We start from the raw sequence: 110,895 nt of genomic DNA, 5'->3' as shown, positions 1-110,895 counted from the left end.
CATGGAGGGGTGTTATATGTGAAAAACGCACCGGGCTAAAAAGAATTGGTGTGAGAAAGTGAATGTAAAATACTTATTGACACTTTTTCATAATTGGGTGAATTTTATAGTATGCTAATTAATACCTTGATAACATGGTACAATAATATTGATTAGTCTTAAAAATAGTATTCGAAATATATTTTGTCAAAACATATTATTAAAATTAATTTCATCTGTTTCTTTTTAGTTTTTAAATGTGGATACTAGAAAAATTTTAATTTCACAATTTCTATTGTCCAGTGCTGTTCTCAAGCAGAAGCTCCGTGACAGCCAAGATATTCTTGGTTTGCTTCACCACTAACTCCCCACCATCTAGGGCAGTTTATATAAAATATAATGTTTGTAATAATAATTACATTTAAATATTTTAAATATGGATCTTGGTAGCATTGTAGTTAAGGGAGTTTTTAAAATGTGCTTTTTAAATAATTTAGCTATTTGTTCCCTCTGCACATATATATCAAACACATTAGTCTTAACTGGGACTCATAGTTTACATCAGTGTTCACTCCTTATGTTGTACAGTTCATTGGTTTTGACAAAAGGTGAACAATTGATCCACCATTACAGTATCACACAGAATAGTTTCACTGACCTAAAAATGCCCTGAGCTCCATTTATTAATGCTTCTCCCCCATCCCTGTGCACCCCCAGCAACCAATCTTTGTACTGTCTCTGTAGTTTTGCCTTTTCCAGGATATCAGATAGTTGGAATCATACAGAATGTAGCCTTTTAAAAGGCTGGCTTCTTTCACCTAATAATGTGCATTTAAGCTTCCCCCATGTCTTTTTGTGGCTTGATAGCTCATTTTTTCTTGGTGTGAAATTAACATTGCATTGTCTGGATGTACTGCAGTTTATTCATCCATTTAACCTTCTGAAGGACATCTTTGTTGCTTCGAAGTTTTGGCAGTCATGAATAAAAATGTTTCAAATCCATATACAAGGTTTTTTTCTTGCTACCTCTTGACTTACAAATTTTATTTATTTTTTTATTGAGGTATAATTGACATCTAACATTATATTAGTTCCATGTGAACAACATAATGAACTGATATTTGTATACACTTAGAAATGAGCACTATAATAAGCCTAATTTCTCCATCACCATACAAAGTTACATAGTATGCAATACAGTATTATTGACTATAGTCACCATGCTGTACATTATATCCCCATGACTTGTTTATTTTATGATTGTAAGTTTGTACTTCTTGACCATCTTCCATTTGCTCACCCTCTAGCCCACCTCCCCTCTGGCAACCATAGTCTGTTTTCTACATCTATGAGTTTTGCTCGTTTTTTTATAATCCACAGATAAGTAAAATCATGCAGTATTTGTCTTTTTCTGCCTAGCTTATTTCACTTAGCATAATACCCTCAAGATCCATCCATGTTGTCACAAATGGCAAGATTTCATAATTTCTATGGTTGAATAATATTCCGTGTGTGTGTGTGTATCTCACATTTCTTTATCCATTCACCCACTGATGGTCACTTAAGTTGTTTCTATATTTTCGCTATTGTGAATAAAGCCACAGTGTACATGGGGGTGCAGTTATCTTTTCCAGTTAGTGTTTTCATTAAAAATAAATAAATACCCCAAAGTGGAATTGCTGGATAATATTGTAGTTCTATTTTTAGTTTCTTGAGGAAAATCCATACTGTTTTCCGTATTGGCTGCACCAATTTACATTCCCACCAACAGTGCACAAGGGTTCTCTTTTCTCCACATTCCCACCAATACTTGTTATTTCTTATCTTTCTGATAATAGCCATTCTGACAGAAGTGAAGTGGTGTCTTACTATGGTTTTGATTTGCATTTCCCTGATGATCAGTGATGCTGAGCATCTTTTCATGTGTCTGTTGGCCATCTGTATGTCTTTCGAAAAATGTCTTTTCAGATCCTCTGCCCATTTAAAAACTGGGTTATTTGGGTATTTGTTGTTGTTACTGAGTTATATGAGTTCTTTATTTTGGATATTAACCCCTTTTCATGACTTGCAAATATTTTCTCCTATTCCATATGTTTCTTTTTCATTTTGTTGGTGCTGTACCTTGCGGTGCTGTAACTTGCTGTACCAGGCTGTTTGGCTGGCTGTGGTCCCCACATGTTTATTTTCACTTTTGTTGCTTTTTCTTTTGGTTTCTAATCCAAAAAAAATCACTGCCAAGACCAATGCCAAGAATCTTAATCCCTAAGTTTTCTTCTAGGAGTTTTATGGTTTCCAGTTTTCAGGTTTGTTGTAAATCTTTAATCCATTTGGAGTTGTTTTTGGGTATGGTGTAAGAATAGGAATCCAGTTTCATTCTTTTGCATGTGGTGTCCAGTTTTCACACCACCATTGATTGAAACTTGTCCTTTCTCCATGGTATATTCTTGGCTTCTTTGTCATAATAGACCACATATGCATGGGTTTATTTCTAGGCACAGTTCTATTCTACTGATCAATGTGTCTGCTTTTATGCCAATACTATACTGTTTTGATTGTTGTAGGTTTTATATAATGTGGTTTGCAACCAGGAAGTGTGATCCCTCCATAATTTGTTCTTTTTCAAGATGGCTTTGGTTATTTGGGGTTTTCTGTGGTTCTATACAAATTTTAGGATATTTTTGTTCTGGTTCTGTGGAAAATGCCATTGATATTTTGATAGGGATTTCAGGAATCTGTAGATTGCCTTAGGTAGTATGGACATTTTAACAATATTAATTCTTCCAATTCTTGGACACAGAATATCTTTCTATATATTTGTGTATTCTTCAATTTCTTTCATCACTGAGTTTTCAGTGAGAACTAACACCTTAATGATATTGAGTCTTCCTATCCATGAACATGGAAAATCCCTCCATTTATTTAGACATTTTATTTCTTCCATCAGAGTGTCATAGTTTTCCTCATATGTATGTTGTACATATTTTGTTGGACTTATACCTGAGTTTTACAACCTCTTGGGGATGCTAATGTAAATGGAGTTTTTAATTTCAAATTCTAATTGTTCATTGCTGGTATATAGGAAAGCAATTGAATTTGTATATTAATCTTGTACCCTGCAACCTTGCCATAATCTTGGCTTGTCTTTCTATATAGTTAGATGAACAGAAGTGCTTAATTAAAAGTAGGTGAATTTACAGTGTGTACTTTTTGGCTCATTTAATAAATCACTGCCAACTCTGAAGTCATACAGATACAGAAATATCTTCTAAGTTTTATAATCATGTCTTCCATCAGTTCTGAAAAATTCTTGAGGCATTTTGTCTTTCCTATATTCTTTCCTTCCTGAAACTCTAATTAGATGTGTGTCAAACCTCACTCAATCCTAATATCTCTAATCTCTGAGTACATTTTTCATTTGTCTCTCTGTGCTGCTTACTGGATGATATCTTCACACCTGTCTCTTCCAGTTCACTGATTCTCTCTTTGGTTATGTATAATCTTTTATTTAGCCCATTTATTGAGGTTTAAGTTTCAATTTTTATTTTTCAAATTTCTAATTTCATTTTTAAATCTGGTCATTTGTGTGGTATCTTACACTTATATTTTCAATCTCTTTTATTTCTTTAAGTATATCATGCATCATTATTTTGTAATTTTTACCTGATAATTCAATATTTGGATTTTTTGAGGAGTAAGGAATCTGATTCTTGTGTCTCTACTTTCTGCTGGTTTTTACTCACAGTACCTTGTTTTCTTGTATATTTTGTAACTTTTTGGTTTTTGATTCCTTACTGTGAAGTTATGAGTCTTGTTTTGCAGAAAAAGAAACTGAACTTGAAAGATGGCAAATGGTTTGCCAAAGGGCACACAATTGGCAAGTAGAAGAGCAAGAATTCTAGTCAAAGTCTGTCTGACTCCAAAGTCCATGTACTGTTTCTACCCTGTGAAGTCTTAAAGCCTTTGACTGATGAGCCCTTTCACAGTTTATCCCACAGGTGTTTATTGAGAGCCAGCTTTGGGTCACGCATTGCTTTTGGTGTTGGGATACAAAAATAAATATACATCTCCTTGCCTCATATGCATAGTCTAGTAAGGGATATAAACATGTAAATAAACAAGTGACAATAAGGCAGGGTAAGCGCACTCTGTGACGTAGAAATAAAGTTCTCTGGGAGCCTAGAGAAAGTTTTCTTAAGCCATTGGTGAATGCCCAGGCATTACATCATGCTTCACTGACATGCCAGTCAGTTACAGTCCCATGAAGTGGCGTAGTCAGGGCTCATTAGTCACAATTTTTTCAAAGTGAATGAAACACCCTGGAATTATGCAAGGAAGCTGGGATGGAGGACATTTGATGCAGAAGGATAACATATGCAAAAGCATACAATAAATCTAAACTAATGGGAATAGAGCCTTCAAAATCATACTCTAACCCTCCTACATGAAGCACAAATCCACTTTATGTTATAGGGAATTTTGTGCCTAATATATAGAATAAATGCTTGTCTCTGATGTTTTTATCTGTTGTCAGCTATAACTGGGCTCCATCAGAATGAAAGCATGATCTTTTTTTTATTTAGAGACCTTTTGGAGGGGAAACACTTTATAATCCCTTCCTACCCAGTTTCAAGGCAGAATGCAACAGAGGCCAGAGGAGATCATCTGATGGCAGCACGATACAGTAGAAAGGCCCTGGGGGACATAGATTCCAGACCCGGATTTGCTGCTGTTTTTTGTTATCTTGGACAAGTCACTTGGGTAATCTTCTTAGCCTCCCTTTCTCCATCTGTAAACATTTGACTAGAGTCCCTAGGGTGGCTCCCAGCACCACCGTTTTCCAAGCTCCATGCAACAGGTCTCCCCATGGCCACGCACTGAATGCACTAGAAAATGGCTCCAAGCATCTGGGATTTCAGGCTTGTGCTCTTGCCCTTCTCTCAAACCCCATGTTTGACAAGGGTTTCCTTCCTCCACCTTCACCAGGGGCAGACTGGTGGGCAGGGCCCCAGGGAGGACACTACATCAGTGAGATGAGAACCTGGTACTCCCAAATGGCTGGCCGCGTTCACACTGCTAATGGGTCTCTTGAGCCTAGCCTCGGCTGTGGGTGTAATCTGGAGGCTGCTCCCCTCTGTGTAGGCATCCTGGCCTTTCTCACACGCACCAGAGGGGCTTTCGGGGCAGAATCTCAGCTAGAAGTGGCAACGGGAGAGATGCTGCAGTGTGCCTTCAGTCTGTGTGGTGAGAGAAGCTTAGTGCCTCAGCAGGGGGTGCGGGGAGCCCGGGCTGCTCCCTGCTGTCTGCGGGTGTTCTGCTGTACTCATCTTCAAACTTGTGTTTTGTAGGGAATCCCTCAAGAGTTCTCTTCTCCTTGTCACACCCTCTGCCTGCATCAGTGTATTTGTTTTGAGCTCTTGGGTGTTCTGGCCTCTGTGAAGGGATTATAGAGTCTGCAAGGAGGAGAGCTGTGATTTGATATCACAGAACTTGAGCCTCATCTCCCCATTCAACCTTGACCTGGCACTTAAGGAATTTTTTTTTTTAATAGGGAGGAGGAAGGACCAGGAGGAGCCAGCTAAGAAGTAGAAAAATAGCCTGTGAGGTATGAGCAAGGAGGTGTGCCTTTCTGAAAAGGCTGGGTGGCCTAGCAGCAGGGGCCAGGGGTGGCCCTGAGGCCTGCTGAGAGCCCAATTGCTGTCTCTCCTGAACTTCACGGATGAGGATGTCCAAGATCCTGTGCAAGGTAATAAGATGAGCCAGTGTGTCTCACGGTTCTGCCCCAGTAGCTCTACAGAGGGACCCGGCTTTATCATCCTTCAGCTGTCAGAGTGAGGGGGCAGGAAATACACCCCCCTGCGGCCAGTGGGTAAACTGCATGTTGTCGGTGGGAACTTGGCAGGATAAGAATGCAGAAAGGGAAGCGGGAGGCAGAGCGCCCTGGGGAGAGGGCCACGGACCGAGGACAAGGGCTTGGGGCTTTCACCCTTCCGGGTCCCTCTCTCCTCCATTCTGCCAGAGTTACACAGCAGTGTGATTCCTGGTGGGATGCACTCCTGCCTGACAGGGCTTATGAAGCTTTTCTTTCCTAAAATGAGCTATCCCTTCCATCTAGTGCCCTAGGGCAGAAAAGTCTTCTTTGAGAAGAGGTTCATCTCTTTAGGCCAATGCACTGGTTTTTCTAGGCGCTCTCTTAATTGCCTTTGAGGAGGGATTATGCACAGGGGATTCTCTTGTATGCGTTAGCTGATGAGGATGGCTTTCCCTCCAAAAAGAAGTGCCAGGGAGCAGGACAGCACCAATTCCTAGTGGGAGTTAAGCCACTAGGAGCGGGCATGTAGTGACACTGGGAAGGGTGGGCTACCAACCAGGAGGGGATGCAGAAGTCCAAGCCCAGCTGTCTCCAGGACAGCTTGGAGTCAGTTCATATCTTTGACGACAAATAGCAGGGCTTCCTGCTCCCTCCTTTCCTTCCTTCTTTCAGCGAATATTTAAGTGCCTACTGTGTGAGATAATGCTAGGCTTCGGGATTTTGAGATAAGATGCAGATCTTTTATTCAAGAGCCTTGGGCCAGGCAGAAGAAGACAGTTGTAAGACCACATTGAGCTGCAGACCTTTACAGGAGCTGTGTGAAAGCAAGTGCAGAGCAGGGGGAGCAGCAGGGTCATAAACACAAGGGGGATGGTTGCGTTCCAGAGGCCTCATGGAGAAAGTGGCGCCTTGGCCGGGGCTTGGATGTGGGTGCATTCACCAGGTGAATGACAGGGCCTCGGAGCGGAGGAAATGGTGGTGGCTTGGATGATGGGAGAACATGCCAAGCAGAAACGGGACAGGAGCAGAAGTGCTGAGATGTGAGACAGCAAAGTGTTTGAACACTCCAAGTCATTCACAGTTGCTGGAGCTAAAAGGGCAGGGCCAGGGCCAGGATAAGGGGTGAGGCTGGGGGGTTTTGTGTGCCAGGTCTTCTCCACCCTGGGGAGTCACCAAGGACACTGAAACCCCATGGCAACAAGATCAGGTGTTGATGTTTAATTTCTGAGGTCACTTAGGCAGTAGCGGATGGGTCAGGAGAGGGGCAGGGAAACTGGCTGGGAGACTATTGCAGTAGGTCTGTTACTACTGTAGTGCTTAAACATGGGATTTGGGGGGCAAAGAGTCTTGAAGGAAAATATTCGTTTTCACACAATTATGCTACACATGGTAGGAAATCAGAAATGACACTTTGCAAGTTTATAGAGACATTCTCAGTCCTGCAAGTGAGGGGACTGCGCTTACAACAGTTGGCTTGTGTTCATTAGTCTGCATTTGCAGTGAAGGCACTTCCCTGGGACATCATACAAATTTGAAACCACTGTGGTCTATGCTTAGGACACTACCTGGCATGTAGTTGTGTTCAGTAAACATGTTAAGAATGAATGCATCTCCATGGTTCAGCCCAACTCTGTGAGTCCATGTATCCTCCTGGCTTGGGGAAGCAAGAAGGAGGTGTCCCGGGATGAACCCTTGAGACTGAGTCACAGGAACCAGTAACTAGAATAGTGTGTCACCTTTGGGGCTATTTTGCACAAAAGCCCGACATGGGGGTAGGTGTGGAGCAGCTGGGTTTCAGCTTTCCCGCTTTCCTCCGAATCAGCTTAAGTGGAACTCAGCTCCTAGTTGAGAAAGGTGAGCTGGCTTTTGCAAAGAAGTGAGGAGGAACTTGCCTTTTATTTTCTGAGAAAACAAAAGAGGTAGGAGAACCCAAGAGTGTCTAGCTCAGAAGACAGAGGCACAAGATTTGGAGGAGGGGCCCAGGGTCAGGACACGAGGCTCGAGGCCACTAATCAATCAGGCTTGTCATCGTGCAGTGAGGGCAGTCCCCAGAGCCTCTGGGTCTATTACTCAGTGACAGCCAGGACCCGGGGAAGCCCAAGATTCGAGTTTGGGCCTTGATGTGGGAGACTGTTAGCCCCTGAGGCCTACTTGTGAGCGCAAGGGTCCTTTCCCTTTAGATCCGCACGGTGTGCCGTCCCTGCTCTGAGGCTCTGAGCCCAGCCCCTTGACAGCCACTTCCCATTTAATTCCCTGCGCTCCAGTCTCAGGGAAAGAGTGCCCCATGCTGTCCTTACTATCTTTCCCCCATCTCATTGCCCTGAACCATTTTTTTGTTCTTAAATAATGGTATTTTTCAATCAAAAAGTGGTACATGTTCCTATAAAAGTTTGGAAAGGAAAGGGGCTTTGCAGCTGAGTTCAGGCTGTTGGGAAGACCTCCGAGAGCCATGGTGAGCAGACAGACGGGCCTGAAAAGCCCCCGTGGCCACCTCTGATGTCCTGTCTTTTCATCTCCCGGCCCCTCAGCCAGTGCCCAGGCCTTGGACAGAATGGGATTCGCCACCTATGTGTGTCTCTGTGAAAAAGATTTTTATGCTGAGAATTCTGAGTTTGGATACAGAGCTCAGGGCTGTTAAAGAGATTCCTGCTACATTAGCTCAGAGGTCAGTGAGGGACCACAGAACAATGCCACGATCTTAAAGGAAAGATCCTGTTTTGCCACTGTGAATACGGGAGCTCACACCATCTTCTTCCTGCCTCCTGGGGATGCTGCAGTAGAATGAAGTGTTGTCATGGGGCGTCCTGCGCCTCTTGAGGAAGCTGCTGGAGACAAACATCCAGCATAGATTTGTGCAGCACACTGTACAGGTGTGCAGAGGTGTAGAGGCCGCAGCCCCTGGGCTGGTCAGGCTGGTGCAGCTGGAACTGGCCTGGTAGCATGTGTCTGTGAGCTGCCTCCTCTCTTTACCCCAGCTTGCTGTACAAATACAAATTTTTATGTGTGACATGATGGGACAAAGGTTGGGAAACCCTGTTCTATACCATAGTTCTCAGTCCTGGTTCTTCCAGAGGATGAAGGTTACATTTGAGACACACTCCCAGGGTCACTTGATTGAATCTTACAGACAGATGGGACTTTAGAGGTTATGTCCTGCCCCCACCCACCATCCCCATCAAGTGCATGCACATTTCTCACAGATGCTCATTAGGTGGACTTCAGCACTGCAGTGGTGGAGAGCTCACTACCTCTTAAGGACTCCCATTCCATTCTGGGACAGCCCTCAACTATAGAAAATCCTTCTTTTTATTGGACCAGAAACTACCTCCCTATGAATTCCACACTTTGACCCTTGGGTCATGAAGAACAAGTTTATACTGTGTCCTAGGCAGCAGCCCTTCTGATATTGGCCTCCAGGAGTTTTGTTTGTTTCATTAACAGATATTTTTTAATGAACAGTTTTAGATTTATGAAAAAATTGAGCAGATAGTACAGAATCCTCAGACTTTCCCTTTTTATTAATATCCTACATGCAGATAGTACATTAGTTACAGTAATGAACCAATATTGATACAGTGTTAGCTGAACTCTATACTTTAGGCAGATATCCTTAAGTTTTACCTAATATTCTTTGTCTATTCCAGGATCCCACCCAGGACACCACATTACATTTAGTTGTCATGTCTCTTTAAGCTTCTCTTGGCTGTGCCGGTTTCTCACACTTCCCTTGTTTCGGATGACCTTGACAGTTTTGAGCAGCTATGTTGTAGGATGCTTTCTTACTGGCATTTGTCTGTTTTTCTCAAGATAAGAGATTGGGGTTAGAGGTTTGGGGAGGAAGACCACTAAGGTAAAGTGCCATTTCATCACACCATATCGGTAGTATGGTATAAACATGATTTTAAACTATCAACTATCTATCATAAACTATCAATGTGAGTTATGACTGCTGGTGATGACCAAGACCACCTGGCTGAGGTAGGGTTTGTCTGGCTTCTCCACTGAAAAGCTACTCTTTTCCCCCTTTCCATGATGTACTTTTTGGAAACCAGTCACTGGGCACAGCCCACACTTGGGGAGTGGGGAGTTGTGTTCTCCATCCTCTAGGGTAGATATGTCTTCCTCCCTACTTATTTATTAATTAAGTTATTTATTTACATCAGTATGGACTCATGGATATTTATTTTATGCTTTGAGTTATAATCCATTACTACATTGTTTTGTTGTTAAGCTTGTTCCCGCTCTGGCCATTGAGAGCTCCTTCAACTGGCGCTTGCTTCCCTTTAGCAGACTCTTATCCATGTGGGGTTTTGTTTTGTTTTTGAGCATTTCCATACTTTCTGTCACTAGAAGATGCTCCAGGCTCATCTTGTACATTTCCTGCCCCAGTCCTAGAGTCATTTCTCCAAAGAGCCTTTGTTCCTCCTCCTGGAGAATGGTATTAGAAACTAAGATCTGATTGGTAGGTGTGCTTGTTTCTGTTGGGGTGTTATTTCTTTCAGGACTTTTCAGCTGACAAAGCAAAGAAATGCATGTGTGTGTTTATGTCTGTGTGTGTGTGTGAGATGTATGTGTACATGCACTAATCCTTGCAAATACCATATTTTTAAATATTTCTATATGTATCCATCTGTTTCCATGTTAAGTTAAAGATGTGTTTTTACTGATGTCTCCAACTCTACCATTATCACAACGTTGTATTGTTGATGTTGGCCTTGATTATCTAGCCACTCCAACAGTAAAAAACCTGGTTCCTACCATCCACTATCCATTTATTTGTTTGATTCCAGGGTAATTGTATGGCAGTATCAGAGTTGTTAAGCTCTCAGAAGTTTTGTTTTACTTTACCTTCGCTCAACTTAGACATCCACTAGTTTGATCTGAGGTCAGGGCCTATAGAACCACCTCTCCCCCAGACCATGTCCCTATTCTCAGAGGTCAAGATGGACTATTCTAAGTAGTGCTCATGATGTAGAGGGCTTAGCTGCACTGGTGATATGAAGTTGAAGTATTTACATACCCATTTCTTATTTCAATGTGTCCAGTATACCAAGTTTTATGGCAGAGGGATTGGCACCAGCTGTGTCTCAGCTTTGGCTAAATGTCATTCAGTTCCTTAAGTGAGGGCTGGAAAAAGCAGAACACATGAGTCCTGCTTCAAAGAGCAGAACCCAGCTTGAAGCTATGGCCGGTCTTTTGCTAAACTTTGGTCATTTCAGTGCCACTTTCATGATTTTTGCTCTATTTACATAGACTCATACTTTTTAACTTAAATTTTAGACTCATTCTGGCTAAAACCTGCCACAAACTACAGGTTTAATGTGCTAGTTATAGTTTTGCAAATGGGTATTAAAATTAAGGCCTAACTGTTAGATAACTGTTATCTGTGTGCTATGCCCAATGATGTCACATACCTCATTGCGTGCTGACCACCCTTTGGGGGACACAGCTCTGCTGTTTGGGTCTTTCCCTCCCCCCTGTTTTCAGATGGGAAGTCTCTTCTGATCAGGTCCCTGGTGTTCAGGCTGGGCTCCTACATCCTAGATCATCAGGACCACTGTGATGGTGAGAAGAGTTCCTGGACGAGATGATGGGTGCTTTCTTCTCTTTAGAAAGAGCAGCTCAGCTTTGATCTCTTCCCCTAATTAAGGTTTATTTAAAGGGCACCTACTTAAGGTTGATTTGAAGAACAGGTTCTATGGATTTTTTTTTTAAGTGTGAAAACCGTTGGACAAGTCAGTCCAGGATAGACACGGCTAGAAAGATCATTTGTTTGGTTATTCATTCAGCACTTCCTTAAGCCTCTCTTAACTTTTCCAAGCTTTAGGGCCAGGAAAGCGGTCTTCATGTGTATCTTGTTTATTATAATGAAGCAAAATAAACGTCAGAGCAGCATGAAGTGAAACCATGCCAAGCACTATTCCAATTCTCTTCCACTTGACCCAGGTTGAGAGCAAGCCTTTGGTTCAAACTCAGAAGCCACCTTCCAAGATCAAGAACCTCAGAATGACTCGATTCTTACATAAGGTAGGAAATAATGTTTTTCTCTAGGAGAGGATGAGGGTAGGTGGGTGGCTGGGATAGCTTTTAACAGCCACTTTTAGTCACCTCTGCTTAACATGATGAAGACTCTCTATCCACATCACCATGCCCCATCACCACACAATTTAAAATGTTCCTATTCATTGACAGTCAGACTTCTGCTCTTCTAATTAGTCAGTCAGTCAATCAATCAATCAATGCAGTGGGTGGGGATCCAAGTGAGTATATTTCAAATTGATAATGTAGGGGAAAAAATGGGAGCTTCTACTGCACAAAGGAAGATTTGCATTATACAGCAGGAAGAATTTCCCCGTCTTGGGGCAGAAAGATATTGGGATGATGATAATAATGGCTCACACTTAGGGAGTACTCTGCACAGACTGCCTCATTTACCTCACAAAAGCCTTATGAGGTAGGCCTTATTTTTGTCCCCATAGTAGTCATGAGATAATTGAAGCTGATAGAGTCAGTGTGACCTGTTCACGGTCCACAGCTAGTAATCGCTGGTGCAGGGATTCTAGCCCAGGGCCCATCTATTTAACCATTCTGCTTTTGTTTCCAAGAATTTTAGGCCTGAATTTGGTTCTCTGTGGGGAGGGAGCTGGGAGAAATGACTCCTGGGAGACACTTTCTTGCCTGAGGCTTCTGAGGTCTCTGCTTTCTCCTACAGAGCGCCAACAACAGCATCACTTCACTGCCTTTTGTGGGCACCAAGGGGAGGAAGACCATGGTCAGGTTCCCACGCATCAGCAGCAAAATCCTGCTCGGGCCGCCCCTGCTGTACCAGGTGAGTACAGGCAGTGCCCATGGCCCGGAACAGATTTCACCTTCTCAAATCTGGACCTGATTTCACTCCAGAACCAAGGTTAGGAAGGCCCAGGGTGGTGTGAAGCACAATATTTACTGAAGATTTGATTCTGGTTCTGTTCTCTTCATAAGGAATGTGAACTTAAGCAAATAGGTCATTGACTTTCTCTTAAGGAAAAAAAAGACCCTCTGTAGGGTTGGTGTGAGGATTCATTGGGGAAAGGATACATGAAGCGTCTGGTGTATGAATGGTAGAAGCACACAAAATGCTTGTTTTCCTCCAGCGTTCCCTACTTTTTTGTATGCAAGGACCACCTGAGATAATGGGAGAAGTGCCAAGTTCAGGGGGTGTTATGCATATATGAGTTCCTCTGCTTGTGCCCTTGGCCAAGTCACTTCCTCTGGTTAGAAACTGGCCTTCTCAACAGCAGCAGTAAAAGATTGTTCCCATCTCTTTCCCCTGATGTCACGGGTCATCAACTGCATACCTTAATGTACACGGGTCTCACGGAGGCTAATCTGAGTCAGACAGATACTTCCCTTGACAGAAAGATTGAGAAAACCTACTGTCTCATAATTTTTATTTCTTCCTGGAGAGGAAGGAGGAGAGTCTGGCTGGATGCAGGTTCTTGGATGTGTAAGTGGTTTCTGACACTCAGGAGTCGCCTACACAGTCCTTAATGCAGGTGTCTTTCCCTGGACAGGAGACTCAAGCTCACAATCACAAGCCAGCCTCTGGGGTCAAGACTTCAGAACTGCCTTCCCTTTCGAACATTAAAACCCAAGCTCCCAAGCCAGAGGAGAAGCCACTAAGGAAGCACAAGGTGCCTCTGACGGCGTCAGGTATGACTTCAGGGCAGTAGCAGGGCAGGGGAGTGGGCAGGTGGTTGTAGATGGTCAGGGTGTCAAGGGCTGAGCTGAGCTGGAGAGGGCTAAGCGGCCACGTGTGCATGGTCAGTTAAGGCAGCAAGCTGAGGTGAAGGCGACGGTCAGGGCAAGCCTCCTGTTGCTTACTGTGAGAGAATAAGCAAGAGACTGAATGGGAGAAAGAACCGACGCCCCATGGCTCCATTGTCCCCTGTGGACACAGGCAGGGCCAGACGTCTCAGCGCATTCAGAGGGAACTGTCCCACTGAACAAGCCTCCTGTCATTTTATGGAGGAGGGGGGAGGGTGGTAGGGGAGGCAGAAGAGGCAGGAGTGGATAGTACTGAGTACTGCGTCAGGGTCCAGTGTCTTGAAGTTTCCCCTCCTCTTGATAAGGAGATCTGGGCAGAAGCACCTGAGGAAGGCCTCTGAATGGAGGCCCCTGGGTTAGGAAATGCTGTAAGAGCATGGCCAGCCAGGGGAACCTTGTCCTTGACCCCAGCTCTTGGGAGATTTCACTGCCCTGCCTACGCACCAAGGCTGGCATTGGGGTCGGGGGCAGCTTCCCCCTGCGGCCTGCCAGGTAAGCCTTGTAATTACCTATGGTCCAGCCTGAAAGATCACACATGGGCTTGTGGCCAGGAGCCCGACTCCTCACAAGGTTTGGGGATTCATACCCTAGCAGGGTTCAAAGGAAGACCCCCAAGTGCTAGGGGTACCTGCTGTGTGCCAGCATCACCTGATGCTTGGGGCTCTTCTCCCACTGCTTTGAAATCGCTTGTCCTTCCTCTTCTGAAACAGGCTTGGGAACTACCCAAGAGCAGGTCATGTCAGTTCCGAGCTGGTTCTGCCTTTACAGAGCTGACCCTGCTCTCTTCACCATGCCTCTGCCTGCAGGGCGAGGAATGTGCCTTATTTGGCTTGCACACAGAGGGCCCTCACGCAGAGACACAAGTCTTGCCCTCCATAAGTTTTTTTCCTCTTGGCAGTTCCTTCTCCAGCTCTTCTTGCCAGACAGCATGGTGCCCAGGTCGGGTTTCCCCCCTCTCAGCACTTTCTGGTTTATCTCCATCTCTCTTAAGGATTCCCACCCCCCACCCACAGACCACACGCCAGACCCCTAATGTGATTTGGCCAGTGCAGAGCAGCGAAGAGTGAGCACGCGTCCCTCCCTCTGGTCTGAGGCCCTCACTGGCTCAGCGGCAGATCTGAGTGGGAATATCTCCTGGGCCTTTAAAGTCACGAGCTGCCTGGTCCCTGATGACATTACGGTTTGCAGACCCCCTTGGGCGAGTCTGTTTGTGCAGCCCAATCCCATGTTAGCTTGGGCAGCTGCTACCTTACCTACATCTTGCTGTTATACTAATTTACTCCTGGAGTTTTTACCCACGCTGCTGTGACTCCATAGCCCTTTGGGAACTAAGTTCTCCCTTTTCCCACTGTTATGTTTCTCTCCTGATTTGTTGAAATAAGTATAAGACCTTGACATCTGTCCTTGCTACATTTCCATCCTGAGATTCAACAAGCATGGTCTCTAGTGAGCCACCCAGAGGCACAGGGCTCTGAGCTGGAGGAGAGGCCACCATCTGCGTCTTGGGCAAATTCCGTGTCACCTCAGCTTAACTGACAATCACAGTGTCTTTCACACAGAGGCTCTAAAGTTTTTTAAGAATCGGCTGTCTTCTTACGAGCAAAGTGAAATCCTGGGCTACACAGAGCTGTGGTTCCTGGGGCTCGACGCTGAGAAGCTCCCCGCGACTCCTGGGAAACTCAACAAAACAAGTTTTGATGATGAACACGGCTCGTACATGAAGGTGATGGGGGAGTGGGCCATGGGGGCTCCAGGGGCCTGGGCCTGGGGCAAAGGGAGAGTCTGGGACAGGGCATTTTCTAGCCTATGGGACTGGTATGTCTGGGAGTAGGCATCCTGAAGGATTCTAGTAGGTGCTAAGCCAAAGAAATGCCTTGTTAAAAATGGGAAAATGTACCGTTAGCACATAGCATACTCCACTAACAGAACACTGGCTTTTCTCCAGGAGTATTTGGGGGAACAGGTTTACATTCTGGGTGACCCCCACGGGCTCTTCCCCTGCATAGCCCTGGGTCCACCAGAAAGGCCAGACGTTGGAATAAGATACAGTCTCCCCAGTATTTACATTTTTGTCTCTTCCATACAAGCCCCCATGACCCTTTCCTATTTTATTACAGACATCATTTCCCCACAAAGGTTTTGTCCCAACAGCCCTGGCAGCTGGTGCTTCACAGCCCTCAGTTTCCCACAGGTGGACCTGAGCAACTCCACCTGCTCCTCTTCTGGGGTACCTCGGGGGTTCCCCAGGCCAGTGCCTCTTACCAGCCTGAAGGTGAAAACTGGGCAGTGGAAAGGATCCGTTTTGCTTCAGGAAGCAAATCTACTTCTGAAGCTGTCCAGATATATGATTCTTAGTCTGCGTGGTTTGTGGGCTGTTGGAATTTTCCTCCTGCGGCCATTTCCTCCTAACTTGGTCAGGTTTAGGAGGCAAGATTGGTCTCTGATGGCTTCATAGCAGGGACAGATTTTCTTAATAGTACTTAGGGTTGTGTTCCTCAAACTTTACTGTGCACAAAATCACCTGGGGATCTTGTTAAAATGCAGATTCCTATCCAGCAGGTCTGGGTTGGGGCCTGAGATTCTGCCTTTCAAAAAGCTTCCAGGTGAGACCTATGTTGCTGGTCCCTGAACCACACTTTGAGAAGTGAGGATGTAGAGTTTCTGGCACATAGCCTCTATCTAGAGCCCTAGTTCATAGTATTTTTAGGTCAAGGATCCTTTTGACAATCTGATAAAAGCTGTAAGTCCTCATCCCAGTAAAGGCACCCTGAAAAGACACAAAATTTTAAAGGGAGAAGGGAAGGTTGTTAATGGATTCTTGGTTAAGACTCTTCAATATAAACTGTAACTCCAATTCAACCAGACATCCTCAACTCCTCCCACCCTTACCCCCAACCTGGAAATAGAGTCTCTGGGAAATTCCCTAGTGATGTTAGCACTACCTTTAAGTTAATTCACTGGAGCTCAGTTCCTCAGTCTCAGGTCTTCAAGAGCTCTGTGTTTGGTGGGAGGAGAGGGATAATGTGTACTTTCTGTATGCTCAGAATTTCCTCCCTTATTGCATTCCAGTGCATGCACAGAAATGCAATGCTAACAGCCAAATTTCCAAATAAGCAACACAACCACATTGTCATATTCTGTGTCAGCAAGTGTTAATTAAATACCTATTTATTGAGAACCTATCATAGGCTTGGGCATCTGCTAGACTCTGGAAACATAAAGGAAATACCAAATATCAACAGTAAGTATGATCTGGTCCTTGGCCTCAAATAACCCCAATGTCAGAGTTGATACAGAAGCAAATAATAATGATACAGGCAAATTGGTGGTATACAGAAGATACGCACAAACTCTAAGGAAACGATATATACCTTTGCACCAGCATCTACAGAATCTCTCTCTTTCCCTTTCCCCACACATTCTCATGACAGACCTTTCCAAACAGTCACCCACTTCCACATACCAGTAAAGTTGTACATGTTCATATTCATGCTCTCGATTCCTCCTATTGAACAGACTCCCGCCGTATGACCGCAGACCATGTAATCCTTTATCTCTCTCAAATTCATGAGTGTAACACCAGGAATCAGAGATTCTTAAAGCTGCAAGGCCTTAGGTATCATATCTTATCCAGAACCTTCCATTACAGCTGAGGGCACTGCAGCTCAGCGTGGTAAAGTGGCTTTTCTGAAGCCACCCAGATGGTCTTTTTAATAGAAAATTTCCTGTGGCTTTGACTGAACACCTGCTCCTTAGTTTCTAGTACACAGATGAATATGCGTGGTTTTGGCTCTTGGGACATATGTCTCTTCTTAGTTGAGAAACGTCCACATTCTGTACTCCTAACTCCAAGACAGAATTAAATCTGGATAAGTCAAGAGGAGAGCCAGATCTGACCAGGAAGAAGCAGAGCACACGCAAAGTTCTGATTGATGTAAGACACATTAAGTTTCAGAAATGGGACTTCCCCCAAACTGAAGCTGCTATTGATGTGCATCCAAGAATCATGTGATGTCCAAACTAGCAGGGACCTTCGGGGCCACTTTGTTTAACCCTCTTCCTTTACAGGGTTGCATACATGCTGAAAACTAGAGGTGGTAGCAGGACCGGGACTAGAAACCAAGTTTCCCAAAGACTGTCCAATATTCTTTATACTCTCTGACAATGATGGTGTGGGACTTTCCCTGGCACCACGTGGGTGGTCTGGAATCCAGGCAACAACCAAACCATTGTCGTCGCAGTGAGGTGAGGGTAGGAGTCACACAAAAGTACCCAGTGCAGGTCAGAAAACTGCCTCCAGGAGTCAGCCATGAGCTGGGGGGGTGGGTATCCAGGGACCCCAGTGTCAGGGAAGTCCCAGAGCTTGTAGCTCTGCTCTTCATCCCTGGCCTGGCTTCTGCAGGTCCTGCATGACCACATTGCCTACCGCTATGAGGTTCTGGAGATGATTGGACAAGGGTCCTTCGGGCAGGTGGCCAAGTGCTTGGATCACAAAAACAATGAGCTGGTGGCCTTGAAAATCATCAGGAACCAGAAGAGGTGTGGCTCAGCGGATGGCACAGGCCATAGACTCTGGTCCCTTCGTAAAGCCAATGCTCCTGGCTCTGCCCCTTGGCCTGGCCTTCCCCGACCTTTCCCTCTTTCTCTCTCTCCCTGAGGCCGCAGGATGGGGCTGTTAGTGCTCTCTGCCTCCTGGATGACCCTGTTGGGGTGATGGGGGAGGGGGTCCTGAGGAAACAGGCCACCTGCCCCGGCACGACATGACACCTGGGGGTCTTCTGTCCCCATTTCCCGCCCTCCCGGCCCCTCCCCTCAGATTTCACCACCAGGCCCTGGTGGAGCTGAAAATCCTGGAAGCTCTCCGAAGGAAGGACAAAGACAACTCCTGTCACGTGGTGCACATGAAGGACTTTTTCTACTTCTGCAACCACCTCTGTATCACCTTCGAACTTCTGGGGTCAGCTGCCTTTTCTTTCTGATCCATTTTCTTTTGGCAACTTGGTTAAGTGACAAGAGAAGCTTGAGGTCAGCACACTAGATTTCCCTGGACGTGAATGTTTATAATGACTAAAATGAGGGAACGGCCACTCAAGTTACCGAGAAAGCCCGGAGCAAGGAGGCTAGACCGAGAGCTGCCCACTCACTCAACCCCTCAGTCCTGCCTGTCACCTGCCAGCGTTCACAGCGTGTGCTGCCCAGGCGCCGGTTGCTGAACTTGGTGGCACCACCAAAACAAGGCCTCTGCCCTCACAGGCTAGACTGAAATATGCTGGAAAGGACTCTCCTTTGCTACCATGTCCCCACACACTGGCTTTACAACCCTATACATGGAGATTGAAACCCAGGGGCGCAGACAGCTGGCTGTTCAGAGTGGGGGAGGGTCTTTGCTTTTGTGCAGATAAGGACAGGAGCAGATATTTTGGGCAAGAGATCAGAACCTGACTTAAATAGATTGGCATGAGCTGGTTGAGTGTTAGAGCTGAAAGGGTGTGTTGAATGGAAGGGCATGCTGATTTGATTAGTTTTCTCTCTGAAAAGACCATCTGATGCATTTAAATAAAACCAGAAACCTAGAATACATTTATCATTTGGGGAGGGCTCTCAAAGGCCCAGTGTAATGAGATTCCCTGAGCTGAGCTTGGGGCTCCCACAACGCCCTTGTTGATTAGTGAAATTCTAGAAACTGGCTAAATTTGAATCAGAAGGAAAGTTGATACTTCCTCACAGTCCCTGATAATTACAAACTGTGGTCCACTTTCCAATATGCAGAGATGAATTATTTCTTGTGGCAAAATGGACATCCTAGGCTGCCTTCCTAGGCCAGTAATTGCAGTGCACAGTTAGGATGTCTTTTTAGTTACAAGAGGTCTATGAGGTCCAGAGGACAGATGTGTGGATGGAGAATTCAAAGGCCAGAGAGGGTGGGGAATTGCCCAGGGTCACACAGCTAGTCAAGATGAGGCCAGAGCCAAGCCTCACATCTCCCCTGTATGCCTCAAGAAGGAATGGCTTCCCAAATACTGCCAGAGTTAGAGAAACTTAGAAACAGAAGATGAGGAGAAAGCAGGGGGAGGTTGATGCAGGGCTGTTTCCCGGTCATGCCCTTTCCCTCTGCATCCAGGGTTTGCACAGAGATCACAACCTGGCAGCCCACGGATAAGTTTTTCTTTTACAAATGCTTTGTATTCATTTCCAACATTTACAGCTCAGCAGGTTTCATACAATATAGCAGGCTTTTATATAATATTTCAGGCTCTGCCTGTGTAGAAAATTTAGGATGATCTAGCAAGAGAGAGCCTTCATTCCTGCAAGGCGACAGGCGGAGCCAAGCAGCCAAGCTCACTTTAGGCAGGATAGGCCTTCTCCATTTTGCCTCGCCCCCATCTGCCGCTCTCTTGTCTTGTCTTTCGGCAGCCTTATGAGGCCTGGGCAGGAGTGTCCACTTGGCAGACTTACCAGAGGACTTTCTGGATCCCTCCCAAGGGCCTGAAGAACTATGTATATTTCAGAAGCTTGGTCCAACCTTTTAATACCCGCAGGTGTAAAAAACTGATTAAGTGCCCTGCCATATAAGAAATGAGGGGGCATCTGAGAGGCCAAGACAGTTGAGCTTCACCCTAAACCACCTTGAATGAATGGGTGAGTTGGGCTTACAGGACAAGAGAGCTCTGCCTCCTGCTCTGAGGCCTGCCTACTCCCAGAGGGAACCAGGCCATGTGGGGTTGTCGGCAGGTTCAGACTCAGCATCATACTTTTTGCACTGACACACATCACACTCTCTCTTTCCCAGAATCAACTTGTATGAATTGATGAAGAATAATAGCTTTCAAGGCTTCAGTCTGTCAATAGTTCGGCGCTTCACCCTCTCTGTTTTGAAGTGTTTGCAAATGCTTTATGTAGAGAAAATCATTCACTGTGATCTCAAGCCTGTGAGTACAATCTCTGTCCTGCCAGAGGGGCTGGTTTCCGCTCTCAGATTCGTTTGCCCCTTTCCATTCCCCAGGGGTACCTGGGCTGCCACCATGGCCAGGGCTCTGTTGGGAACCTGAGCAGTCATGTTTGTAGGTTGTGTAAACCAAGTGAAGACTACTGGGGCAACAAAGAGACATGTGTCATTGAGGGTGACACGAACAGGAAGGTCTTCCCATGGAAGGCTTAGGGGTGAGCAGAGGCACATGCCACACAGGGAGAAGGGTCACCACTGTACTAAATCCATTATTTCCACTCTATTGAGATGGTCTTAGTGTACAGAAAGTCTCTGACCATTGCCTCTTCCCCAATGGACGCGTGCTTCCCGCACACCCTGCTAGCATTGTATACGTAGCTCTGTTATTGTACTGATTGTTTTGTGTAGGAATTGCTTCTTTATCTGTACCCCTCATTGGACTGCCAGCTTCCCTAAGGCCAGGAGCTATGTCTTCTCACCAGTTTATTCCCAGGAGTAGCACGGTACCTGACAATAGTAGGGTAGGCAATAAGTAAATATTTGCTAGAAGGGTTAGTGTTTGCAAATGTGGCAGCTAGGGGAAAGGTATAAAGGTGTGAAAATATGGGGTCAGGAGCTGGTTCCAAAAACCTGACCCCCACAGAAATGTGAACATATTTTAGACTTTTCCTCATTCTCTTTTCCTCATCCCCAAAAGTAGCTTAAAAAATTTTTTTTAACCTAATTCATTGGGTAAAATTGGGATATTTATGTAATTAAAGATTGTCGAGGCAGACATGTTCTCTCAGGGATTATTGATGGAGCCTCACCAGGATGGTAGTACATTTGTTTCTTCTCAACATCCAAGCTCCTAATCCTCAGCTTTGCAGCTCCAGAGGGTCACAGCACCCTTGATCTTTGGGCTTAGGGGACTTATTCTCACCAAGGACATTCACAAGACATGGTAGCCGAAATAGGAGGTAACAGATTTCCTTGAGAAACAGATCAAGTTGACTAGAATATATGTGCCCAGTAGGGAAATATACACACAGCCAGGAGAGTATTTGATGAGTACGGATTCAAGAGTCAGAGTTGTTCTTCTGGACTTCGGGCTTCCTATCAATGAGCTGTGATGGCCTGGTGCATCCATCCCCTCTGAAGAGCTACTTCTGCCCATAAGATGGGAAGGCCAGGCTCTTCCACTGGTGTAAAAAAGTGAATAAGTGCCCTGACATATAAGAAATGAGGGGGCATCTGAGAGGCCAAGACAGTTGAGCTTCACCCTAAACCACCTTGAATGAATGGGCGAGTTGAGCTTACAGGACTTTCTAGAGATACACTAGAAATTCCTGCTTTAAAAAATCTTTTGCTGATCATACTCTTTCAATTAACTATTCTTTAGAAAGGGTGCTATGCTCTAGATTGGTACTTTCTTGTTTATGGTGCCAGAGTCTTCAGACCAGGCCTGCCGTGCCACATCCAGAATGTTAGGGGCTCAGTATGCAATCAGTTCATCTGTTATTTATAGTAATCAATTCATCTGATGTTGACATCCTTAAAAACATGATCAGGATTTAATCTTCCAGCCCAAGAGGTACAGACCACAGTCAAGTGGGAAGTCAGAGGAGGGGAGAACAATGGGATTTGGAGATGGTGTAGGGGTGTCTGCTCAGAGGTGGTCAAATTTTGAACGGGGTCCTGGAGGATGGCAGGCATTTGGGTAAATCAAGTGCTTGGGGCAACATTACTAAACTTGACCATGTCTTTCTTCTTCTCTCTAGGAGAATATAGTGTTGTACCAAAAGGGCCAGGTCTCTGTTAAAGTCATTGACTTTGGATCAAGCTGTTACGAACACCAGAAAGGTAGGCTCATTCCGCCCCTTGGCCTGAGTTTTCCTACTGAGATTTCCTTCCCTTTACGGAAAAATATTCACACATGAGGTCACCTGGGTTCTAGTCTGGTCTCAGCCAAAAAACAACTGCTGGTGTGATTTTGAACAAGGTGCTTCACTTTTCGGAGCCTAAGTTTTCTCATTTATAAAACGAGAAGGTTGGACTCAAATACCCTAAGTGTTCTTTGCAGCTCTCATGGATTTGGAATTACCCAAAAGCATTGCATCCTGGTACTAACTAGGTGTATATCTGAATCACATGAGGCCTCTGGAAAATTACAGCTTCCAGGGCCTTGACCCGTTGTACCCAATCTACATTTCTGGGGGTGTACCCAGAAGCCTGCCCTTTAGCAAACACAGACCTTCTGAAGGTCGGGCCTCACTGGCCTGGGTTTTCTGGGCTTTGTACTTTTTCAAGCTGGAATCCAGAAAGCAGCCCTGCAGGACATGTGCGCAACCTTCACGGAACTTGATATGAGTCTCTTCTTTTGGCTGTTATCAAGTTTGTTGTCAAAAACATGCACCATTTAACCAACATTTATTATCTGCTCTGTGTCAGTCAGTGTCCTGGGTACCAGAAACAAAAAAGTGAACATTTCTTGTCCTCCGATGGTTTACAGTCCACTGCAAGAGCCAGAAAGATGAGAAGATACCAGGACAGGTTCAATGACTAGAGACATGTCCAGGCTCTGTTAAGGGCACACCAAAGAGGGGCTTTGGGACCGGCCTTCTTGATGGCAGTGGGTCTCAGAGGAAGCCTCTGGGGGCTGTAGAAAAGAACACCAGATGGATATTTGTGAACATTCTGAATATCCACTTTTGAAGATATGTGCACTTTATCTTTTCTAGGCCCACAGGAATTCCAGCTAGAAGACAGTGTGCCTCCCACAAAAACTCATGTGCTTACTTTCCTCACATGAAAGCTGTGTAACTTATTTGTTAACATTGATCTTGGCTGACAGGATGCTCAGAACTGAATTTGTAATGATTTTATATTGTTTCTGATAGTCATTTGCTCCTTTATTTTCTAACTTCCCTTTATCTCTGTTTTAACCATGAGGCAGCATAGAGTATGGGTACTAGATTCAAATGGACTGAGTCTGAATCCCAGTTCTGCCACTTTTAGCTGAATGACCTTGACAGTTTCTTTAATCTCTGTATACCTCAGTTTCCTCATTTTAAAATGGCCATAATAGTACCTGCTTCGTAGGGTTGTTGTAAGGTTTGGAAGAGTTCTTCTGTATAAAGCATTTGGGATGGTGCCTGGTACATGTTATTAAGCATCATGTAAGTATCTTTTAAATCCATTTTTTAAAACTACCCTGTGTAATGGACTTTGACTGCATAGTGCCTCCAGTCCACTTTGATACCAGGCAGGGTATAAAAGTCATTTTTATTATGTCTTTGTTTTAAATCACATTTTAAATGTCTTTTGTTTAAATCACACAAAGGATGTGAATATTACATCCTTATGATAACCAATTAAACCAACAGAGAAGTGACTATAAGCAACTAAACCAACAGAATCCATGCCTCACCCCCACCTAGGGAGCCAATAACAGCCATGGAAATAACGATCATGTCCCACTTCTCTGCCCTCGGTCTCCTCACCTGTAAAGTCTAGGCTCCTACACTGCTATCTTCTATACGTCCTCTCTGCACAGATTTCACTGAGCTTTTATTTCTATACATTATACAACAGAATGCACATAATATTTTGAATTTACATTTTCAAATTATGCATCTTGCATGGTTCTTTTTAATTTTGAGGTGCCTCTTCCCTTGCCAAATCGAAATACTTTCAGAAGATGTCTGCGCCGAACTAATTTGACAGTTTGAAAACTGAGTTTTATATTAGTCTTATGTTTCCTTTTTCTTAGAGCTTGGCTGACTTAAATTTACTTCCCTAGAACGATGCCTACTTTAGAGTTGTTTATCAATAAAGTGAGGATAATAACACCTCCAGGATAATCAAATCCTGCTGTGAGGATTGATGAGATCAGATGTGTGATATGACTCCTAAGTGCTGGTCGGTTGTACTACCACCTCCCTGCAGAGCCTGGAGAGTGAAAAGAAGTGGGGTTGCCTTAACTATAGTCCACCCCCACCTGAGAAGGTATCCTGAGGAAGTGGGCTCTGGAGACGAGACTGTTTACATGAGGTTCATCTTTGTTTCCTCCTCAGTATACACCTACATCCAAAGCCGTTTCTACAGGTCCCCAGAGGTGATCCTGGGCCATCCCTACAGCATGGCCATTGATATGTGGAGCCTGGGCTGCATCATGGCGGAGCTGCACACGGGCTACCCCCTGTTCCCCGGGGAGAATGAGGTGGAGCAGCTGGCCTGCATCATGGAGGTGAGGGAAGGGCTGAGGGGCCACAGGAGAGCCGGCGTCCACTCTCAAGCCTTGGGCTGCATCACACTCACTATAGGACAGTGGCCTGCATACTTTTTCTTGGTCAATGTATTTTTGAAATTATGTACCACTTTGTACACTTTTGAGTTGACATCTAACATTTTTATCATAAATTAAATGGTTTCAGAGGATATAGTTTCCAGCGCATTGTGAACAGTGACTTTTAAAAATAAACCATAATATCAGTCTTTCAAATAAATTCAAAAGAATCCTTTAAAATCCAGAGTAACATGACACTGTCCAAAACTGTGTATTGTTTAGTTATTAGTCAGTCATTATCTTAACATTCTGGAAAGAATAGCTCCCAATGAAAAAGACTATACCAAAACTCATTATATGATTATTTATTAGACCTATTCTCCTCTTACTTAAAGGCATCTTGTTATGAAGCTAAATTAGATGAAACAGGAGAAAATAAGCCTGAAATACTGGAAGTTTCACATTTTAGGATTTCCCAGTGAACAAAGATATTTTGGCTCTGAACAATGATCTAATTTCTCCCTCGATCATCCCTATCTATCCTACCTATCAGTCCCTCCCAAATTTCTATTTTCTAGATTATCTCAAAGTTACAGATGGTCAGAGAAATTATTCAATTATAGATAGTTTCATTCCATGGTTGAAACTAATAATAAGTATTAAAATATTTTGGGTGACAATAGCCGTTAAGTGGTAGTTATGGTGGAATGGACACTGGCCTGGGAATTGGCAAGCCTGGAGTCCAGTCCTGGGCTGTGGCGTCACTTCCGCCTTCTGGACCTCTGCCAGATGAGGGGATCAGAGCACATGGCTTCTGAGGCTGATGAAGGACGATTTAATGAACCATCCCCGAACCAATCCTGCTCTAATACCAAGGGAGCATGGGATCTGGGTTGAGGTTCCTGCCACCCCAGAACTGACTCAGTCTCTTCCTGACCTCAGGGTCAGTGAGGCTGAGGAGCAGGAGGGCAGGGTTGTGCATGGATATGGCAGGGGACCCAGTGGCGAGGAGGTGACACCTGTAATTTCTCTATCAGCAGTGGGGAAAAAAGTGAACAAGTAGGTGCTATGCTTTTCTTTTCGAGGAGATATTTTGTCGTGTGGTCTGATGTCCAGCCCACCTGGTGGCCCCCATCCCCTCTGCCTTTCCTCCCTTCCCAGGGCTTCGTGTTGGGACGTGTCATTTCTTAGTTCAGGAGCAGGCAGCGTGTACACTGGTTCACTCACTCTGGCGAGGAGACCTGGCTGTCGTCCAGAGCGGCCTACCTCTGACTGGTGCTGCTGCCCACTTAGAATAACACTGCTGATGCTGATGCTCAGGGCACAGAAGCAGCCCTGGATTAGGAGTCAGAAGACCATGCTTTTGGTCTGCTCTGCCCCTGGCTTAATGTCAGCACTTAATGTCTCTGGGTCATTATCTGTAGGAGGCCAGGCTTGGCCAAAGTCCCACCCGGCTCTAATATGTGTTTTTGAATGTGTAACTCCACAAGAGCAAACCCAAGATCTTGTACTTGTTGAAGGTGCTGGGCCTGCCCCCAACCCGCTTCATCCAGATGGCCTCCAGGAGACAGACCTTCTTTGGTAAGTCCCCAGGTCATGCCTAACTCTCCCATTGTGGCTGATGAGGTTTCACAGGTCTTGAAGAAATTCTCCTGCAGCCCCCATTTGGTGGTCCTCCCCTGGCCCTAACCCAAAGGGCAAGCTCTGCCTAGGGGTTCCTTCAGCAAAGTAAAAAGATGCTGAGACATGGTACCAGGTGGCAGGATGGAGATGGGCTGGCAGTGTCACGTCGGGAATCCCACTCAGAGGAGCCATCAGTAGATCTTGGAACCTCAAAAGATTATAACTGTACCTCTCCTGAGAACTCCCCCTTCCCCAGGCAGCATGGCTCCTCACAGTGTGCACTGTGCAGGGACACCAAGGAGCAGTAGCTTCTTTTCAAGATTGGACATGCTATCATTAATGGAGTATTATTCCTTCCTGCTGAAACACTCTCAGTCCCCTGTATCCTTATTATCCCAGGATCACTGCACCTTTGACATAAAGCAGGGTCAGGATGGCCACGCTGTGGCTTGCCAATTATGTAGGGGACTCTTGCCTAATTGCTGGGATTAAGCCTAATCCACAGCCCTGTGCTGCACCCTCATCACAGTTCCCAGGCTCTGGGTGATGTGACCCTCTGCCTTTCTATTCAGAGGTGCTGTACCAGATGGCCATGTAGACCAACAAGGCCCAACTGGGGCATGGCTTCCAGGGCGTGGTGTGCCGGAAAGATGAAGTCAGTCCCCTATCTCAAATCCCTTTGAAGAACCACAAGAAGCTAAAGGATTTCCATGTAGAAAAAGCCATAGTGGCCCAAAGATCATCCAGACAGGGGTGAGGGGTCCTCCATAGACAGGGTCTCCATGCCATATGGGACGACATTTGTGACCAGCCACTGTCATCAGGATAGTACACAGACTCATACTGGCTGTGGAGTCCCAGTCGTTCCTAGCCCTCCCACCTCTTATTTTCACCCAGGTGGCCTCAAAATGGTAGACAAATCACAAAGTTTCTCTCCACTACTTGTCCCATTAGTAGGAGAGTCAAAAACACTGCCCTGGACAAAAGAGTTGCAGTCACGTTGGTGGGCAGTCAGCATGCCCTGGTTCAACCATGCAGGGGTTAAAGGGCAGTCTACTTCTACAGCATTTGGTAAAAACCTACAGCTCCGAGCCCTTGTCCCAGCCGTGGGAAACTTGGCCTCTCTCCTTGGACTCCATAGACTTCCCCGTGATCCAGAAACTAAGAGTGGAAGGCCTGGCAGGCAGAGGTCCTCCACAATCCTACCTAGTGCCATCCATTCTGACTGGTCAGCCCCACACCATTCCAGTGGTTAAGCCTTTTAAAGGCCTCCTTGTAGTCATAGCCAGAGCTTTGAAAACCTTGCCTCTGAGCAGGGTCAGTGTCCAGGTTGCCTTAGAACAGCACTCTCACACTAACCCTTTCTCCAGAGCACTCTGACGGCAAGCAGAGTATGCATGGAGCAGTAGAACTAGTCTTTTGACCCCAAATATACTTTTCTACCATTTTTGATTCAGCCTTGTGGATTTCAAAGGATTTAAAGAAAGAAAAGTATGTTTCTGCTAGACAAACACATTGTGGGGAGAGTCACATCTTAAGCTTTAACACTGAGGTCGAGAGATTGTATGTAGAATATAGAGTATCTTGTTAAGAGTGGACCAAAGACATACACATGTTCATTTCATAGAGCACCCTGGTTTTACCATCAGCACCAGACTTTAGACTAGTATGGAATTTTGGTAGCAATATCCCCATGTCTTCACTTCTGGCATAAGAAAGGACTCTTTTGGGAGCTGCATCCTCTTCAAACTTTATCTGATTATAGGAATCATTTGGGTGCTTGATCAGTCATTTGGCTAATGCCCATGATCCTGCTATATAACCTATGATATAACAGATTTGAGGTGGAGTCTGTTTTTAACAACAGCTCCTTGTGATTCTTATGATACTGTAAATCTAGGAAACACTGTCCACTTCAGTTGTTGGCTCTCCCCCAGATTTGGGCTGCCAACAGGTCCCGCACACCCAGCCACCCTTAGTTAATACTCCTAACAGGCAGCAAAGCGACGGTTCCTCAAAGGCAGTAAGATAGGTGTTCTAGGCAGCAAGAAGGAGATGGGGAGGCTAGTTAAATATTGGGAGAGTCAGAGAGGTGAGAAAAACTTGTACAAGAAAAACAATTACACAGTGGTGACTTTAGGAGCTATGTTTCTTATAAGCCTGAGAGGCTGATTCTTCTTTGGTCATTTGTAAAAAGAGCAACATTGGATAAGGTGACACTGGTACCAGTGTCAAAAAGGAAGTGGGGATTTGTGTGAGTTCATGGCACCTTGTACCCTTTGCAATATTACCCCAACCCATTTTCATCTATACAAATCTGCAGATACTCAGGTGTGTCTATAGACACAGATTCACGGTCCCTCCCAGGAATTCAATACGAGCACATATCATTTAGGGGGCCCTGCAAACTGCACGATTACAAAGTAATAGAAGCCCTTCATTATGTACCTTCCAGAAAGCCTACTTTATGACCCACATTTTTTGTGAGGGTTCAGTTTAATATGTAAATTGTATATGTGTGTATACACATCCCCCATTTACATGCAAATGTACAGGGCATGAGCCTAAGCGGTCATCTTTTTTGGCCAGGCACAGCAGAATCTAGATGTCCACGTGAGCAGTGTCACCTTTAAAGCATTACACAAAGTTTTGGGACATCTCTGGCGCTATCTTCAGGGCTCCTTTTCAGGCATGCCAAGTCATACATTTGGTGAGGGCCTTAATCAGTGGAAATGGCTGAAGAAAGTAATTTCCAAGCTGTGTCTTAAACAACCAAGTTTGATCATTCCAATTGTGTACACAGTTTTAACGTGACTATAAAGAATTAGAACATCTGGCTTGTGTGGCTTGTAAATGAGCTCTGAAAACAAACCATTCTCCTGGTAGCAGTTTCTTGCTATGCCTGTGGCTGTTCCATATTCTCACTTTATTGGCTCAGTGGGGAGGGAGCAAGGGCATAGATAATCCAAGAATGGGTGGTGTCCTTCCTGTCTAGGGCTGAATGTTTTTTTCACTTCATTCTTATTATTTTATTTGGTTAATGTTAAACCATTTAAGGCATTGATTGATTTGGGAAAGAGGTGGTAGAAAGGAAGCTCAGCACATGCTGAGTAGTAGGGGAAGTTATCTGTAAAAGTTAATTTCGTTCACTGGAGAATCACACACGGTTATTTCCAGCTGACTGGGACTGCAGGTCTGTTTGTGCTTACGGGAGTGGGAGGTGCAGGACAGAGAGCCAGGGGTATAGAAAGCAGTCCAAGAACTCCAGTGGCTGAGTGAACAGCTGTGATGTGACCAATGAATTTTTACACCTGGAACTAAACACAGAATGTTGTATCTCTAAAGATTCCAAAGGTTTCCCTAAAAATATAACCAACAACAAGGGGAGAAAAAGATACCCGGATTCCAAGGATCTCACCGTGGTGCTGAAAACCTATGACACCAACTTCCTGGATTTCCTCAGAAGGTGTTTGGTGTGAGTTTGTCGGGGTGTCTTTGCCTCTGAGTTTCCTCTTAAACACTGTACTTTCCCACGTGTTTGCTGGTGAAAGTCTGGGGCTGGGAGACGGTTATAAAAGGAACAACAAATGCTGATTGGAGAGCTTTAGAGTCCATGAAATGATTTCCTATCCGACTGGTCTCTCCCCTTCCTGTGTGATAGGGCGGGCAGATAATTTACTCCGTTTTGAGATATGGGGGGCGGGGGCAGGGGCTGAGGCTTGAAGGGATGAAGTGACTTGCCCTGGATTGCAGTGTGTGGGGAGTTTGCCTTCTTGGCCACAGTGAGTTTGCCTGGCAGTGAGGCGTAGGAAAGTCCTAAATGTCTTCTGCTTGGTGAACTGAACGCAATCTCTTCCATGTCCTTGAAACTGTTTGCATACACACCGGTGTATGGTTTCAGGGTTACTCCCCGTTCCCCAGTTATTTAGAGCCTAAATCCTCTTGAAGTAGGGAATTTGGGAAAGGGTGATTTATTATGTGTAGCTTTTTAGAATCTGTGTCATATTTTGACTCTTAGAAATTAGGTTCTGTACTTCAGTCAAGTTACAGCAGAACAGGACCAGTACACAAAGCCGCCCCAGAATGGTGCCTAGTTGAAGTGTTAACAGATGTTAGCTTTTGTCAGTAATTTCACAGAGGTTTTGCAAGTCTGTCTCCACTGAGTGGCAGATAGATTAGCCACGTGACATTTAGCAAGTCGTTGTCTCTCTCTGAGCTTCAGTTTCCTTTTCTATAAAATGGTCCTTTCAGGTATATTCGTCCTATAATTATTTTGTATTTTTAGAAGATCTTATCTTTATGCTCTTTCATTCTTCCAGTGGGATGAAGTTTTAGCAAAATATTCTCCTGGCATTTGTGCACTCTGGAATTTAGGTACTAGCTCAAAGACTGAGCCATAAAGTACTGCTGAAAAATTTTCCTGAAAAATGGAGGTAGAGAAGGATCCTGCACGCCATCATCACCCCGCATCAAGCTTCTTGCTGAGGCTATAGAATGAATGTGCAGTTACAAATGATGGAAACTCACTACTAAGACAGAGGGGAGTTATCCAGAAACCCCAATCGTCCAGTATACAATGTAGAACTGAGAAATTCTTTTTTAAAAACTGAAGTATAGTTGACATACAATATTATATTATATTCAGGCGTACAACATGGTGGTTCAGTATTTATATATATTATGAAATGCTCAGCATGGTAAGTGAAGTTACCATCTGTCACCATAAAAAGTTATTACAATATTATTGACATTATTCCTGGGGCTGTGTTTCATCCTTGTGACTTACTTATTTTATAACTGAAAGTTTATAACTTTTACTACCCTTCAATTATTTCACCCATACCTCCCACTCCTCTTTCCTCCCCTCTGGTAACTACCAGTTTCTTCTCTTTATCTATGAGTTTGTTTTCGTTTGTTTGTTTGTTCATTCGTATTTTAGTTTCCACATATAAATGAAATCATATGGTATTTGTTTTTCTCCCTCTAGGTTCATCCATGTTGTCATAAATGGCAAGATTTCATTCATTATGGCTGAGTAATATTCTATTGTATATGTATATATATACCACAAGTTCTTTATCTATTCATCTATTGATGAACACTTAGATTACTTGCATATCTTGACTATTATAAATAATGCTGCAATGAACATAGGGATGCATATATCTTTTCAAGTTAAAGATTTTATTTTCTTTGGGTTTAATGCCCAGAAGTGGAATTGTTAGATTATATGTATTTAAAAAAATTTTTTTGAGGAATCTCCACATTGTTTTCCATAGTGGCTGCACTGATTTACATTCCCACCAGCAGTGTAGGAGGGCTCCCTTATCTTCACATCCTTGCCAACACTTGTTATTTCATGTCTTGTTGATACTAGCCATTTAACAAGTGTGAGGTGATATCTCATTATATTTCTGATTTGCATTTGTTTCTCTGTTAATTAGTGATGTTGAACATCTTTTCAGGTGCTTATTGGCCATCTGTTTGACTTCTTTGGAAAAATGTCTATTCAGGCCCTCAGTCTATTTTTTAATCAAGTTATTTGTTTTTTGTTGTTGAGTTGCATGAGTTCCTTATGTATTTTGGATATTAATCCTTTATTGGGTATTTCATTCGCAAATTTCTTCCTCCATTCAGTACATTGTTTTTATTTTGTTGGTGGTTTCCTTTGCTGTGAAAAAGATTTTTAATTTGATGTAGTCCCAATTGTTTATTTTTGCTTTTGTTTTCTTCGCCTATGGAGACAGATTCAAAAATATATTGTTACGCCTGAGAGTTTACTGCCTATTTTTTCTTTTAGAAGTTTTATAGTTTCAGTCTTACATTTAGGTCTTTAACCCATTTCAAGTTGCTTTTGTGTATGATGTAAGATAGTGATCTAATTTCATTCTTTAGCATGTGGCTGTCCAGTTTTCCCAGCACCATTTATTGAAGAGACTCTGTTTTCCCCATTGTATATTCTTGCCTCCTTTGTTGTAGATTAATTGACTATATAAGCATGGGTTTATTTCTGGGCTCTCTCTGTTTCATTGATCTATGTGTACGTTTTATGCAATACCATACTGTTTTGATTACTGTAGCTTTGTAGTACAGTTTGAAATCGTGGAGTATGGTACCTCTAGCTTTGTTCTTTCTCAGGATTACTTTGGCTATTTGTGATCTTTTGTGGTTGTACATGAATTTTAGGATTATTCTAGTTCTATGAAAAATGTCATTGGTATTTTGACAGGGATTGCATTGAATCTGTAGGTTGCTTTGGGTTGTATGGATATTTTAACAATACTCATTCTGCCAATCCATGAGAACAGAATATCTTTACATTTATTTGTGTTTTCTTCAATTTTGTTTGTTAGTGTCTTATAGTTTTCAGTGTACAGGTCTACCTCCTTGGTTAAATATAGTCCTAGGTATATTATTCTTTTTGATGTAATTGTAAATGGGATTGTTTTCTTATTTTCTCTTTCTGCTGGGTCCTTATTAGTGTATAGAAATGCAACAGATTTATGTATATTGATTTTGTGTGCTGCAACTCTACTGATTTCATTTATTAGTTCTAATAAATTTTTTGGTGGAGTCTTTAGGGTTTCTATATATATGTCATCTGCAAATAGTGACAATCTTACTTCTCCTTACCAATTTGGGTGCCTTTCCTTTTCTTGCCTAATTGCTGTGGTGAGGACTTCCAGTTCTGTGTTGAATAAAAGTGAAAAGAGTGGGCATCCTAGTCTTGTTCCTGATCTCAGAGGAAAAGCTTTTAGCTTTTCACCATCAAGTATGATGTTAACTGTGGGTTTGTCATATATGACCTTTATTATGTTGAGGTATGTTCCCTCTATACCCAGATTGTTGTGTTATCATGAATGGATGCTGAATTTTTTCAAACACCTTTTCTACATCTATTGAGATAATATTTTTTCTTCATTTTATTAATATGGTATATTATCTTGATTGATTTGTGTTTATCAAGCCAGCCTTGCATCCCTCAAATAAATTCCATTTGATTGGAATCCTTTTAATGTATTATTGAATTCAGTTTGGTAATATTTTGTTGAGAATTTTTACATCTATGTTCACTAGAGATACTGGCCTGTACTTTTCTTTTTTTTATAGTGCTTTTGTCTGGTTTTGATATCAGGGTGATGCTGATCTCATAGAATGAATTTAGAAGCATCCCTTCTACTTCAATTTTTTGGAATAGTTTGAGAAAGACAGCTGTTAACTCTTTTTTAAATGTTTGGTAGAATTTTTCTGTAAAGCCATCTGGTCCTTGAATTTTGTTTGCTGGGAATTTTTTGATTACTGATTCATTATTTTATTTTTTAGTGCAAAGGGCTGGTTGCTCACAGCGTGCAAGAGGCAATCAAGATAATGGGGCCTTTTATGCTGTCACTTCATATTTTGCTAATTAGCAAATCTTTGGAATGAGAGACTAAATTTTTTAGTCAAATTTTTTAGGGGTATATGTGAAGTCCTGTGTCTACATTTTACAAGCTAATGCTAGAAGTTCAGGGGAGGAGACATGTAGTTTAACAGCAGTTCATTTGACAAAGAACCAGGAACTTGATTTTATGACCTTGATGAGTCTATGATATTAATACCATATACCTGCAGTTAGATGTTATTCCCAGCATTATGGACACCAGTTAGACAGCAGCTGAAATTTCCTATCTCCTGAAGGTGGCAACGATATTATATGATCAATAATTAGTAGTAATGTAAGTGTTTTCAGATAGTTGAAGGGTTGTGACATAAAAGATAGATTAGTTGACCCATTCTGTATATAGTAGTCTCCCACTTACCTGCAGTTTCACTTACCATGGTTTCAGTTACCCATGGCCAACTGTGGTTCAGAAACAGAAAATCCTCCTTCTGATGTATTGTCAAAAGGTCACAGTAGCCTAATGTTATGTCACAAAGCCTACATCATTCACCTCACTTCAACTCTTCATGAAGGCATTTTATCACCTAACATCATCACAGTGAGAGTATGGTATAGTAGGATATTTTCAGAGAGGGAGAGAGACCACATTCACATAACATTTATTACAGTATATTGTTACATGTCTTCTATTTTATTATTAGCTATTGTTATTAATCTTTCTGTGCCTAATTTATAAACTCAACTTCATCATAGTATGTATGCATAGGAAAAGGCATAGTATATCTAGGGTTGGGTACTATTGATGGTTTCAGGTACCCACTGGGGGTTTTTGGAATGTATCCCCTGTGGATAAGGAGGGACTACTGTAATGCTAATGGGTAGAATTAGGACCTGGGTCTAAGTCACTAGGGTAAAAGTTCTTGGGAAGTGAATTTTGGCTCAATAAAAATAAATTTTTAAAGAATTGGAGTTTTAAAAAATTGTAATGACTAGTTCTGAGAGTGAGAGCCTTGTTACTAAAATTACTGAAAAATGGCAGGATGATTCCACGTTGGTAGTTTTGTCAAATGTATTTTGTTACTGCATTAGGAATTTGGCTGCATTATATACAAGTCCTCTTAGTCTTAATATTCTAGCATTCTATAATATTCTTTGTGATATATTTGGAGGCCCAAATTCTGTAGTTAGGAAATTGAAACTGAGCATCTCTTTGATCTTCTTAGTTTACTGAACCCTAAATCCCATTGGTTAAGATTTTCTATAATATTTCACATACCAGAAACTCTGAAAGACTTGGGCTCTAAGATATTCCCTGGCTTGTCATACAAATTTTCTGAAAAGACTGTTTTTAACAGTTGTTTCAAGGTGCTTTTAACTTATATGTCATAACCTCTGTTCTGTGATGATTTATTTGTTATAGCTTCCATGAGCTCTTTAAAAATGAACTGTTTTTGTATCTTATTTAGGTTCTTTTTTTGGGTCTTTTAAAATGTTTCAGTATTAAAAAGGGAAGCAAAACAATAACCCATGCTGGGCTTTGTTGGTGTGTAGATGGGAACCTTCTCTTCGCATGACCCCTGACGAGGCTCTCAAGCATGCTTGGATTCATGAGCCACGGAACTTCAGTCCATGGCCCAGGCTCCAGACCCCGAGGAAACCCAGTCTCTGTTTCCCTTCAGAGACCAGAAAGAGCAAGGTTCAAGGGCATCTTCAGTTGGGCAAAAAAGGTACGGCTCTTCAAATATTCAGTCCTTTTCCCATCATTCAGGGGGTCAGGTATCTGAAGGCTTGCATGTCTGAACTCTAAATAGATAATTATTCTGTATATATCACCTCTAGCCTACCATTTCTTACTTTGGATTTATGTCTTTTAGGAAAATTGGTTCTATATGGGTTCACTGCTTTTTCGCCCCCGTTTAATTAGGATTTTTTCGTCTTTCTCCTATCTTCAATTCCTTTTCTCTTTCCCTCCTTTTTCACTGTGTGCTTTTCTGCAAGACCTGTAATTACCTTTTGAATTTTTATCAGATTATGGCTTATGCAAATATCTTTTACTAGCAAAATAGCCTATGGTTATGAACATGGTCACTGGAGTCAGGTTGTTTGGGATAATTCTGGCTCTACCATTTACGAGGTGTAGGCCCTTGGGCAATGAACTTCTCTGTGTCTAAGTCTCTTCATTTATGAGGCTAAGAATAATGCCTAGTCTATGGTTGTGGAAATGATCAAAGGAATTAGTAAATGTAAAGTGCCTAGAAGAATGCCTGGCACAAAGAATAATGCTTTACAGATGAATTGATTTGTATCATTACCACCAGGATCTGTAAACTGCCAAAGTGATTTACAGCCTAATGGACAGTTAGAATGTAATTCACATTTGAACACTTTTTCTTTCTATCTTCTCTCTCCTTCAGCAGGTGTGATCATCAAAGAAGAGACTATAGAAGAAATGAAAGACAGCTCCACTAAGCAAGTTCAGAGTTCAGGTCATCAGCAGGGCTCTCTCCAGCACACAGCTGAAGTTCAGCTGCCTCATCTAGTTGAAGCTTCCAGAAAGCCAGAGGCAGTTGTTGGGCCAGAGGAGTCCAAGAGCTCCATAGGACAAGAAAACAAGAGCTCCTGCCCTGAAGACACAAACATTTTACCATCTATTATATGACCTTTGCTGAGGGTGTGTCCTGTTCCTTTCCGCCAATGATTTGTATTAGAGACAGCACTTATACTGTACAATACGTCAGATTGTTTTTTCATGCATAAATGTTTGTTTTAAAAAAACCCTCTGTTTACATGGACAATTGGCGTGATTCCGATTATGAGGGGTGGGAGAGGGTGCCCTTGCACCTATGCTCCTTCATCATGCTTTCAACCAGATGAAACAGGGTGTCTGTGCATGTGTGTGGGTGTGTCAGGGCAGGGGGGTGTTAAGTACTCAATGTTACATCACTAACAGAACTTTTAAGAGGAAAAAATTTTTCATGTCCAAGACAATTCACCTCTTTTAGGATTCTTGTTTGAAAATGACAGAAGCCAAATTCAAGCTACTTGAAGCAATGATTGTATAATCGGAGAATCAGGAAAGGTGTTGTTTCAGGCATAGCAGGATCTCAGAATTCAAACAAAGTCATAGGGTTCAGACTTCCTCTCTACCTATTAGTCTTGCTTGTTTTTATGGTTTTCATTCTGAAGACAAGCTCTGCACAGAAGTTTAGATGACCACTATCATCCAGTGAAAAGATGCAGTCTTCTTAGCAGCAAAGTGTCAGAAATGATTTGACTTGAAACAGTCACTGTATTTGAGATATTGGGATCCTCCAATTGGTCAGTCTGCATATAAGCCCACACTGTGATGGTGGTGGTGATAGCACCATGAATGGAGTAGGGAACAGGGAGTTTCCAGAAGGAAAGGTAATCGAGTAACAAGATGTGTTCACTCATCTACCCTAATCAAGTCCATTTACTATGTGTCTTTCTAGTCCTTATCTACATGAATATATACTATCTATAGATGGTTGCACTTGTAGTACAGATAAAATTTTACAAGAAACTTAAGATTATAACATCATAACAACATGGACATAGTTTTCATTTTAATCACTGTGTAGTATCCCAGAAAGGGAGATTCCAGGTAATTGAAGGTTTGTATGAGATCACCTAGGGAAGATGCTACAGAGTAAGAATAGCAGAGGGGTAAGAGAAAATCCTAGGAAAGATAAATATGTAAGGGGTTGATAGAATTGAAAAGAGCCCCCAAGAAATATAGGAAAACCAAAGGAAGAGAAAGTTTCTAGAAGAAAGGATCAAGCATGAAAAATTCCATAGAAATAGAAAGATCAGGACAAAAACAAAAAATGCTTCTTAGGTGGTGTGATAGGAACACTGAGTAAGAGCAGTGTCATAACTGGTGACTTGTCCCAGGTCCTACAGCCAGAAAGGTACAGAACTGGCAAGAGAACTCAGGTCCTCTGGACCTTTTTGACACGAACTATCTTCATCCATTGGATAATACTGAGGCGAATGTTGTTCTGCAGCTCTACAGAGACAGGACAAGAAGCCACATCCTCCATATCTTAATTAGAATGACTTAGGTTGGATATTAAAAAATACTTCCTGTTTTGCATAGTTATAAAAGGCTGCAATAAATTGTGGCTTCTCATTTTTGGGGAACACTTAAAAGCAGGGGAACTGCGGAGACAGGGGCATACACAGGGAGCAGGCTGAGTGATCACTGGCAGGTCCTCTCAGCTCAGCACTATTTTTAATCTGCTTTCCATCTGATTATTTTTCATACCTGAGATTTCATCTTATTGTCCTACTGGATCCCAAGGAAACCAAACACCTGAAGTCCTGCATTGTAATTTTTTAATTTTATGATCTTGCTCGCATGGGCAGGAAAATCTGCAAAATCCAGTGACTAGCGTAAGATGACATGTCTTTTATGTGAGTGGTATGAAGATGATGTTAGGGTTCGTTGAGGTTTTGGAGGAGGAAGCTGTGGAAGTGAGAGAGAAGGGAGGGGATGTGGGTTGGGCTGGGCCCACTGCTGGAAGAGGGGAAAGCATTGGTCGGGGCGGGGGGGCGCTGATCACAGGTTCACCAGCAGCCAGTCCAGCAGCTGCAGCTGCGTGTCATTCCCCACCGCCTCATCCAGCTGTCTTTGCTTCTCATAGAGCAGCACCGCTTGCAGAACCTCCCCTATGCTGCATCCTTTTTCCACGGCGGCAGCTGAAAGCTGAAGTAGCTGGGAAAGGAAGGAAGGCGGTAGTGGAGGGTCAGAGCGTCCCAGAGCAGGCTGGCAGGGGCCTGCCAAGGCAAGAGCAAAGGTGAGGCAGACTTTGGGAAACTGCAGGAGCGACTACTAAATTAGATGTTGAGATTTCTTCCATAATTGTAAAGTTTTCTGGTCTGTTTGACAGAAGAAAGGTAGTTATATCACCCTTAATTTAAAGAAGAGATATTAATATCCACCTATCCATGATACAGAGAATATGATTTCCCACTAAGAATAAAGTCTTCCTGCTTCCAGTGGGAGTTTGGTCAATGGTGTTCTTGCTCTGTAAGAATTCTAAAGTTCTTAGGGTCGCTGTAATACCATAAGTGTCCGTGATTGTCCCAAGACCACCAAGAACAAAAAAGAAACAGCCAAAGGGCAAATGTGGATGCTGCTTTCATGCCCTATAGACCTACTGTTCAAGCAGGAAGGCTGCTTAAAAATCCATTCAACCCCCACGAAAATGTTGCCCAGTGAAGGGAAGAGACTTGTCATTCATACAGTGCTAGAAATTAGCAGAGACAAAATTTATACCCAGGTCTCTTAACCCTATGTTTAGTTCTTTTTCCAAATGTAAAACAAGAAAAATTAGCCAAAGAAACCATTCTAATATGAATACAGTACATTGACATTCGTCTGGAATCCTAGTGGCAACAGACTGAAGTAACCAGATTTTTATTTTGTGCGTTCTGCACCTGACTCTGTGAGAGAGTCCAGAGGAAAATAGGCCAAACATCAGAAGCTTTTCCAAAATGGGGGAATTTCCACAAGAGGTACTGAACCACATATGGATACTCTTGAAGCAAATGGTAAGACAGAAGATCTTACTAAAGAGAAGACATAAAGGGGCACCAAATGGAAATTTTAGAACTAAAAATCAAAATCCAAAATGAAAACATTGGATAGAGTAAATAGAATGGAGGCAAGAGTACAGTTGATGAACCTGAAGACAGATCAATAGAAATTAACCATGTTGAATAACACAAGAGACTGATTAACCCTTCTTCAGAAAAGACTTAAAAGATAACCAGAGCTCAGGGAACTGTGGGACAATACCAAAAGGTTTTATATTTATGTCATCAGAATCCCAGGAGAGGAGATAAAGGGTGGTGCAGAAAAAATATTTGAAGAAATGGTGATGAAAGCTTCCCCATTTTGCCCAAAGATAAATTCAAGAATCTTAGTGAACCTAAAATAAGGCAAAACTGGAGAAATTTACTTCAAGACCTATTATAATCTTCTGAAAAGTAAAGAAAAAGAAAAAAAAATCTAAAAGCAGCCATAGAGAAATAGGTGCATTATTTATAAGGGAACAACACATCTAAGGACAGCAGATTTCTGGTCAGAGACCATAGAGGCCAGAAGGAAGTGGCACAGCACTTCTTAAGCACTAAAAGAAAAAGTGGAATTCTATAGCCAGCAAAAAAAAAAACAAAAAACATTTCGAGACTGAAGGTTAATTAAATTTTCAGATCAGAAAAATAGTAAGAGAATTCATTATCAGAAAATGTTTTCTAGTTCTTCAGACACACAGAAAATGATATTGGAAGGAAGCTGGCAACATCAGAAATGAATGAAGAACAACAGAAGCAGTAGAAATCTCCATCTAAGTAACAAAATATTTTCTTCAGTTCTTAAAAATGTGTTTTATGGTCGAAAGTAAATAACACTGTCAAAGGTTTTTTCAAGGTATGTAGATTAAATACATAAAGTAACTACAAACAAGGGGAAAAAGTAAAGGTATCTCTATGGTAGTAAGAACTGTACATTCTGGTTTAAGTGGCAACTATTGATTCTACACAGCCTCTGAAAAGTTATGTATATTTTAATCCCTAGAGAAACCACTAAGGAAAACTTCATAAAGGGGGATAGTTGAAAACAAATTAAAATGAGATACTGAAAAAATGTTTAAGTCAAAGAAGGCAACAAAGCGGAAAACAGAAAGGAAAAATAGAATAAACAGAACTAATATTTAAATAGTAGACCTAAATCCAAACATCAATAATTAGGCTAAATGTAAGTGGTTTAAAAACAGCAATTGTCAGAATGGAGAAAAAAACATGACCCAACAATACGGTGCCTACAAAAAAAAACTCACTAAAAAGATACAGGTAGGTTAAAGTAAAATTATGCTAAAAGATGAAAACCCCAATCTAAAGAAAGTTTGGATATCAACAGTTATGGTCACTGATATTCTATAAAGGCTAGAGACAGTTCCAAAAGGCCAGATGTTCATTTGTTTTTTTCAACAAATGTTGCTGAGACAACTGTATATTCACATGCAAAGGAATGAATTTAGATGCCTACCTCATATCATACACAAAAATGAACTCAAAATGGACCATGGACCTAAGTATTTAAGAGCTGATATTATCAAGCATTTAGGAGAAAACGAAAGAGAAAATCTTCACAACTTTGGGTTAGGTCAGGATTTCTAAATCTGGCACTATTATTTATTTTGATATACTATCTAAAGCACAAGCAATAAAAGCAAAAATATGATGTCAGATTTCATGTCTAAAATATTTTGCTCTTCAAAAGACTCCATTAAGTAAAAAGAAAAGCTACAAACTGAGAGAAAATATTTGCAAATCATATATCTGATAAAGGTGGGCAAAAAATTTCCCTAAACAACTCACCAAAGAATATATATATATATGAATGACTAAGGAGCATATAAGAAATTGTTCAATATCCTTAGTCATTTCAATGCATATCTGTCAAATTAAATCCATAATGAGATACTACTATAATACTATAATAAAAAAATAATATTGACATGAGGATGTGGAGAAACTAAAACCCATTTAAATTGCCGGTAGGAATATGAAATGGTATAACCATTTTGGAAAACAATTTGGTAGATTTTTATTAAATTATACTTACTATAAGATGCATCAGTTTCACTCCTTGCTACCCAAGAGAAATGAAAACATATGCCCAAATAAAGATTTGTGTGTGAATGTCCATAGCAGCATTATTCATAATAGGAAAAAAGTGGAAACAATTTAATTTCCATTATGTGATGAATGGGTAAGCAAAATATGACATATCCATATAATGAAATACTACTGAGCAATAAGAAATGAATTACTAATACATATTAAAAAATGGGTGAACCCAAAAGTGTTAGTCTCAGTGTGAAGAACCAGATGTTAAAAACTACACATTTTTTTGCTTCAGTATATAAAATGTTGGAAAGACAAATCTATAATGATAGAAATTAGGTTAAAGGTTGCCTAGGGCAGAAGGTAGAAACTGAGAAATGTAGCTTAGAAGGTTCTGGGATACAGAAATAAGGAGTTTTTAGTCTCATCAGGTATTAAAACATATCAGAGAATTACAGTCATTAAGACAGTATGCTATTAAAATAGTAAGAATCGATGAACAATTCAAAGGAACATTAACAAAGTTCAGAAAAAGAATCAAAAACAGGTATCCATCTTGGAAAAAAAGAGATTGCATCTCCACCTCATAGCTTATATAAAAATGAATTCAAAATGGAAAAGTCTTAAATGCTTTTTAAAAAATCATAAAAGTACAAGAAGAAAACATGGGAAAGTTTCACTAATATCTTGCAATGGAGAATGTTTTCCAAAATATGATAGAAAGTCCAGGAAAAATAAAAGAAAAATGCCTTAGATTTGACTACATAAACATTTAAAAAATTCTGTATGGCAAAAACAAAATAAAACAAAACAATAAACATCAACAAAAAGACAAATGTGATATAAAATGATACAAAAAATCGTATTTTAGTATCACAAAGGTTAATTTCCTATATATATGTGTGTAACTCTTACAGGTCAATAAGGAAAAGACCAACAACAAAAAAATGGGAGAGATTATGAACAAACAATTCATCCATGAAAAGGAAATTCAAATGGATCTTAAACATGGAAATATATTCACACTCCTTCCTAATAAGACAAGTGTAAAGTAAGACAATACTTGGCAAAGATTAGAAGTTGGCACTCATTGTTGGTAAAAGTGTGGGAAATTGGCACCCTCATATTCTTTTAACAGGTGTGCAAATTAGTGAAAGTTCTATGGAAGGCAACTTGGGAATACATATCAAATATACAATACATATTCATGGTGATATTGAAATTCTTTCCTATGTATTTAGCATGTGCAGATATATTTGAATCTGTATACATAATTGCTTACAATAGCAAAATATTGGCAACTGAAATGTCCATACTTCGGAGAGTGGTTAAATACAGCAGCTTCATACAATAAAGTAAAATACAGCCATTAAAAAGAATGTGGCAGTTCTTTGTGTTGCAGAACAGAATATATATATTGTACTACCATTTGTGACTTAAAAATGGTGTGTGCACATGTACTTCTGGAAGGATAAACAAGAAATTGATCACACACGTTTTCTCCAGGGAGGGCAATGGGATAGGAGATAAGGATAGAAAAAATCCTTAATTTTCACTGTGTATCCTTTTGCATGTTTGGATTTTGTACTATGCACACATTACCTATTCAAAAATGGATACAAACTTGTTTAAAGGAATTGGGCTCATGGGCATCCCAGTGCTACTGGGTTCAATCACCTGCATTGGCATGAGAATATTTATGTAGATTAACTACATTTGTTTCCAAAAATATCTCAAATCATTTGTAGGTTTTTTTAATGTATTCTTCAACCAACCATTCTTAAAAATATACTGATGTTAAATGAAAATGTAAGCAGAAGTTTAGATGTGATGTTGCCTTTCCACTCTTTTCCTTTAATAATGTAGATGATCATCTTTATCTTTACAGGGGGCAAAGATGTGTGTCTGTGTGTGTGTGTGAGTGAGTGTTTGTAGAAGGAGGACTACAAGTCATTCGTCCCCATTTTAGGTATATATGTTACAGATATTCAAATTCAAAATAACCTAAAACCAGAATGTATTATGTATGTTATGTGTGGTGGGTTTGACTTAAAAAATGGTTACAGGACAGAAACATTTCACATATTGTACACATGAAAGCTATGCTTCTTTTTAAAATTTTTTCATCAGTCAAAAGCTTTTGTGAATACAGCCCCCTCTAATTGCTGTGTGCCCAAATCATTATCTATTTTACAGATTGGGAAAACTGTAAAGAGTTGGAACTTGCCAAGGACTTTTAGGAATATATATAGGTTTGGAATTCCATGTCTGTTCTCTAGACCAAATTTGAATGTGTATAAAAATCATCTGGAGATCTTGCTCAATTTCTGATTCAGCAGGTCAGGAGTGGAGCTAGACCAGTCCCCAGGTTATACCAAGTGTTGGCCTGCAGACCACACTTTGAATAGCAGGTCAACAGTTTCTTGTTTATGTAGCCTTATCTGGATGCTATACAACCTTGTGCTTTCCCAGTTATCAGATAAACCAAGTAACCCAGTTACAAGGGTTACTAAATGCCACTTATAAAAAGAGGAATCCTTTCTCTCCACATCCTTGGGTATCTATGTCAGTGAGTTATTTTTCATTTACTTATTTTTTTGAAATTTTAGATATATTACAAAATTTTTTTATTAAGGTATTATTGATATACACTCTTATGGAGGTTTCACATGATAAAACAATGTGGTTACTACATTTACCCATATTATCAAGTCCCCACCCATACCCCATTGCTGTCACTGTCTGTCAGTGTAGAAAGATGCCATAGATTCACTATATGCCCTCTCTGTGCCACACAGTCTTCCCCGTGACCCCTCATACCATTTGTACTAAACATAATACCTCCCAATTCCCATCTCCCTCCCTCCCGAACCGCCCTCCCACAGCCCTCCCCTTTGGTGACCACTAGCCCCTTCTTGGAGTCTGTAAGTTTGCTGCTGTTTTGTTCCTTCAGTTTTGCTTCGTTGTTATACTCCACAAATGAGAGAAATCATTTGGCACGTGTCTTTCTCTGCCTGGCTTATTTCACTGAGCATATTATCCTCCAGCTCCAACCACGTTATTGTAAATGATAGCATTTGTTTCTTTCTTATGGCTGAATAGTATTCCATTGTGTATATGTACCTCCTCTTTTTTACCCATTCATCTACTGATAGACACTTAGGTTGCTTCCATATCTTAGCTATGGTAAATAGTACTGCAATAAACATAGCTGTGCATATTTCTTTTTGAATCTGAGAACTTGAATTCTTTGGGTAAATTCCAAGGAGTGAGATTCCCAGGTCAATTGGTATTTCTATTTTTAGTTTTTTGAGGAACCTCCATATTGATTTCCACAATGGTTGAACTAGCTTACATTCCCACCAGCAGTGTAGGAGGGTTCCCCTTTCACCACATCCTCACCAGCCTTTGTTGTTCTTAGTCTTTTCAATGCTGGCCATCCTTACTGAAGTGAATGGTATCTCATTGCGGTTTTAATTTGCATTTCCCTCATGATTAGTGATGTGGAGCATCTTTTCATGTGCCTGCTGGCCATCTGAATTTCTTCTTTGGAGAATTGTCTCTTCATATCCTCTGCTCATTTTTTAATTGGGTTATTTGCTTTTTGGGGTGTTGAGGCATATGAGTTCTTTATATATTTTGGGTGTTAACCCCTTGTCAGATATGCCATTTACAAATATATTCTCCCATACTATAGGATGCCTTTTTGTTCTGCTGATGGCGTCCTTTGCTGTAAAGAAGCTTTTCAGTTTGATATAGTCCCATGCGTTCATTTTTGCTTTTGTTACCCTTGCTTGGGAGACATGTTCAGGAAGAAGTTGCTCATGTTTATACTCAGAAGACTTTTGCCTATGTTGTCTTCCAAGAGTTTTATGGTTTCATGACTGACATTCAGGTCTTTGATCCATTTTGAATTTACTTTTGTGTATGGGGTTAAACAATAATCCAGTTTCATTCTCTTGCATGTAGCTGTCCAGTTTTGCCAACACCACTTTTGAAGAGGCTGTCATTTCCCCATTGTAGGTCCATGGCTCTTTTATCATATATTAATTGACCATATATGGTTGGGTTTATATCTAGGTTCTCTAGTCTGTTCCATTGGTCTGTGGGTCTGTTATTGTGTCAGTACCAAATTGTCTTGATTACTGTGGCTTTGTAGTAGAGCTTAAAGTTGGGGAGCATAATCCCCCCAGCTTTATTTTTCCTTCTCAGGACTGCTTTGGCTATTTGGGGTCTTTTGTGGTTCCATATGGATTTTGGAATGATTTGCTCTAGTTTATTGAAGAATACTGTTGGTATTTTGATAGGAATTGCACTGAATCTGTAGATTGCTTTAGGCAGGATGGCCATTTTGACAATATTAATTCTTCTTATCCATGAGCATGGGATGTGTTTCCATTTATGGGTGTCTTCTTTAATTTCTCTCATGAGTGTCTTGTAGTTTTCAGAGTATAGGTCTTTCACTTCCTTGGTTAGGTTTATTCCTGGGTATTTTATTCTTTTTGATGAAATTGTGAATGGAACTGTTTTCCTGATTTCTCTTCCTGCTAGTTCATCGTTAGTGTATAGGAAACCAACAGATTTCTGTGTATTGATTTTGTATCCCACAACTTTGCTGAATTCACATATTAGATCTAGTGGTTCTGGAGTGGATTCTTTAGGGCATTTTATGTACAATATCATGTCATCTGCAAACAGGGACAGTTTAACTTCTTCCTTGCCAATCTGGATGCCTTTTATTTCTTTGTGTTGTCTGATTACCGTGGCTAGGACCTCCAGAACTATGTTGAATGGAAATGGGGAGAGTGAGCATCCTTGTCTTGTTCCCTACCTTAAAGAAAAAGCTTTCAGCTTCTCACTGTTAAGTATAATCTTGGCTGTGGGTTTGTCATTTACGGCCTTTATTATGTTGAGGCATTTGCCCTCTATACCCATTTTGTTGAGAGTTATTATCATGAATGGATGTTGAATTTTGTCAGCTTTTTCAGCATCTATGGAGAAGATCATGTGGTTTTTGTCCTTTTTGTTGATGTGCTGGATAATGATGATGTATTTTTGAATGTTGCTCCATCCTTGCATCTCTGGAATAAATCCTACTTGACCATGATGGATGATCTTTTTTATGTATTTTTTAATTCAGTTTGCTAATATTTTGTTAAGTATTTGTGCATCTATATTCATCAGGGATATTGGTCTGTAATTTTCTTTTTTGTGTGGTGTCTTTGCCTGGTTTTAGTATTAGGGTGAAGCTGGCCTCACAGAATGAGTTTGGAAATATTCCCACCTCTTCTATTTTTTTGTAAAACTTTAAGGAGGATGGTATTAGGTCTTCACTAAATGTTTGATAAAATTCAGCATTGAAGCCATCTGGTCCAGGAATTTTGCTCTTAGGTAGTTTTTTTTTTATTACCAGTTCAATTTTTTTTTTGCTGGTAATTGGTCTGTTCAGATTTTCTGTTTCTTTCTGGGTCAGCCTTGGAAGGTTGTATTTTTCTAGAAAGTTCTCCATTTCTTCTAGGTTATCCACTTTGTTAGCATTTAATTTTTTCATAGTATTCTCTAGTTATTCTTTGTATTTCTGTGGTGTCCGTAGTGATTTTTCCTTTCTCGTTTCTGATTCTGTTTATGTGTGTAGACTCTCTTTTTTTCTTGATAAGTCTGGCTAGGGGTTTATCTATTTTGTTTATTTTCTCAAAGTACCAGCTCCTGCTTTCATTGATCCTTTCTGTGGTTTTATTCTTCTAGATTTTGTTTATTTCTGCTCTAATCTTAATTATGTCCCTCCTTCTACTGACTTTGGGCCTCATTTGTTCTTCTTTTTCTAGTTTTGTTAATTGTGAGTTTAGAGTGTTCATATGAGGTTATTCTTCTCTCCTGAGGTAGGCCTGTATTGCAGTATATTTTCCTCTTAGCACAGCCTTGGCTGTGTCCCACAGATTTTGTGGTGTTGAATTATTATTGTCATTTGTCTGCATATATTGCTTGATCTCTGTTTTTATTTGGTCATTGATCCATTGGTTATTTAGGAGCATTTGTGAAGCCTCCATGTGTTTGTGGGATTTTTCATTTTCTTTGCATAATTTATTTCTAGTTTCATACCTTGGTGGTCTGAGAAATTGGTTGGTACAATTTCAATCTTTTTGAATTTTCTGAGGCTCTTTTTGTGGCCTAGTATATGATCTATTCTTGAAAATTTTCATGCACTTGAGAAGAATGTATATTCTTCTGCTTTTGGGTGTAGGGTTCTGTAGATGTCTGTTAGGTCCATCTGTTCTAATGTGTTCTTCAGTGCCTGTGTCTCCTTACATATTTTCTGTCTGGTTGAGCTGTCCTTTGGAGTGAGTGTAGTGTTGAAGTCTCCTAAAATGAATGCATTGCATTCTATTTCCCTCTTTAATTCTGTTAGTATTTGTTTCACATATGTAGGTGCTCCTGTGTTGGGTGCATAGTATTTATAATGGTTATATCTTCTTGTTGGATTGACCCCTTTATCATTGTGTAATATCCTTCTTTGTATCTTGTGACTTTGCTTTGAAGTCTATTTTGTCTGATACAAGTACTGCAATTCCTGCTTTTTTCTCCCTATTAGTTGCATGAAATATCTTTTTCCATCCCTTCATTTTTAATCTGTGTATGTCTTTGGGTTTAAAGTGAGTCTATTGTAGGCAGCATATAGATGGGTCTTCTTTTTTTTATCCATTCAGTGACTGTATGTCTTTTAATTGGTGCATTCAGACCATTTACATTTAGGGTGATTATTCATAGGTATGTACTTATTGCCATTGCAGGCTTTAGATTCATGGGTACCAAAGGTTAACTTCCTTACTATCTAAGAGTCTAACTTAACTCACTTAGTATGTTATTACAAACACAATCTAAAGGTTCTTTTTTTCTCCTCCTTTTTCTTCCTCCTCCATTCATTATATATAAGGTATCATATTCTGTACTCTTTGTCTATTCCCTGACTGACTTTGGGGGTAGTTGGCATAATTTTGCATTTGCTTAGTAATTAACTCTTCTACTTTCTTTACTATGGTTTTAGTACCTCTGGTGACAGCTGTTAAACCTTAGGAAAACTTCCATCGATAGAAGTGCCTCCAAAATACACTGTAGAGATGGTTTGTGGGATGTAAACTCTGTCAGCTTTTGCTTATCTGGAAATTGTTTAATCCCTCCCTTCAAACTTAAATGATAATTTTTCCTGGTAGAGTATTTTTGGTTCGTGGCCCTTCCATTTCATTACATTAAATATATCATGCCACTTCCTTCTGAGCTGTAATGTTTCTGTTGAGAAGTTGATGATGGCCTGATGGTTTTTCCTGTATATGTGATCCTTTTTCTCTCTCTGGATGCTTTTAATATTCTGTCCTTATCCTTGATCTTTGCTATTTTAATTATTATATGTGTTGGTGTTTGTCTTCCTTGGGTCCTTGTGTTGTGAGATCTGTGCACCTCCGTGGTCTGAGAGACTATCTCCTTCCCAGATTGGGGAGTTTTTCAGCAATTACTCCTCAGAGACACTTTCTACCCCTTTTTTTCTCTCTTCTTCTGTTATCCCTATAATGCGGGTATTGTTCTGTTTGGACTGGTCACACAGTTCTCTAAATATTCTTTCATTCTTAGAGATTCTTTTTTCTCTCTGTGCCTCAGCTTCTTTGTATTCATCTTCTCTGATTTATATTTCATTCATTGTCTCCTCCACAGTATCTCATCTGCTTTTAAAACCTTCCATTGTATGTTTCATTTCTGATACTGTGTTCTCACCGGAATTGAATCTCCAACCAGAATTCATTCCTGAGTTCTTGAATATTTTTCTGTACCTCCATGAGCATGTTAATGATTTTTATTTTGAAATCTCTTTCAGGAAGATTCATGAGGTTGATTCCATTTCATCTTTCTCTGGTATATTCATAATTTTGCTTTGATCCAGGTTCCTTTGACATTTCATATTTTTATGCAGCCCCCTGTAGTGCCCAGAAGCTCTACTCTCTGGAGCTGCTCAGCCCCTGGAGCAATGTTGGGGGTTGCAGGGGGGCAGTGTTGGTGCCTGGTGGGAGGAAAGAGCTGTTTCTTTCTCCCCAGCTGCTATGCCTGTCTCCACTGCCAGAACCAGTGGGCCGAGCACACATGTATAAGGGTCTATGCTTTGCATTTGTAGCTGCTGTAGGCAGGGCTTCCCTCTGGCTGGCCTAATGCCAGGGCAGAGTTTGCCAGTTTGCGAGCCAGGTGCAGGATGTCTGGCAGGAAGGTGCAGCAGGGTGCATATCACAGAAGGGGCCTTGGAGTTACATAGCCAGCCATGGGGCTGGAGAGCCTGAAGACAGTGAAAGTTCCCAACCTGCTGGGGCGAGTGCACCTGGACAATTTTGTCTACCTGTCCTTTCTCCTGAGCAGTAAGCTCTGTGCAATTCTTGCCCCTTTAGCAGCTCTCTTGCTGTTAGGAAGTCTCTCAGACTGCCTGCCTTCCTTTTGTCCCAGAGGCAGGCAGATATGGATCCCTGTTTTCCACAAGCAGCTAGAATCTCAGTCTCTCCAGGTATTCTGCCTGTCTTAGGTTTCCAACCCACCTAATCACGAGAGCACCATACACTGTAGGTTCGTGCTCCCAGAGCGTCCCAGGTCTCCACTCCCTCCCCGCTCTGTTTCTTGTCCTTCCACTGGTGAGCTGGGGTGGGGGAAGGGCTTGGGTTCCACCGGACCACAGCTTTGGTACATTACCCTGTTCCATGAGGTTTGTTCTTTTATTCACTTGTATGCAGTCTGGCACAGCCCTCTTTCCTGTTGCTCTTTCAGGATTAGTTGTATTAATTATATTTTAGGATTATATGTGGTTTTAGGAGAAGCCTCTGTTGAGGATGAGTTATTTTTATAAATAATCCCAGTTAATGTGTCACCCTTTACTATTTAATTAGTAAGTTATATTGTTCCACTGTTCTTGACTGAGATGAAATAATCAAAAACCTAAGCACGTGTGTGTGTATGTGTGTGTGTATGTTGTGGGGATAGTCCATTAATTTCTCTACACTAGCATGAAGCAGCAACTTGTATAGGTGTTCACACTTTCCAGACTCAAAATTTTCCTTCACAGGTGGGTTCATGATGGTGGCATAGAAGGCTTCTGAACTCACCTCCTCCCATGAACACAACAAATCTACAAACGCATATGGAATAATTCCCTCTGACAAGGACTGGAAAGCTAGCTGAAGAGCTTCTCTCCATCGGAGGAAAAAAGGGCTAAATTGAGATGAGCAGGAGAGGTGGAGATGTAGTCTAGGAAGAAATCCCACTCTAGGGACAGCAATATGCAGTTGGAAGGGATCTCATAATTTGGAACTTCTGCCTGAGAAGTGAGGGGTTTGTGCCTCATATCAGGTACCCCAACTCTTAGGAATTGCACTGGAGAGACAAGTCCTCAAAGCAACTGGCCTTGAAAAACAACAGAGAGATTGGTTCTCTTACAGGAGAACCAAAGGGCTCTAGGAAATGGAAAACTTGTTCCTAAAGTGCTTACGCATAGACCCAGTCACCCTGGGACCCAGCTCAAAAGCAACAGTATGAAAAGTATGAAAAACCTCGGCCATGTGAAAAGGAGACTCACTTATATCTCAAAGTGTCTTCCAGAGAAGCAGGAACCTACTGGGAAACTCCTGGGGATGGAGGCACTGGCAGGGACTATTTTTGTTTTCTTATTATACCTTGTTTGTGCTGGTGCCATTGGGTGCCATTTTAGCTCCCTCCCCTTGCCCTAGTCTGAAAACTTCAGGGAAAGCTCCCTGTCCTCACGCACTGCAGCCATGGCCTGCCCTGTCACTGATGGCAGACACACACAGCCCACAAAGGGGACAACACTCTTTGAAAACCTGGGTCTAGTGGGCAGGGGAATTGTATTTCTGGGCCCATAGGTCTGAAACAATTGGAGAGAGTGTCCTGGGCAGGCTACTACCCCAATGACACTGTACAAACAGCACAGAGAAATACACCCTTGATCTCCTGTGAAAAAGGCCTACTGTCTTGTCCTAGAGTTTTGGCCTAAGGGGCAGGCTTCAGGTCTGCCACAGTTCCTGAGGATACAGATGCACCCCCAGGGAATGTGGGCAGGGAGACACCTTATTAACACCCTCACTTGGCTTCACTAAAGCTTGCTGATAACTCTGAGAAAGAAGATATGCACACATCTAAGCAATGATTTTTGCAACTGTCACCCAGTGGGTACCTCTAGATCTCCTGTTCTGGAATTCAGTAAGAATTATGAATGTGGACCCACAAGACTATATATATATGTATAGTGTGTGTGTATGTATGTGTGTATATATACACACACATACATATTTCAAGACTGGGAGAGGTAGCTATTTTGCCTAATACATAGAACCAAAAACAGAGAGTCAAGCAAAATGAGACAGAGGAATATGTTCTAAATGAAAGAACAAGATAAAACCTCAGAAAAAAACCTTAATTAAATGGAGATAAGTAATATACCTGATAAAGAGTTCAAAGTAATGGTCATAAAGATGCTCACTGAAAACTCCCAACAAAGAGATGGAAACCATAAGAAGGTACCAGACAGAAATCACAGAGCTGAAGAATAAAATAGCTAGACTGAAAAATACACTGGATGAACAGCAGACAAAATGCAAGAATGCACAGGTGACCCAGAATACATGGTAGCGAAATCACCCAATCAGAGCAGCAAAAAGAAAAAACAGAATTTTAAATGTTGCAGATGTAATAAGGGACCTGTGGAACAAAATCAAGTAGACTGACATCCATATTACAGAGGTCCCAGAAGGAGAAGAACAGAGAAAGGGAGGGAAAACTTATTTGAGGAAGCAATGACTAAAAACTTCTCTAACCTGGGGAAGGAAACAGACATCCAGGAAGCACAGAAAGTTCCAAATAAGATGAACCCAAAGAGGACCACAACAAGACATTTTATAATTAAAATGTCAAAATTTAAAGAGAGACTATGAAAAGGAGCAAGAGAAAAACAACTTATTACTTATGAGAGAGCCTTCATAATACTGTAAGCTGATTTTTTCTCAGCAGAAATTTTGCACACCTGAAAGGATGACATATTCAAAGTGCTGAAAGGAAAAAATTTCCAGCCAAGAATACTTTACTTGGCAAGGTTATCATTCATAATTGAAGGATAGAGAGTTTCCCAGACAAATAAAAACTAAGGGAGTTCATCACCACCAAACTGGCCTTACAAAAAATGTTAAAGGGATTTCTTTAAGCTGCAAAAAAAAGGTACTAACTAGTAACAAGAAAACATATATAAAAAAAAGATGTTACCAGCAATGCAAATATGTAGTAAAGGTAGTGGGTCAGCCACTTATAAAGCTACTATAAAGGTTAAAATAAAAAAGTAATAAAATTAACAATAGCTATAATAATTGGTTAAGGGACACAAAAGTAAAAATATGTAATATAGGACATCAAAAACAACATGCAGAGGGTGAGTAAAAATGTATAATTTTAAAATGTATTCAAATTTAAGATGCAATCTTAAAATAGACCTTTCATGTATATATAATATGTGAACCTCATGATAACCACAGAGCAAAAATCTATAGTAGATACACAAAAGACAATGAGAAAGGAATCTAAACAACACTAGAGAAAATCACCAAACCACAAGGGATGAGAGCAAGAGAAAAAGTCAGGAACAGAAAGGAACTACAAAAACAGCCAGAAAACAGTTAACAAAATGGCATTAAGAACCTATCAATAATTACTTTAAATGTAAGTGGACTAAATTCTCTAATCAATAGAATGTTGCCTACAAGAGATTCTCTTCAGTTGGAAACACACAGAGACCTAAAGTGAAGGGACAGAAAAGCATTCCATGCAAATGGAAGCAGAAAGAAAGCTGGTGTAGTTTTATGTATATGAGATAAAATAGACTTTATAACAAAGACTGTAATGAAAGACAAGGAAGGGTGTTACATAATGATAAAGGGGTCAATCCAAAAAGAGGATATAACATTTATAAATACTTATGCATTCAACATAGGAGCACTAAATAAGTTGAATATAAACAGACATAAAGGGAGAAATCAACAGCAGTATTACAATGGTAGGAGACTTTAATACCCCATTTACATCAGTGGATGAATCATCCAGACAGAGGATAAGTGGTAAACATTACTTAGCCTTAAATGATGTATTAGACCAGATGGACTTAATAGATATATACAGAATAATCAATTTAAAAACAGCAGGATAAACATTCTGCTCTACTGTACTTCTACAGGATAGACCATGTGTTAGGCCACAAAATAAGTGTCAACAAATTTAAGAAGACAGAAATCATATCAAGCACATTTTCAGACCATAATGGTATGAAACTGGAAATCAATTACAGGAAGAATACTGGAAAAATCACAAATATGTGGAGATTAAACAACATGCTGTGGAACAACCAATGGATCAATGAAGAATGGAAGGAGAAATGAAAAATATATGGGAACAAATTAAAATGGAAGTAAAACAATCCAAAATCAGCGAAAGCAGTGTTAAGAGGGAAGTTCATAGTAATACAGGACTACCTCAAGAAACAAGAAAAATCCCAGATACTCTAATTTTACAAATAAAGGAACTAGAGAAAGAAAAATGAAGCCAAAGTTTACAGAGGAGAGGAAATAATGAATATCAGAATGGAACTAAATGAAATAGAGACCAAAGACAGACAAGACCAATAAAACTAAGAGCTTTAAAAAGATAAAGCTGACAAACCTTTAGCTAGACTTACCAAGAAAGAAAGAGGGGGCTCAAATAAATTAACTTTGAAATGAGAGAGAATTAAATGAAAGAAATGAAAGAGAAGTTACAATTACAACTGATATCACAGAAATACAAAGGATCATAAGAGATTACTATGAAAAATTATACACCAAAAAATTGGATGGACAATCTAGGAAAAATGGACACATTCCTAGAAACATACAATTTTCCAAGACTAAATCATGTAGAAACATACAATTCCTAGAAAAACAAACAGACACATTCCTAGAAACATACAATTTTCCAAGACTAAATCATGTAGAAAACTTGAGTAGACCAAAGACTAGCAAGGAGATTGAATCAGAAATCAAAAACCTCCCAAAAAACAAAAGTCCAAGACAAAGCTGTTTCACTGGTGAATGCTACCAAACATTTACAGAATATTTAATATCTACCCTTCTCAAACTATTCCAAAACACTGAAGAGGTGCGAATGTTTCCAGACTCATTTTATGAGGCCCAGCCAGGATTATCAAATTACCAAATTATTTGGTATTATACTGATACCAAAACCAGACAAGGACATCACACACACGCACACACACACACAAATTACAGACCAATATACCTAATGAACATAGATGCAAAAGTCTGCAAAATATTAGCAAACTGAATTAGAAAACAAAAGGATCATATACTATGATTGTGGGATTTATCTCATGGATGCAAAGATGGTTCAACATTAACATATCAACCAATGTGATGTACCACATTAACAAAATGAACGATAAAAATTGTATGATCATCTCAATAAATGTAGAAAAAGCATATGACAAAATTCAACATCCACTCATGATAAAAACTCTCAACAAAGTGGGTATGGAGAGAATATACCTCAACTACAAGGATGCCCACTCTCGCCACTTTTATTCAGCTTAGTACTGAATAAAAGAAGTCTGAACCACAGCAATTATGCAAGAAAAAGAAATAAAGGGTATACAAATCACAAAGGAAGATGTAACATTGTCTCTATTTGCAGATGACATGATACTACACATAGAAAACCCTAAAGACTCCACCAAAAAACTATTAGAACTAGTTGCATGACACAAAATTAATATACAGAAATCTGCTGCACATATAATAAGGAAATTTTTACATACACTAATAAGAAATTAGAAGAAAGAGAAATTAAGAAAACAATCCTATTTAAAATTGCATCAAAAGGAATAAATACCTAGGAATGTATCTAACTAAGGAGGTAAAAGACCTGTGTACCAAAAACTACAAGGCACTAATAAAGGAAATTGAAGAAGACACAAATAAATGTAAGGATATTCCATACTCACAGATTGAAAGAATTAGCATTGTTAAATTGCCCTGCACAAAGCAATCTACAGATTCAATGTAACCCTTATCAAAATATCAATGGAATTTTTCACAGAACTAGAATAAGTCAAAAGTTTGTGTGAACCACAAAAGGCCCCAAATAGCCAAAGCAATATTGAGAAAAAAGAACAAAGCTGGAGGTATTCAGCTCCTTGATTTCAAACTACACCACAAAGCTAAAGTAATAAAAGAGATATGGTATTGGCATAAAAATATACACATAGATCAATGGAATGGAATACAGAATGCAGAAATAAAGCCATACATATAAGGTCAATTAATTTATGACAAAGGAAGTTAAGAATGTACAGTGGGGAAAGGACAGTCTCTTCAACAAATGCTGGTGGGAAAAGCCACATAATAAAGAATGAAATTAGATCACTATCTTACACAATACACAAAAATAAACTCAAAACGGATTAAAGACTTGAATTTTAAGACCTGAAACCATAAAATTCCTAAGAGAAAACACAGGCAGTAAACTCCATGATATTGGTCTTGGCAATGTTTTTGGGAGGTCTCACTCCAAAGGGAAGGAAAGCAAAATAAAAATAAGCAATGGGACTGCAGTAAACGAAAAGGCTTCTGCAAAGGAAAGGTAATCATCAACAAAACAAAAAAGGCAACCTACTGAATGGGAAAAGATATTGTGAATCATATATTTGATAAGGGGATAATATCCAAAATATACAAAGAACTCATATAACTCAGCAACACCACCACCTGATTAAAAATGGACTGAGACTTTTCCAAAAAAAGACATGTAAATAGCCAACAGGAACATGAAAAGATGTTCAACATCACTAATTATCAGAGAAATAAATGCAAATCAAAAGCACAAGGTATCACCTCACACCTGTTAGAATGGCTAGTATCAAAAAGACATGAAATAACAAGTGTTGGCGAGGATGTGGAAAAAAGGGAGCTCTCCTATGTGGTTGGTAAGAATGTAAATTGGTGTAGCCTCTGTGGAAAACAGTATGGAGATTCCTCAAAAAATTTAAAGTAGAAATACCATATAACCCAGTATTTTCATTCTATTTATTTATCTGAAGAAAATGAAAACACTAATTTGAAAAGGTATATGCACCTCTATGTTCATTGCAAAATTATTTACCACAGTCAGGGTGTCGAAACAGCCTAAGTGTACATCAGTGGATGAAGAGATAAAGAAGAGGTGTACACCCACACACACACACACACACACACACATACACACACACACGTGCGCGCGTGCACCCGCGTGTGCACAATGGCATACTACTCAGCCATAAAAAAGAATGAAATCTTGTCAGCAGTGACAACGTATGTGGACCTTGAGGGTATGATGCTAAGTAAATAAGTCAGGTGGAGAAAGACAGATACCATATGATGTCACTTATATGTGGAATCTAAACCACAAAACAAAACAAAGCAAAAACAAACTCATAGATACAGAGAACAGACTGGTGGTTGCCACAGGTGAAGAAGGCTTGGGGGTGGATGAACTGGGTAAAGAGGCTTAATTTTATGGTGATGGATGGTAACTAGATCTAGGATGGTGATCACTTTGTAGTGTATACAAATACTGAATTATAATGCTGTACACCTGAAACTGATATGTTACATGCCGATTTTAACTCAATAAAAATTCCCCCCCACCAAGCAGTTCCAAGGCCTACATTGGGAGGAAAAAAAGTTAGAAGACATGCTTACCTTTATCAGTAATAACAGTGATAAGCTGAATTCCCATCTGCCTTATTCTTTAGTCTTACCTCTCAATTCATTCAGAGCTTAGGGTGATGGAAGAGGGATGCTATTTATTGAATCCCTCCAAATCCCCTACATCTTCTAAATAACTAGCTAAGAGAGTAACAACAGGTTTGAAAATATCATAAATTGAAATCCTTTGCCTCCCATGCCCCCACACATCTTCAGGATGTTTCCTAGCAGCTCCTCCTCATTCTATGGGCGGTGCGGTCATACCCAAAATTCAGCCTGAAGCCCAGACCTTAATCTGATTCTTTCACCAAGGCTCTTATAGGTTCCACATCTGTGCATTCTCACAAACATATGCAAAAGAATGAATCATATTTGACTTATCCCTAATATAGATAAATAGGTAAGTAGATTTATCCTTTTCTCCCTTTGATATGCTTCTTATTAGGCAAAACCTAATTTGATTTTATTCATTATCTCTACGAAGAAGAATGGACTTCAAATTCTTAATGTTCCCTTTCTACCCTTCTTGTGGCTATCCTCCCAAACAGAAATAGTGAAAAAAGAACTTAAAATCCTAATTAACCCTTAACAAGTCATTCCAAATTCTCCTGACTCTACTTCCTTACCTTCTCCTGGATTCCTTTATTGTCACCAGCAAAGTACAAAACAGGGATATTGAGCTCAGAGGCGGCTACTCACTGAAGTACAGCTTGGAGTTCCCTGTTCTGAACTGTATCAGTTAGGTTGTGATTGCTGACAACTGCTTTGGGTGCTGCACACCCTTCAGGCAGCTGTCCTGATATCCCTCTCATTTCACTATGGATAGCTTGATAGGCATTCTGCAAGAGGGCTTCTGCTGTCCCTGTGCCCTTCACTAGTAAACACTCATATAAACCATCTGCGAAGGCTAAAGTTGGCCTACTGGCATTTCCAGACTTACTGTCTCCCAGCTCTGCCAAGGGAGAATCACAGGACTTGACAATAATGAGACATAACTTCATCACTGAGTCCATCAGATGTTCTATCACCTGCTCATCTCTCGGGTTAACAACTATCTTGGTCAGCCCAGCAAAGGCACCACCAGTCTCATTGTTTTCATTTAGTCTGGTTGGACAAGGGGTTACAGGTCTTTCATATTGGTGGGTATCTTCTTCCTTAACTGGTGGTTCTGGCATCTTGTGTTCAGAGCTATGGTCACTCTTAAATATACTCTCACCAAGTAAATTTCAGATAAAGTTGAAGAAAACGCCCATGAGATCCTTCTTTTCTGTTTCTTCTTGGTCACTTCCTATATGAGGAGACTTAAGGTCGGACTCATCAGAAACCACAGGGGACTTGGTGGGGAGGTTGGTGCGGCTCTGAGCATCCATGCTTCCTCCCTGGGCTAGGTGGTACTGAATCAGAAGTAGGGCAGACGCAATCAGGTCCTTGGCCCAGGGGTCTGAAACATACATAACATTCTCAGGTTTCTCTGGGTGATGCATAGGGGGGCTGGAGTTGCAAATATCTGGAGGATGTCCCAGGGGAATGTCTGGTACAGGCTCATACTGTTCGTTGGGAGCTGCAAACGTTGCGCACTGGAGACCTGGAGATTTCCCTTCTTTATGCTGACTTTCATGCCACATGGTCAGTCCCTGTCTGATGATGTGCTCACCTAGAGTTTCAGCACAAGTCTTCTCCTCCTCTGGCTTGGGAGCAGGACAGCATACATTTCCCCTCAATTTACCTTCTGATTTCATTGTTGAAAAGTTTACATTTCGGTTTTTTGGGTCAACCACTCCTTTCATGGAGACAAGGGAGTAACTCTCAGACATGTCCTTGGCTTTCTGAAGAGTCTCGGGAGGTTTCTCGGCAAACATGACAGCGTACAGCTTATCCAGCATGGCATCCATGATGTCTGCAGCCTTCTGGCTTCCATGAGAGAAGAGACTTCTTTTCACAGCTGAGACAAAGTCTGCATCAGTCATGAGGGCCCCTGTGACATTGTGGAGGTTTTTCATGAAAGAGTCCAGGAGATCTGAGACCACCTCTTTTGCATGCTTGATCAGGACCTTCTTCAGCAGGTTGGTGGCAATGGTTGTGTCCTTCGCTTGGATCCTCAGTGTCCTCGTGATGGAGGCCATCATATCAGATACTACACTGTTAGCGTAAGTTACGATCCCTTGACTAACAAAGGATGTGAAGTCATCAGGCCTTTCTTGCCCTCTGAACATCTCTCTCTCCCCAGGTAAGGACCTTCCCTCTCTGGCATCACCTTCAGTATGAGATTCAAACACTTCCTTATAGAAGAAAGACTTCTGAGAAGCAGGCTTGCCATCTGGACCCTTGCTTTCCTTGGTGCTCTCCTTTGTCTTCAGAATGGTCTTGCATTTCAAATTTGGGGAACTCTGTGGTGATCCTGAGGCCCTTTCACCAGAGCCAGGAGGCTTATCTGAGGCAGCATTCTTGGAACAAGCAGAGACACACTGGTTCACAAGCTCCAACGCCACCTTACTCAGGCTTTTGTTGGGCGGGGGGTCATCCCCTGCGTACAATGACTGATGCATACACCTGTGTTCAGAACCATCAATTTCCTCAATGATCTCCTTGCAGGCAATGGCGATGACCAGATTTGTGAGGCAGTTGGCATAAAAGGACACTTCATCTACTGAACTTGCATAACCAGTTTGGGCCCTGGGTCCCTGGAGGGGGTTCTCTCTCTGGGTTATCTCAAAGTGTATTCTTGCTGGGCCACCCCTGCTGGCAGCATTGTAACAGTCCGCAGGGAGACCCTTGCATGGGTCTCCCGAGGTGATCACGTACCCACTGAATGACGATTCTCCAGCCTTGAACCGAACGTCTTGGAACCCTGCTGTACTTTTCTCCAGGTCTCTGCGGAGCGAGCTGAGCACTCTGACAGGATCAGTGGCAGCTTCCTTAAAAATAGACAAGGGTTCAACTGACTATAACAAAGTAAAGATATGGGATATTCAGGGCAACCTCAAAGATCAGTTACAAAAATGGTCACCTCTCTCAAGCTTTAACGGCTTTATCAACATTTATTGAGAGCTTACTATGTGTCAGGCAGTGTTCCAAATATTTTTAAATGACTATCTCATCTAATATTATTCCCACAGTAAGCTTAAATGTTAGCTCTCTTTTTATTGTATGTTTTACAGAGGAGGAAATTGAAGAACTGAGAGATTAACTTAGTTACTTATCTGAGGTTATACAGTTAATCATTGATGGAGCAGCAATTCCAACCCAGGCAGTATAAATCCTAGAGAACCATGATTTCAGCCACTAATCTTTATTGCATCTAATAACGTGTATCCTTAAGATCTGACAATCATCAGCTACATAGCAGAGTTAGCTTTTGAACTGAATCATCTGTTCTTCTATTGATGTTAACTGCTATTTTCTATAATTTATCTGTTTTTATTTAGGTCTCTTATTACAAGTATAGTTTTCAAAAAAATTAGAAAATTCAAGGACAATTGTACATCATTAATCACTTTGCCAGGCTACCCAAGCACAATCTTGATATGCTAAATGGCTTCCAGGGGACTATTTGACATTGCTTAAGTTAACAATATAATTTATAACTGAGGAGTTAATATATATGTGGAAAATGTATTAGTTTTGAGTGAATACAGATTCTTTAGTGGACTAGCTGTGATAAGCACATGCACATATTTATATGCTTACATATTATAACCTATAGTCTTGCTCTTAGGCTAAAATAAGAATGTATGTGAAAGTGTCCTGTTTGCTATCAAATCTAATGGATCATTGTGATTATTGGAGTTAAGACTATCTGAGAATGGGGATAAGCATTGCCAAACTTTAAAAAATAATTTGGTATTTTAATTACCAAGTGTCATACAGTTATACTAGCTACTATTTGTTAAATAATTAAGTTTTCTAGGCACTGTGCTAAGTGCTTTATGTACATTATTTAATCCTCATACACACTCTGTAAGGTAAGTATTACTCTTCCAGTTTCACAGGTGCGAAAACTGGCTTAGAGAAGTTAAATACATTGGCTAGCATGTCACCGCTACTACATGATGGAGCTAGCATTCAAATCCAGCACTGACTCTTACCATTGCTGCTCTCCATCCCTGGAGTACGCTGCTATGTTTTGATGACTTGGAAAGAAGAAAAAGGCAGTCATACCAGTCCTTTACCAGGCTGGTTTAAGCTGCCTATGGGCCTAGTGCTTGCTTCTAAGGCCTCCTAAAATGGTTCTCCTAATTAGAAAAATTGCTACTGTAGGAAAATTTTGTGCTTCAGAGGAAAATTATGCACAGTCTATAATATACCCTTCTACATTTTCTGGTTCTGATTCTCTTGGAGCTGTGTTACAACACTGCGAAGTGTAGATAGCTGATACCAATGTAATATAACTCTTATCTATACACATGTTCATTTTGACCAGGGAAGGTTCACTGGCTTCTTCTCCCACTGTGGAAAAGGTCAGTTTTGCCTTCATTTGCACATTCACTTCAATATTGCTGGCCATTATATGTGTCTTTTTTAATTTTGATTTTCCTTGGAACCTTACCAGTTCCTTGCTAATGATTAAATATAATCTTTAACATGAGTTTATTTTTATATACTTCAGAGATTCACTATGTCACCCTTCTCTGAAAATGATCTTTTAACAGCTTTTGAAGTCTCTGCCAAGATGTCCAAAAGACAATTCACCTAATAGAGGCAAATGTGGTCATGAGAGAAGTACCAGGTGCATCTCTCCTTGTCCCCTAGTGGTGAGTCCAGAGGACAGACAACAGAATATTAGTTTTGCCAGTATTTTCTGCCAATCTTAAACTTAAATCAATTAAGAATTGTGTGCTCACTTAGAAGGAGAAGAACTCTTTGATCTCTGGGCAGGTGAGTTTTGTGTTTCTGTGTTTACTTCTGATGCATGGCTGAAAGTTTATTATTTCTGGTTCAGATATAAGTGACAACATAACATTATATTAGATTCAGTTGTGCAACATTATGCTTCAGTATTTGTACGTATTGTGAAATAATCACCACAGTTAAGTGTAGCTAATATCCATTACCACACATGGTTCAAAATATTTTTCTTGTGTTGAGAATTTAAAAATCTACTCTCTTAGTAACTCTCAAATACATTATAGAGTATTAGTAACTACAGTCACTAAGCTGTTCATTATATCCCCAGGGTTATTTTCTTTATAAGTGGAAGTCTGTACCTTTTGATCCCCGTACACATTTTGCACCCCATTTCCCCTGCCCTGCCCCTGGCAACCATGAATCTGTTCTTTGTATTAAGAGGTATTTTTCTCTTTTTCTGTAAGTGAAATCATATGGGATTTGTATTTCTCTGTCTGACTTATTTCATTTGGCATGATATCCTTTAGGTCCATCCATGTTGGCACAAATGGCAAGATTCATTCTTTTTTCACGGCTGAATAATATCCCACTGTGTATATGTACCACATCTTCTTTATCCATTCATCCATTGATGGACACTTAGGTTGATTCCTTATCTTGCATATTGTAAATAATGCTGCAATGAACATGGGGTTGCCAATATCTCTTTGAGATAGTGATTTTGCTTCCTTTGGATATATATCCAGAAGTGGAATTGCTGGATCATATAGTAATTATTATTTTTTAATAATTTCCTCATATGATTGTGATTAGGATTAAATGAGAAAATATGCACAAAATAATTTGAATACTTAAAGTGGTATAAATATGACAGATAATATTAGTTAAACATTTCAAATTAAGATTAGATTTCAGGAGAGGTAAGAGAAGTCAACAAGCTTTATTTTTAGGGTAATGCAGTATATGTAGTTAACCAGCTGTAGTAGTACTAGGGAATCAAATTTTACTTCATACATGATGGCCAGTAGTGATCTGGGTGAAGACAGAAGTGCCGGAACACAGTATGGCTAGGGATGTGCAATGCAGTTCATTCTACCAGACCAGCTGGGAGGTATGGGGAAGCTGCTGAGTTTCTGTAATGAATCTTTAAAAAAATTATTTTTCTGAACCAAAGGTCAGTAACAAGGGGGAATTTTTTAAAAATTAAGCTTTAAGAAAAAGTTTTAGGAAAGAAAGCTGCCTATATGCCTCTCTGAGAAAGGGACAGAGAAAAGGTGTGGAATCAGAGCAAAGACAGCATTCGAGAAATGGAAAATCAGCTCCCAATATACAAACTATCCGCCAGGATGACCAACCTTATAGCCCTCTGCTAGAGAAGTAATTTAGGGGAGATGAATGATGTATAAAACAAATTGGCTGTATAATTCAATATGCATGTAGGATCTGTGTACAACACACTCTACTAGATACCATGGGATATACAAAGGTGAGAACATACAGTCTAATGTAAAGACAAAACATGAACACAGATATTATTAAATACAATGTGCTATAAAATAAGAAGAAGAGATATATTTAATGTTAGAAGAGGGACAGATAATTTTGGCTGGGTAACTAGAGAAAGAAGTGGCATTTGACGTGGACTTTTAAGCATTTGACAGCCTGAAATAACAGAGCAGGCATTCCTGGCAACAAAATGACACAGGCAAAATATATGTTATTTGGGATAGTGCAAGTTTTAAATCATACAGCTCCTGAACTATCAGTGGCATAAGAAAATAGAGATTTGTTTCTCAATAACTTATTTTAGAGAGGGCATTCAGCTACCAACCGTCTTCCCGATCGGTTGGGGATGCACGCTCTGCTTTTGCATAGTATAATCCTTTCCTAGGGCCTCAGAGTTTTTTCTCTGAGCCAGTGTATGGGGACAATACAGACTGTGCAGGACTGAATAGGAGGGTTTCGTGATCCAAGCCTGGAAATAACAAAAATCACTTCTACCCATATTCCATTTGTCTTCGCCTTTTGAAAGTTTGATTATAATGTGTCTCAGTGCGGAGTTCACCATTTGGAGTTGATTGAATTTTTTGGAATGTTTATATTCATACTTTTCATCATATTTGGGAAGTTTTCAGTCCTTGTTACTTCACGTATTCTCTCTGCTTCTTTCCCTTCTCCTAGTGGGACTCTCACAATGCATAAATTTGTTTGAGTGTGTCCCTCAGGTCCCTTTGGCCTTGTCAACTTTTCTTCAGTCTTTTTTCTTTCTGTTCTTTAGACTTGATACTTTCCATTCTCCAATCTGCACGTTTGTTCATTCATTCTTCTGCCTGTTCAAATCTGCCTCTGTGCTGCTCTAGTGAATTTTTCATTTCACTTCTCAGCTCCAGAATTTCATGTTGGTTATCTTTAGGTTTTCTCTTGATCAATATTTGCATTTTGTTCACACATTGTTTTCTTGACTTCTCCACAACTTTCCTTTAGTTCTTTGAGCTTCTTTAAGACAGTTGTTTTAGAGTCTTTGTCTAGAAGATCTTTCAGGTCTTTTTCAGAGACAGTTTCTGTAGATTTATTTTTTCTCTTTGAATGGGCCACACTTTCCTGTTTCTTTACATGCCTTTGGATATTTGTTGAAAACTGGACATTTGAATCAAATGGCCGAAAGTTTAGAAATGAGGCTATAAGCTGTCTACCATTTGCATCACTACTGTTTGTATCACTGTGTGCCTGTCATTAAGAAAAGTATTAAGTATAAGTAGTAATGTTTCCCTACCTCCACATAATATTAATAAATTAGATTATAAAGTCTCTTAAAGGATCTCTATTTTGTTCAGAAAAAGTATTCTTTGAGAACCTAACTCAGAAACATTTTAGGGACTTAAGTTCACTCAAATCAGGACAAACTTTGGCAAACAAGATTTGTTTAATAATTTTGGTTTAATAAAAACAGCTATGTCTTTTCTGATTAATCAGCATTAAGTATAATACAAGCATGCATTTTAACTTTGGTATGCTCTTAATAAGCTCATACAGGTTATACGGATGTCACAAGCTAGTACTACTTTTACTTAATGCTTAAGATCATGAAAAATATAAATCTGTGTTTAATCAAATCAAATAATTATTCTGACAGTTCATTTCAATGATTATGTTTTATAGTATTGTCAGCTTGATGATAAATTTCCAACATGTTTAATTAACTTAAAATGTTGGACTAGTATTAAATTGAGTTAATTAATGGGTATTCATTGGATAGTTAAATAGTTTCTAAGTAAGACAGAATACTGAAACAATGATAGCTAAGCATAGTTTATATGCTTTTTATTTTTTTATTACTATAGAGAGGCTTTGACTTTGGGTCTGTTAATGAACGTGTTCATTTTTGCTACTTAGGTTGTAAAAGGGATGTGCATGGTATAGAAAGTTGTCTTACATGTTTTCATGAGCTCTGCTAATTTGCACTTAGCTGGTGTGTGGCAGTTCATAATTATATACCTTTCCCTTTCTACTTATGCATTACAAATGTTAGAAAGTACTTTTGTTGAAAGTTATGATTAATATAAGTGGTTGAGACTAAATCCAGGAAGAATAGTTTCAGAGAAATCCAACAGGGTCCATGCTTGTTTTTACAAGGACGCAGGAGAAACCTGGTGGGGAGAGTTTCTTATCTTCACTTTGTAGCCTCAGGAGAGCAAATAACAGAGGCCTTTAAAAGTCCTGGAACTTCCAGGAAAGCAAACTTAAGGCTTATTAGTTAAGGTCAGGAAAAATTTTCATGTTCATGGAGAGCACTTCCCAGCCATCTTCTGCTTTGGTGGCTTAGTTTTAAGTCAACCTATTACTTCCCATCCTATTCTTCACTACCTCTAGCTCAATTAAACGTACTTTATAAAAATTTCCCTGACTACCTCCTGCTTTGAAATGATCTGTTCTTTAAGCAACTATAGCAATTATCCAGCAAATCTAGTTGGTAAATTATCATGAACTTCTTATAATCAGGATCCACCAGTTTAGAGTTTTAAAGTTATATTTATATTTATGTTTTCACATGTGTACTTTTTATTTTCCCAAGTGAATGGTAAGGTCAATAGGGACAGAAATTACTTTGTTCTTTTTGCCTCCTCCAGAGTGCTTCTAAGTGAGAAATAAAACATTTTTTGTTTAGATTCAATACTGAAACTCATCTGTTTTTTGTTTTTCTAAATGAAAGGGCAGAGGTAAATAAAAAGATGTAATAGAGGCAGTTTTGGTTGGCACTTACTCTGCAGTAATTGGATATTTATTATCTATATTTCTTATAAAAAGATGTAATAGAGGCAGTTTTGGTTGGCACTTACTCTGCAGTAATTGGATATTTATTATCTATATTTCTTAATGTCTTCTGTAGATTTGTTAGTATTTTCTCTTATGCTATTTAAAGATAGACAAAAGCAATTTTGGATAAACAGAAGAAGGGTCATGTAACCTTACAGGCAAAGAGGTGCTCAATAAATGTTAATACTAAGGATGAGGATTACAATAGTGATTCCATTAGATCATGAGATCCTTTGAGGCAGGGAATTCTGTCTCATTTATTTTTATATCTCTGATGCTAAAATTCAACACCGTGTCTGTGCACTTAGCCACTACTCTCTCTCAGCTACAAGCTCCCCCTTCCTTGCCTTGCGTTGAGACGTTGGAACTGGGTCCCTCTAAATATATCTCCCTTAGCAGCTGGCTTTGTTAATGAAGGGTGCTGCATGGTCACAGCAAAAGGAAAGGGCTCCCCTTCTGGCCCACCTGTACCCTCTATGCCAAGTGCCTTTGGCACCAGCAGGCTGTGTGTTCCTGTGGCAGCCACATTCTCTCCAAAGAGATCTGAAGAAGACTTGGTTGAAGGAGAGGGATACGTTCTTTGCTTCTTCCTTGTTCATTCTCAGTCTAGGGGTAGTAGCTGCTTTCTGCATTTGCTACTTATAGAACTCACAGTCCTCTTTTATAGCTTTTAGTAGTTAACTTGGCCACCTTTTACTAAACTTTTAAATGCTAAATTACTGGTGTAGTCTCCATCTCTGACTGGACCCTGACTTACAGTGCCTGATACTTAGTAAATATTTAATAAATGTTTGTTGAATGTTGAAGGCAGAATGACAATGTTACTGAGATGAGAGTTTATAGTTCTGAGAATTTTTAAGCATCCTATGTTTCAGAAAATAGTTCCAATTAACTTTGGAGACATTTATGTTGAAACTCAATCCCTTTCTGTTTGAATATTAAACAAAATTTTGTAGCTGTAATATATAGTTTTCCACTAATTGTGGCCTATTTCTCCTACTAAATATCATATTAAAGGAACTCTTTCCCCCAAAAAAGATGGGAATTTCCTGTTTTAAAGAGTTCTCCCCTTCCTCCCCCACCCAAGAATTCCAGCTCTGAAAAGGAGAGGTGGATGGTGGTGGTGGAGAGAATAAGGCTAAAGTTTATGGTTGCCACATGTTTCCAAGTGTTTATAAGGAGGTTGCCCCTTACCATTTTCCAGTCCTGGGGTTGGCTATCTCCAGGGGAAAAGACATCAACTTTGCACACTCTGTTTTGATTTTGTAACCAGTTAATCCTCTCAGACATCTGGAAGTGGAAAAAATGAGAAAGGGCCATCAAAAGGACAAAGTATATGAAAGTAAGGAGAAATAAAGTAAATGGTTGCAGTGTTGAAATAGCAGCAAAGCTTTCAATAGAGAGACCTGCGCCAGGAGCCACTTCAGACCACTTAACTCTGTATCTCTTCATCCTCATCTCTCCACTGCAGGAAGATTTCTTAAACAAATGTATCTCTAGTGCTGAGGCCAGGGACTGGTATTTGCTAGAAGGGCTTGATACAGGTTTGCTCATGAATGAACCTAAGCAGCCATGTCCTGCTTTTAGTGTCCTTGACAGCACTTCCACACCTTGGATTCTCAGTAGACACTCAAAACTCAACTTGATCAAAATAGTATTAATTTACTTTGCCCTTGCCTTTTCTTGCCCCACCAACTTATTTTCTAATGTAACACGTGCTTCATTTTTAATTAATTTCTAGAGCAACTTATTTATATTAGCAGTAAGCCTAGTAGCTCTTCCTTAAGACCACTCCTCCAGTCAGTCCAGGATCCTGTGGGAATTCTCAGTCTCCATGGTTCAGCCAAGCTTCTGACTACCAGGAGAAAAGAGATGTCATATGCACCAAACAGGGGGCCTTTGCTCATGGATACAGACATGCTCTTGCTGATGTTGACTGTTTCCTAAACCTCCCAATGCTTTGCTTTATCCCTACTCTCAGTAACAGCAATGCCGTCTACCTGGTCTTCCAAGACAGGAAGCTGATAATCATTTTCATTGTCTTCTACTCCAAGCTTACCTCCAGCTACTACTTCTCTCATTTGTAGCCATTTTGCTTGGAAGGATGGCTTCTGCTTGTTGCTTTCATTGCCTCACCTCACAGCTGAGCTTCATAGGTCCTATTCCATATACTCCTTGGGCCTTAGCCTTCTCTGCCTTCTATAGCATCGCTTCTTCTTTGGTAGTTTTTGAAACCATGGCTAATTATCATAATACCGGCCCACTGATAATCTTTATCCTCTTTTTCTTTGACCTCTTTTCCCATGCCAGACCTCCATTACCAGACTTCCACAGTGAAATTTCCCTTCTCTCAGTTTAAACTTTGCTTAGATTTATACTTCTCAATTAGCAAAGTGGAATAAGATGGCCCCTTTCTCCTCCCTAAAGTCCTAAACATCTTTGTGAAACAGACATATATATTCATATTTCAATTCCAACAAAATACTGATTGAAAATTCTGTTATAATAAAATTCAAGAGCTTATCTTAACTTTTTAGAGTGAAACTATATTTTATGAAGAATTCTTTAAAGTAAGCATTATTAGGGGTTAAGTAACTAGTTAATTGGAAATATTTGTTTAAAGGACTTTGGGCTGTGGAGGGGGGTTATCCTCCCTCAAAACAAAACCAACACAAATCAAATATAGATTACACATGATATAAGCTTATTTATAAGTAGATTTATTATTTCTGTTATAGAGAGTATTATGAGTAATTATTAAAAAGAAAACATAAAATCTTTCAAGAGCTACCTTTCTTTGCTCCCACAAGGATTTGTATCCATTTTTCCACCCCTTTCACTAATTCAGATCACGGAGGTGGGACGATGGTTTCTTTTACTCTTCCTGACCCTGTAATAAACACTTTGCTTGGGTAAGCAATGGGTTCTCTGCCCTGATTAGACCTTAGAATCAACCAGAGAACTGTTTAAAAATACTGAATCTGAGATACCACGCACCAGAGAAAGTTATTTCAATGGTATTGGGGTGGGGGAACATAGGCATTTGATTTCTTTAAAGCTCCTTGGGTTATTCTAATGTATATCTAGAATTGAGAATCCATGGCCCTGGGCCTGGGCTTGTCTGGAGAGAATCTCTCTGAGAACGAATGGCCAGCTCCAGAAAGATAATTATTTAACTTCTCACTAAAAATTTTCTCTGCAATTTCATAACCTTCTTTGGCATCTCATTTTAACTGTGTGTTTTTTTTCAACCCTAACAAAGAAGTTGTTTATATCTATGAAGGTAAACTCTATAGTTTCTCCTAGCAGCTATTATATATAAATATTCTTATGCTTGAGCCATTACCATGAGGAAAGGAATGGATGGTACTGTTACTTGGCCAAAGTATGAGAAGAATTGGAATTAGGTTGTTTGGGACAATTGACAGAGTGAGAGCCAGAAGTTCATGCCTCTTAATCTCTAGTTTCTATTTCATCTTAGTGGATTACTTCTAATAGAAAATGACAAACTCAGTAGGATCTGACTCATTTAAGCTATATATCACAAATAAAGTGGGGACGAAAACAAAGTACAAAAAGGAGGTTATGTGATCACTTTTTACTGAGGACAGGTTCTGAGATATGAGCAAAGCTCTTGATTAATTTGTTATCTTCACTATCCCTACATTTATGCCCCCTCCTGCCATGAAATACAAGGAATCTGCAATAGAAAGACATAAATGAAGGTAACTAAGTGTACATATGAACCTTACTGCTCTTATTACCATGTAATGATTTTGACTTTGAATTTTTCACATATGGTACACAAGTGATGAGCACAAACTGACATTCAAATTTAAAGTCCAGATCTTATTCTTGGTGCAGTCTGATGGTTCCCAGATGCCAAAAAAGGTTTCATCTTCTTGGCCAATAATTTCTGAATGAGTATTGTTGTTCTCCACTTTTAAATCATTGACAGAGAGGCTTATTTAACAATGAGGAAACTGAAAGTTTTTTGCCTAATCTCAAACTTGCTTGATTAGAAAGTCAAAGGATAAGTAGCTAGAATGAAGTATGAATGCTGTGAATTCATGGATCTCACACTTCTTAAGTATTCCTTTGACAACCTGAGGGAAATATACATCCTCAGGTTGTAAAGGGAATTCACAGTTAATGTCAAAACCAGCTTGCATATTAATTATTTTCCCTACACTACCTCTATTAAGACACTTAAACTGAACACATTAGGACATTGCATTCTCTTCTTATATATCCACCCAGTTCCTCAATAATGTCCCTAAATCCAACCCTTACTTTATAGCCCAGGTCAAAACCTACCCCATCTATGAAATATTTTCTAAATACCAAATTGAATGTGATTGCCCCTTCATTGAAGTTTCAACCTTTACATCTTGCCTACTATTTTAATTGCTCACATACATTGCATCTCCTGTAGTAGAGGGCTTCATGAGTACAGATGCATTTTCTCACTCATCTTGGTATCTCTCAGAGTAGCTGGTGTCTTAAAGTTGGTGCTTAAAGCATATATGCTGAAAGCATATAAGAATACTGTCTATTTCTAATTACAGATAGCTCAATTTTCTCTTTCTTAAATTGGAGAATCTGAGAACAAAAATGAAACGGCTTGCTCAAGTCTGCAATGGTGGTAAGTCATTCATTCAGGCTTTCTTGAAGCTTGACTCCTGTGGTGGGTAAGTTCATCCAAGAGACTTACTTATCCAATGATTTATTAACAGACTTTCCTTAACACAAATAAATCAACATCTCAAAGGTCCTGTTATACTTTTTTCACAAACAGAAAGTATACTTATTAGTCATGTATATCCAGCAAACACTTCCTAATGCTTTTATTCTATTTCCTATGTCTTCTACATGTTTATCTGTATCCATAAAGCTTGTTTTAGACTTTTAACTCCCCAAAGTGCCCGGGATAAGAGTACATAAAGAGGTATTTAAATACCTTTTGATGATAATGGTATTCAGATTTCTAAATCTGTATACATTTCCCATAATGAAAATGGAAAAAGAGAGTAGGAAAATCTAAGGATTTTAATGGAGCCAATGAATGGATTCAGAAATTTCTCAAGTCCAAAGTTACTGAATAAAATCTTGGAGTTAGGGTGGAAAATAAAAAAGGATTTGTGTCCTCTACTACATTTGATAAGAAAAGAGAACTATATTCAATGTAAAGATAAGTGGGCCTTAGAAACCATTTATTCTAATGTTCTCATTTTACAGATTAGGAAATTGAGGGTCAGAAAAATATTATAACCAGTAATATATAATTCTTTAAATATTACAGGTTAAGATCCTGGAAGCTGTGAAATTTTTCTATGGCCAATAATAGAAGGATGACCTGAATGTTCCTTAAAATGCCTATGTAATTATTACCACAATAATAACTGAGGAGGAGAGCAAGCCATGAATGCCAGTCGGCTCAGCAGCACAGGGGTGCAATTAGGGCTGCTATGTCCCAGACAACAGCTCCATTTCAAGACGTTTTTCTCCTATATCCACCATAAGCAAGAGGCACCTATTTATGCAAGACTCTTAAACTCATAGAAAAGCTCAAACTATAGGCAGCATCAAGGGAAGCTTTTGCAGGGTTGATACATACCTGATCAAGTTTTGAAGTTTATTCAATCAGTTTTTTTTACTAGTTTAAAAAGGAAGAGTATATTCAATTACATCTATTCTCTTGTTCCCCCTCACTCCCTTTCTCTAAGTGCCTGCACATTGTATACACACTCAATGAATTAGGTTGCTGCTGTGATAAGTTTTAGCTGATTTTGCTTAAATAAGATTAGAGGTGCATGTGTACCAGTAACTACTCCATGGATCTCCCTCTCTCTTTGCCCTGGCTTCTTTCCCTAGTGCCCCATTAGTACAGACACTCTTTGCACAGCTAGATACATTCTGCCTTTCCCCAGTTCTCTGCTGTTTTGCCAAGTCGTCAGAAAGGATAGTGAGAGGATAAAAGGGGAATGAGAATCTGGGTTCAGAACTACAGCAGGCTGACTTTGCCATTAGAGCGTCAGAAAAAAGAGAGCTTTTGGAACAGCCACACAATGAAGAAGAAAAGTCAGCAGGTCATCCATCAGGCTTTCAAGTCTCATCATCAAACTGGGAAGCAAGGAGCCCCTTGGTTCCCAAAAGGATGGCCAGGAAGATATGGTCAAAGCTACAACAAAATTAAAACTTCAGCAGCAAAGTTTGTAGGTCCAGCTGTAATGCTGCTGAAGGAGAGACTCACTTATTTCCAGAGGACTCTGATGTGAAAATAAAATTGGGCCAAGAAGGAGGCTGGGCTGAACACTAAGTTACCCATCACTTGTCACTGAATTCTCCCTCTTAACCCTAGAGGCTCAGAAAATGGGCTGTTTTATCAGGCTAGTGGGATAACCTACCTCTGTAGCACTGGAATGGTGAACCACAGAAAACTCCAGAATAGACTTTTTGATGTCAATGAATATTCTGAGATGTTCTTGCTCAGCTCAAGATCTTGTTTCCTCCATCAGCCTCCCATGTACCTCCCCCTTGTGGGGACTGGAGAGTGACATCAGAATTACAACTGGTGACATCACTGTCACTATAGCAACAGCAGGGAGGCTACCAGCAATTGAGTTGCCATAGGACCAGGGGAAGAGGGAAGACTCGACTCCAAAGCTCTTGCTTAGCTTGGCTAGCCTTGCTTTCTCCCAACTAATTTTCCCCTAACTGTCTAATTTTGGTAAGGAATAAGGGGGAAATTTTGTCAATGGATTTAACTTAAAACAAGATATGTGAGTTAACCCAGGTTAAATATAGGACTAAAGCATAATTTCCAAGAAGTGAAATCTCTCATCAAGGCCACAAGATAAAGATTAAAATTGTTAACGAATCAAAAGTGGCTGGTTTATTGCAAGCTTCCTTCAACAAGGTTATTTTTCCATTGCTGATCTTTTGTATTAGGTCTCAGCTTCATAAAGATTTTGGGCTTAATCATCTCTTAAGATCCCTTCCAGCTCTAACATTTTATGATTTTGATACCTCAGTGGTTTTTTAATGGAACTGCATGTACATCCACATAGCACTTTGGAGTTGACAAAGCACCTTCATATCCATTATGTCATGTGATCCTCACAACAACCTTTTGAGGTAACAGGGCAGGTATTATTGTCCCTGTAGGTGTGGAAACTTGCTCAGGTGACAACTATTTACTGGTTGAATTGGGTCTGGATCTAACTTTCTGAGTTTTAAGTCAGTGTTCTTTCAACTATATCATGCCACCTTGAGACTGGTGTTAGGAACATGAGAGTGTTCGACTTGGAGATGTAAAATAACATACTTGTCAATGTTACACAGGTGTTAGGAAGTTGTTGATGATAATGGGGTCTGTCAATTTATCAGAACCAGGAAAGCACATTTATATTCATACTGACTCCAGGATCTGTCTGTAAGCTCCAGAAGGCACAGAGCTAAGGGGTCAATGCAGAATTTTAAGTCCTGACCGAACATTGGATGAGGCTGAGAAACATAAGACAGTGTAGCACTATTAAACTTCTCTGATAACATTTTTCAAGTTTCGTTCCTCTTCCAATTCAGTCTAGTAGGTGACACTGCAGTCAAATGGAGTAGGATGGAGTGGGAACAGTCAATCTTAACAGGCCTTATATGCAAACTCTCTACTCACTATAGGTCTTTTGTCCATCCCAGCAATGCACGCTCTTTCCTTCTTGAAAAAACAAAGCACTGAAAGAATTACCAAGCCTAGGAAGAGTCCCCAGACTAGTTTGTTTTCTGAATAGCCCAATGTAGATGTCTTAGGACAGGATGCTGGTTGCAGCCTCCTACTCAGGCATCTTGAGAGGCTGACCAGAATAAACTTTTAAAATGCGAGTGTTCTATCATCCTGGAACTTCCACATGCTCTAGATATCTCTTTCTAGAAAAATGCAGATCTTCAAAGGGGTCCACAGTTGGAAAAAAAAAAAATGTACAAACCATTGCTCTAGAGAGCCACCTCGAGTTTCTTTCTGGAAAAACATGCAGATGGCACACAGTACATTTCATGTAACATTTCCATAGGTTAGACGGAAATGTTACATGAAATCACACTTCAAATTAAGAATCCTTGGATTCCTATCAAGTGGTTATAAGCTGTGATAAATGGGTAATAATCATAAAGACGGGTGGAATAATGACCACTTCGGACGTTAAAGAAGCCCTTCTCTAAGGAGGTCACCTATGAGCAGGACCTTGAGCTGGTGCAGACATCTGCGCGATCATACCAGGAAAAGGGCACAGGAGCAAAGGCTCCGAGCAGAGAATGTTTGCCGAGTTAGACGTGCCCATCCTCAATTCTCTTCTCTTCCCCACGCCTCCCCTCTGCGTCCCCGCCCCACTCAGTCCTTTTCTGCACATCCCCTCCCCTGGGCACTGGTTCCCTCCTTGAAGAACTTGCAGAGGGCAGGGGCCACGACGCCACCTTCCCCCGTCTCACCAGGGTTACCCTATCTAACATTTTCAGGCAACAGAGGGCTGAGAGGCAGAAAAGCTGCGCTCCTGCAGCTCGGGGTCTGACATTTTGTTTGCCCTTGAATCAGTCCCTGTTGACTCTCAACGTGAGGTTCCTCGGCCATGAGGTTACCCATACGGTCCATTCTGGATCTGAGATTCCGACCACACAAGTTTCTTTTTATTTCCCTTCCAGTCCCTCTCCATCATGCTCCCTCCCATCCATCTTGCCAAGTCCCCGTTTCCGTACACTCCACCCACCTCTTCTTTTTTCCGGTTAGCGCCTGCGCAACAGGCGCGGACGACCACGTTTGACCCAGCTTAGTAGCCGTAGTCCGCTGCCGGAGTGCCAGCAGTGGGGGATTCTGGGAGAAAATGGCGGCCGCCGTTCACCCCCGGCTTGCCCGGGCCCTGCCAATGTCACGTAAGTGTCACCGGGAACAGCGGCCCCGTTCGGGATTCCGAGACCGGGGTGGAAAGTTTGGGGAGTGGCGTCGTGCTGCAGCGGTCACGCAGACCCCCTGAGCAGCTTGGCTTTTCTAGGTCGGGAGCTGTCTCTGTACAGTTTCTCCCTTCCCGTCCCCGCCTCCCATAATAAATTGTTCACTTAGGAAGAGGTCTGCACTGAGCGAACGTGAGCAACGGGAAGGGAGAGAGAGTGAGGCCCTGTAAAGGATCGAGAAAATTGGAGTTCTTACAGGGTTTGGGATTGTGAGAAATACCTGTGTGTGGCGGGCGGGGACGGGGAGGAATCCGAAAGGGGTGGAATCCAAAGGACAGTGAGAAATGGTTCTTTGTTGACTGACTTTACGACCTTGTGCAAACCTTTAATCGGTGTCAGCTTAGATTCTTCCTGTTACAACGGGAATGGTAAACCGCATCAGGGAGTTTCTGAAACGCTTAAGTGTAGTAATATCTCTGAAGCATTTTCTAAATCAAAAGCATGGCTGCAGATGTAGAGGGTGTTAGGTTGAGGCGCGGAGGCCTTGGACAGCAAGGGATGCCTGGAAAGAGAATATTAGAAGCTTGGTGGAAAGGAAAGGGAAGAGGAGTAAAGGGTGTCTTAGGATTTGTCTAAGCGTTGTTCATTTTCTCTTCTCTTCTGATTGGATCTGCTGGCATGATCTTCCAAATTGAAAGAATATATTTGCTCTCCTACTCACGAGAGGCTAGAAAAACAAGGAAATTGGGAATACAGTTACACTTCGTTGTCATTCTTTCCCCGGCACCCCTTCGTAAACATGCTTCAATCAATCTCGAAAAGTTTTGTTTTTCCATAGTGTATTTTAGTCATCACAGAACCATTTGCTCTCAGAACTAGCTGGATATCAGGCATTCTTAGAGCTTTATATAAAATGGAAATGGGGTCTCCTTGCAGAGTTATTGAATCAGAATTTTTGAGATTGGCTGCTTGCACCTCCAATTTTAAAAGCTCCACAGATAGTTCTTATGTTCAGCAGGGGGTGAATTTGCATGGGAGGATCCTTTTTTGTTTTCCATTTTGAGTAGAGCTACAGACCACTGGGAACATGCTTGGTTCTCATCACATATAGTAGCTTTATACCATAGTATAGTATAGATTTTGTAACCATGACTTCTTTGCAAAGATGTTTGCTGGTTCTTGTTAAACTGTTACATCGGTGTGACATAATGGTGATTGTGAATGATAATAACTGCTATTTATTCAGTTCCTGCTGTACGCGAGCTACAGTATTTTCATACATTTTTTTCCCTTTAATTTCCCCCCAGCTTTTTTTTTTTTAAACTGATACCCTAGCTTGTGCTCTTAGCCACTCTGCTTTATTGTCTCTGGTAAAGTGAGCTTTTGGGTAAATTCCAGAGAGGCAAGTCTAGTGTGTAACATAATCAAAACACTATAGAACAGAATTGTGTAAAACAGTTATATATAATGAAATGTGGAGAGACTCCTAAATACCATAGGAAATCAAAAAAGGGAAAGATTAGTATCATTGAAGTAGTGAAGGAAGATTGGAAGACCAATGGAGAATTGCAGGGCTTCCCTTGAGATTTTTTGGGTTTTTATGATGTGGAAAGTCAGAGAGGCTGGACATTTTCCTGGCACTGGCAAGGACACGCAGTGGGAAGGAAGTCATGAAATACTTAGCAGGCAGTGAAATTCCTGTAGATCTGGAATCCTAGGAAAGGAGGGTGAATACCTTAGATGGGATCAGATAATGGAGGCCTTTGGAAGTCAAGACAAGTTTAAACCAATGGTCTCCAAAGTGGATTTTGTAAGAGGAATCAGTTGGATATAAAAATACAGTGTTAGAACTTCTAAAAAACGTTTTCAGTAATAATAGCAAACAGTAGTTAACACATAGGTCAAACTATACCAGACATTATTCTAAGTGCTTTAATATGTTTTTAATGTGTGTAACATTGATACTACATGAGCACGTATGTAATCTATAAAGTCCTTTTAAAAAATGAATTCAGTGTGCAAGGAAATATGTTTGGAGACTGTTGGTTTGGATATTACAATTGGAATACTGCAGGTTTTTGAGCAGAGGAATAGATGAATCAGAAATAAGACTCTTCTATGGTTGTTCCTAATCAATGGAAGAAAATGGACAGGCTGGAACCAAAGAGGATAATAACATATTTATTGAACACCTACTATGTGCAAGGCGCTGTAATACGTATCTACCTATATATTATTAATTCTCATATCAACCCTCTAAAATGTAAGCTCCATGAGGCCAGGGACTTTGACTTTTTTACTATGCTAGTCGACAGTTGTAGATGAGTGCTTGATCCATAGTTGTTAAACAAAAACAAAAAATACCCATGTAAGGTTAGTGTCATATTACCTTCTGGGGAATTTCAAAGTAATTGTAACTGAAGTCATCTTACTCATGGAGTGCTTAATGTGTGTGAGGTAATGTGCTAAATGCTTTACATACGTTTAATTCCCATAACAATTCTTTGAAGTATTAATCTCTTGACTCCAGTAATTCTTCCCATTTTAGCGATCTGTCCTTACCTGATGTCCTCATGTCTTTCCTTACTCATTATTCTGATCATTCCTTTTCATACGTTCTCAACTTCCAGACCATCTCCCACTGTAATAATAAACAACACTGATGAAACCAGGCTTTCCATATATTTTCTGCCTGCTCCTGAGCAGTGGAGAACCGAGCTAAGGAATACTCCAAACTACCTGACTGGCCTTATTTTAAATAGATGAACACAGTTCTCAGGCAGACTTTCAGCACTACATTTTCCTAGTAAAGTTCCCATCTCTTTCTCCATAATCATTGTATAACATTGGTAGTCTCCTAAAACTTCTAACATGTGCTTTTGTCTCATCTCACCTTTACAGAAAAATCTAAGAATTAAGATGAGACCATGCTCTTTTTCCCACCATAAAGATGTAGTAGGTGACTTGTGGAAATCCTCTGCCTTCCCTCCCGCAGGCAGTGACCTCCTCCTGCTCTGATCTACGGCCGGTTCCTTCACTTTTACGTTCAGTCCCGTCCTCTTGTACCTGTTCATGCCCTCTCCTGAACTCTTCATTTTTCCCCTTTACTGGGTTACATCTATCAGCCTTTAAATATGTTACAGTGTCTCATATTTTTTAAAAAATCCTTCCTTGTCCTCATGTTCCTCTTGTTCCATTTTTCTTTGGCCCTTTGCATCTTATCACCTCAGAAAAGGACTTATTGATGCTGCTCTGACCACTCCCTTATCTGCCCCAGCCAGGCTTTCATTCCCACTCCATGAACTGGCTCTGAAGGAAGTAAGGCCATTTCAGCCAGCACTGTGTAGATCGATGGTCCTCTCTCCTCATCCTACTCACTTTTCAGCGGCATTGCGGAGTGTTCGCTGTCTCCATCCGCCGCTTTCTTTGTTTGGCTTCTGGATGCCATTTTGTGTGTTCTTTTTCTTAACCTCGGTAGCTGTTTCTCAATTTCTTTTGCTGGCTTTTTGGGCTGGTCACTTAACCTCTCTGGATGTAAGTTTCTTCATCAGTAAAGTTGCATAAAAATGGCATTAAGATATAGCTGTTAAGCTTTTAGAGTAATGTCAGGCATCTGGTAAGAGGTTTGTAAGTTTAGCTATTAAACTTATTATATATATTTATAATATATTATATACTATACATATTGTATTATCATTTATTATTATATTATTATTTTGTGCCTGATCTGCAATGTTGCTTCTTAATCTCTGGTTTCAGTCACTATTTGGGAGGCTAGGCTTTTCCTCCCAATTCCAGACATTTGGATAGGGAGAAACACAAGTTAGAATGTCGCTAACTAACACTGCTGTATGATACTCAGGAAAACGTTAGGAGAATTAATCCTAAGACTTCTCATCACAAGGAGAAATTTTTTTTTCTTCTTTCTTTTCATTATATTTATGTGAGATGATGGATATTAGCTAGGCTATGGTCATCATTTCACAGTACCTGTAAATGAAACCATCATGCCATATGTCATAAACTTGGACAGCGGTGGTTATGTCAGTTATTTCTCAGTAATACTGGAAAAAAAAAAACCAGCCCTCCCCACTTCATTCAGCAAGCCTTCCTCATAATTGTCTAACCTGTTGCTTCCTTGCTTGGCATTCTCTCGGATTCTTTTAACATAGAGGTTTTATGCTCTTAATTTGTAACTATTTAATGTGTCATTTCAAAAAAATGTAATTTACCTTGCTAGGTAAATTATATATCCTGTAGGGCGAGGAGTTTACTTTCTAATTTTTGTATGTTTCCTTCTGTCCTGTGGATTCTTTGTTGCAATAGTTTGTGATTATCATTGGCTGTTGTCACCTAAGTTACAACTTTTAATTGAGAAGTTAAATTTGAATAGTAACTTGAGTAAATGAAAGTACTGATAGCAAAATAATGTTACAAGTTCCTAGGAAAAACACTATTCATAGTCACTTTTAGAGTAACATTTGCCATTTTTGTATACTCTGTGGTTTGTTTAAGGTTCTCCTATTACTGCAACAGCCACATCCATGTTTCATGGCTCACCCCAGCACCAGCTTCATCATGCCCTCATACCTCATGGAAAAGGTGGGCGGTCCTCAGTCAGTGGGGTTGTGGCCACTGTGTTTGGGGCAACAGGATTCCTGGGCCGCTATGTTGTCAACCACCTTGGTAAGTAAAGTTCAGGAGTTCTGTGTAGCCCTGTGCCATTTATTAGACTTGACTAATAAGCAGCCATAAGCTGTGTTTCTTTCATTTTAACAGTGCTATGAATTACTCCTGTCTTGGATTTTTATAATTTTGATCTGCTGTCCATTATGAGCACACCCATGCTTCTGGTATAGGATGTCAAAACAAGAATAAGCAACCCTGAAAAGTTAATGGCATCTCTAGCATGGCAAAACAGGCTGTTTGTTAAATATCAATTATTGTATCATCCTGGAATTTAATATTTACCAAATCACTGTTATTGTTAAATTGTTAAATAAACAATTGTTAAATAAACGTATCTATATTACGTTAATGTTGATCCTTATTTCAATCCGTTCATTTTCAGGACGTATGGGGTCACAGGTGATCGTACCTTATCGGTGTGATTCATATGACATCATGCATCTTCGTCCCATGGGTGACTTGGGTCAGATTATCTTTCTGGTAAGAGCCGTAGGACTGATTATATGAGTTGACAAATGTAAATTACTCAGGTCACTTTTAGGAGAGAGGCAGTATAATAAGGCAGCAGTTTCATCCCAGAGTGGACCCTAGGGCATCCTCCATTCTCAGGGCATTCTTGTAAACTCTAGTCCAGCAGTTGGCAAACTTTTCTTGTAAATGGCCAGCTTTTGTAGGTCATAAGGTCTTTGTCATGATAACTCAGCTCTGCTCTTGTCATCCTGAAAGCAGCCTAGATGATATGTAAATTAATGGGAGTAGCTGTGTTCCAAGAAAACTTTATTTACAAAGTTAGACTGAAAGCTAGATTTCCTTGTGGCTCATAGTTTTGCAACTCCTGCCCTGGACTTGTGCTGTCCAGTATGATAGCCACTAGCCACATGTGGCTTTTGAGTGCTAAAGTGTGGCTGTCTGAATTGAGATGTGGTATAAGTGTAAAATAAATACCAGGTTTCAAAGACTTAGTACAAAACCAGATATATATACATCATGTATTTATTACATAGTGAAATAATATTTTGGGTATATTGGGTTGAATAAAGTATATTATTGAATAAGAATTTCACCTGTTTCTTTTAAGTGTGACTAGTAGAAAATTTGGAATGACAGATGGGCTTCATGTTATGTTTCTATTGGATGGTGCTTCTGCAGACAGTGAAAATCACACATAAGGTGTTTTGTAACTTGGATTGCTTAGCATAGACTTAATGTATTTAGAACAGTCCTTCCTGAGCATCCCCTGTCATTCTTTAATCGACAGGTTTTTCCTAAAAGAAACTAGGTAGGCAGAATGGGGAGGGGGAGATTGTGCAAGGGAGTGATTAAAAACTGTGTGGGCCTTTGGTTATCACAATGACTGGAGACCATACTGGCTTATTAGGTAGGAGCCTGGGATGCTAAATATCCTGCAGTATCCAGGGCAGTCCCTTTTCACAAACAGTTACAGTGCCCAGAATCCCTGCACTGATCCTTGTGAGAATGCCCTGGGCTCTGATGCTTGGTCCACTGGTCTTATAGCTAAGTTTTCCCTGCTTTTGTCATCTTGTATAAAACTGAGCTCTTCTGTTTCCACATCTCCCCCTTTTAGAAAATGTTTGGTGAACATCCTTAATATCACTGGTATATTCATACAGATTGTGAGTTCTTTAAATTTTGACTTACTTTTAAAGGCATTTTCATTTCTTCTTAACTGAATGGTCACAAGCTAAGTATAGTATCTATATGGAAATTTCTTGTTTTAAAAGTGTTTTTCTTTTCCAAAATCTTAACTCTCAAGTATCTTCTGGGTATTGTACTTACAATAAAAAAAAAATGGAAATATTTTTTATTTTACGTGAAGAGTTACAATAGGAAAAAGCTTCCTGGTTCTTTATGAATTAAGATTGTTGGTTATCTTGTCAGTCTTTAAAAGTATTTCATAAATGATAGGTGAAAGCTTTTCTGGTTTGCAAATGTGGAATCCCTGGGTTTACACGATATGACATGTATTCCATTCTTTCCACAGGTATTTGTTGAGTGTCTGCTCTGTGTCGAGCACTGAGCTAAGCTCTGAGCATGTCTTGCTGAACAAGACTGCAGGGAGCTTACAGTCTTAAGAGGGAATACAGACAGTAAACACATAACTTTGAATATAATATGTGTATGAAAGAGAAGGAATAATGGAGGAACTTCACTATATTATTGTTTAGTTTTGAGAAGGATGGACCATGTTAGATGTGAGGTGTTGATTCCCCCCTTTAGTCTCTGTTAAGAGACTGCTGTCTGAATGGCCACTTGGTTTACTGAGCTGACCATGCCCAGGGGCATGGTCTTGTCCCTGAGAATTTGATTTCCTTCTGATTCCTTCTCTCCAGGCTTCACTCTTGGGCCGTTCATGCAGTTATACCTCAAGCTCTTCCAGTCTGAGTCTTCTTGGATTCTTCCTCTCCATCCTTGCCATCTTTTCTGAAAAAGCCTTTTCTTGTTCTTATGTGTAGAGCTGCTTTTTTTGTTGAATATGTCACTCATTGTGCTACAGATTTTATGTATAGTTCCCTTAATCACCATGGCAACCCCACGAGGTATTTGTATTTTCAAATTTTATGTGGATGTTTCAGAGATAATTTGTACATAATTTAGTAAATGGCAAACTGGAATTTGCATTCCTGACTGACTCCAAAGCTGTCACCCTGTGCCATCTCTGGTACTCCACTCTCCATCAGCAGTTGTCACTAGCTTCTCCTGCTGAGGGTTTCATCTTTTGTACTTGAGTCTGATTTCTGTGGCCCTTCCTCACTCATCAGAATTGCATGAGCATTTTAGTACACTATGCTGTCTGTGTCTCTCTCCCTTTTTCTTTTCCCTTCCCCCATCCCTTCTCACTTTCCCACTTGACTCTCTCATGAGTACACACCTAGTATTTGACCCTAAGAAATTCTGAATACTTATTACCTCCCAGGGGACTGTTTGAAAATTCTATTTTATTTTAACGTAGAAAGTACTGTACCTTTGTCTGGGGCTATTTAATCCCTATTTTGGACAAGAATTGTCAATCTGACTGAAGTCCTAAGTGACTGCAGAAGTCCTGTACCAAAGTCTGCCACTGGCTCACCCAGAAGTTTTAGGCAGCTAATTTCTTTCTGAGTGTTGTTTTCATGTCTTTAAAGTAGAAATGATGAGAGCTGGGATTATAAAGAGGAAAGAATTAAAAAAGCAATAAGAAGATAGTCGTGAATGCTCCCGTTAATGTTGGCTTCTGAGATACTGCCCCATCTTCAGTCTGTAACTGGTTCCTGCTAAAAAAGGGAGAGTCAGATAACCTCCGCAGTGATCTTGGTTCTTTGGTTGTATTTCAGGGACACTTGATTACTGGATTTGTTTACAGACTGGTAGGACGCAGTTGGGTAGATAAAGATAGATGTGGCCCATAAGAATGAATAGAGTCTTTTCTAGTTCTTTCATTTGATTACCTGAATCAAATATAATTTGGCTTATTTATCTCCAGAAGAGTCAGAGAATCAGCAGGGAGTCTGAGACCTCAGAACCATTTGTGTTCTAGTAGATGGAGACTGTATGAAGTGGCACTGTATTATGATTGCAACAGATGGCTCATTTTGAAAATTGCTGGGGCAGGAGGTAAGGGGAATGAAGGACCTACAAAACTGCTAAGTGCCAGGGAATGCTGCTTATGTTCTCATTTGACTGGCTGCTACTTTTATAGGAGTGGAATGGGAGAAACAGAGATTCTATCCAAAGAGCAGTGAAGCACAGCAATGTGGTCATCAATCTTGTTGGGCGAGAATGGGAAACCAAGTAAGTCTTTGACTCCTCTTTCTTCTTTGCATAAGCTGTCTTTGGGCTCAGTAGATAATCACTGGGCACCTGCTGATGCCAGGCATTGTAATTGTGATATTTTCAATTTGCCCATCAATGAGCGTTGATTGAACAACCACCTACAGACCCACTGGACCCCACTTAAGGGATTTAGTTGTCAGTAGGTCTGTTATAAATGAGCAGTGTGACGTGCTGCCCATAAGAGGCCCATGCAGATCATATCAGTGTGATTAGTGTCATCAACGCAGTGGAATGGCCGGTGTTGGCCCTGTTCTTAGATCTGTCCAGCAGGGATGTGGTTAGGTAGCAGGATTTTGCCTGTCCTACTGTTCAGTAAGCCGAACATTGGTAAAGTGTTTTAGATCTGTTCTCCCCATTGTTAATCAAAGATGGCACTTTGTGTGAACAGTTCTAACAGTGTTGGCTTGAATGGTTCTTTTTAGCCTTTGTGTGGGTCATTTATCAACAGATAATGTTTTAATCCTGTAGTTCCACACCACTTTGTTCATACCTCCCTTTTTGCATTTATTCAAGTTTGACTTAGATTTATTTATCTGTATCTGCTTCATCACATATTTTTAAGTTCTGTGATGACTTGGATGGTCTGACTCAACTTCATATCCCCCCCACTAACACAGTGGCTTGTGCAGAGTAAGCATCTGGTTAATGTTATTGGATTAAACTGGTGACTGATTTTTTAGTTCTTTTTTTTCCTCTGAGGGAAACAAAGGCCTGGGGGTAAGAGGTGATTTCCCTTTCAGCCCCTGACATTTACCTCTTCTCACCCAACCAGATGTTTTTAAATGGCCTCAGTCTTGGAATTCCTTGAGATCAGAGAATATTGTGCATGTTGATTTATAACTTATAGTAAACTTTAAATTGTGTACAGTAATGACAACAGTAAAATAAAAAATACATGTATATTAATTTTGACTTTGGGTTAAGTCAATGCTGTTTAAAAATTTAACTGTTATGATTTCTAGCAGTAGTATGAAAACCAGCTTATCACAGACAGCTTTGCAATCCTGAGTCAGGTGTTCTTAACTGATCCCTTTTTTTTTTCTTCTAGAAACTTTGACTTTGAGGATGTTTTTGTAAAGATTCCCCAAACAATTGCTCAAGTGTCCAAGGAAGCTGGAGTTGAAAAATTCATTCATGTTTCACATCTGAATGCCGATATTAAAAGCTCTTCTAAGTATATGAGAAATAAGGTAAGTAAGTGACAAGTTGATTTGGGAGATGGTTCACAGAATTAGGGTTTCTTGGCCCCTTTGAAACATGAGTTAAATGAGAAGGGTTTCTCCTTGACTTAGCCAGAATTAAAAGGGGTTTTAATTCTCCACATCAAGAATTGGGTGGGTGTGTTTGTGTGTGTGTATGTGTGTTGTGTTCTGACATTTTGGTTGAGTGCCTTCTATTTGCAGGGAACTATGCTAAGAGGCTTCAAAGATGGATAGACCAATATCATTATGTGCCCTCAAATGCTTAAGGTTTCTTGGGGCATAATAGGATTATACAGTAGACATCATAAAAGGTATAGTAGTATTTCTGCCAAATGAGTCACACCTGTGTCACCCACCCAGGTTAAATGATCATCTTTCTTTCCCAGACCCTTTGCATAGTCATGGTCCTGTGCCATTCTTGAAGGGGTGGTGGGAAGACTGAGGATGATAGGGATAAATATTTGCCAGGGAAAGTGGCTATCCGCACAGTACATAGGCTTCTGATACTTCCAGAAGTCCCACTGTCATCCAGATTGTACGTAGGGATTGACCACTCTGGTTTTGAGTCAGCCTGTAACCTGAAATGTCTTTATTATTGGGGACTCAGGGATTACAGTGTCTGGGGCCATCGTCAGCATTTAGTTTCTGCCACCAGGAGTCTGCTTGGGGGCAGACTGATATGGACCACAGAGTTCTGTGACAGTAGCTCCAACTTTTTGACCCACTGCATTCTTTTATTAAACAAATTATTTTTTAAGCACCTACTAAATGCTACATACTGGAGTAGGCGCTGGGGATAGAGTAGTGAATAAAACAGACATGGTCTTAGCCCACATCTAATTTCTAGTCCATTGAGGAAAATGATTCCAGATGCACCAGGTGTGCCACATGAACACAGAATGGGGAAAGAAGGCAGCGTCAGTTAGGAGCATTTAATTTCTAACATCAGCAAATCCAGTGTAAACTGGCTTAAACATAAAGGGAATTCATAGGCCCGGGTATCTGAAAGACATAGCAGTAGGGAACTCTAGCCACCTCGGTGCCAAGGTTTACCAGGGCTTTTGCTCTGTTTTTCATAGTCCCAGAACTGGCTGACAGCACGTTCGGGCCTCAGCATTTTCATTCTGCCTTGGTGAGGGGAGCGAGGGTGAGCACAGGGAGCCTGCCTCTGCCCTAGCATCCCTGGAATCATCTGATTCTGTGTCTGTTTGGAAGGGCTGGGGTCAAGGGGGAGAGAGGGAAGAGTCAGAGATGTCCAGCCTTCTGGCTGAAACCACTAGGTAGATGTGCTGCTGTTGAAGAAGGCGAGAGGCGCTGGGGAAGGATAAGGCTTTGAGGCTTAAGGTAGCGATTCTTAGGCTGAGCTGCATATTAGAACCACTGAGGAAGCTTTGAAAAAGTCCTGATGCCCAGGCTGCACCCAGACCAATGAAAAGAGCATCTCTAGGGATAGAACTTGGGCACTTGTATTGTTTGACTCTCCCTAGGTAATTCCAGTGTGCAGCAAAGGCGGAGAAACGCTGCTTTCCAGAGGATGGATGGGGATGTGACTTGGGCTGCATTTTAGGTGTCCCTCAGCCAGGTGACAGTGGTGAATGGGGTTCATAATCCTAGAGCCCAAAAGAGAGGTCTGGGTTGAAGATATTAATGTTTCACCAGCATTTGTTGTTAATTGAAGCTGTGGGAGGGGATAAAATGGCCTAGTGAGGATGTGTAGATAGAGAGCTTTGGACTCGACCCAGAGGAATAGCAGTGACTCGTGGTCAGGTAGGTGAGGAGGCACCTGCCAAAAAACAAAACAAAAAGACTGAGAAGCAGTGGGCCTGGTGAGGTGGGAGGGGACCCGGGAGAGCATGTGGCTGTGGAAGCCAAGGGGAGACAGCGCTGCGAGGAGGGGGGCGTTACCTGGGAATGCCGCTGAGGAGCAAAGTAAGGTGAGACCGGCACAGTCAGCTCGGATCTGCACGGAGGTCATCTGTGACCTTATCAGCAATGGTTTGAGTGCACATGTTGGGGCAGAGTCCCAAGTACAGGTAGGGAGCAGGAGCTGAGGCAGCGGGGCTGTCATGGCAGGCAGCATTTTTAAATGATTTGGTAAAGAGGATGGAGGGAGCAGGAAGCTGGAGGCACATGTGGAGTTGGACATTTTTTTTCCTTTAAGGCAGAAGAACTTGACATTTAAATACTGATGGGAAGGTGCTGGTAAAGAGAGTGCAACTGAAGATAGAGGAGAGTAAATTGAGCAGGTTCCTGAGCAAGTGGAGGTGAGCCCCGGAGCCCTGGAGGTGGCTCTACTCCTCTGTTGTAAGAAAGGAGGAGAAAATGTTGGTTCATGCCCCTGAGTTTTAGATTTAGTAGTGGGAACATGAGGTGGTTTTTCTCTGCTGCTGTATTTTCTCTTTGAAATAAAAGGTGAAATCATTTACTATAAGGAAGAGGAAAGAAAGGGAGAAATTTGAATGGACTAGAGAAGTTGTAGGATGGGAAAGTAAACCAGTTAGAAGAAAACACTACTTGAGGGCCCAGTTAAAATTGATGACATGAACTTACAGTGGTAAAAATATATGTTTTTTTGATTGAGGTATAATTGACATATAAATTATTACTTTTAGATGTGCAACTTAATGATTTGGTATTTGTATATATTGTGAAATGATGACCACCTTAAGTCTAGTTAACATCCATTACTAAATATAGTTACAAATGTGTTCTTATTGTGATGAGAACTTTAAAGATCTACTCTTTAGCACTTTCAAATATATAATACAGTATTATTAAGTATAGTCACCATGCTGTACATTCCATTCCATGACTGACTTATTTATAACCAGAAGTTTGTACCTTTTGACTCCTTTATCCATTTTGCCCACTTCTGACAACCACCAATCTTTATCTAAAATAGAGTACAATTTTTTGGATTTTTAAATTTTTTTAGATTCTACATATAAGTGAGATTATAGAGTATTTGTCTTTCTCTGATTTATTTCATTTAGCATGATGTCCTCAAGATCCACCATATTGTCCCAAGTGGCAAGATTTCCTTCTTTTTTTTAATAATGCTGTTGGTACCAGGGCTCTCCTTTCTGCACATCCTCACCAACACCTGTTACCTCTTGTCTGTTTGATACTAGTCATTCTGACAGGTGTGAGGTGATCTCATTGCGGTTTTGAGCTGCACCTCCCTGGTGGTTAGTGATGGGGTGTATGTGGGCGGGAGTACTGACCTCGGCGCTGATGTCTGCATGGGGCACAGGCCTGGCCAGGAAGTGAGCGGGTGACAGTGAGTGAGGGTATTACAACAGCTGAAGTTCGGAAGAGTAATGACCCCGTCCCCTGCCCCTCTGGGTAGGTGTGCACCACCACCATTTCCACTACTGCAGTCCTCTCCGACACACTCTCCTTTCCCTGGCAGGCTGCTAGGTTGTTGACACAGAGAATCTGTGGTTAGAAGGAAAAATGGAGGCTAGAAAAATTCTACTCTCATTTTTCTCCTTTCTTTTCTGTGTAAGCTTCCACCAAATAAACATGGGAAGAAACCCAACTAGAGCTCTAAGAGGCAGGGCATTTTTATGTGTTATAAAAAAAAAATTCTAGTAATTTGAGTTTAATGAATAATACCTTAATCTGGAGGAAAATACTGTCTTTGAAATACAAGTGGTGTCCTGATAGTGGAAAGAATGCAAGCTTTGTTCACATGTCTCAGAGCCCTGTTTGTTTGGCTGTTTGTTTAGGCTGTTGGAGAGAAAGAAGTGAGAGAGGCATTTCCAGAAGCCACTATCATAAAACCGTCGGACATCTTTGGAAGAGAGGATAGATTCCTCAATTATTTTGCAAGTACGTTTTATTTCTTAATAGTTGAAGAAAGGATACCCGTTAACGAAGTAAAAGTTAAGCACAAGCTAACAGTGTTCTCTGACTTGATAGACTGAGGTTAGACTTTTTTCTCCCTTAGCTGCCATTTTCTCACAAAGGTTATCTTTGCCTGGTCAGCACGGTCCTTCTCATGATCTTCGTAGCAGAAGCAGCACTTTAGATTCATGCGAAGAGCAGGGGCTTGGGAGTTGGAGGCCTGGATTTCCAGTTTGGTCCCGGGACTCACTAGCTCTGACTTCGGCAAGTCAGCGAGTGGCAGTGTTGTCCTCTGGTAAAGCGGAGATGGTCATGCCTGCCTCAGGAGGGGCGTGTGAACTCAGTGAGGCGGCGTGATCACAGCACCCAGCACATAGCTGGTGCTTAAGCGTTGGCTTCAGCCGTATTTTTCACATGAAGCCTTTGCTAACTGCCATCTAACCTTTAGTTGGATCGCCAAGTCAGTTAGATGTTGATTTTGAAAGACAAAGAGGCAGGATCGTACTTTGTCAGATACATTTACTTGGTCTTCCCTTGTTAATAACAAATTCTGTGGAACATGATTAGGGATTAATAAATATTAACTTGGCCATTGTGAAACTGGAAATAGTAATGTAAACTGCTTTCATGGGTAGGAAGTGGTTTATGCCTACTCTCAGGGTTTTTATCTTTTTGTTTACTAATTAGACTTGTCTTGGCAGAGAAGAGCAGACTTCTTGACAAAGTGCTGAGATTTGAGGGGTGAAAAAATGATTTTCCTGTATTTCTGTAGGAGCAGGAGGAGAGAATACATTTTCAAAGTCTATGATAAGAACCCGACTTAGTTTCTGATTCTACTGAATTACATTACCTCTCTATGTACTCGCTTATGTGTTGGGAGAGGGTTCTGACTTTCCTCTTGGAAGTACTAGAAAGTTAATGAAATACTGTTTTATCAGTACCTCATATATGTAGAATCACATGGTATTTGTCTTTTTGTGACTGGTGTACTTCACCTAGCGTAATTTCCTTAAGGTTCATGCATGTTGTAACATGTGATTGCTGCTATGAATGTGGGTGTGCAAATATCTTTTTGAGACCCTGCTTTTATTTCTTTGGGGTGTATATTCAGAAGTAGGATTGCTGGATTATATAGTAATTCTATTTTTAACCTTTTAACTGCCATACTGTTTTCCATAGTGGCCCTACCAATTTATGTTTCCACCAACAGTACAGGGATTCCAGTTTTCTATATCCTTGTCAACACTTGTTATTTTCTATTTTTTTGATAGTAATTGAGTGTAAGGTCATATCTCATGGTTTTGATTTGCATTTCGCTAATGCTTAGTGATGTTGAGTATTTTTTCATGTGCTTGTTGGCCATTTGTATATTTTATTTGGAGAAACGTCTTTTTATGTCCTTTGCTCATTTTTTAATTAAGTTTTTTTTGGTTATTGTAGGATTCTGGACAGCAACCCCTTATCAGATCTATGATTTGCAAATATTTTTCCCATTCTGAGGGTTGCCTTTTCATTCTGTCTTTCAATGCACAGAAGCTTCTCATTTTGATGTAGTCCAATTTATCTGTTTTTACTTTTGTTGCCTATGCTTTTGGTGTCATAGCCAAGAAATTATGGCTACCTCCAATGTCGTGAAGCTTTTCCTCTAAGTTTTCTCCAAAGGGTTTTGCAGTTTTAGCTTTCATTATTAGGTCCTTGATCCTTTTTTAGTTATTTTTTGTATGTGGTGTAAAGGAAAGGTCCAATTTCATTTTTTTATATATGGATATCCATATAGCACCAGTTGTTCAGAAGACTATAATTTCCCCTCTGAATGGTCTTCGTACCTTGTGAAAAATCATTTGATAATATATACAAGGGTTATTTCTCTCTATTCCATTGGTCTGTCTTTATGCCATGATTTTGGTAACTGTGCTGTTTTGATTACTGTAGTATATAATCAATTTTGAAATCAAAATGTGAGACCTCTAACTTTGTTTTTCATTTTCAAGATAGTTAATGGCTTTTCTGGGTTTCTAAAGATTCCATATGAATTTTAGGGTGGAATTTTTATATTTCTGCAAAAAACACCATTGGGGTTTTGATAGGGATTGCATTCCAACTGTAGGTGGCTTTGGGTAGTATTGGCATCTTATGTTGTCTTCCAGTCCGTGAACCCAGGATGTCTTTCCATGTATTCAGTTTTTAGCCAACTCAGTTAAATTATTCCTATATTTTATTCTATTAGATGCTCTTATAAATAATTTGTTCTTTGAAAATTTTTCGGGAAAGCTTTTTTATCTTTACAGTCAGTCCACTTGAAATTGTTTTGGTTTATGGTGATATGTGAGCCATTTGGGTTTTTTTTGCCACCAAATAGAATGATTGTCTCAGCAACATATATTAAATAATATTTCCATTTCCCACATATTTATGACACTGCATTCATCATATACTAAATTCCACTTTTAAGAGCATTTTTTTTCTGGTATCACTGATTTATTGATTCCTCTGTTACTCCACTGAATGGAGTGCAGTTAGAGTCCAGTCCTGGCAGGGGCCATGCGTTTAGCATTGTAGAATAGAAGACAAGTGGCCAAGCCATTTGACTGCTTTCCCCTGCTCTCCATATCCTTAAATATCTGGCCTTTTTACATCCATGTGTGTTATCTGAAAACCAAATGGCTGCTCACCAGCTTCCTCAGAGTCATCTACATTTATTTCATTATTTCTATGATGCAAAGTGCTTTGCTGACCTGGAGGAGCTGGAGATTGGTGGGTCTTACAGCAATTTAGACCTGGTAAGAATAGTTCTCTTTTTTTCTGCCAGATGCTCGTTGGTTTGGTGGTGTACCTCTTACTGCCTTGGGCAAGAAGACAGTGAAACAGCCCGTGTGTGTAAGTATCCTGGATGGAGGGCTTTGGCTGAATTCAGATTTAGGCTCAGTTTTCTGGTTTTATCCTAATCCTGTAACTGTCATTTTTTCTTTGTCAACTTGCTCCAGCAGATTGCCTCTTAGTTTACCTGAGTGGAGCATGTCTTCTCTAAGTTTTCACTTGTTCATTCATTTAAAAAAATGCACCAAACTCCTAATGAACTAGGCACAGTGTCCATGTCACTGGACATGTAGAGGTATTAAGTAGACAAACACAATTGCTATTCTCAAGGTGGGTTCAGTCAGAGGCAGGTCAGCAAAGCACCTGTACAATGTGAAGAATTGCTGTGTCAGGGAAAGGATTTTATGTAATTATATCAAAATGACACCTAATCCACACCTGAGGGCCAGGGAAGGCCTCCCAGGGGATATGACACCTGCTGGGAGCAAATCAGATGGAAGGGATTGGGGAAGAGTGTTCCATGCTAGGCCCCAGTGTGTACAGGGCCCAGAGGTGGAGAGTGTGTTGGATTCCATATTGTGTTGAACAAGGGTTTCTCATTGGTGGCACAGTGGACGTTTGGGGCCAGCTAATTGTTTAGGGGCTGCCATAGAATGTTCAGCTGCATCCCTGGCCTCCGGCCACCAGATGGCAGTAGTACTGCCTCACCATTTGGGATGATTAAAGTGTGTCCAGGCATTTATTTGCCAAGTGTGTCCTGGATGGCAGAATCAGCCCCAGCTGAAAACCATCAGGTCCAAAACGATATAAAGTTGTAATTTTTGAAAATCAGAAAGGTAGAATATTGGCAGTGGTTCAGCCTCATAGTTTGCGATAGCACAGTAACGGAGAGGAAGTGTAATGTGAGGAGAGAGTGGAGAGACTGCAGGCAGAGGCAAGCCAGAAAGGCCTTGACAGCCACGTGGAGACGCCTGTGTTCTGACTAGAGACAGTGCTTGGCAGGCCTTCCAGATTATTTAAGCTCTTCAGAAGTGGGTTCTTGAAGGGGCATTCTGGAAATGGACAGTGCTGTTTAATGTATCAGGCTTTTTTGTTGTGATTGCTGTGGCCTGCTTTCCTTCCTCCCTCTTTTCTCTCCCCCATCTCTCGTTTCTCTCTTTCAGCAATTACTTAGACATGTGCTATGATTTTTTTATAGGTTGTAGATGTATCCAAAGGAATTGTTAATGCCCTTAAAGATTCAGAAGCCAGAGGTAAAACTTTTGCCTTTGTTGGGTAAGTGTCTAGAGTTCAGTTTTAAAATTGTGCTCCCTGCTAAGATGAAAGGGTTATCCTGATTTACAAGAACAATAAATTTTTAAATACATCACTAACAGATTAATTTGTTGCATTTTTTACAGTGTCTCTCTTCATCTGTGTTTATTCAAGAAGCTTTACTCCCTTTAGTCCTGAGGCCAGTGTGTCTCAAAGAACTGTCCAAAAGCCACCATGATCAGAATTTTATGAATTCTTACATTAAATCAGAATTTGAGGGAACCTGGAAATCAGCTTTAATAAATGATTTTTCTGTCCCCAAAATTTGAGAACCAGTGCCCTTGACTATTACACATACTTAGCCCAGTGATCCCCAAGGATGGTTTTATGCTGTTCCAGTGATGTTTTTAATGTATAAAAGGATATTACAATAACTTCTAAAACACAGGTCACTTGTAGGGAGTAAGTACAATTGCAAAATGAAATTATTTTGGGGGCCTCTCCCAGTGCCCCCAGGAGATTGGAGGTGCTGGTTTAGGGTACAGTCACTAGTGCTGTGCAAGATGGATCACTTGTCATGTGTCCTCTCTGGTGAGATTTGCTTTCAGGAAGAATGGGGCACAGGTAAGCTGTGTGACTTACCTGGGATTACTGAATCCTGTCACAGCTAAGTCCCTGACCCTTTTCCTGAATTAAAACTATGACTTAAATCTGCCAAATTGAAAAGCACCAAATCCACATCATAATTGGCTGAGGACCTGTCACCACAGCATCAGAAACAATGAAATACATAAGTATAAATTTAATAAAAGAGATATAAAACCTGTCTACTGAAAGTAAATCATTGCTGAGAGAAATTAAAGATAATTAAATAAATGGGAAGACATCTCATGTTCATGGATTGGAAGAGTCATTATTGTTAAAATGGCAGTTTTCCCTACATTTATCTATGTATTCAATTTAATCTTGTGAAAATTGAAATAGGCCTTTTTGCAGAAATTGACAAACTGATTCTAAATTCAAAAACCCACAATAGCCAAACCATTTTGACAAAGAATAAAGTTGGAGCCCTGAAGCTTCCCAGTTTCAAAACTTGGGAGCTACAGTTAGAAAGACTGTGTGGAACTGGCATTAAGAATAGACATATAGATTAATTAAACAGAACTGATGGTCTAGATATCAACCTTTATGGATGATTGATTTTTCACAAAGGTCACATGGGGAAAAGATAGTCTTTTCAACAAATGATACTGGGATATCCACATGAAAAAAAGTGAATGCAGACCCTTACTTCGCATTATATGTGAAAAATTTTCAAAGTAGATCAGAAACCTAAATATAAGAGTTAAAACTATAAAAATTTTGGGAGAAAATTTTTAAATCTTCTGGACCTTGGGTCAGGTAAAGATTTTTTAGGTATAACATCAAAAGCATATTCCATAAAAGAAAAAAATGATAGATTAGATTTCATCAACAGTACAAAAATTATACTTCTGGAGACACCATTCAGAGCATGATGAAAGGACAAGTGAGGAGATCATCAGCTAGAAGGCAGTGTGGGGTGGGTCAGAGCAGTACATAGAAAACCTGAGGACAGAAGATAGGGAAGTACTCCCTGAGAGGACAGGAAAAGAGCACTTCTAGGAGGGTGTAGTAGGTGACAGAGCAGAACTGAGTCTCCCATTTGAAGTCAGTGATCAAAAATGTAAGGTGAGGTGTTAGCCCTGTTGTATTTTAATTTTCTCTACAACTCTGACTTGCTGGGGGTTCAGGCACAAAGAAGGTGGATACTTGGGTTAACCAGACTAGGAGTTTTACTGCGCTAGAGTAGTGGAGACAGGTCTGGGGCACAAGGTTTTGCTAAAGCTATTTGCAAAAACAAAGACTATAATGCTGAACCATGAAGTCCAAGCAGGGAGGGACACAGGCTTTAGTATAGCTTTCTCTGTGAGCAGTGGCACTTTTTTAGGTATGACATGAAAAGCAGTCTTTGAGTCACAGTTAATGGAACACAAAGTGCTTTAGAACAGCTGCAGAGCAAGTGTATTACATATAATTAGTTTACCCATGATACCAGCATCGCTTGTCATTGTATTACAAATTGTTCTTTGGCATAGCATATATTTTATGCCTGTAATGATTCTTTTACATCCTTCTGGAATTTGAAGGAAGCTATTTGGGAGCTTTGTCTGATAGTTCCCCAAGCTGACATTTTTGTTTTGTTTTGTTTTGTTATGGTGAAAATATCACCTTCATTCAGCTGTCAGTTTTCCCGGGTTTTCTGAGGCAAAAAGAATTAGGAAAATGGATGAAGAGATATTTAAATATGTTATAAGCAGTGATAATTAATAAAGCTTTGTCATAACAGTAAAGAGCTATTCAGATCAGTGGAAGAGAATAGAAAGTCCAGAAATAGTCTCAAATATATGTAAGAATACAGGATGTGATGTGGGTGACACTTATATGGGAAAAGGATGTCACCAGGGCAATTATTCAAGTGGTGCTCCATCTTTATATCAATACAAAAATGTGTTGCAGGAGGAACTTATTTTATGTGTTAAAAAAACAAAAACAAAAGCATTAGGAAAAATATTTGAAAGTTTATGTCACTGGAGACTGTAGAGGGATTTTCTAAATAAAAATGTAAGACCGAACTATAAAGTAAAAGAAATCAGTAGTTTTGATTAAATGAAATGTCTAAATTTGTGTTCCACAAAACAAACATTAAAAAGGCATGATACAAACAATAGAAGATATTTCCAACTATATCATTAAAATAGAAAAGATTCTTTCACATCATTTATAGAAAGGGACTCGAGGAAGAAAGAAAAAGAAGTGTAAATGGTCAAAAATATATAAAGACTCTAGTATTAAAATGATGTGAATTAAAATGTTGAGGTACCTTTTTTACCTTGCAGATTGGTAAAATTTTGTTTGCTTATTTTCTATGACCTGATTTTTGGTGAGGATATAAATTGATACAACCTTTTTGGAAAGTAGTTTGGAAGAATTCAGTAAAAGTCTTAAAATTTCCAAATATACTTTGAGCCAGTTGCACTTCCAGAATGTATTACAGATACATATTTATAGATAAGTACAAATATGCACTATAAGACTGTTCATTAAGACATTATTTTATAAAGGAAAAATAGTTTTACTAGCTTAAATATCTCAAAACTGGCAATTAGTAAAATACAATTATGTGCAACATAATATGTGCAATCATTAGACATGCACTGGAATGTTTAGTAACAGAAAATTGTGATTTAATGTTAAGTGAAAAAGATGTTACAGAATAGGCTGACCTGTGTAACCTTATATTTACAAAAAGAAAAAAATTGTGTGTATCTACAGGGATGAGGAAGATATATATGTATTAACTTTATCTTTGGTGTGATTATGGGTGGTTTTTTTCTTTGTGCTAATCTGTATTTACTATGTTGCATATGTTTCCTTTTTCATAAGAAAAAATATTATTTTGTTAAATTAAGAAAGAAAATTTGTAAGGAGCAAGTCATTTGAAGAGCTGTCAATTTTCTTTTTGTAGGCCCAATCGGTATGTGCTTTTTGACCTGGTGCAATATATTTTTGCTGTGGCTCACAGACCCTTCCTCCCATATCCTTTGCCACGTTTTGCCTATCAGTAAGTAAAGTGCTTCTTTCTGGGCCTTCTGAAATAGAGCTAACAAAGTATACTTGGTGGTGCTCTCACTTAGGGCTACAGGGAGTGTGTCCATTAAAGTATGTCAGTGAAATCTCTGAATCTCTAACTAGCGGCTGCTCCTGAAGTCCTGTCCTTAGTCCAGGAAAGAACGAGGGGTGTCTAACAAAGGGAAACATAGATTCTGTGGGGGAGAAAAACAATGAGTGTTGAGAAGTGAAATTTGCAAGTCTTTAAATTCTCCAGTTAGAAACCACTAGTTTTCATTTGGAGAAATGTCTTGCTCACAGGTTGTGTAAAAGAGCAATCAGGTTTCCTTCATTCCATAGCACTCACCCAGCCGTGGGAAAGGGCCCCTTTCTTATTGAAGCACGCTGACCACTTAGTGGGGGAAGGAGCAGGCTGCTTACCATGTAATTGGGGAAGAACAGGCTGACAACATAGTGGGGGAAGGAGCAGACTGATCTCATAGTGGGGGAAGGAACAGGCTGACACTGACAGGGCCTGAGGTTGCCCTTTCTTCTTTCCTGGCTTGGTTCACTTCTTCCCTTTGTAGGTTTAGATCTCAGGGTGATCATGTCCTACTAGTGGTCTGGTCAGGTCAGTTTTCACATCCTGTTTGCTAGAGATTGTCTTAAGAACCACCAGGGCAATCAATAGATGAATGGATAAAGAAAATGTGGTATATATACACAATGGAGTATTATTCAGGCATAAAAAGAAAAGCAATCCTACAATTTTCAACAGCATGAATAGAGCTAGAGGGTATTATGTTCAGTGAAATAAGCCAGACAGAGAAAGACAAGTACCAACGACTTGACACATTTGTGGAGTATAAAAACGAAGCAAAACAGGTTGAGATTAAAGATGGCTGTGTGAGATAGAGGCATCCTCCCAAAACCACATATAATACAAAAATATAGTTAATACAACTAATCCTAAAAGAGCAACAGGAAAGAAGGCTGTGCCAGACTGCATACATCTGGAGGAAACAACACACCTCATGGAACAGGGTAACATAGTAAAGCTGTGATCTGGTGGGACTCAAGCCCCTCCCCCACCCCAGCTCACTGGCAGGAGGAAGAGAAGCACAGCAGGGAGCGGGTGGAGGCCTAGGACTGCTGAACACGCAGAGATCTGCTTGTGGAGCATGAACATACATTGCATGGTGCTCTGGAGATTAGTGGGGTTGGGAAGCTAAGACAGGCAGAATACTTGGAGAGATTGAGAATCCAGCTGCTTGTGGAAAATGGGGATCCACATCTGGCTACTCTGGGACAAAAGAAAGGTGGGCAATCCGAGAGACTTCTTAACAGCGAGAGGCATGCTAAAGGGGCAAGGATTGCACAGAGCTTGCTGCTCACGAGAAAGAACAGGTGGATGAAATTGTCTGGGTGCACTCTGCCCAGCAGGTTAGGAACTTTTAGGAGCTTCAGGTGCTCCATCCCCCTGGCTGGCTACACAGCTCCAAAGCCCCCCCCCCCCCCCATGATACGCAGCCTGCTGTGCATTCCACGCAGCCGGCACTGGCTCGCAAACCAGCAGCCCCTGCCCTGACATCAGGCCAGCCAGGCAGAGGCCCTGCCCTTAGCAGTTACAAACTGAAAGCACAGGGGCTAACACCTATGTGCTCAGCCTGCTGGTTCTGGCAGTGGAGACAGGCGCAGCAGCCAGGAAGCAGGAAACAGCTCTTTCCTCCACCCAGGCACCAGTGTCCCTCCCCTGTGACCCCTGACATGGTTCCAGGGGCTGAGCAGCTCCAGAGAGTACAGCTTCTGGGCACTAGAGGGCACCATACACAAATAAGAAATATCAAAGGAACCTGGTTCAAACCAAAATCCCACAAACACCAAAAAAAAAAGAGCCAAATGAAACTGAACTCATCAGTCTTCATGAAAGAGATTTCAAAATAAAAATAGACATGTTCATGTAGGTACAGAAAAATATTTAAGAACTCAGGGTAAAATTTAGGACTGATATTCAGTCAGTCAGGAATGCAATATCTGAAATGAAACATACAATGGAGGGATTTAAAAGCAGGTAAGATGTAGTAGAAGAGATGGTAAATGGAACAGACAACAGGAATACAAAGAAACTGAGGCACAGAGAGAAAAAAGGATCTCTAGGAGTGAAGGAATATTGAGAGAACTGTGTGACCAATACAAATGGAACAATATTTGCATTATAGGGGTACCAGAAAAAGAAGAGAGATAAAAAGAGATAGAAAATGTCTTTGAGGAGGCAATTGCTGAAAACTTCCCCAATCTGGGGAAGGCGATAGTCTCTCAGGCCATCAAGGTGCAGAGATCTCCCAACACAAGGGACCCAAGGAAGACAACACCAACACATATAATAATTAAAATGGCAAAGATCAAGGATAGGGATAGAATATTAAAAGCAACAGAGAGGAAAAAAAGGATCACATGTAAAGGAAAGCTCATCAGGTTATCATCAGACTTCTCAACAGAAACCTTACAGGCCAGAAGGGAGTGGCATGATATATTTAATGCAGTGAAACAAAATGGCCTCAAACCAAGAATATTCTACCCGGCACAATTATTTAAGTTTGAAGCAGGGATTAAACAGTTTCCAGATAAGCAAAAGCTGAGAGAGTTTACCTCCCACAAACCATCTCTACAGTGCATTTTGGAGGGACTGCTATAAATGGAAGTGTTCCTGAGAATAAATAGCTGTCACCAGAGGAAATAAAACCACAGTAAAGAAAGTAGAACAATTAATTACCAATGCAAAATCAAATCAGCTACCCCCAAATTCAGTCAGGGGATAGACAAAGAGTACAGAATATGGTACCTAATATATAAAGAATGGAGGAGGAAGGAAATGGAGGGAAAAAATTTTTTTTAAAAGAACCTTTAGATTGTATTTCTAACAGCATAGTAAGTGAGTTAAATTATACTGTTAGATAGTAAGAAGTTACCCCTGAACATACCTATGGCAATAAATACATACCTATCGATAATCACCCTTAATATAAAGGGTCTGAATGTACCAATTAAAAGACATACAGTCACTGAATGGATAAAAAAGAAGACCCATCTATATGCTGCCTACAAGAGACTCACTTCAAACGCAAAGACATACAGACTAAAAGTGAAGGGCTGGAAAAAGATATTTCATACAACTAATAAGGAGAAAAAAAGCAGGAGTTGCACTACTTGTATCAGACAAAATAGACTTCAAAACAAAGTAAGAGAGAAAGGACATTACATAATGATAAAGGAGTCAGTCCAACAAGAGGATACAACCATTTTAAATATCTGTGCATCCAACACAGGAAAACCTATATATATGAAACAAATACTAACAGAATTAAAGGGGGAAATAGAATGCAATGCTTTCACTTTAGGAGACTTCAACACACCACTCCACAGAACAGATCAACCATACAGAAAATAAGTAAGGAGACAAAGGCAATGAACAACACATTAGAATAGGTGGATCTAACAGACGTCTGCAGATTTACCTAGGAAGAAAGAGAGTCTACACACATAAACAGAATTAGAAATGAGAAAGGAAAAACCACTATCAACATCATAGAAATACAAAAAATTATTAGAGAATACTATGAAAAATTATATGCTAAAATGCTGGATAACTTAGAAGAAATGGACAAGGCAATCTAGAAAAAGGCAATCTTCTAAGGCTGACCCAGGAAGAAACAGAAAATCTGAACAGACCAATTACCAGCAATGAAATTGAATTGTTAATCAAAACACTCCCTAAGAACAAACCCCTGAACCAGATGGCTTCACCACTGAATTTTATAAAACATTTAGTGAAGACCTAATACCCATCCTCCTTAAAGTTTTACAAAGAGTAGAAGAGGAGAGAACACTTCCAAACTCATTCTATGAGGCCAGCAACACTCTAATACCCAAACCAGGCAAAGACACCACCAAAAAAGAAAATTACAGACCTATATCCCTGAGGAACATACATGCAAAAATCCTCAACAAAATTTTAGCAAACTGAATTCAAAAATACATCAAAAAGATCGTCCATCATGTTCAAATAGGATTTATTCTAGGGATGCAAGGGTGGTACAGTATTTGAAAATGCATCGACATCATCCACCACATCAACAAAAAGGACAAAAACCACATGATTATCTCCATAAATGCTGAAAAAGCATTTGACAAAATTCAACATCCATTCATGATAAAAATTCTCAACAAAATGGTTATATAGAGGTCAAGTACCTTAACATAATAAAGACCATATATAACACACCCACAGCCAACATCATACTTAATAGCAAGAAGCTGAAAGCTTTTCCTTTTAAGATCAGGAACAAGACAAGGATGCCCACTCTCCTCACTTCTATTCAACATAGTACTGGAGGTCCTAGCCATGGCAATCAGACAACACAAAGAAATAAAAGGCATCAAGATTGGTAAAGAAGAAGTTAAACTGTCACTGTTTGCAGGTGACATGATACTGTACATAAAAAACCCTAAAGAATCCACTCTAAAACTATTAGATCTACTATCTGAATTCAGCAAAGTTGCAGGATACAAAATCAATACACAGAAATCTGTTGCATTCCTATACACTAATGATGAACTAGAAGAAAGAGAAGTCAGGAAAACAATTCCATTCACAGTTGCATCAAAAAGAATAAAATACCTAGGAATAAACCTAGCCAAGGAAGTGAAAGACCTGAAACTACAAGACCCACATGAGAGAAATTAAAGAAGATACCAATAAATGGAAATTCATCCCGTGCTCATAGATAGGAAGAATTAATTTTGTCAAAATGGACATCCTGCCTGAAGCAGTCTGCAGATTCAATACAATCCCTATCAAAATACCAGCAGCATTCTTCAACAAACTAGAACAAATAGTTCTAAAATTCATATGGAACCACAAGAGCCCCCGAATAGCCAAAGCAATCCTGAGAAGGAAGAATAAAGCTGGGGCGATTACACTCCCTGACTTCAAGCTCTACTACAAAGCCACAGTAGTCAAGACAATTTGGTACTGGCACAAAAACAGTCCCATAGACTAATGGAACCAGACTAGAGAGCCCAGATATAAACCCAAGCATATATGGTCAATATACGATAAAAGAGCCATGGATATACAATGGGGAAATGACAATCTCTTCAATAACTAGTGTTGACAAAACTGGACAGCTACATGTAAGAGAATGAAACTGGATTACTGTCTAACTACATACACAAAAGTAAACTTGAAATGGATCAAAGACCTGAATGTAAGTCATGAAACCATAAAACTCTTAGGAGAAAACAGGCAAAAATCTCTTGAATATAAACATGAGCAACTTTTTCCTGAACGCATCGCCTCAGACAAGGGAAACAAAAGCAAAAATGAATAAATGAGACTATATCAAGCTAGAAATCTTCTGTACAGCAAAGGACACCATCAGCAGAACAAAAAAGCATCCTACAATATGAGAGAATATATTTGTAAATGACTTATCTGACAAGGGGTTAACATCCAAAATGTATAAAGAATTTACATGCCTCAACACCCAAAAAGCAAATAACCTGATTAAAAAATGGGTGGAGGATATGAACAGACAGTTCTCCAAAGAAGAAATTCAGATGGCCAACAGGTACATGAAAAGATGCTCCACATCGCTAATTATCAGGGAAATGCAAATTAAAACCACAGTGAGATAATCACCTCATACCAGTAAGGATGGCCAACATCGAAAAGAGAAGGAACAACAAATGCTGGCAAGGATGTGGAGAAAGGGGAACCCTCCTACACTGCTGGTGGGAATGTAAGCTAGTTCAACCATTGTGGAAAGCAATGTGGCAGTTCCTCAAAAAACTGAAAATAGAAATACCATTTCACCCAGGAATTCCACTCCTAGGAATTTACCCAAAGAAAGCAAGATCTCAGATTCAAAAAGACATATGCACCCCTGTGTTTATCACAGCACTATTTACAATAGCCAAGATATGGAAGCAACGTAATTTTCCCATCAGTAGATGAATGGATTAAGAAGAAGTGGTACATACACACAATGGAATATTATTCAGCCATAAGAAAGATACAAATCCTACCATTTGCAACAACATGGATGGAGCTAGAGTGTATTATGCTCAGTGAAATAAGTCAGGCAGAGAAAGACAAGTACCAAATGATCTCACTCATATGTGGAGTATAACAACAAAGGAAAAACTGAAGGAACAACAGCAGCAGGCTCAGACTCCAAGAAGGGACTAGCAGTTACCAAAGGGAAGGGCTTGGGAGGATGGGGAGGAAGAAGGGGATTAAAGGGCATTATAATTTACAATCACAATATAGGTAGGTCACGGGGAAGGCAGTACAGTATGGAGAAGGCAATAACTCTATAGCATCTTACTACGCTGACGGACAGTGACCACAGTGGAGGGGGTGAGGGCTTGATAATATGGATGAATGTTGAAATCACAGTGTTGTTCATGTGAAACCTTCGTAAGATTGTATATCATAATAAAAAAAGAAATAACCACCAGGGAAGTTCCTTCCTTCATTTGTTTGCTCAGTCAGTCATTCTTAGATGTTTATTGGGTGCCTACTATGTCTCAGTCAATGCTCTGGGGACTCAGAGTTACAGTAAATCCTCACAATGCTTGTGATCTGTCAGAGGTGTCAGAAAAACAATGCAGTATGATGCTACTATTTATTGAGATTTCCATTTTCCAGACTGCTTTGTCCTCATTTGGTACTCGTAGTAACTCAGGTAGGTGGGGAGGAGCGGGGTGTGCGTAGAAGATGGGAACTGAGGACAAGTGTGAGGAGTACTGTCACTTACAGGACGAGCAGAGTACGGGAAATTTATCAGAGACTGAAGAAGGTCATCAGTCCTTTAAGTGAAGATGAAGAGACTGGAAGCTTAGACACCAGCGGGGAGGGATGTTCTAAGGAGGGGGTGACTGTTTGGAGGAGAGCATCGCTGTTTGTTCACATCAGTATCTGCAGCATGTCATGCAATGCTTGGCACACAGTAGGCACTTTGTTAATATTTGTGGAGTGAAATGCTGCAGAAAAGTCAGATAAGATACAGGACTAAAAAGCATCCACAGTTAATACGGCATTGTGGCAGTGGCTCCCATGCAGCAGAGGGTGTAAGCCGCATTGCTGGGAGCTGCTTCCCTGGGTGTGCAGAAAATTCAGAATTAGAGTGGACTTGGCATATGCACATGGCATGGCCCACAGGGGACACTAGTGTAGACACCAGAAGTAATCGATTGGTGTAGAACCAGAGCACAGTGTTGAAGGTTTGTACAGGGTGTTTTTATTAAGCTATGTGAGCCCAGTAAAGTGCCTTTTTCTGCCATCAGAACAGGTTGTCTGCAATCAGAAGCTTTTTATGTTCTGGAGTGCTTCTGAGCAGGCTTTGGCTTCCTTTTTCATTTCTTCTGTGACTTGGGATGTTTTCCCAGTTTTTAAAAAGCTGTGGAACCCTGTATTCAGACTTTTTACATATAGGCCCACTAGGTCAATCAGACAGAAGCAGAGCTGGTCTGTAATGATGGGTGATGCCCAGAGCTTATTCTCCCGGCCTTTGCCCCAGTCCTCTGTGGGGATCCCCAGGGACTCCTAGGGTACCTCAGATGCCTAATGCCCACTGCCCTGAGGATACCTAAGTGAGGAACTTGATGACAGATAAAGAAACTCAGTTTTCTTGAGAGTGGAGGAAAGGCATTAATCAGAGCAGGAGCCCCTCTTGTTCTAGGGTTTGTATTTGCTTCCTGATTGGAGTCTTAGAGCTTAGGCTTCTCTCCTTTGGGATGTTTTGGTTCCCTTGGGGCCCCTGCTTTTAAGGGTTGTGATTTATCTCTTGCACACTGCTCGGCTTGCCTTGGGTCCTTAACAGAAGCATATTTGGGTGTTTCAGGCTGAAATTAGATTAAATTTGACAGATTTCACTGAATGTTGGATCTGTTTTGTCAGTGGTGGTAGCTTTATTTTAATTTTTAAGATTCATCATCCCTTTGGTGGAGAACAAGGAGTGCCAGCAGTTACAGAGGTCTGGCTGGGTTAACTCAAAAGTGGTTGTCGGTAATTTTCTTAGAAAGGTACCCTGTGGATTCCTGCGTCAGCAGCAGCCTGTGTCCCTGTGGTTCCCATAGGCCAGCCTGAATGTGGGGCATAGAGACACTTACCACATGTACCATATTGATTCCTTTCTCCAGACTGCTAGCACGACTCTTTGAAATGAGTCCATTTGAGCCCTGGACAACGAAGGATAAAGTGGAGCGGGTGAGTCCAAGTGTGGTGACCCTCTGCCTGGTGGATGCTGGGCAGAAAGCTGCAGGGATGCTAAGTTCAAATTGATTTCTGTTTGCTTGCTGCTTGGGTTATTTTCATGCCCTTATCTGTCTTTCCTTCTGTCTAAGGCCAGCCCCTTCCCTTGTGCACTGAAGTTGTCCCCTCTCGGCCTGCCCCAGGGTGTGGTTCCTCCACCGTCCTCTCTCTGACATTTTCAATTTTCTTCTGTCTAGGGGGTCATTCCCATCAGCATGCAGACATGCCTTAAGAGCTCCATTGATTTTTAAAGGCAACCCCCCCCTTTCTGCCATGTCCTAGCTCTGGCCCTGGTGTCTGTGTCCCTTTGCACCTGAGCTCCTCAGAAGAGCTGTCTGTCCCTGCTGCTGACAGTTGCTTACCTCACTCTTCCTGTAACCCACTCCATTTAGGCTTTTATTCCCATTTGTCTCCCCAAAGTGCACATTTCATGGTCACCTCTTCTCTCCATTCCGTGGGATCCCACAGGCAGTTCTTTGACCCCATCGCACGCCATCTGTGAACAGCATTTGTCAGAGGGGCCCCTTCTCTCTGTCTTGAAACCCTGAATTTCCCCCTGTCTTCTGGCTGTCCGCGCTCTCTTGCTTTTCCTCCTTCACTAGGCCATGCTTTTCAGAGTCCCTTCCTGGTTCACTGTCTTCTTCCTGGTCTCTGAGTGTGGGGGAACCCACAGGCTGTGTCCTCAGCCCTTTTCTATCTTTGATGCTTCTCCAAATGACCCTCACCTAACCCCATGCCCAGCTGCCTGGGCCCCCACTTTACCTCCAGCCCTGAATTGTCCCCCACCCCGGTTGCAGACTCTCACGTCTGTTAGTTACATTACAGTCATCTGAAATATGACATGTCCATTAATAGAACTGCAAATCTGCTTCACTCCTAGCCTCTCTCATCTCAGTTCAGGATATCAGTCCTCTCTGTTGCCCAAGCCCAGAAGCTAAGAATCCCCCTGAGTTGCTCCTCTGCCTTCTCAGTCCAGACCTAAACCAGTACTGCCCGCTATGACTTGCAGTAATGGAAATGTTCTGTGATCTACTGTGTTCAAACGTAGCCACTAGCAACATGGGATTATTGAACACTGAAATGCGGCTGGTGCAACTGCACAGATAAGACTTGGATTCTAATTTTAATTAATTTAAACTTAAATTCCCACATTTGGCGAGTAGCTACCATATTGCACAGTGTAGGTCTAGGCCACCAGCAAGTATTATTGGAGAAGCCCTCAGAATACCTGCCGGATCTTGCCTCTCCCTCTTCCTGCCTTTTTATTCAGCCTTTCACTATGAAAATGCTTATAAAAGTATTGAGAATTTTCGGCTCAAAGAAAAGTAGGGGAACTCATTGCCCCCACTGTACCCACTGTATTCCAAGTGGGCAGATCATTGCTTTCTTACTCTCCGGGCCTCCTGCTTCTCCTTCCCTCTACAGTTTGGTGGACTCGAGTCCCACTCTTCCATCCCGCTCTCCCCCACGCTCGTCCCCCTCACTGAAGGTTTGCCCACTGCATGTAGAATTATTTCTAGGGAGGATACAAAATAAAAGTACTATACCATCTCTACCTTTGAAGACCTAATGACCTTTTATCCACAAGAAGCAGCCAGATTGTCCTCTGAAGGTCACCTAAAAGCTAAAATGTAGGGAAAATGAAAAATAGTCCTCAGGGAAGAGATGTGAACTGGTAGCCATTACCCTCCCTTTGACAGGCCCTGTCTGGAAAGCTGAGACGGTTTCCAAGGTGTTCCTTCTATGTCCACAAAAGATTCAGCAAAACTAATTGTCAGAATATGTCAGTGAATCTTACAGTCACGTGCCTCTTAAATTCATAACTGAGGGAGTGTTGACCCAGTAGGCCGAGTGGGCTTCGGGTAGGACTTGGAGACTGCTTTATGGCCCTGGTGAGAGAACGGCCGACTTTGCCAGGGGTGACGACAGAGGATCGGTGCTGCTCTGTACGCAAACTCCCTCTGTGTGCTTTTGGGTAATGTGGGATCTTTGAAAGTCTAGTCATTCTCCTTCCCTATAAACAAGATGGGTTTGGTATTTAGGCCTAGAGTGAGCATTAGTGAACCAGGTTAAGTGGAACTGGAGCACAAAGGTTAATGGATTATCTCTTAGTGAGCAATGAACAAATGCAAATTATCACCTTAATTTAGCAGTTAAAACTGATGAAGAAAGCTGTGCTCAGAGAGCAGGCCCAAGGGAGAGCTGGGGAGCGGGCTGGCCCTGCACTCGCCCCATTTTACTTCTGAGTTGCCTCAGCGCCCCCGTGAGCGTGACGGCTGTGCACCTTCCTCCGAGCTTACTTCTGATTCAGTCTGTACCCTGCCTCACCTAGAGCTGGTCCTGTGCTCACGAATAGTGCTGGGACCTGTGTGCTGATACTCCTGGCCTTGTCTCTGTCCCTTAAATCCTTTCCTGGAGTCTACTTTGAGTGACTTCCAGGTCTCCTTGGAAAATGATTAAGTCTCGGTAAGGGGACCCAGGCCAGCTTGAGCGTTGATGTGTTTGCTAAGGTAGCACTTCGTGTCCTGGCCGGTTTTCAGCTCTCTGTGGTTTTTTGTTTATTCACAGGTTCACATCACAGATATGACATTGCCTCATCTGCCCGGCTTGGAGGACCTCGGTATTCAGGCAACACCCCTGGAGCTCAAGGCCATAGAGGTGCTGCGACGTCACCGCACTTACCGCTGGCTGTCTTCTGAAATTGAAGATGTGAAGCCAGCCAAGACTGTTAACATTTAGTGGCCCTTGAACTGCCCTCGATTTTTGGTGTTTTGGGTCACCTGGCTAGTGACCAGCCCACTTTCATCAGAGAATCCTGTACATAGTGAATAAGATCCCCCATTAAAATATCTGAGATTAAAGTCTGCAGCAGCATTTTCTTCCTTGATTTATAAAATGAGAAATTCAGCCATTTGGGACTTGCTCAGAGTTTGCTTTAATGTATATACATTTAATAATGGCATGTATGTCACCTATTCTCTGAAATGCTGAAGGATTTTAGCTTCCCTAGGCCAAGCCATTTCTAGCCTATATTCTGGAAGACAAGAACCCTTTTTTAATGTTAAAAGTATTGTGATGACTTAATACCCATTGATTGAGGAAATTACAGTATCTTAAAACTAATCTGAATTTATTCACACTTAAGGTATTTTTTAAAAATTTACTTCAGTAACATCTGCCTACACTTAAAAAGTAACACACATAAGAACATTGGAGATGTGAAGTCTCCACTCACGTTCCCGGGTCCCATGCTCAGCTCTGACCCGCCCGAGGCCTCTGCCCCTGCTGGCAGGGCAGCGTCCAGATGGGTTCAGACACGTGGGTGTAGGTGGATTCTCCCTGTGCAGAGGAGGTGCCACAGCCTCTCCAGTAATGCCTCTGCTTAGGAATTAGGGCTTTTTGTGTAAGTTGTTAATATCCCATGCAGCCAAGATCTGAATGAACAGCTTAGTGCTGGCAAATCCTTTGGGTACAGTTTGATTAAAAATTCCCGTAATTTGTGGGGAAGCCATTGGAGGTGACCCAAGGTTGGCCACTGCATGCCACTGCAGCCCAGCCCTTTGGTCTGTAAGGTGGGACGTCAATGGGAACCCTTTTCAGGCACAGGAATGCCTGTCTCATCCTACCATCTGTACACAGACATGCGGATGTTGAAGGTGAGTTCCCTGTCTGTCCTCTGCGTGCTCCAGAGTCTTTTGTCCTAAGATGGACAAAAGTGCGCTATTCAAGTGTCCACGATCAGCATCATCTGGGAGCTTGTTAGAAATGCGGGATCCCAGGCTCCACCCCAGACCTGGTGAATGCGCCTCTGTACCTACAGGGCCCCTGGGAGCTCTGTGCACATGAGCGTGGAAGGCCCTCTGTACAGCAATGCTGTATCCTTGCAGTGCGATTTGGGTTGTTCAGTCAGGTGGCTGAGTCCTAACCTCCCCCTGACCCGAATCAGACTCAGGAGAAAGGGTCCAGGAAATTTTATTTGTAGTTGACATGCCAGGCTGTTCTAATAACTAGCTCAGTGTCTAGGGAAAGGAGTGCAGCTCAGCTCCAACTTAACCTTTTTAATTCAGTTTAGATGCCTCTTGTTACATGTGGTATTCCTTTGGGCCGTAAGCCAGTGAGTAGGCACACAGTGGGCAGGTTTGAAGAGTCGTTCTAGGATGTACAGTATCTTCTATCTGCATGTTCCAGCAATGCTGTTTCTTGTTCTTTTTGTATCCTAACTCATGATGCTATATACTTTCTCTAAAGTCATCATTCTGCCAGGATAGTTCTGTCCTGTCTGGCCCAATGTCCCCTTGTGTATTTTGTAATGCATCCTTTACTAACCTATACCTTAAGTCAAAGCCATTATAACCAACTTAACATAATCAAAACATAGTGCCTTCTCTCATGTAAATGAATTAAATCATATCAACAAATAATAAAACAACCCACATACTCTCCATATATTGATGTGTGAGCACAACCACACTGAAGGCATTGTGAAGTTGTCAGTTGCATTGGCTTGAAGTCACTATAGGCACCAAAGGAAACTGGCCTGATATGGGAGGGGCAGCGTTGTATTGGCCACTTACATACCGTGAGCACTGGCAGGATGTCAGCTTCTGAATTAGTAAACAACTTCTTGTAAAGTTCACAACAAAGCAAAATATAATCCTCCTTAGCTTTATAGAGTAATTGCATTCTTGGAAAACAGCATATACTAAACCCATATCAGAAGTCCCTTCTATCTAAAACAGATTCTAAGTTCAGACGACTCAAAGTGGGTTTTTGAAAGTCATGTGAGGAGTTTCAGCCCTTTGTGTGCTCTGACTTTCCATGAGTGCCCCTCCTGGTTCCCACCCACCAGGTGCCTGTGGTACCCCTGGGCCATTGTGATGACCAAGCGATTCCCCAGATGCTCCCTTGGGGGCTCTACTACTCCTGCTGAGAACTGCCATGACTCTACTGTGGACATCTTTGAAAAGTGCGCAGCAATCTTGTCTTGCTGGCTGAGGGATGGGTTCAGGCAAGGTGACTGTGGTTTGCTCTGAAAATCTGAAAGAGCAGAAGTGCAAGATTTCCAGCACTTACCTGACCTGACAGTTGTGCAACAAAAGCACGCACCACTCCCCTTGGCCCTCCTGTCAGCCAGGCCAGGGCACACCACAGCCCAGCCTTCCCACCTCACTTCTATTCACCCACAGTGCACCCCCAGTAGAGCACACGTTTGAGGTTCTGGAAGTCCAGAGCTACCAGGGCACATGAGCATCTCTGGGCACGCACTTTAGCTGGTGAATAAAAATACAGCTGCACCCTTCATGGTTTGCCATAAATTAGCACAATAACCCACTGAGTGTGGCTTCTGCTTCATTTCACTGGCAAGTCAGCCAAACCCTCACACCATTCCTCTGTGCCATCCTGCGCCTGCCCTCTCACACCCCCACCTCACACCAGTACCAAAGGTTTCTCTTGGATTTTCCTTGGCTCCTGAGGGACATTATTTCGCTTAATCTGGGTTAACCAGCATTATGCCTCCATTCCAAGTCAAAATGCTGTAGCAGCCGACTGACCATGAAGGAGATGTTTCCCGGGCCACCTCCCAGTCAGTCGTGACGTGGGGAGCACTCTTCCTGATCCTCCTAAGTGAAATCAAACTGCTTTCTTCTCCTCTGTCACTTATCCCCTGGCCTCCAGAATCCTCAAGTTCTGTCTTTTAATGAAGACAACCTTTTCTCAAATTTTTCCCAGGAAACTCTCTCTCTTGCTCACTTGTCCACATGGGACAACTTATATCCATGTCTCTAGCACATACATGTTGTCTTCTCAGCTCGATTAACACTGCCGAAAGCCCCCAATGAAGAATTTCATCCATTCAACTAGTAACATGAAAGTTAGGGGAAGATGCAGCCCTGAAGTCAGTCTGGATTCAGCCTGGGCTCCAGCATT

At 40.8% G+C, this 110,895-nt stretch overlaps 3 protein-coding genes across 4 annotated transcripts; 2 read left to right on the top strand and 1 right to left on the bottom strand.

Annotated features, from left to right (window-relative positions):
- Window positions 1–11,743: 11,743 nt before the first annotated feature.
- DYRK4 (dual specificity tyrosine phosphorylation regulated kinase 4) lies at window positions 11,744–36,558 on the top strand. Its single transcript, XM_017650912.3, has 13 exons — window positions 11,744–11,815; window positions 12,501–12,617; window positions 13,342–13,480; window positions 15,154–15,317; window positions 17,997–18,133; window positions 18,411–18,551; window positions 20,385–20,523; window positions 22,301–22,382; window positions 24,596–24,768; window positions 26,328–26,388; window positions 29,776–29,905; window positions 35,363–35,538; window positions 36,226–36,558. The coding sequence occupies exons 1-13, from the start codon at window positions 11,795–11,797 to the stop codon at window positions 36,468–36,470; spliced, it is 1,725 nt and encodes a 574-aa protein (XP_017506401.3). The 5' UTR covers window positions 11,744–11,794; the 3' UTR covers window positions 36,471–36,558.
- A 1,602-nt stretch (window positions 36,559–38,160) lies between these two features.
- AKAP3 (A-kinase anchoring protein 3) lies at window positions 38,161–72,989 on the bottom strand. The gene is given in 4 exon segments (XM_017650914.3): window positions 38,161–38,549; window positions 57,909–60,197; window positions 67,636–67,731; window positions 72,849–72,989. Coding segments are annotated over 3 exon segments (2,541 nt in total). The 5' UTR covers window positions 72,849–72,989; the 3' UTR covers window positions 38,161–38,393.
- Window positions 72,990–75,211: 2,222 nt separating this feature from the next.
- On the top strand, window positions 75,212–107,833 carry NDUFA9 (NADH:ubiquinone oxidoreductase subunit A9). 2 transcript variants are annotated; one of them, XM_017666400.3, is made up of 11 exons: window positions 75,212–75,360; window positions 79,894–80,064; window positions 80,450–80,547; window positions 83,765–83,856; window positions 84,947–85,088; window positions 88,832–88,934; window positions 91,759–91,826; window positions 92,965–93,041; window positions 96,568–96,663; window positions 104,856–104,922; window positions 107,536–107,833. In XM_017666400.3, the coding sequence occupies exons 1-11, from the start codon at window positions 75,312–75,314 to the stop codon at window positions 107,704–107,706; spliced, it is 1,134 nt and encodes a 377-aa protein (XP_017521889.2). In that variant the 5' UTR covers window positions 75,212–75,311; the 3' UTR covers window positions 107,707–107,833. The 2 variants fall into 2 exon arrangements, with proteins under 2 accessions (XP_017521889.2, XP_073078467.1); XM_073222366.1 differs by lacking the exon at window positions 104,856–104,922.
- Window positions 107,834–110,895: the final 3,062 nt, after the last annotated feature.

The sequence above is a fragment of the Manis javanica genome, chromosome 15 (assembly GCF_040802235.1).
Source record: "Manis javanica isolate MJ-LG chromosome 15, MJ_LKY, whole genome shotgun sequence".
In the NCBI taxonomy this organism is placed as follows: Eukaryota; Metazoa; Chordata; class Mammalia; order Pholidota; family Manidae; genus Manis; species Manis javanica.
This window is presented reverse-complemented; position numbering and strand designations above follow the sequence as displayed.

Coding starts and splice junctions, on each gene's coding strand:
- DYRK4 (XM_017650912.3), top strand. CDS start 11,795: ATGACTCGATTCTTACATAAG. Junction 11,816..12,500: donor TGACTCGATTCTTACATAAG/GTAGGAAATAAT, acceptor TTTCTCCTACAG/AGCGCCAACAACAGCATCAC. Junction 20,524..22,300: donor TTCACTGTGATCTCAAGCCT/GTGAGTACAATC, acceptor TCTTCTCTCTAG/GAGAATATAGTGTTGTACCA.
- NDUFA9 (XM_017666400.3), top strand. CDS start 75,312: ATGGCGGCCGCCGTTCACCCCCGGCTTGCCCGGGCCCTGCCAATGTCA. Junction 88,935..91,758: donor ATTCCTCAATTATTTTGCAA/GTACGTTTTATT, acceptor TTTTTCTGCCAG/ATGCTCGTTGGTTTGGTGGT. Junction 96,664..104,855: donor TTGCCACGTTTTGCCTATCA/GTAAGTAAAGTG, acceptor TCCTTTCTCCAG/ACTGCTAGCACGACTCTTTG.